Source organism: Xenopus laevis, chromosome 7L, assembly GCF_017654675.1.
Source record: "Xenopus laevis strain J_2021 chromosome 7L, Xenopus_laevis_v10.1, whole genome shotgun sequence".
Taxonomy (NCBI): Eukaryota; Metazoa; Chordata; class Amphibia; order Anura; family Pipidae; genus Xenopus; species Xenopus laevis.
Genome location: NC_054383.1, coordinates 78,848,725 through 78,991,074, shown reverse-complemented (window position 1 = coordinate 78,991,074; position 142,350 = coordinate 78,848,725). Strand labels below are relative to the sequence as shown.

The 142,350-nt window shown below is 39.2% G+C and overlaps 3 protein-coding genes and 1 long non-coding RNA gene across 5 annotated transcripts; all 4 read right to left on the bottom strand.

Moving 5' to 3' along the window:
- Nucleotides 1-27,415: 27,415 nt before the first annotated feature.
- LOC108695832 (NXPE family member 1) lies at nucleotides 27,416-54,160 on the bottom strand. Its single transcript, XM_041569213.1, has 7 exons — nucleotides 52,944-54,160; nucleotides 37,347-37,440; nucleotides 36,391-36,493; nucleotides 35,610-36,292; nucleotides 32,312-32,373; nucleotides 31,668-31,886; nucleotides 27,416-28,640 (listed from the first exon to the last, which is right to left on the bottom strand). Exons 3-7 carry the CDS (start codon nucleotides 36,481-36,483, stop codon nucleotides 28,105-28,107), a joined length of 1,593 nt encoding a protein of 530 aa, XP_041425147.1. The 5' UTR covers nucleotides 36,484-36,493; nucleotides 37,347-37,440; nucleotides 52,944-54,160; the 3' UTR covers nucleotides 27,416-28,104.
- A 5,418-nt stretch (nucleotides 54,161-59,578) lies between these two features.
- LOC108695831 (NXPE family member 2) lies at nucleotides 59,579-89,303 on the bottom strand. The gene is made up of 5 exons (XM_041569038.1): nucleotides 89,269-89,303; nucleotides 64,976-65,084; nucleotides 62,636-63,367; nucleotides 62,028-62,280; nucleotides 59,579-60,324 (listed from the first exon to the last, which is right to left on the bottom strand). Exons 2-5 carry the CDS (start codon nucleotides 65,072-65,074, stop codon nucleotides 59,789-59,791), a joined length of 1,620 nt encoding a protein of 539 aa, XP_041424972.1. The 5' UTR covers nucleotides 65,075-65,084; nucleotides 89,269-89,303; the 3' UTR covers nucleotides 59,579-59,788.
- On the bottom strand, nucleotides 75,333-89,301 carry LOC108695830 (NXPE family member 1). 2 transcript variants are annotated; one of them, XM_041569212.1, is made up of 6 exons: nucleotides 89,269-89,301; nucleotides 83,290-83,392; nucleotides 82,510-83,192; nucleotides 79,925-79,986; nucleotides 77,712-77,930; nucleotides 75,333-77,354 (listed from the first exon to the last, which is right to left on the bottom strand). In XM_041569212.1, the coding sequence occupies exons 2-6, from the start codon at nucleotides 83,380-83,382 to the stop codon at nucleotides 76,819-76,821; spliced, it is 1,593 nt and encodes a 530-aa protein (XP_041425146.1). In that variant the 5' UTR covers nucleotides 83,383-83,392; nucleotides 89,269-89,301; the 3' UTR covers nucleotides 75,333-76,818. The 2 variants fall into 2 exon arrangements, with proteins under 2 accessions (XP_041425146.1, XP_041425145.1); XM_041569211.1 differs by lacking the exon at nucleotides 89,269-89,301 and having other exon boundaries at nucleotides 83,290-86,023.
- A 23-nt stretch (nucleotides 89,304-89,326) lies between the features above and the next one.
- LOC121395538 lies at nucleotides 89,327-110,665 on the bottom strand. Its single transcript, XR_005962536.1, has 3 exons — nucleotides 110,257-110,665; nucleotides 93,140-93,246; nucleotides 89,327-89,368 (listed from the first exon to the last, which is right to left on the bottom strand). It is a non-coding gene; the product is annotated as an uncharacterized LOC121395538 (long non-coding RNA).
- Between the last annotated feature and the right edge of the window lie 31,685 nt (nucleotides 110,666-142,350).

The window sequence follows — 142,350 nt, the reverse complement described above, 5'->3', positions numbered from 1 at the left end:
CGAGCCGAGACCAGGGTACTTAGCACCTATTCTGGTATTGGGTGCCGGCCGTGACAGTTACCTTTCCATTGTTCTCTTGTTAGGCTGCTTGGGGGGGGATGATATCACTCCAACTTGCAGCACAGCAGTAAAGAGGGACTGAAGTTTATCATAACACAAGTCTGGGGCAAGACTGGGGGCAGCTGGGAAACTGATAATATGTCTAGCCCAATGTCAGATTTCAAAATTAAATATAAAAAAACTTTGCTCTTTTGAGAAATGGATTTCAATGCTGAATTTTGCTGGAGCAGCGCTATTAACTGATGTGTTTTGAAAAAAACATTTTTCCCATGACAGTATCCCTTTAAGGGGAAGTCATAGAGTCATGGGGGCAAATTCACTAAAGGACGAAGCGCCTAACACTAGCATTAATTCGCTAGCATATCGCATTTTTGTTAATTCGCCGATTCACTAACGGACACGGGCGTAAATTCGCTAGTGCTACTTCGCACCCTTACGCCTGGCGATTTTGGCGCAACTACGCAAATTCACTGATGCACGCATTTTTCTGAACGCTACCTTTTACGCCAGACTTCCTTCACCACCTCAGACCAGGTGAAGTGCAATAGAGTAGATAGGGATTGCTTCAAAAAAAGTAAAAAAATTTTCCAAGTCCCAAAAAACGCTGGCGTTTTTTCTTTTTTTATGGGTGATAGGCTGAAAAAGATGTAAAAAATTTTTGGGGCTACCCTCCTTCCCCCCTACATTTCCTAACTCATGGCACCTTAACTATACAGTGGGCACATGTGTAGGGCAAAATAAAAATTTTATTTGCTTTTCCGAAGGTTTCCCAGGCTTGTGTAGTGCTGCTACATATACCTCCATTGTAACTTCAATTTGGCGCTTATGCAAATTAAGCTTTGCTAGCGTAACTTTGCTTTGCTTGGCTAATTAACGCTAGTTCAACTTAGCAACCTTAAGCTTCCCCTGAGCACAACTTCGGATTTTAGTGAATTTGGGTAGCGCTGGCGAAAATACGCCTGGCGAAGTGCGGCGAAGCGGACGCTGGCGCAACTACGAATCTTAGTGTACTAACTGCATGGTTAAGTACAAAGTAATTTTCCACTTGCCATGGATGAAGCCCAGGCTATTTTGGAAACAATATTTTCTTATGAAAATTATTTAAAAAAGTTCAGTACACACAAATTACTGGAAATCAGGGCTAATGATTGTGTTGTTTAACATTAACCCATGTTTATTGGTATCTTGCACATAAAACACATGGGATATGCTAACTGTGTCATTTATGAGACCTCTCACATGCAGAAAGTAATGCAGATATATTTTGGTCCCCATGCAAAAAACAATGGATGCTTTTTTAATGCAGTTTCAAAGTAATACAATATAATAGTAGATGAGATTGAAAAAACCCCAAAGTAAAGTAACTGAAAAGATGGAAATACATTAAAGGCATGTGTGCTGCAGTCTTAGCTGTGATACAAATGAAGGTAGCACTCCACTAAAAAGGAATGGCATATTTATTTGTTAGGCAGTTAAGGCTACAAGGCCTTTAACCCTCACCAATATCCAATCACAATGGTTCAATTGAACTATTCAGGTAGGTGTTAGATGAAACTCACAGAGCTGTGAAAGTGGTATCTGGTCACAATGGCACCATAATGACTTTATCACACCTTCACAGTTTCAGAAAATACCAGGGTTGCCATGTGGCTGGCCAGTAAACATTATGCTTGGTGCAAATGTAATTAATAGGAAAAATCAACAAGAATATAGGAAGGCCGGTATTTATTTCGAGAAAAGGTGGAAACCCTATGTAACACCTACCTGAATAGTTCAATGGAACTACCATTGATCATTATGTTTTGTGCCAATAACCCTTTCCAAACTCACTTATCCAGGATGAGTTCAGATGCAATGTAAGTTGCACATACCAGACAAGCAGGTGGAGGATTAGCAGCTACTTTCTCTCTTGGCCCTGATCCCTAGAACAAACAACTATCCTGGGTGAAGCTCAGTCTCACCTACTCCTTAAAGGGATCCTGTCATGTTTTTTTTCAAAACCCATCAGTTAATAGTGCTACTCCAGCAGAATTCTGCACTGAAATCCATTTCTCAAAAGAGCAAAAATATTTTTTTATATTCAATTTTGAAATCTGACATGGGGCTAGACATTTTGTTAATTTCCCAGCTGCCCCAAGTCATGTGACTTGTGCCTGCACTTTAGGAGAGAAATGCTTTCTGGCAGGCTGCTGTTTTTCCTTCTCAATGTAACTGAATGTGTCTCAGTGGGACATGGGTTTTTACTATTGAGTGTTGTTCTAAGATCTACCAGGCAGCTGTTATCTTGTGTTATGGAACTGCTATCTGGTTACCTTCCCATTGTTCTTTTGTATGGCTGCTGGGGGGGGGGGAAGGGAGGGGGGTGATATAACTCCAACTAGCAGTACAGCAGTAAAGAGTCATTGAAGTTTATCAGAGCACAAGTCACATGACTTGGGGCAGCTGGGAAATTGACAATATGTCTAGCCCCATGTCAGATTTCAAAATTAAATATAAAAAAATATGTTTGTTCTTTTGAGAAATGGATTTCAGTGCAGAATTCTGCTGGAGCAGCACTATTAACTGATTCATTTTGAAAAAAAATTTTTTCCCATGACAGTATCCCTTTAACCATGCTTTGCACACACCGATCAGCTCATAAGCTTTTCCACAAGATTATTAGTGCAAAATCACACGATGACATCCCTAGAGTCACCAGATAGGGATTTTTTTTCTAAAGACACTAGTCAGCAGCTCCCTGTGGCCCTCCCCCAGACAAACTCAAATAGATAAATTCTTTTAATCCTTTAGGCAAACAGGTTTGGGGATGCAAGTCTTAATGAAAATCTGCCTATGCTTGTGACTGGACTAAGTGTGGCAAATAGTGATGGGAGAATTTATTCGCCAGGCACGAATTCGCGGCGAAAGTTAGCCGGCATCAAAAAAATTGTCGCCGGCGACCAAAAAAACGGACGGTGGTGTTAAAAATGGGCGTTGGCGTCAAAAACAAGACGCCGGTGCAGTTTCGCTAATTTTTCCCCGTTTCACAAATTTCACGGGAATTTTCCGGCTAAGCGAAACGGCGCAAATTCACCTATCACTAGTGGCAAAGTTTATAAAACAAGTTTAGTTAAACTGCAACTCCCAGACTTTCGTATTTCTAATGTAAGTTCCCTTCTTGATGAATAGCTTACAAGCCTGCCAAAATCAGTTACTAAAGGAGAACTCATTGGAGGACTTAATCATTTTTTTCACATTTAAGCATTTTTTTAACATTTTAATGTGGGATTATGTTTAAAAGTTGTATCTATTTCACCAACATTCACTAATAAAAATATATACAGTATATGACCTACATGTACCTGCCATATTTAAATGGATGTAAGCGTAAGTATGTTAGCGAAGTTTTGCTAGGAAGAAAGTAATGCTAGCGAAAATGCTGATATGCTGATATTCATTAAGATGAGTGGTGTATGAACTGGGATATCCAAGTGCCAACTGCTCATATCACAGCGTAGCCTCTCCTCTAAATGTACCCCCGTCTTTTCAATGCTGCCTCATCTTACTCTATACTCTCCTATCATAGGAGCAAAGTGTGTAATTAGAGCTCACCCAATTTATTTCTATAGAAGCATAGTTATCAATGAGTGAAAGTTGGTAAATAATAATTTGCTGGGGGGCCCAGTAAATATGAATGCAAAGTACTGTAGGTGTATCAGGGGTAATAGTCCTTCCAAATGGTGTTTCCATACCTCAAAAGCCAGTTTAAAAGCACACACCTCCCAATCACCCACACTGTAGTTACAAGCAGAAGAAAGGCCGTATGATAAAGCTGACCTGAAGGTTCTGGTGTTTATGAAAGTACTGCACCAATAATGACCTCTGGAACATCTACCTACAGAATAAATGGTTGGGGCCTTTGATAACATCGAGTTAGGTCCAAAAGCTCCAGATCTTAGTTGGTAAGTAGAGGCTATTCTGCTCCATAAGTGATAAGCCCAAGCTTGGGGGTTTGCCAGAAAACAATGAAATCACAATCCTTCATTTTCTTAAAAGCATGGGTCTGTGATTGTAAAGTAAAAAGGAGTTTATCTTGAAATTAAGCTCTACCACTGTTGCACTAGGATTGGTTGGAGGAGGAAAAGTAACTTTTGGTAACATCCAAAATCTCCAAATGTCTCCAAATGTGTCTGTAAGAAACCAGTCAGTTTAAACAACCACACGAGCAAACTTGTCCTTAGAAAGTCTAATGCAGAACTAATGTTTTAAAGCAACATCATTCCAAAAGGTATTGACTGCATATCTACACAGACTTTAATGGGCGTCTGCAACATTTCACTGGCGGCGAATTTTTGGCGAAACGAAACTGCCCAAAATCACCCATCCCTAGTGTTGGGGTTTTAATGAAAACAGATGTGTTAAAGGGGAAAAGTGTAAGTACAGGCACGTTTGCTCTTGCTGTGGAGGTAAGCAAGCTTTGGTTGTGCAAAGAAAAAGGAGGCTATAGTTACAAGTAATTCCTTTCGGAGCAACGTTGGGAAGGGCCTCAACTCCAATTAGGATAGGAAACATAATACCCTTGTTGAATATGTTTCGAAACAAAGTAATAGCAAAATGTTTAGAGGAAGGTTTTACAGAGGGTTTTAGGATACCTGTTCAGTCTGCTGTAAAGGGAGCAAAGCAAAAAAAGAACCTTAAATCAGCTTATGACAATTCAAAAATAGCAAGGGAAAAAAATATGAAAAAGGTACAATTGGGGAGAATGATGGGACCTTTTAAAGAATACTTCAGGTAAGAATACACTGGCACACGAGACCTTTTAAAGAATCCCTCATAGAAAGTCATATCTCCATAAGGAGTGGTAACTAAGAAAGACAAAGGTAAATTCAGGGTTATACAGCATTTATTATACCAAAAAGGTAGTTTGGTAAATGATGGTATTGAAAAGGAACAATGTTCTGTACAGTATCGGTCATTTGACCAGTCCCTTGAATTAGTCAAAGCCAAAGGGTTAAATGCTGAAATGGCTGTGCTGGACATAGAGTCAGCTTTCTCCTCCCTTTAAACCCAGAAAGTTTTAAATATACAGAATGTTTTTTTCAAAGGGGATTATTTTGTGAATAGGTGTCTTCCTATGAGTTGTGCAGTTTCATGTGCATCATTTGAGTGTTTCAGTTTGTTTATATATTGGTTTATATATTGGTGTTTGGAGAAAAAGTCAGGCCAAAGGGACGTAGCCCATTAACTAGATGATTGTTTAGTAGTGGGTTCAAGTGGGTCAGCAGTCTGCAAGAAATTGCTGAATGACATGTAAGCATTTCTAGTGGATGTTGGAGTAGCCATAGCTAAAGAAAAAACAGTAGCTCCCTTTACAAAACCAACTTTTCTAGGTATAGAAATTGACTCCAGTTTGGGGGTTTGCAGATTGCCAGTAGAGAAAGTGGTTAAAGCTAGGAATCTGGTTAACTCGGCATGGGCAGGGATAAAGTAACACTGAAGGAGTTTCAAGAAATTTTGGGCATTCTTAACTTTGCATGCAAGGTAATACCCCTAGGAAGAGTGTTTAATAAAAGGATGGAGGGCTTGCTGTCAAAAGTAATAAAGTCACAGGTTGGCATAGATGTATGGTGTGGCAAACCTGTCTAATAGTTTTATATTTAGGCAATTGATGAAAGACTGGGGCAGGATAGCAGGTGTGCCAAAGGATAAAAGGGAATGAATAACAGAGCAGCATCCAAATCTGACATGTTCCAACCTTAAAAAAGTAGTAAAAGATGATTATGAAGAAAAACTGTTTAGAACAGCATTTATGTTGGTCTTAGGGGGCACGTTTAGGATAGGTGAACTAGTACCCCATCAAAAAATAAAAAATTGCCAGGGTTATAGATGGGAGATGTAAGGGTCCAAGAGAATGCAGTACTATGTCTAATCAGAAGATCAAAGACTGATCAGATGGGAAATGGTAACTACCCTGTTATTTCCCTGTAAAAGTGGTAGGGGAATTCATAGCATGCAGGGGAGGGGGGATGGTCCATTCTTGATATACCAGGATGGTACAGCATTGTCCAGATATTAATTTTTAAAAATCATGTTCAGTCATAGGGCTAGATGTAAGTAAGCTGAGAATGCATTCCTTCAGAATAGCGGCTGCAACATCGGCAGCAGAAAAAGGCATGTATGGGGAACAAATAAAGGGTTTGGGGAAATGGACATCCAATAGTTACAAGCGGTACATAAGACCGCAAAAATACTGAATAAAGGGGGGGGGTTACAAAATTGTAACAGGTCTTTTATTTACACCCAGGGAAGTTGATCTGGATACTTGGGCATTTATTTATACATTGGGCAGACAAGAGAGCAAAAGAGAGAGAATTTATGGTGGCCAGCTGAGTTTACGACAGGAGAGAGTGAAGGTATACTGGTTGGGTAAGAGGGGTTTGAGAAAGCAAGGGATGCCGGCCTTGGAGCAGGAAACAGCAACCAAGTGGCCCAAGCCAGATGTAATAGCAGTACACGTAGGTGGGAATGACCTTACGAGGCCCTGGGCCTAATATTTGACATAAGAGCAGATTTTTGCAGATGGGTAGCCTTATGGCTGGGAGTAAAAGTCGTGTGGTCTCAGATCACTCCTAGGCAGGCATAGAGACAGGCGAAGTCTGTAGTAGCCATCAAAAAGGTAAGTAAGAAGGTCAACAGAGCAGTGTCCCAATTCACTCTCTCCTGTGGTGGATCAGTGGTCAGCCACACTGAAATAGTATTCGATTGCACAGGTTTATACAGGAATGATGGAGTGCACCTATCAGACATAAGTTTAGACATATTTAATGCTAACATACAAGAAGGTATTGAGAAGGCATTGGGATCAGTGGCACAGATTACAGGATAAAAAAAATGGGGTGAAGAGCGTAAGTCCCTTCTTCTTTGTGGCGGAATGCGGCACATCAGAGAAAGGTTGGGGCTATGCTCAGGCTAGCAGGCTGTAATCGTAGGGGCAGGTTTCTATGGACACCTGTTATATAGTCCACCATGGGGCTGCCAGAGAAGAGAGAAACCAGGGAGGGCAGGTGGTCCTGGGTCCTCCTTGGTACATACTCTTGAGGTGTGCTACTGCATTTTTGATTGAGGGGGCTGAATTGCAGTTAATAAAGCTGTGACCTCTGGTCTCTTTAAATTTTCCAACAATTGATGTGTCAGTCTGTTTTTTGTTCAATAAGTTTTATCATATGGCAATGGTAGTTCAGGGGTTAGGCAGAATACCATGTAACATTTAGGCATCATTGACTTTGGAATTGAATGTGGACAGTTGGAGATGCAAGTATACCGGTACCTTTGATTTGACTGTATGCTAACAGCTCCCTTTGAAGGACAAATCAACATCCACATAGTGTGATGAATATTGTGGAGAGGACGGCGGCCTATAACGCAGAAAGTGCACGTCTGACTGATTTTATGGACTTGCATGAAAAGCAGGCATAAGCAATTTTGGAATTTAGACTTTGAACTCATGGGGAAATGTAATAAAAGTCAAAAATTCAAAAACTATTCACAATATGAAAAGTTATGCCTTTGTGTGAACAAATTTTCCTTTGCGAAAATGTAATATAACTTTTGCGAACCCGAAAACCTTTTCCGACAGTGGAAGAAAGTTTGCAAATGTTATAGTTTGTACCAATGTGCAGTGAATGTAAAAAGTGTTGGATTACTACACCAATGTGCACTTAAAATTGGAAATGTGCAATTAGAATTTGCACAAAAAAGAGTTTAAGGAAGATGTTGCGAGATGTGAATTTTTATTCTTATTGGTGCAAACTGTTTTTCTCTTTGTGACTTTTATTACATTCCCCCACTAGTTTATTATCCCCTAACAAGTTAAGCGCAACACACTGAGGAAGCATGGTTTATATTGCTATAAGTGTATACTGGATTGGGTACAGAATTGTTTATACTGACCTAGTTGAGTGGAATGCATAAATAAATTTTATACATATGTTTTTGAACTGTATGTAAATTTTTCGCTGTTTCGCGAATTTCGCTGGAAATTCACAAATTTTTTGGCGAAGCAAAATGGGAGAAAATGGGAGAAATTCGCCCATCACTAGTTCTGAGTGCTTAATGACAGAACTAAGCATAAGATGTTTTGGCTAAGAGCCTGAGACATAGCCAAGAGCAAGATGTCCTATTGGAACATTTATTTCTTTGGTGTGATATCTTTTTCTTATATTATATATTACTAAGGTAGCAGTTCATATTCTGAAATATAATCGGGGTTTCATATTAATCTTATCTGAAGCTAGAGACAGTTTGGCGAACTACTTTATCTGTTCCAATCTTTTACCAAAACTTTATGGGGTGTCGTTTGTCCCAAATACTTTCTGTATACAAAATTATCCCTAGCACAGAGAATGAATGTCTTGCATGGTATATAAGTATTTGTGAAGAAAGAAGTTCACTGGCACTCAGGTAATGCTAGCAGGGTGAGACCCTTGCTTTAAATTTATTTAGTGCGGCATGCAACGTTTTCGGAAACAACCCCTTTATCAAGCATATTGGAACAGAATGTCATTTAAAGAACAGTCATTTAAAGCCTAAGTTGGTAACGGGACCATCAAGTGGGTGTGATCAAATTAACATAATTATCTAATTGACTAAACAAATGATTTAATATAGTGCATACACCGATAAACAAACAAACATAATAATTTAACAAAGCACAGAACCAAAAAAGAATAATGATAAATATTAAATTGTAAATATTAAATTGTCCAACAGCAACGAATCATAATGTCTCCACAAGTGAAAGTGTATAATACAATAAGGAAAAAGAAAACAAAGTATCAAGTTAGCTATTACACAATAATGTAACAATCTCAATCAATCAGAAGGAAATAAGTTAACTAGCTTACCCGATAAGGGGAACTGTCCCTCAAACCAATCCGGCAAAATTGCTTATCAAAAAGGAAAAAGCACAAGTTAATAAACATTTCATAGGTAACACGCCATATTAAAATCTTCATTTAACCCCTTAGGATGACGTGACTGCATCAGCCAGATCCAGTAACATTCTCGCTGTAATAAACTTCTCTTTTTATCAATGCCTGGTTTAATCCCCACTTTCTCCAAAACCTGCCATCTCAATTGTGACACATGATGTCCCTGTTCAAAAAAATGTTTTGCCAATAAAGATTCTGTTTTAAATTTAGTTCTTCTTTCTGTTGTCTTTTTACATTTCAACTGTGTCATGGGAGGTACTGGGAGATATGTCCTAATATTGGATTTGTGCTCGTTAAGCCTAGTTTTAATAGCCCTACTGGTCTGCCCAATGTATACCAACCCACATGGACACTTGATACAATACACCACGTCATGTGTGTCACAAGTGAAGAAACCATGAAGATCGTGTTTAACACCTGAATGTGGATGAGTCACATAACTGCCGGGGATGATCGCATTGCAGGGACTACAATTCCTACAGGGGAAAGTGTCCTTGCTCTGAGTGCCTAGTATGTTACGTACCCCTTTATGTGAGATGACCTTACCCTTGATCAATTCCCCAACATTCCTGCCCCTTCTGTACGAAAAAATGGGTGGTGTCCTGAACAATTGCCCATATTTAGAATCCGTACCCAGAATTTTCCAGTGTTTCAGAATTATATCATGATATGTTTTAGAATTAGTTTCGTAAGATGTAACAAACGGGATTCTTTGGGGTTTCGCTGATCTATCGTTCGATTTCTTAAATAAAGCAGATTCTCTTGGTATAAGTTCAACCTCTCTTTGGGTAGCTAACAATGCTGATTGATCATAACCCCTCTCCACAAATTTATCCACCATAACAAGTGACTCGGAGTTATAAAGTTCAGGCATAGAGGTAATTCTTTTGACCCTCAATAATTGGCTACGAGGAAGACCCTTAAAAAGGCTAGGAGGATGAAAACTCGTGGGTCTTAGCAAGTTGTTCCTATCGGTAGGTTTACTATATAATGATGTAACAAAAGAAGCTCCCACAACTTGAATATTCACATCTAAGAAGTGCAGTTCACACGGGTTAGAGTCAAATGTGAACTTAATCGTTGAGTGTACACCATTAAGATAGGACACAAAATCCTGCAATATAGCCATGGTCCCAGTCCATATGAAAAAGTTATCATCTCATGTAGTGATGTATATACTGATTAAATTCCCCATTTGAAAAAATGTGTGTTTTTCAAAATGATCCATGTATATATTGGCATAAGCCGGTGCCATGTTGGCACCCATGGCACAGCCTTGCAATTGTAGGTAATATTCCCCATTATATACAAAGTAGTTCTTAGTAAGGACCATCTCCAGAAGCTGACAAATGAACGTCACCTTATGCATGGAAAGGTTTGATACAATTAAATAATTCTGTTTACAGTCAATACCTTCACTATGGGGTATGGAAGTAAATAAATCTTTAACATCCAGTGAACACAGTAAGAAACCTTCTGCTGGTAGATTTATTTTACTGAGTCTAGTCAGAAACTCAGTTGTATCAGTTAAACATGGTTTTAGTGTTGGAAGTAATTCCTGCAAATGCATGTCAATGTAAATGGCAGCAGGTTGCCATAAAGATCCCACATTGGAAACAAGCGGTCTCCCTGGCGGTTTTTCTAAACTCTTGTGTACCTTAGGCTGAAAATATATACATGGTATTTTAGGGAATTTTTCAGTAAGTAATTGTAGGATTTCCTCGGCAATAACCCCTTCTATTACAGCCCCATTAAGAAAGATGTTTAACTAGTTTTTAAATTTAATCGTAGGATCACCATAAAGTTACATATAATGTGTTTCATTATTTAACTGGCGTGTCGCCTCCAGATCATAATCATATTGATTCAAAACAACTGTGCCACCCCCCTTATCAGCCTTGGTAATACAGATATCAGTATTGCTTTGTAATGATTTTAGCGCATTTCGTTCAACATGTGAAATATTATGTTGATTAACAAAATAGTTATTCGTTTTCTTTATACTATGTTTACTGACATTGAGCATTACCATCGCTTCAAACGTGTCAATGGTAGTAAAGGCACCTGGAGGGACAAAAGAACTTTTGGTACCCAGCTTACATTCCAATAGTTTAGTAAAATTGTCTTTCTGTTGAAAGTCTTTGTCAGAAAAATGTGCCTTTAATTTTAACAATCTAGTAAGAAAAAAAAGAAAGAGGTGCAGCAGCATAGATGGGAACAAAGTTCAAACCCTTGTTAAGTAAGGACAGTTCATTCTCCCCAAGTTCATAGGAAGATAAATTTATAACATTATTTTCCTGCAGTATGACCGCACTGCACGTGTTTTCACACTGGATCTTCCTTCCACGGCCTCTCCTGGTCTTTCGTTTCCTCGTCCCTGGCCCTTTCCTAAAAAAAGAGACCGCAGAACCATGTGAAGAGACTGGTGAAGATAATTCGGAATCCGTATGAGGTAAACTTGGCTTCCGTGAGGACCCAGCAGAGGATTGCCAGTAATGGCGGAATGCCCGATTTGTTTCTTTCCATGTGTAGACATCGCCGGTCTCGTAATCCTGCGTGTCTCTATTGAACTTGCAAAGTTTTAGTTGAAGAAGCTCCAACTTACAAACGCACACCCTGGCCCTCCTGGAACTTGAATCCCTGGTGCCCAGCAAAACGGGGAATCAGCCAACCCCTCAACAATACAAAGAAAGAAGTTCACTGGCACTCACGTAATGCTAGAAGGGTGAGACCCTTGCTTTAAATTTATTTAGTGCAGCATGCAACGTTTTGCTGGGCACCAGGGATTCAAGTTCCAGGAGGGCCAGGGTGTGTGTTTGTAATTTGGATAATCAATATCGTTTGTTTCAGCTTTTACAATCAGCACCCCGCTTATTGTGCCCCGGATATGTCGTTTGCAGACATTGCGGCTACTACGGCCGGAAAGCTGATACCTACAGAGAAAGAGAATCCTAAATGCCTCCCAGGTGGCTCTGCCTACTGAACCTGACCTCCTCCGTCAATTGAAACAACTAAGAAGGAGGGATTTGGCATGGGCGCTGCATTCGGCTTCTCTTACCGAATATGTAAAGGCACAGAGGATCCCATGGGGATTGAGGATCTCACTGCAGCCGGCTTTGTTTTGCGGAGACCAGGAGTTCCTTGCGAAGTGGCGCGGCATTTTAAACTGCTGCAGTCTGGATCTCATCACGCATATTCATTCAGAGGAGGAATACAAGATCAAGGCGGGAGTGACAAGCAACTCTACTATCCAGGAATTAGATCACAAAATCGAGAAAAAAACCGAATTGGGCATTCCGCCATTACTGGCAATCCTCTACTGGGTCCTCACTGAAGCCAGGTTTACCTCATACGGATTCCGAATTATCTTCACCAGCCTCTTCACATGGTTCTGTGGTCTCTTTTTTAGGAAAGGGCCAGGGACGAGGAAACAAAAGACCAGGAGAGGCCGTGGAAGGTAGATCCAGTGAGAAAACACGTGCAGTGCGGTCATACTGCAGGTAAATAATGTTATAAATTTATCTTCCTATGAACTTGGGGAGAATGAACTGTCCTTTGTTCCCATCTATACTGCTGCACCCTTTTCTTTTGTGCTTGATCTATTTAAATTTACTAGATCGTTAAAATTAAAGGCACATTTTTTTGACAAAGACTTTCAACAGAAAGACAATTTTACTAAACTATTGAAATGTAAGCTGGGTACCAAAAGTTCTTTTGTCCCTCCAGGTGCCTTTACTACCATTGACACGTTTGAAGCGATGGTAATGCTCAATGTCAGTAAACATAGTATAAAGAAAACGAATAACTATTTTGTTAATCAACATAATATTTCACATGTTGAACGAAATGCGCTAAAATCATTACAAAGCAATACTGATATCTGTATTACCAAGGCTGATAAGGGGGGTGGCACAGTTGTTTTGAATCAATGTGATTATGATCTGGAGGCGACACGCCAGTTAAATAATGAAACACATTATATGTGACTTTATGATGTTCCTACGATTAAATTTAAAAATTAGTTAAACATCTTTCTTAATGGGGCTGTAATAGAAGGGGTTATTGCCGAGGAAATCCTGCAATTACTTACTGAAAAATTCCCTAACATACCATGTATATATTTTCAGCCTAGGGTACACAAGAGTTAAGAAAAACCGCCAGGGAGACCGATTGTTTCCAATGTGGGATTTTTATGGCAACCTGCTGCCATTTACATTGACATGCATTTGCAGGAATTACTTCCAACACTAAAACCATTTTTAACTGATACAACTGAGTTTCTGACTAGACCCAGTAAAATAAATCTACCAGCAGAAGGTTTCTTACTGTGTTCGCTGGATGTTAAAGATTTATTTACTTCCATACCCCATAGTGAAGGTATTGACTGTAAACAGAATTATTTAATTGTATCAAACCTTTCCATGCATAAGGTGACGTTCATTTGTCAGCTTCTGGAGATGGTCCTTGCTAAGAACTACTTTGTATATAATGGGGAATATTACCTACAATTGCAAGGCTGTGTCATGGGTGCCAACATGGCACCAGTTTATGCCAATATATACATGGATCATTTTGGAAAAACACACATTTTTTCAAATGGGGAATTTAATCAGTATATACATCACTACATGAGATGATAACTTTTTCATATGGACTGGGACCATGGCTATATTGCAGGATATTGTGTCCTATCTTAATGGTGTACACTCAACGATTAGATTCACATTTGAAGCTAACCCGTGTGAACTGCACTTCTTTATAACATTGGTTTTTATTAGAAAAGTTTCATCACCATCATGTCAAGCAGATAAGATATAAAGATAGCAATTACAGTAGCAAAGTTTGCAGTGATACAGCGTACAAAATGAGGTGAACTGCACTTCTTAGATGTGAATATTCAAGTTGTGGGAGCTTCTTTTGTTACATCATTATATAGTAAACCTACCGATAGGAAAAACTTGCTAAGACCCACGAGTTTTCAGAGAATCTGCTTTATTTAAGCAATCGAAGGATAGATCAGCGAAACCCCAAAGAATCCCGTTTGTTATATCTTACGATACTAATTCTAAAACATATTGTAATATAATTCTGAAACACTGGAAAATTCTGGGTACGGATTCTAAATATGGGCAATTGTTCAGGACACCACCCATTTTTTCATACAGAAGGGGCAGGAATGTTGGGGAATTGATCAAGCGTAAGGTCATCTGACATAAAGGGGTACGTAACATACTAGGCACTCAGAGCAAGGACACTTTCCCCTGTAGGAATTGTAGTCCCTGCAATGCGATCATCCCCGGCAGTTATGTGACTCATCCACATTCAGGTGTTAAACACGATCTTCATGGTTTCTTCACTTGTGACACACATGACGTGGTGTATTGTATCAAGTGTCCATGTGGGTTGGTATACATTGGGCAGACCAGTAGGGCTATTAAAACTAGACTTGACGAGCACAAATCCAATATTAGGACATATCGCCCAGTAACTCCCATGACACAGATGCAATGTAAAAAGACAACAGAAAGAATAACTAAATTTAAAACAGAATCTTTATTGGCAAAACATTTTTTTGAACAGGGACATCATGTGTCACAATTGAGATGGCAGGTTTTGGAGAAAGTGGGAATTATACCAGGCATTGATAAAAAGAGAAGTTTATTACAGCGAGAATGTTATTGGATCTGGCTGATGCAGTCACGTCATCCTAAGGGGTTAAATGAAGATTTTAATATGGCGTGTTACCTATGAAATGTTTATTAACTTGTGCTTTTTCCTTTTAGATAAGCAATTTTGTCGGATTGGTTTGAGGGACAGTTCCCCTTTAGGGTAAGCTAGTTAATTAATTTCCTTCTGACTGATTGAGATTGTTACATTATTGTATAATACCTAACTTGATACTTTGTTTCCTTTTTCCTGGTTGTTTTTAACCTTTGGTTAAAAGAATGAATCCTGTATTATAAATCATCTATTTTTTCATTAAAATCTAACTTGGCATGCACTCGTTAGTTACACCATTATATATTCTGTCCAAGTTTTTTTTTACATAATTCATTCTGTAAGTAACTTTACACATAAGTGCATCTGTTGCATCAATGTTATACATTTGTTAGACAAATTGCTTATTATATTGTACAGAATGGAGTTGGTAATATAATGACATCCGTTTGTGCACAAACCAGATTTTGTTCTCATGTATATTTTTTTATCTGTGTATATGGTCACAAAAACTTATATACTCATTCATTCTGTGTGCTAGGGATAGTTTTGTATACAGAATGTATTTGGGACAAACGGCACCCCATAAATCTGTGCATGTGAATAGACTATACTTCACATACATCCAATGAGCAGGAGAGGGAGCAGAACAGTTAGTGGAAGTGGAATTTCAAGCACCAATCTCACTATTGCTTATTGCTTTTTAATGATTTTATTGCTTTCTACACTATTCTGGATTGTTTATTGGGCCATAGAAAGACTCCTGAGAGTCCTGACATTTATATGGATTATAATGTATAAATACCTAAGCAAGTGTGGCAGAAATGTTAAAAGACTAAAGGTCAGAGTAGACTGAAATGCATGAGGTTGTACTGCATTTGACTTCTTTCATGTACAATTTTGGATGTGCAGTTTGCTTCTCTGTTGAGAATAAAATAAAAATAAACCCAATTTATCAGAATGTGTGCTCTCTAAAATTCCATTGTTATTCTAGGATTATATTAGGAGGCTTTGACTATACAGAAATCACAAGCAAGGTGTCGTATTTATAATAGCCAAATTATCAGATGTGAACATTTGCACATACTGTTGCCTTGTTACACAAGTGGAACTACATAAATATTCAGGTAGATTTAGAAAGTGTAGGCTGTCCTCAAAAAATAGCTTTCATAGGTAAAAAAATAAGAGCCCCTACCCATAAAATAGAAAACCAAATTATGGCAGTTACTGAAATTAAAGGAGAAGGAAAGATACCAATGCAGTTTATTGCCAATAGATTTGCCACAATAGTGCAAGCTATAACTATATTTATTCTGCAGAATGCTTTACCGTACCTGAATAAACATCTCTAGACATTGTCTCTGTTTGTTTTGCATAGCAGCTGCCATATTGGCTTGGTGTGACATCACTTCCTGCCTAACTCTCTCCCTGCTCACTCATAGCTCTGAGCTCAGATTACAGCGTGAGGGGAGGAGGGAGGGGGAGAGGAGCAAACTGAGCATGCTCAAGCCCTAGCCCTGGAGGTTTAAGCTGAAAACAGGAAGTCTGATACAGAAGCCCATGTATACAAAATAGAATGAAAGAAATGCAGTGTTTCTTTTGACAGAGGACTCAGAGCAGCATTACTTTGATGGTTTACTGGTATATTTATATAGACCTTTCTGATAAAGCTTACTTACTTTTAACCTTTCCTTCTCCTTTAAGGACAGCATTTGGTATATAAAAATAAATATTTTTGCAACAGGTAGATATAAAAAGGATATGCCACATTTGTTAGAATGCTAACTATGTGAAAGGTAGCTGTGTATTTAGCTGTCTGGTACTTTGCTAAAAAGTTGACAATTTTCGTTCTGTTGCTGTAATCTGCCAAATAAAGGTTAGGTCTCAAGGTTAAGTAATTGTTACAAAAAATGAAGTGTTAGCTCCACACTTTGGCCAAAATATGTAAGCTCACATGCCACTTGTAGGTCCCTCATTATAACCTACACTGCCTATTAGCAAGTCTGTAGTGTATTCAAAATCATTAATCCCCCAGCAAACAGTGTGACTGAGTAGTAAGACCATGTTGCACTTAGCCTTAAATAAGTTGTTCACCTTTGAGAGTGATATTCCAAGAAGATTTGCAATTGGTTTTCATTTTTTAATATTTGTGTTTTTTTTATGGAATCAGTTTTTTATTCAGCAGCTCTCCAAATTAAAGTCAATGACCCCCATTTGAAAGCTGGAAAGAGTCAGAAGAAGAAGGCAAATAATTAAAAAATAAATATAAAGACCATTTGAAAGGTTTCTTAGAATTGGTTGTTCTATAACATACTAAAGTTAACTTAAAGGTGAACCACTCCTTTAACCCAGAAGCTTTAATGGGAACAAACAGAGCACAACTTAACCTACACCTTTAAGTAGAAGCTGAATGGCAGCTAGAAGCAATATTTGGCTACAAGGTGCACATAAAACACAGAAAGAAATTCCCATTCCCAAAGAAGCCCATTTTTTTTTAAAGGTCAAATTTTAGTGGTTTAAGAGTTTTTTGAAACTATGGTTACAAATATTTTCTCTTGTCATGTCATAAAAGTTTTTAAATGATCTGAATATAAAAAGTACAAACAAAAAAAAGCTGGAAAATGTTAAATGAATGAAAAAAGGAGTCAAAAAACCTCTAAAAGTCCTAATTGATACAAAAAGGTCCAATAAGATCAGTGCAGCTCTCACTGACTTCTATTAGACCTTGACAGCTTTTACCTGGAAAATTGTTGTATTTTGTGGTTTTTACACTTAGGGGCATAATTATCAAGGGTCGAATTTCGAATTTGAAAAACTTCGAAATTTGAATTCAAAAAGACCAACCAAAATTTAGTCAACGTTTTTTTTGCCAAATAGGTCAGTTTTTGATTGAATAGGTCGGTATTCGGCGTAATTTGTATTGTACGAATTGAAGTAATAGTCCACAAATTGACTCCATATATTTTCTAAGAGGCCCCCCATAGGCTAAAACAGCAATTCAGCAGGTTTTAGATGGCAAATTTTCGAAGTCGAATATTTAAAGAGAAAGTACATTTAAATTTCGATATTAGAATTTCCGAAATTTTTTCAAATTTGAATCGAATTTGGACTATTTCCTAGTCAAACTACACAAAAAATAGCTTGAAATTAAATTTTTTTGAATTCGAAAATTCACCTCGACCTTTGATAAATCTGCCCCTTAATGAATATCAAATTTATTTGAGTTTTAAAAAAATAGATAATGCACACATTTTTAGAGATTCTTGAAAAAAAAAATCTGAATGTAAGTAAATCATCCCCCTGGTCTGACATTCTGAAGCTGACCAACTGCTAAAAGTCAGTTATATACTGCCTGGATTCATTATCTTGTTAGGAATGTCTGTTGCTGGTTGTGCTCTAGCTGCTCCTATTATTAAATGGTAATATTTTTTTAAGAAACTCCGCCCAACCCCCCCCCCCCCGGCCCCTCGCTTGCTGAGGTGCAAGTACGTCAATTTAAAGGGACAGTTCAGTGTGAAAAGAAAAACTGTGTAGATAGATACGCTGTACAAAATAAAAAAAATTCTAATATAGTTAGTTAGGCAAAAATGTAATGTATAAAGCCTGAAGTGACTGGATGTCTAATATAATAGCCAGAACACTCTTTCCTGCTTTTCAGCTCTATAACTCTGAGTTAGTTAGTGACTTGAAGGGGGGCCACATGGTACATATCTGTTCAGTGAGTTTTCAATTGATCCTCAGCATTCAGCTCAGATTCAAAAGCAACAGATATGACCCAAGTGGCCCCCCTCAAGTCTCTGATTGTTTACTGTCTGGTAACCAGTCAGTGGAAACCAAGAGAGCTGCAAAGCAGGAAGTAGTGTTCTGGTTATTATGTTGGACATCCAGTCACTCCAGCCTTTATACATTACATTTTTGCCAAACTAATTATATTAGAAACATTTTTTATTTTACACAGTTTTTATTTTTATACTGAACAATTCTTTTAAAGAAGAAGAAAGTGGTGGGGATTGGGATTTCAACACTATAGAGGAAACAGTCTGCTTCCTATATTATATGCCTATGATTAAGGAAGTCACTCCCGAAACGCATCAGGTGTTATGGGTCGGTGAAATAAGCCACCTTTTTAACTAACCGGAGTGATGCCTTTCATCTTTTGAGCTATTATGCTTCCTATATAGTTACACAAGTGGGTAGTGTTGTGTATAGAGTGGTATACTTTATAAAAAGGTCAGTAGTGGTTGCCAAAATCTTGGCCTATTATGATACCCTTATGGTATGGGATGGAATCCCTTACCTGGAAACCCTTTATAGAAAGCTTTTTATAGAAAGCTCCAAATTGCAGGAAGGTCATCTCCATTGAGTCCATTATTAGCATATAATTTTAAAAAATTATTTCCTTTCCTGTAATAAAAAAGCAGACATTTTACTTGTTGGTAACTAAGCTGCAAAAATCCACATTGGCGGCTATTTGGTTTATTTACTGTTTAAATGATTTTTACCAGACTTAACATATGATGATCCACATTACAGAAAGATCCTGAAAACCCCATGTCCCAAGCATTTTGCATAGTAATATACCTGTAATACTTATTACTTAATCCAGGTCTACTGCAAATAATTTTTATTATTTTTTTTTTTTTTTTTTAAAGTGTAACATTACAATTTGAAATGAATACTGAGGGGCTCATTTATCAACTTTTGAAACATTGTATTGGGGAAAATAATTTCACAAATCTCGAAACACACATAAGGAAGCAAGCATTTGGATAGGTGAGCACTATCACTCTATAAATCAGAACATGTCTATAAACTTTTCATGGGCTAATTCTCATGTAGTGTTCTTTGTATTACTGGTGGCAGCTCCATGTAGTCTCCTTGCACAACTCGTCAATGAAAGAGAATCACAGACCAAAGGCCAATAAAGGTGGTGGGAAGGTATTCCTTGGCAAAACATTAAGTCCCATACATAGAGGCATCAGGCCCCACTATTTTACCTATTTTAAAAGTGAAAATAGTTTTTTATAAGAAAATCTGGACTACTTCCAAAATGCTTCTGTTGAGTCCTGATCTATCTGGTAGCAGGGACGGACTGGGAGTAAAAAGCAGCCAGGGCAAAAAAATTGAAACAGCCCACAGAAGTATTTTCAGCCCCATGTGACATTAGCCGATAGGGGACTAAAAATAATTTTTTGTTGGACAATTGCTTGCATCCTCCAAGTAATATGTAGTAGCACATGTCTAAGGGCAAGGCCAAACGTGGTGTTTTTGCGGCATAAATACGCCACTGAAACCACATGCGACCGTCAACATGCATTTTTCAGCATGTAGGATTCTTTTCCCAACATGCACTTCTCATTGTTATCATTGTTCTAATTGAATTTGGACGCCATATTTAAAATACGCTGCATATTTACATAAAGTGTGGTTTCAAACGTACAGATCCCACAGAGTCTATTGATTTGGTAGTTTCTTGACTTATTGGTGTTTCTGCTAAAAAACGCCAATACTGGCGTCCTGTGGCGGATTTCAGCTTGCAAGCGCCCTGTGTGAATTGACATAGTGCGTTTTCCATTAGTTTAAGTGGTAGTGCAAGTTATGCGCATTTACGTCTGGCTGTTCTTTTTTAAAAACGCAACTAGAAAACGCTGCAAAAACACCACGTCTGGCCTTGCCCTAAAAACACTGTAACTGATTTTAGCTCTGATCTGTAGACAACATTAAAAAAATTTGCAATGGGACATAATATAACTGTTGGAGGAGAATGAAGTATACTGTGTTTTCATCAGAGAATATAAAATACATGAGGTAGATGCATGAAAACAAGAAATCATATAACAGGCTCAGATTTTACATTACAGTAGGATTAGGTTTTGTTGGATATTTAAGTCTTTAATACCTACACATCAGGAGCAGCTTTTCAGTGAGTGAATAAAGGGAGAGGGGGGCTAGGCAGTAACTCTTCTGTCTGCAAACCCTGAGTTCTTGTCCCAACTCCTCACCTGGCAGCACAGCTGTCACTGCTCGGTATTTCTTCTCCCCCTGACCTGCTTGTTGCTGTGGCCCACTGTGACCCCGCCCCTCTTGCTGTGTAGTGCAGGAAATTCATTAGGAGGGGGGAGCGGTAAGGGCAACGAGCAGGCAGTTCCGGCTTTAACGCAGGCTGTATGTATAGAGGTTATCATTCAGCAGCTCACTTTGCGCTCCCCGTGTCTCACAAGCCCGGCTGCTGCTGCTCCGTCCTGTTCCTTCCTGCTGCACCTGTTCAGAAGCCATGTTGATCCGATCATCTCCATGGCAACAGGGCGCGAGAGAGAGGAACTCGGACCTGAACTTGTGCTTTACTGAAGAGAGCGGCCCATTTTAACTGTGTGTTGAACGGCCCATCGGGCAATTGCCCGAACACACAGATTGTCAGTCCGGGCCTGTCTGGTAGCCCACCTTAGGACCTAAATGACCTTTCACCTGTTTTATTTCTTTTCTTTTTATATACCACATGCAATTTATACATTTCCATATTCAGCAATAACAGCCAAAATGCAGAACCTAATAACTCATGCCAGCAGCAAAGGAAATAAGATGCAGAGAGTTATAAATAAATTAGGTAAAGGGTTATTAAGAAACAGAAGTGGCTTAGAAGTTAAGTTTGGCCAAGTACAAACTTTCTGCCCAGATTCCAAGTTATCCTTAGCATTATGACGTAGAAATGTTTTAACCAATAATCTGTAAGACAATGCTTTTGATATGATGTAATAAGTGATAAATATTTGTGTAACGGTCAGCTGGGACAGAGTTCTCTCCGAGCTACTGAATGCTTCTGTATTCTGTGCTTGAATAAACTTCCTTCTCTGATTGAAACTTTGAAAAGTGCCTTGGCTGCAATCATTGGTATAGACTGACACCGAGGCCTGGACCCAACACTTCCCTCCATCCTGATTTCTAATGGTTCAGCATGTTTCTCTGAGGCTAAATAATTGATAGGTGATATATCAATAATTCTGCCTTAGAGAGACACAGTGGCCCCACTGGCCGAAGACATAATGGCCCCAGAATTTTGTCGTCCACTGGCCCAGTATTGCATGACCAGTGGTCAAAGTAGATATTGTGGCACCAACATTTCATAACACAGTGACTCTAGCATTTCATGATATGATCTGGCACTCAGAATTTTAAGCCACAAAATTCTCACCTCTCTGCATGGGTGCCCTATTTGTCATTGGACACAGCCAACCACATGATCAAATTTCTAATTTGCCCTTTGAACACACCCTTTCCTCTGTCCAATGGCAGAGAGGATACACAGAGTAAATAGCTCAAGCATGCTTAAACTTTGCATCACAGCTAGATAAGATGCAATTATACATTGGTTTATGTTATTGAGCGCCATCTCTCCTTATCCTATCTAAGGAAGCAATGCTAGCAGTCTAAATGCTAGCCTAGAGATTGAGATGAAACTATGATAGGCCTTCTGTCCTGCAGAGACCAGTTCACCACCTATTTTAGTCTCCCAGAGTGACCCAACCCCCCCCCCCCCGGTTGTTAAAATTTAAATACATCTGACAACAGATTTCCACTACAAAATTCCTTCCCCAAAATGGAGGAAAAGCAGAATTTCATCTTTTTTAACTGACCAGGACAGCATCAATAACATGTATAAACATTTTAACCCTTGCGAGACATGTAGGTACTACTTTCTTGCAGACAAAGGCTCTTAATGCCAAGCATATAAAACTATTTTATTTTAGGACTGTATATTTCTATAAATCATTCCAATTTGCTTTAGTTTGTAGTGCAACTTATTTTTGAAGGACTTATCGATAACACATTTCACAAGATCTGTCTCAGTAAAGGTAAATACCAATTTTGTTTACTAATATTAAGGCAGGAGTGTCCATACTTTACATATGTGAGGTCTACTTTTATTGATGTTGCCCCATTATGATCTACATACCATCTGTTACATGAAAACTATTACTTTAATAAAATGTATATTGTTATATTTAAACATCTATTTCTTATGTAATCTACTAATCATAACATAATAAATATCTGAATAAAAACAGCAGGGTGATTTAGACAAGCTGTTTATTGACTTTTGTCTTGAGATCTACTGAACACCAGATAAAGGTCTACTGGTAGATCCCGATTGACCTTTTGAACACCGATGTATTAGGGTGTTTATTGGAAATATGGTACAGGCATTAGCACATTAAGGGATGCAGCAAAAAGCCTTCTGAAAACAGAAGGTATTTACTGCGTCAACTTTGATGCCGGCACCCATTTTAAATGTGGCGAATTGTCGCCAGCGTCAAAATCATCAATCGTGAATTTTTAGCCTAATATTAACCCTAAGCAGGGATTTTCCATCTTTGAGGTCAATTTTAGTATAATGTTAGTGGTATTCTAAGACAATTTGCAATTGGTCTTCATTTTTTATTACTTGTGTTTTTTTAATTATTTCACTTTTTGTTCAGGAGCTCTCCAGTTTGACGGCTATTTGGTTGCTAGGGTCCAAATTACCCTTCACCCTGAAAGAATAACAGTGCACCCTCTGTTGGTTATATAAAAGAATAACAGTGACTGCAATATCACACAGCACCCTCTGTTGGTTATATGAAAGAATAACAGTGACTGCAATATCACACAGCACCCTCTGTTGGTTATATGAAAGAATAACAATGACTGCAATATCACACAGCACCCTCTGTTGGTTATATGAAAGAATAACAGTGCGCCCTCTGTTGGTTATATGAAAGAATAACAGTGACTGCAATATCACACAGCGCCATCTGTTGATTATATGAAAGAACAGTTGTGCCATCTGTTGGTTATATGAAAGAATAACAGTGACTGCAATATCACACAGCGCCATCTGTTGGTTATATGAAAGAAGAACAGTTGCGCCATCTGTTGGTTATATGAAAGAATAACAGTGACTGCAATAGCACACAGCACCCTCTGTTGGTTATATGAAAGAATAACAGTGCACTCTCTGTTGGTTATATGAAAGAATAACAGTGACTGCAATATCACACAGCGCCCTCTGTTGGTTATATGAAGGATTAACAGTGATGGCAATATCTCACAGCGCCCTCTGTTGGTTATACGAAAGATTAAAAGTGATGGCAATATCACACAGCACACTCTGCACATGGTAGTGGGACAGTGGGACAATGCACACAGTAATCCGTTTGGCAATTCTCTGTCACCATCAACTTTGCAAAGAAGTCCGGTTGATCGCTGGGGGGTCGCTTTGGCGGAATGAGCGCTGCTGGGAGACAGGGCTGTAGTTGTGTCTAGGTTTATATTCGAGTCAATAAGTTTTCCCAGTTTTCGTAGGTAAAATTAGGTGAGGTACCTAATTTTACCTACGAAAACTGGGAAAACTTATTGACTCGAGTATAAACCTAGACACAACTACAGCCCTGTCTCCCAGCAGCGCTCATTCCGCCAAAGCGACCCCCCCAGCGATCAACCGGACTTCTTTGCAAAGTTGATGGTGACAGAGAATTGCCAAACGGATTACTGTGTGCATTGTCCCACTGTCCCACTACCATGTGCAGAGTGTGCTGTGTGATATTGCCATCACTGTTAATCTTTCGTATAACCAACAGAGGGCGCTGTGAGATATTGCCATCACTGTTAATCCTTCATATAACCAACAGAGGGCCTGTGTGATATTGCAGTCACTGTTATTCACTGAGGCTTATACTCGGGTCGGCTTATACTCGAGTATATACGGTAGATAAGTAATAAAAAGTAATTATAACAAGAAAATTGTAGCCTCACAGAGCAATAATCTGGAGTCAGTGACCCCCATTTGAATTCTGGAAAGAGCCAGAAGAAGATAAAAAAAAAAATACAAAATTAAGTTCAATTGAAAAGTTGCTTAGAATGGCTCATTCTATAACATACAAAAAGTTAACTTAAAGGTGAGCTACCCATTCAAGCTCTAACAAACTCTCAAGTCAATAAAAAGCAAGATCTTTATATCATAATAATTCAGTTCCAGATTTGTGGAAAGGCCAAAAAGGCTAGGGTATCACACTGTTCATGCCACATCTGACACATCTGAAGCCCTGTCCTTACCACCTTCCTTAAGGACAGGACAGCTGTGCCTCCAGAGGCTACTCTCTGTACCAAGTATCAAAATCTTGATCCAGCACTCACTGCAGAGACCAACATAGGGGTGGGGAATAAATATATCCAAATATACATATAATCACAACATAGCATACCAAGGCATTGAAACCAAAGGCTAATTTTTTTATACAGTGGCGTAATCAGGTAAGAGGAAAATTACCAGCCTGTGCAGGGTGACTTTGTCATTGGGACCAAATATCATTATATTTACCCAGTTTATGGTGTATTAGTGCAGAAAGACTTTCCAAAGAAGAAATCCACCATATTTTTCCTTTTATATAAAAAAGTGTTAAAAGGCCTGTTTTCCATTTTTTGGCCATATTACACCTGGAATCCAGTCATATTTGGGAGCAAAATTTACATTCCTTTTTGCTAGTAGTCTCAGGTTTGCAGCCATGCTGCACCAATCCAAGAGCTCTGCCCCTGTAAATTCTAGGGAAACCCCACTTTCAGCCACGAGGCTCTGATTGAAGGGGAAATTAACCCTTAGGGTCCCTACATAATTATTTTTACAATGTGCAGTCTACCCAACCATGATATGGGCTTTTTTTATCATGTACGTAATAAGGTAACAAGATGTTTGATCACGGGGGATAATTTCCGTATATGTGTGTTTTTACATCCATTGGGCAGGGACCTTGAATGTACAGGCATTTGTATACATTAAGGGGGGTAATTTATTAAGGGTCGAATTTTGTATTGAAAAAACTTAGAAATTTGAATTAAAAAAGACCAACCAAAATTAAGTCAAAGTTTTTTTTTTTGGTCGAATAGGTCCGTTTTCAATCGAATAGGTCTGTATTCTGCCTAATTCAAATCGTACGAATCAAATTAATAGCGCATTCAAGCAAATTCGATTTTTCAAAGTCCACCAATTGACTCCAAATAGGTTCTAGGAGGTCCCCCATAGGCTAAAACAGCAATTCGGCAGGTTTTTGATGGCGATTGGTCTGTCGGATTTTTAAAGAGACAGTACATGATAAATTTCGATATTCGAATTTTCAATTTTTGAATCGAATTTGGACTATTCCCTAGTCAAAGTACACAAAAAATAGCTTGAAATTCGAATTTTTTAAATTTTTTGAATTCGAAAATTTACCTCAACCTTTGATAAATCTGCCCCTTAGTTTAGTGTACAAGGTGAGATCTCATTGTCTGTTTTATGTAAGCCATTTAAGACAGACGTAATATATAAATGCTTCTGAGCTGATTAGTAAAACATCTCGATTAAAGTGATACTGACAGGTTCCTATAAAAATCATAGGAACGTGTCAGTATCAAGTAAATGCTGCAACCGTAATCAAAGCCCTCTGCAAAGCTGTATTGCTTTAAGCCTACCAAATCATGTGAAACTGAGGATATAAAATCTAGCCTAGTGTTAACACTTTAAGGAATTTAATGAATGTTCTTGTAAATACAATTTTTAAATAAGTTGTCATCCAAAAGATAATTCTTCCAATTAAAAAACAATTCTCACTAACCATTGAATAAAATGACTTTGCTTATTTACAGCAGTGAGATATTGATTGTTTTTCAGATCCTCTGTCTTACTACTGAGGGTCCAAAACTAAGGGACAGTATGCCAATAGGTATGGGACAAAGTTTGTCATCTATGTCAGCCAGTCTGTTCTCCATTTTGGTCACACGTTTGCTAACAGTATGAAAATCTTGCTGGAAAAATTATAGATCCACTTTAATAGTTTCAAATTGAGCAGTCATGGAACCTGAGAGGATCATTAAGTTAGAAGGCTCAAGTGGTGTTTCGGCACCGGTACTTTGCACTAAGGCCGGGGATGGCGGATCTTTCTGCAGCATGGTCAGCATTCTCATGTTTGAAGCCCATATTTCTCTATCATGCCTCTAAAGGTTTAGTGCAGGTGTAGGTGAGTAGCAGTTAAAAAGAAAAAAATCCCAATGTAAGGCCAATAAGTTTATGATCTTACCGGTAGTATGTGGGGTCTGGGTGCTCAAGCCCCAGACTTACAGCTCAAGGTGGCAGTATCAAACAAAAGGAGGAAATAGCAGTCATTCACAGATCCCACAGACAGTATGAAAAAAAATGAAACTTTTTTTTGCCCACATAGTAAATTCATACATAGTCTTATGCGTTTTGGGCACTTAATCATAGGCTAATCATTTCTTTCTTTTTTTTTCAATTTCAGTTCATTTTATAAATTGTTTTTAGATTATTTGCCTACCTTTGTGAAATGGTGGATCACTGACCCCAGCAGCCAAAAAAACTATTGCTTTGTGAGGTTACAATTTTATTGTTATGGCTACTTTTTAATATGTATCATTCTCTTTCTATTTAGGCCCACCTCTATTCTTATTCCTCTCTTTCTTTCAAACCACTGCCTGGTTGCTGGGGTAACTGGGATCCTAGCTGCTGAAATTCCAAAAAGGAGAGCTGTTGAAGATCAATTGCAAAGTGTCTCAGACTCTATATCATACTAAAAATGAATGTAAAAGTGAACAACCTCTTAATTAAAAAAAATTACAGTAAATAAAAGTGAACCCAATACTGATAAAATTTATGAATTTATGCAGGAAACAAATTTGGAGAGTCACACGATACAGTTTATAAATACTTTGACGGGCAAGCTATAATCATCAAATTAGAATTACATTGTAATATGATACAAAAAAGTGCAGCATAATCAAAATACATAACAGCAGATCATCTCTGGTCAGAGACTGTCTCATTAATACCTTGGTTTGTTGGTGGTGTGGTAGCAGAAGAGGAGGAGGAGGAAGCAGAGGCAGTGTCTGTGTGGGGCTTCCCCTTCACCGCATGAGAAGTCACCTCTAGTCTGAGGGGAGCATCCCTGCTCCCAATATAACTTGCACTTAACAAAGTGACCCAATTGGCAGGGAAGGATTTGTACCACTCCTGCCCATGCCTGCTGGTCCAAGCATCTATGATACAGTGTACCCTGCCACTGAGGCATGAACCAATGACAGGGACATACTCTTCACCACTTGCGGTAAAGGGCAGGCAAAAGTATAAAAAAAAGGAAACATTAATTGTTTCTTTCTTTTTTTGATAAACCTTTTATTCTGCAATTGTTATGGAAAACCAAAATATATTAAGGATAAAAATAAATGGTCTAAATGATAGTGTAATGATTTACTCTGGATCAAGGATATACTCATCAGTATTATGTGCTGAGTATATTTTATTTAGAAGTAACATTAACATTAATAATACATAAAACTAACATAGATACTCCAAAAACAGGATTATTTGGCTATTAATAATTGTTTTTGATGGATGAAGATTTAATGACCCCAAGGCAACTGTCATGTCCCATGCATCAATAACTCCTACATTCAGTCCATGGAAGATGTCCTTTGCCAACAGATACTGAATGTAGCCATGAAAGTCACTGAATCTCTCCACGTCTGTGTTTATTTCTCTGGTGTTTTCAGATTTTATTATGACCTTTGTATCAGGACTACGAATAAAGAGTCGTCCGATGGCTTTGCGCACATTAAGAAGCCTTCTGATGAACAGGGTAATAGGAAAAGCTCGAAAGTGTTGTCCAAGAGCAATAACTATAACAGTGTTTGGCCCCCCTGCAAGTCTGTCTATCTCTTGAGGGACAGAACTATAATCTTTTACTGTATAAAAGCTCGGAGTTACAAATGGGTGTCCATGTTTTTTCCACTGAATATAAGTATTTGTGTTCATGTTCAGAGCTATGTGTGTCCTATGCCATCCACTTCCATCAAGATTAAACAATTTCAATCCTGTAAAAAAGGAGATTTCATTCAGTTGCTACAGCATCTAGGGTAAGATTAAGGACTGCAATTTGCTAATTTGTTTTGTTATAAGATACAGGACACACTCAACATTCAATTGCTTTTCCATGGACCATATAGGTACCAAAACCAGTCAATGCAATGAACACAGTGTACAGGGATTGTGATTGATAATGCCAGTGCTAGTGACACTATAGAATATTACATTTTTAGAAGAGGCAATTAATCAGTAACTAGCCACCTACTTTTCTTCAATATGTTACTATCAACATTACCTTTTAGTTTGTTACATCATGTCCTATTTCTAGCAACTTTGCAATTGGTCTTCATTATTTATTATTTATGGTTTCTGAATTATACTAAAACAGTCACAAGGTGGCATTGTGCATTTTTATTAACGCTTGTTTGCAGAGATATATGCTGTTGTATGACTGCACACTGCTGTTTCCTCTTTCTTTCACCATATTGTTCTTGATTTTCACACTGTGAAATGGGCTGTGTGCTATCCCTGTGTGATTCACAAGTAAGCCTTCTCACAAGTAGAGATGTCGCGAACTGTTCGCCGGCGAACTTGTTCGCGCGAACATCGGGTGTTCGCGCTCGCCGGAAGTTCGCGAACGTCGCGCGACGTTCGCCATTTTGGGTTCGCCATTGTTGGCGCTTTTTTTTGCCCTCTCACCCCAGACCAGCAGGTACATGGCAGCCAATCAGGAAGCTCTCCCCTGGACCACTCCCCTTCCCTATAAAAACCGAAGCCCTGCAGCGTTTTTTCACTCTGCCTGTGTGTGCTGAAGAGATAGTGTAGGGAGAGAGCTGCTGCCTGTTAGTGATTTCAGGGACAGTTGAAAGTTTGCTGGCTAGTAATCGTTTTGATACTGCTCTGTTATTGGAGGGACAGAAGTCTGCAGGGGTTTGAGGGACATTTTAGCTTAGGTAGCTTTGCTGGCTAGTAATCTACCTTCTACTGCAGTGCTCTGTATGTAGCTGCAGTGGGCAGCTGTCCTGCTTCTGATCTCATCTGCTGACTGCTGCAATAACAGTAGTCCTTGTAAGGACTGCTTTTATTTATTTTTTTGTTGTTTTACTACTACTACTACTACTACTACTATAAGAGCCCAGTGCTATTAGTCTAGCAGTGTTGGGGAGTGGGACTGGTGTGCTAATCTGCTGCTCCTAGTAGTTCAGCAGCACCAACTTTAATTTTTTTTTTTTAATATTCATTTTTTTTTTATTTTACTTTTTTTTATTTTACTACCGCTGTAGTAGTGTATAAGTTGACCTTTTAGGCATTATTTGCCCTGTAGGCATTATTTGCACACTGTTTTCTTCAACCCGCCATCGAGCTGTGTGACCTTGTTCCCATTCTGTCTAAATATCCATAATATTACCGTCTCCAGAAAAAACACCGGAGTCACTTTTTTCAAGCAGCATTCATATATTTTACGTAATCCGTATCCACCGCTGTAGTAGTGTATACGTTGGCCTTGTAGGCATTATTTGCACACTGTTTTCTTCAACCCGCCATCGAGCTGTGTGACCTTGTTCCCATTCTGTCTAAATATCCATAATATTACCGTCTCCAGAAAAAACACCGGAGTCACTTTTTTCAAGCAGCATTCATATATTTTACGTAATCCGTATCCACCGCTGTAGTAGTGTATACGTTGGCCTTGTAGGCATTATTTGCACACTGTTTTCTTCAACCCGCCATCGAGCTGTGTGACCTTGTTCCCATTCTGTCTAAATATCCATAATATTACCGTCTCCAGAAAAAACACCGGAGTCACTTTTTTCAAGCAGCCATAATATATTTTACGTAATCCGTATCCACCGCTGTAGTAGTGTATACGTTGGCCTTGTAGGCATTATTTGCACACTGTTTTCTTCAACCCGCCATCGAGCTGTGTGACCTTGTTCCCATTCTGTCTAAATATCCATAATATTACCGTCTCCAGAAAAAACACCGGAGTCACTTTTTTTGGCAAAAATGACTATTTTCAGCATTTATGTGGCATATTTTTTCTGGCAACTGTGCTTCAGTGGCTGCAACCAAAAAAACTGGGCAAACAATGTCTACAAGGTCAACGTATGGCGAAAAATTACTATTTTCAGCATTTATATGGCATATTTTTTCTGGCAACTGTGCTTCAGTGGCTGCGTCCAAAAAAACTGGGCAAACAATGTCTACAAGGTCAACGTATGGCGAAAAATGACTATTTTCAGCATTTATATGGCATATTTTTTCTGGCAACTGTGCTTCAGTGGCTGCGTCCAAAAAAACTGGGCAAACAATGCCTACAAGGTCAACGTATGGCAGTTGTTTAAAGAGAACAGTAGATTACTAGCCAGCAAAGCTACCTAAGCTAAAATGTCCCTCAAATCCCTGCAGACTTCTGTCCCTCCAATACAGAGCAGTATCAAGCAGATTACTAGCCAGCAAACTTACTATCATCTGTCCCTGAAATCACTAACAGCTCTCCCCCTACACTATCTCTTCCAAGCACACACAGGCAGATTTTTCAGATACATTTTTGCCCTTGATCCCCCTCTGGCATGCCACTGTCCAGGTCGTTGCACCCTTTAAACAACTTTAAAATCATTTTTCTGGCCAGAAATGTCTTTTCTAGATGTTAAAGTTCGCCTTCCCATTGAAGTCTATGGGGTTCGCGAACCGTTCGCGAACCGCTCGCATTTTTGCGCAAGTTCGCGAATATGTTTGCGAACTTTTTTTCCGACGTTCGCTACATCCCTACTCACAAGTTGTTGTGCTTAGTGTTCACTGTGTAATTATCATAAAGACCACCTGTCAATTCCCCACCTATACTTATTCCAGTCTCTTATTCAAACCACTGCCTGGTTGCTAGGGAAAATAAGATGTGATCAACCGGATAAAGTAGTATTGATATTGTCTCAGAATATCACTTTCTATATCATACTTAAAGTTAATTTAAAGGAGAACAACCCTTTTAAGCTATGTAAAGCTGAATTTAAATCAAAACATCTAATCACACTAACCTTTCATAATGCTTGTTAAATATTGTATCCACTGCCGAATGGTTGAATCTCCCATAAGGTAAATTTTTTTCTTGGACAAACATGTGTTCACGAGAGACTGTGGTTCATATGTAGAAAGGTTGCAGAACACAGGGTGCCAAACATTGTTCAAGAAATAACCGCCTGGCAATGGTGGAGACATTCCAACTGAGCATTTTGGCTTTACTTCTCCACTGTTTCCTGAAAGAACAACATTTCCCATCAAATCCCAATGATAAACTTGTGAAATTACATGGAATACAGATAATACAGACTTAACTGAAAATATCTGGTAGAAATAACTGACCCATCGTCCAGGGCTATCATCAGAATCTTCACAGACTGGGCCCAAAAACATACACATGCAGGGATATTGAAATAAAAAAAAATATAAAAACCTTGTACAGGATATCATTATAATTTGTCATCAAACCCCATCTAACTATAGCTGCTGAAGAAAACGCTAACCCAAAAACCACAAAAAAATTAAAATCAAAAGGAACTGCAAATTGTCTCAGAATATCACTCTCTACTATACCATACAAATGCTTTATTTAAAGGTGAACAAACCCTTTAATTCAGTACTACAGTTCAGTAAAGGCAATAAATTATACTGTACAACTTACTTTGGCATTTCAAAACATCAATGCTTCCGTGGTTTTGCGGAATTTCTGCAGCGATATTTGATCTTCCACAGCATTTTAATAGAAGGGAAAAATAAATATAAGTACAATAATCACAAATAAGCACTTTTTTATGGATTTGCTTGAAACAAGGATGTTGACTTATGTTTATACTTTATTCAGTCTTATACGATGGTTAATGTTAAAACATTGAAGGTAGCACAGTTTTTAGCATACCTTTCTCTTCAAGTTTCTCCAAAAAAACAAAAAATCATCTCCAGCACCAACTTTTTCTCTCATGTTCTCTCCTTGGTATCTTAGTGTCAGGAGACCCATTGGCTCTTTCTCACTTTTTTAACTAAGGATGCATGCAGTTTTTGTTCTGTAACAGATGGGGTGGCCTGCTTACATTGAGGAATGTGTAATTATCCAGTAGTATATACTGTACACTGAACAATGGCTTTGCCAGGGATCTATGAAGAGGTAAACTTATGTTCTCATCCCTCTAGTCAATGAAAGATTCGTTAGTATACATCCACCAAGACAAATCAAACTTTAAAATCACAAAGCCTTTATTAATAAATAACTTACAGAAACTCTGCTTGCACTCCTCTTCATAAAGTGATTGGGCGATCCATTGTGCGGTGTTTGATTTCTCCTCCCCTTTCACCTTCCTTATAGGAGATAGCTAGGGTGGAGAAATCAAGCTCCGCAAGATGGATCGTCGCCGTGTAGCCTTTTCTGAGGAGGAGCAGATGCGGAGATTCAGTAAATTATTTCTTAATAAAGGCTTTGTGATTTTAAAGTTTGATTTGTCTTGGTGATTTTTTTTCTATGTATACAAAAAAATTTTTTAAACATTTTTTGATGTTACTGGTGCTTTAAGCAAATCATTGTAATTAATAAAACAGAACTTTGTATTTGATCCCAACTAAGCTACAGGAATCCATATTGGTGCCAAACCAATCATATTGGGTTTATTAACTATTTAAATGAATTTTAGCAGACTTAAGGTATTGTGATCCAATTTAAAGAAAGATTCCTTATCGGAGAAACAACAGGTCCCAAGCATTCTGCATAATACATCCTATACCTATATACCCATTTAAATCCACACATATATTGGAATAATAAAACATTCTTAATCATGTGTATGTGTTTATACAATATATTGCTATGGTAATATGGTAAGTGGTCATTTATTTGTGAACCTTTATTTGATTAGGAACATGGTAATTGGCCATGATACATTTAAATAGTGTGTGCCATAAATTTTTCTTTATCTTAAGATTAGGGGCCTCTTGTTTACATGAAATGCACAAGGTTTTTTCTACACTATATAAGGATGTGAATAATTTAAAACACATACTTTCTAAACAGCATCTTTTTCTACTTTGGTCCAGTCTATGCAAGCCTGCTGTATTTTGAGGTTCTAATTATTACTCCTTAAGATGAAGGTCTACAACTGGTTCTAATAACTTATCAGGTGAATCTACTCTTTGGTAAAATGGTTTCTATGTTTTTGTCTTTCTGCAAGTGGCAGCATCCTGCATGGAACTCATAGTTTTGCACACTTTAGTATCATCAGCAAAAATATACACAGTACTTACAATGGCAATTAGTAAATGTTCAATTTACCATCACTCTACCACCAATCTACAAATAGTTCTCTATCCAAGTACAAATTACATGTATGTATTTACCTATTTTATAGCACCTCCAATGTACATACTGTGTTACGAAGCATACACACAAACAGGGATATAGTTATATATAAATTGTATAAGTGCTTACTTTTTTCACTACACAGTTGGGGATGAGATTCCTGTCTTGAAGAACTAGCCATTAGGAAAAGGAAACAAACAAACAAAATGGGGGTAGGGTATAATTTCATAGGTCAAGATTGTGTTGTTTCAGAGGAAGATTGTAGAAGTTGTTAATTAAATATTATGTTCCAGGCTAATCTTCCTTAATGAAATCAGCCTTCCGTGTAGTACTGTACCAAATGCTTAGGCAAAATCTATGTAAACCACATCCACTGCCACCCCAATAGCAAGGTTTGTGTTCATCTTCTCATATAAAGGCAATAAAATTTGTCTGATAGGATATATTTTACGTAAAATCTTACTGTCACAAACTCATGGAGGCCAGTTTATCAAAGGCAGGATTTTAGTGGTTTTAGAGGTGTTTGAAACCATGACTAAACAAACTTTCTCTAAAGCTACTAATGTAATTTTTTGAGATTTGTGGGAAAATCTAAATTCAATTGTTAAGAAATGGGCCCCAGATTAGTATAGTATTGGGATTAGCGATGGGCGAATTCGCTTCAAATTGGCGCGATTCGCCGCCAGCGAATAAATTCATGAATTTTTCGCCATTTCGCGAATTTTCCAGCAAAGCGAAATGGCGCAAATTCGCCCATCACTAATTGGGATAAAAAATATAAGACTTTATCATACCCCTTAAACCCCTGTAAATGCTTTGCTACCTCAGATATCAAATTTAAAGGCTCTTTAATTTACAGGATCCCTTTTTGAATAATGAATAAAATTTAGTCAATGTACATTTACAAATCTTTGCTTTTTTCCTGATTGTGTCAACCAGCATACCTCCCTCTGATACCAATGGTCCTACTACTATTTGTGTCACTGTTTACTTTTAATATATTTAAAGAATAATTTGGGGTTTATTTTACTTTTTGCAATGCCCTTTTTATTATCTATTTTAGATTGTCTGATTGCTTGTTTGCATGTTTTGTTGGCCTCCAATCAAATAAGAGTTTATACTGCCATTTGTGCTGGAGATACATTCAGTATTATTAGTTATAACAAGAGGCAAAATAACATCTTTTCTAGTAGGTTCCTGAACATCCTTAGACAAAAAGTTGTTGTGGCAAGAATTGCTAATAGGAGCATTTCACCATGCAAGACTTGTAGTGAAGTGGTTCCATAAACAGATGATATATACATGCCCATGCTACACACATAGCCATAAATCTGTTAGTATAAATAAAAACCCTGGGACTTTAATACACCTCCTTATTGTCTGTTCAAATGCAACTAATCAAACCCAGTCCAGCTCAAACTAAAATAATTATAACTACAAATATTGCTTCTTCTGGCAATCTGGCTGTAACCCCTTTGGTTAGAGAAATACGGAACAGAAAATGTTACCAATAGTATTAACATGTAGTTATAAAGTCCCAACATATTCTCACTGCTTACACATTATATGCTTAAAAAGTGGTCCACGATCTGCTAATACTTTTAACTGTAATTTTCAGCACCAAGGAAATATTTACCTAATAAAAATACTTTTCTCCAAGTCAGTGAGATAGGAGTAAGGTCTGTTGTTACTCTTCATTGAGATAAAAGCCTCACATGGTACACCGAGGGGTTTGATGCAGTAAAAGTATTCTCCATCTTCTCCATATCTACATTTTTCTTCTTGTGGATCTAAATCAAAACCACATTCTGTGTGCACCTCTTTAGTTTTATCAAGAAATTTTCCAGTGAAGATAATATTTTTATAACCTGAATTCCGTGCTCTCCATAACACTGCCACTCCTTCACTAGGGTGCATCAATAGTATGGATATTTGTATGTTTCCTTCCCAGAACAGAGTAAAGTGTACATGGTATGTTCCATTATTTAAATCCTTTATTATTCCAGAAGCTCCAGCTCCAAATTTTGTGGAAAAAACTCTCGCCCTTAAGAAATCTCCTCCATAAGTCTTCATTTTACCATTGTAATCAAACATGTCAAGTTGGATGGTTAAAGAGTCTCCAACACAGTACTCTTTCCGGTGATCTAGTAGGATTGCTTTGCTGTTCTTAGCACTGGTCGTACTATTTATATTTGTCAAAGAAACATTGATGATTCTGCTGTTGATAGAATTGAATATGTCCATTACATTTTGTGACTCATTGTCACTAAGTATAAACAGTTGCTTGGAGTATTTTCCTTTGAGGTAATAATTCCGAGGCTGCCAGAAAAGTAACAATATTGTTATAAGGGATAAAAATAATGTATCCAATAGATCAGTGTAATGCCACTATTCTGTGTAGCACATAGTGAACATACCTTGAATACTATCCAATGAACGATGAAGCTTATAATAAATGGTACTGATAAAATCAAAAGGGTTCTAAAGAGTTTTTGTTTAGGCTTTGACATTCTACCGGTTCTGGAAGAAAAGTGAATAATGTTACGGGCCAACAAATAAATACTTTTCAATCAACATTTTAGGAAAGATTAGAAAATGTTCTATTGGTAGTTGTGACTAGCATATCTTGTCAACACGTTGGGAAATTATACTAATATAATACATAATATCCTAGATACATGTGGCAATTCATCAAATGTTTTAGCCTTTGAGCATTCAAACACCATTTTTTCCAGGGGGGTGTTAGAACTTGGCAAATTACAAATAGTATTTGGAACTGTGCTGGAACAAATCAGACAAGAGAAGGGTAAATTGGAACTGATGTGTATTTATTTGCAGAGCTCTAAACATAGTTACTGCTCAGTTAAAATGTTATTCAAAAAGGTAGTTGTGTATGTATAGGCACACTCCTTACAGCTTGTCACAATTAATGTATAGGCAGTTCCTTTTGCCACTCTATATATCTACCAGTAGGCCAGTTCTATTGTTTTCTGAGGGATAGTAGCTTTGACAATGATTTTTAGGGTCTCTATTGTTAGGGAATATGTGTCATACTTGAAAATTCATATGCATATTTTCATTTGGGGGTCTCTTTACGCTACATAGTTTAGTAAAACTATGCATTTTAGGGATCGACAGTAGACACCTGGGGACAGATTCACTAAAGGGGACAGTGGCTAATGCTAGAGACTTTTCTCCAGCGTTGCCACCTGCAGGGACATCGCCAATTCACTAAAAGGAGTAGGCACCAATTCGCTAGTGAACAGGGCTGTTGCTAGCGGTCATTCGCACTCTATCCCCAGGTGACAATTCACTCTGGCGAATGGACGTTACTCCGAAAATTAACTAAATAGCATATTTTACTGAACTTTACCTCTTTCACCAGACTTGCCTTCACCAGCTCAGACCAGACGAAGTGCACTGGAGTGTATAGATCTTCCTCAATCTTCTGTTACTTACATCATATTCTGTGAGTGGAAAAAACATCAAAGTTCAAAAAACACTGGCGTCTTTTCCTTTTTTTTAAAACGATAGCCTGCAAAAGTCCTAACATTTTTTTTGGGTAACTGGTTTCCCCCATACAGATTCTAACATATGGAACATTAATTATACAGTGGGCTCATGTGTAGGGCATTATAACAACTCTAATGTCTTAATTAAGGTTCCCTGGACATGTGTAATTAACAGTGGAAATGTAATATATTTGCTGCAACATATAACATAAAGACGTCCATTCAACTTCAAATTTCCCGCCGTATGCAAAATAACCTGTGCGCAAGACCTGTAGAGAATTTGCGATAGGCAGAAATGAACGGCAACACATCTTCACTTTAAATTGCTCGCATTGCCAAAGTAACACTAGCGAAAAGTCGCCAGCGTTCAGCGCCCACGACGAAACCCCACTTTTTGGGAATTAGCGTTGTCTGACCGAATTTTCACCTGGCGAAGTGTAGCGATGGGTGCAAAGTAGACGCTGGCAACTTTTCGCGGGTTAGTGAATCTGCCCCATGGTATTCATATTTAGGATATTTTATATTGGTGCATTATGAAATGTCGGGCATATAATTAGGTAAGTGCAAGTTTTGTTATGATTTTCATAAATGTCAAAAAATTGCAGAGCTTTGCAGTTTGGTTGAAAGAAAATATGAAGACTGATTTTAGATTTGTCAGAATATGTACTTTTGGAACATATATGGTTTTCTATGGTCTCCCTACTGTTAGATGGTCTCAAGGCATATAATACTGGGTGTTTATATTGCAGCAGCCAGAGTGTCGGATGTGAGAATTCATATGCACTATTTTCATTTGGGTCCTCTGTTGTAAAAGTTAGTCTCTTAAATAAACCACAACTCTTTCAAACAAAGAAAACTCACTCAGAGAAGATTTATTGACTGCTGGCCATGGTACAATTTCAAGACATAGTTATACTAATTTCGAAAAGTTACAAGTTACCATATTTTACAATCATAGAGGGTAACGTGTTATATTCTGATTGGTACATTTGTATATAACCTACACTATTGAATATGTATACCTTTCGCCTAGGTCAGAGGTTAAACATAAACACATGTGAAGGCCTGCACAGATTCCCTTTAAAGGACATGAAGAGTTTCTCCTAGATTTTCTCCAAATTCTCATTAACCCTTACACTGTACACATCATACTTTGGTAACCCCTGGTGTTTAAGATGCCTTATGCTGCTACATTATGAAATGTGGGGCATATAACTGGAAAAAATGCAAGCTTTGATATCAGATTTTCAGATATTATAAGATTGAAAAGTTTAGTGTAGCTTTGCTGTCTGGTGCTTTGCCAAGCAAAGGCATATTTACCCATTTTAGATTCAGCAGAATGTGTACAGTACAGGCAACACACATCACAGCAATAACAACAATCTGGCACTTAATTAAGAAGAATTAATCTATCAAATCTTCATGCAGGCCATCCTTTTTAATTTTAAATTTGTGGTATTATAGATACTGTATGCTGTATGTTCTCAAAATGTTTTAAGACATGGGGGCTCAGTTATAAACTTCACGCAGCCCAGAATGATTTGCACAGTAAAAATATTTGCAGTGTCAATGCTGGTCAGTGAAAATGAAACTATGAAACATATATTATATACTGATGTGAAGATGCTCAACAAGCAAACAAGCAAATTGCTGTTTTATTCCAAGTGTTCCAATAATCTGTGTGTGTTATTCCCTTTTCCCTTTCATATCTTTCACCTGTCTGTTCAATCGCCTGTCAACAAAATATTTAAGGGGGAATACCTGTGGGCCAGTTCCTGAGGTTGAGAAGGAATTTTACAAACTAGCAGGAGATATGAGCGATCAATTTCAAGAAAGAGGTTATGATAAGACCAGGACCACCATCAGAAATTGCAGGGCCCCATACGACAATATTTCCTGGGCCCCCTTGGCTGCACCCACCGCAAGCCCCACCTACAGGTCTGCCCCCCACCAAACAGTAAAAAAACAAAAAAAATATTGGTGGCTAGGGTTCCCACATGTTAATAAAAAATAAAAAGATATTGGTGGTCAGGGCCCCCCATAAAAAAAACATTTGTGGCCAGGGCCCCCCATTAAAAAATATTGGTGGCTAGGACCCCACATGAGAAAAGAAAAATTAGTGGCCAGGGCCCCCTCCCACATTGTGATAAAATTGGTGGCCAGGGCCCCTTAAACATCCATGCCTTCCCAAAGTCAGCAGCTCTCAGAAAGATGGGGGGCCCGACTAATCAAGTAAGTGTGGCATGGCCGCGCCTCCCTTACCATCGGGGCCCCCTACAACTCTCCCCCCCTGATGGCTGCCCTGGATAAGACCAACATCAAACATGCATTTATAAGAGCAGCTAATATAGGGTAGGGATAAACTTTTGGTACCCAAAAATAATTTAAAAACAATTTAAAGGGATACTGTCATGGGAAAAAACATTTTTTCAAAATTAATTAGTTAATAGTGCTGCCCCAGCAGAATTCTGCACTGAAATCCATTTCTCAAAAGAGCAAATAGATTTTTTATATTCAGTTTTGAAATCTGACATGGGTTTAGACATATTGTCAATTTCCCAGCTGCCCCAAGTCATGTGACTTGTGCTCTGAAAAACTACAATCACTCTTTACTGCTGTACTGCAAGTTAGAGTGATATCACCCCCCTCCCTTTTCGCCCCAGCAGCCAAACAAAAGAACAATGGGAAGGTAACCAGATAGCAGCTCCCTAAGGATAACTACACACTATAATTACACAGGATAACAGCTCCCTGGTAGATCTAAGAACAGCACTCAATAGTAAAAACCCATGTCCTGCTAAGACACATTCAGTTACATTGAGAAGGAAAAACAGCAGCCTGCCAGAAAGCATTTCTCCTAAAGTGCAGGCACAAGTCACATGACTGGGGGCAGCTGGGAAATTGACAAAATGTCTAGCCCCATGTCAGATTTCAAAATTGAATATAAAAAATCTGTTTGCTCTTTTGAGAAATGGATTTCAGTGCAGAATTCTGCTGGAGTAGCACTATTAACTGATGAGTTTTGAAAAAAACATGTTTTCCAATGACAGGATCCCTTTAAGAAGGAAAAACAGCAGCCTGCCAGAAAGCATTTCTCTCCTAAAGTGCAGACACAAGTCATATGACCAGGGGCAGCTGGGAAATTGACAAAATGTCTAGCACCATGTCAGATTTCAAAATTGAATATAAAAAAATCTGTTTGCTATTTTGAGAAATGGATTTCAGTGCAGAATTCTGCTGGAGTAGCACTATTAACTGATGCGTTTTGAAAAAACATGTTTTCCGATGACCGGATCCCTTTTAAGATAAAGTGTCTTTTATTACAAGACATAGCAAACAATATAATAAATACATTTCTTCCCATTCTGTATACGGATGTAGATTTTTATAGAACCCTAGATCATGGAGTGAGTAGTATTGCTAGGTGAGCACATACTTTGGGGGACTTGTTTTCATCAAGTCTATATAGAAGCAAAACAACTAGGCAAACTAATTTTTTAAAATGTTATGGTTACTACAAATGTGAAAGTAACCGTTGCACTACTTGTAAATTTTTTCGAAGTCTACCGAGAATTTAATTTATCTACAGTCACAAATAAAATATATAGCATTAAACAATACATAAATTGCAATAGTACAGGAGTTATTTATTTAATAACCTGAAGAAAATGCAATAAACAATATGTGGGTAGCACTATGCATTCCCTAAAAGAAAGGATTAGAGAACATAAAAAACAAATTAGTAATATTACAAAAAAAACAATTTCACTAGACACTTTATGGAATGTAATAATGGGGATTTAAGATACTTCTCAGTACAAGGAATTGAACAGATGAAACAGGCATTAGAGGAGGAGATATTCTAACCATGCTACATAAAAGAGAGGTATACTGGATAATCTACTGAATTTTATATTTGATGTGACTTGTTTTGTGTAATATATTTAACTTTGGATATATACTGATATTAATAGTACTTTATATTAGTTTTAACTGTAACCCTAAACATGGATTATTTAAAATCAGATTAATGCAGTTTTTATTGCTGAGTGGGCAGTTCTGGAAAATCCTAATGAAGAGTTTCAGCAGTAATGACCTGACTTAAATTTGATTGGTCTTAACTTATGGGAGGGTCTTTTTGAAAATGCATAAACAGATGTCTATAGGGGCATATTTCTGTTCTCTGAGATTGCCTATGACTAAGTGCTAGGTAAGCATTAAACGTGTTAGGCTCCATGTGGGGTAATAGAAAAGCATTTTAAATTGTTACAAAAAACATTTTTTTTACAATGGCATGATTATAGAGACTTTTTTGGACTTTGATACGTTACCTCTATTTGGTCACTAGAGGTCTCTATCATGCTTTTCTTTTGTAATAGATACTTTTTTTCAGACCCTTTTAAAAAAATATTTAAAACAGAGTCAGAAAGCCTCTTGATTTCACAATGTAAAGGTTATGTTACGATGAGGGTGGTTGTTACTGTTAATGTTATGCTTAGTAAAAGCTATTTCCAATCATGTGTGGCTAATTATTGCCATTATGTAATCAGATGACAGTGGCAGTAACATAGGGGTTTGATTTGAAGGCTCAATTCATTTAGTCGGTGCATAATTAATAAGGGGGTATGGGGAAGGACCTTCCACTGCAGATTTAATTTTATGCTACTAGAAAGATTTTACTTGGCTCTTGTCTACAGTAAGGTGCCATTTCTGCTTTTGGGGGCCAAGAGATAGTAGGTACTTGGAAATGAATACTAGTTGATTGAATTTTTTTAAAAGCTTCCCCGATAACAGTACAGCAAAATGTTTATGCAAAAGTGTTTTTATTTACTAAGTATTTTCCAACAGAACATATTAGACCTATTAGAGCACATATTAGACATATTAGAGAGGGACAAGTAGGGGAATGGGGGACTCTCATCTAGCCTTTATATCACAAGTTCTCTTCCTTTATTGTCAAAGTGGAACATACATCTGTCTAACATTCAGTGCTTAAAGATTTTGTTTCATTATGTTTTTATCCAGTGGTGGAATTAGGTACCATGAAACACTTTGAAAGTGTTTTTAACATTGATTAGCTCACTCTTCCAATTTGAGTAAAATGGGAAAAGATAAGGATTGTTTTGACTAGGTGGCCAGAGGCAATTGCAGGTAATGTTGGAGACTTGAACTCCACTGTGTTATGTTTTGGCAGCCGAGGATGAGTAGAGTATAACAGTGCTTTATTTGCAGGCTCATACAGCCATTACACAACAGGAAGCAACTCTAACACACAAGCTGTATGCACAGTATTGTCTTGAGCACAGTGACATCTACAGGCCATTTGTATAAACACCACATATTCCCCCTATAGTAGGAAAGCATTTGGACAACTATAATAAACAGCAACAGTTAAACAGTATGCATTTTTAAACAATATTATACATTCTTCACATCACAAAGTCCTTGATCCATGCAGGTAGTTTTCTGATTCTTTCAGTATGCCTTATAGGTTCACTTTCTTCAGGCCTATTGCAGTTGACATCAGAAGTAGGAAAATTTCCTTCATCAAATGGAGCTTCTCCAAAGTCATTACTAACAGGAGCAAGACAACTTGCATTCCATATGCGTCCATCAGACAGTTCATATGTTTATGGTCCTCGCTGGCATCTCACTTCAAGTGGTGTAGTAAATTTAGATTGTCCTTGTTTCAGTATTCCTGGTTTCTTAATTCTGACTAAAGATCCAGGCTGAAAGTGTACTTCTCTTGCACCTCGTTTTCTGTCAGTATAAGACTTGCATTTGGCTTTTTGATGTTTCACAATGTCAGCAGTAGATGATTTTGTAGGCACAGTATTTTGTGGAAGTTTGATGTCTGCAACATGTAACTTAAGGCGCATCTGTCTGCCATGTAATAATTCAGCTGGAGATGATTGGGTTGTTGCATGGCACGTTGCTCTGTAGTTATGGAGGAACTCTGTTGTAAATACTTTCCAAGATTTCCAAGTAAGATTTGCTGTCTGTAGTGCTTCTTTCAGACTTCTGTTGAATCGCTCGATTTCTCCATTTACTTGTGGATAATACACTGAAGATTTCCTATGCACAATATTTCTATCTCTCAGAATTAATTCAAACTCAGATGAGACAAAATGTGGTCCGTTGTCTGATATTAATTCCTTTGGATTACCTTCTCTGCTGAAGACTGTAAATGTTATTACTGCAGCTGATGTTATATGAGAAACAAATGCAATTTCAGACCATTTACTGTAATAGTCTATCAAGGTTATAGCAAATCTGCAGTCTATAGGAGCATCTGCAAAAGGACCGACAATATAAATAGCAAGTTTTTCTCATTCTGAATCAGGGAATGGTACTGGCTAAAGTGGTGGTGTATGTATGATAGCTGTTTTATCATGATTCTGACAAGTAACACAAGAATGAATGGCAGTTAACACATCATCATCCATTGCTGGCAACCAGGATAGTTCTCGTAGTCTTGTTTTGTACATACAATTCCTTGATGACTCTCATGTGCAAGTCATTTGCAAGGTATGAGCTTTTCTCTCAAGGTCTCTGGTACGGTGAGCTCCATGGACAACATAGCCATCTACTAAGGATAGTTCGTGTCTAATCCTGTAGTAAGGTTGAAGATCAGGACTGAGTTTCGTCTCAGCATTTGGCCATTTACTTTGTAAGATGTCCCGTAGTTTTATTTGAATTGGACATGTGAGGCAAGCTTGCTTAAAAACAGCAACTGTAACTGTAGATGATAGTAAATCAGTCAATGCTACAACTTCTATGTCCTCATCCAGTGTATCAGAAGCTGCAGGTAAAGGTAAACTTGACAAACAATCAGCAGTAACATTTTTCAAACTAAAAATTCAGTAGCCTTGCTGACCATCTAGCTATATGCATTCCAGCCCTTCCTAGTCCCTTTGTTGTAAGCATAGACAATTATATCATCCAAGTAGCATTCTACACCAGGTATGCCATGAAGTATGGAAGACATCAGTCTTTGAAAACAACTCGGTGATGAAGCCAGTCCATAAGGTACACGCTTGAACCGAAACAAACCATCATGGGTGATAAATGCAGTGAGGTCTCTGCTTTCCTTATGCAGTAATACTTGATGATTATCCATAACAACTGCTTTATTAGGTTCACAGAGATCAACACACAATGGAATACCTCCAGTTTTCTACATTGTTACAACAATTGGTGAAACCCATTCAGAGGATTAGGATTTTTCAATCACATCTTGCTCTACCAGTTTCTTTAGTTCCCGTGAGACAGTCTCCCTTATAGAGTAGGGCAATCGCCTCAATTTCTGGCGTACTGGTTTTACATCTGGTCTCAACTTAACTTTGTGTACAAAGTTCTTTGCACATCCCAGTGAAGTGTTGGTTTGTGGTGACATTTTAGACACTGGTTGTGTGGCAGGCACTGGTGCTGCAGTAATGAGACCATCAACTAACTGTAGGTTCAAAGAGATCCCTTCCAAGTATAGCAGTACCCTTATTCACAATGTAAAAGTAACATTTTGCAGTATTTGATTCAAATTGTACAGTCACTGGCAAGCAACCAAGCACAGGGATTGGATCCTTTAATTAACTGACCAGTTTCAGGGCAGGTGCAACAAGTGGATCTTTTGCAAAGTATTTCAAGAAAATATCCTATGGTAGTGTAGCGCTATAGGAAACTGACTTGTGCCAGGGCAGTTTTAGCTACTTTCCTTTGTGGGCTGAGACCACAGATGAGCTCTCTTTCTCAGGGGTAAGCCCTCACAACGCGGTGGAGGCAGGGTGTAGTGCAACTGTAACTGCGTGCGATAGCACAATGATGGGCGCCAGTAGTTCTTTAATGGTTGAACAAATAACTGTATTTATTGAACAATAGCACATAGATCATTCAGCACATTGATCCACAATGGAGTATAGAACATACACAGTAGCATAAAGGAAGCATATACTCACAACACGTATAGTCTGAATCCCCACAGGCTAGGGAATATACAGCAGAGAGTAAGTTGACAGCATGTGATGGGTATAGCCCAGTTTTCAGGATATCTTCCAGTGGCAGACTAGGGGAACTCTTATGATCCCTATCTCAACACTTGGTTCCTTACTCCGGGTCAGTATTACCCTGGGATCTTAATCCCTCTAATCTCCTCGGCGGAGCCTTGAGCTGCTCAACTAAATAACCTCTCTATCACTCCTAGAGCGATCTATAAAATGAGTATAGCTGTCTAATTACTAGGGCCAAGGCGCCTAGGGTCGACTCTACCCATTCCCTTCCAGCCTGCTTGGTTGGGCTAAAGCAATGGACCCAGAGCACATGGTTCCTAAACCTTTTACACTCTGGCACAGTGCCATCTGGTGTACACTGTGAGAACTACAGGAGTTACATAAGCACAAGGTCCCCATAAGGACCCACTGAGGTGACCATACTACTAGGGATGTGCCTGTAAAGTGTAAGGGTGTCTAAGATTTTCACATCCCTACAGTAGTATAGCTGAACCTGTATCAAACATCAGGTTAATGGAGTGTCCCTTGTCAGCAGAAGCAGTACTGACACTGACAGTGCATATAAATAGTGATGGGCGAATTTGCGCCGTTTCAGTATTAAAGAGATACTGACACCAGAAATTACTCTTTTTTTTACATTTATCATAATATTGCCTTTGAACGCTACTTACAACCTTGCCGTAAAGTATTTGCACAATACTTTTACATTACCTGCCCCATGTTCCTGTATGAGGGGGCTGCCATATTTGTGCAGGAGTCCGTTAGCATTAGAAACTTTAACTGACAGGCTGAGATGGGACAGTCAGGTTGGCAAAACAGTCAGGTTTAGAAACTTCAACTAACAATAACTTAGATAACCAAACCTCTCAGCAAAAAATGATCAACATGACCTATAGGTAACCTTTAATGTACAAAGTAATTTTTTAGTGTCAGTATTCAATATCTAAGTACAAATGCACTATATTATTGGATGTGGGTAGTTACAGAAAAAAACAACACAGCTGCTGTTGTGGGATTGGAGACCTTGATAATGATGTTTAGAAATGTCATGGGATGCAGGGAGTTATAGAAAAAAAACAGCACCACAGTTATTGTTGTGGAACTGGATAATTTACAGGAAGTTACCAAATGCAAACCACACAACAGATGTTGCTGTAAGATTGGGGAATTGAATCCAGCAGAATTAATGTATTGGAAATGGTTTAGTGACTTGTAAAAATCTAAGGTATATGTCCCCTTTAATACAGCTCTAAATCTTGCTGGGTCTTGCTGCTACTGCTGACTGGTATTGCTTGCTACAGCCAAGACTATTATATGTTCTATTAATTATTAATACACCTAACTCCTGAAAACACTGATAACATTGCTTGCACCCTCCCAAGTGAATCGTTAACAAATTAATTGACCCTTATATAAAACAATACAGCACCCTACTAAGAACCCTACGCCAAATAGATAATTTACCATTGCCAACCACCCTTTGTACACAATACTTTATCCAGTTTCCTATCCATGTACAAAGACATTACAAAGACCAATAGATCTTAGAACAGACTTTAGAAAGCAAAAAAAAAGAAAACAAAAGAAAGAAACTTACTACAAAGAATAGCTGCATTTACAGGTATAGATAGTGTCACTAGTCAAAATAATTTATTGGCATATCCCAAATAATTAATGCAATGATTTTGGAAATTCCCAGCATATAATTCACCATGCACATATTCAAAAATACATGTAAAGTCCGACATTTTGGCCTCTCTTAGTCACAGTTCTCAAGGGTAGGGATGTAGCGAACCGCCGATAATGTGTTCGCGAACGCCGTTCGCGAACACCGGCAAAAAATGCGAACAGTTCGCGAACAGTTCGCGAACTTCGAACATCCGAAAATCGTTCGATTCGAACGATCGAAGGATTTTAATCGTTCGATTTTAGCGACCGAATGGTCGAATGGTCGAACGATTTTGACGCGAACGCCTATTGGCGAACGTCGCGCGACGTTCGCGAACTTGCGGCGGACGCGAACAGCCGATGTTCGCGCGAACAAGTTCGCCGCAGAACAGTCCGCGACATCCCTACTCAAGGGAACACAGAAGAGAAAGTCAAATTATCCCATGCCAAATTTAAAAAGCAGTGGTAACTACTGTATGCTACACTTGTGTCAAGTAAAGATAGTGTTACTAAGTAACCAAATATTGTGAGTAATATGACTTCCGATCCCAACAGTTTCCTAGGCTAATCATTATATAAATACTTCCCTTTCTGTACTTCCTCTCCTGGGCATTATGGGACTCTAGATCGTGGTATTGTCTGTATAACTGAATTAGTGAGGCATGTCTGTTGCTCTTGCTATTTCGTCTGTGTCGTCTCTAAAAATCCTGGCCTTGACATCGTATCTTTTTTCATGTACTGTATCCAGTCTGTCCTGTTCTATGCCAACTTTAACTTGCTCCAGTCTGTACTGTTTTAGGCCTGTTCCAGTTGCTGTTTTCTCATCGGGAAAAAACTCGATAAAATTGACCAAAAACCTGAAACGTATGATTTTTTCGGACTTTTCTACCGAATCACTTGATTTTTTTTTGTGTTTTTGCTCAAAACCCCAGAATTTTTTGGATTATCAGGGTAAACCCAGTGCAGACCACAATATCTTGACTTATACATGACTTCGAAAAGGTTTGAGATGGTAGATTTTTGGATTCTGGCTTTTGCAGCATCGGGGAATAATAAATCTCAATGTATTTGCAACATATTATCCCTTTTTATATAGTGTTGACATATTCTGCAACTCTATACAGAGATTTACAAGCGCTGACCCTGTGGAGCTTGCAATCTAAGGGCCCTAACATAAATACAAACAGCTGCCAATTCTATCATGAGTCATGAAACTTTCTATTTGGTTTTTTTTGAGTGTGGAAGGTAAAGGTGTTACCTGTGTACCATGTTAGTGAAATTGAGTTTAATGAGAAAACTGCTTATGTTTGAATTTTACATTTCTTCCAAAGTTTATGATGAATCCTGTGTTTTCAGGAGCCTTTTATATCCCCGAGATCAGAGCAATACAGCTTCCAGCATCCTCCAGCGACCATTCAATTATCAAATCATTGGGGGCACTAAGTTTGGAAGTGAAAGTTGGGATTAGGAAGCTGTGCTGTGAGGGGAGCCGTGGACCTTTTTTGGTGGAAGAAGGATTTGAGTGGGCAGAGGGTAAAGGCCAAAATGCAGGCTCTCACACACACAGCAGTCGCTCATACACACAAAGGCCTCTTCTCCAGCACCTAAAGTTACCCCCTCCCTCTTGTACTCACTTTGCCTGGGCTTTGTCAAGGCTCTGGTCAGTGATAGTCATGATCTGTTGCAAAATGTCGCCAACATCCAGCTTGCTGGGCTCCCCATTGTCTGTTGGGGGGTTGTTCATAGGATGAGGAGTGAGAGTTTGGGTCCCCCATGGATGGGGAGTCCTGGAATCCCCAACCCCCTGGCTTGAATCAGCCAGCTTTGTTCATCCATCTGAGCAGCAACAGAGAGGGATCGCTCTCCTGTTTTAATGTGTGTTTCTCAATTGTCCCTCAGCTCTGTCTCCTCTATCTCCCCTGTCCTTCATAGTACTCTCCTGCCCCGAGTCCCGTCTCTCTATTGATTGCTTCCACCATGCGATTTGAATTATCCTCGTCTCCCAGCAGCACCAATATGGCCAGTGCGGAGCACGTCTGCGGTGATATCACACACAGCGCGCACAAAGTTCAGACTCCAGCAGCCAGACCAGAGTAGCTGCGGAGGGAGGGGGCATGTCCCGCGGCACCGTGACCTTGCTTGTGATGTTAACCAAGGGAACGGATCATTTCGTGCTGGGCTGCATGGATCTCCATCCCGGATCAGCTAGGTACAAAGGATAATTTTTGTGCAAGCAGGCCTGACTCGAGTAAAAGCCGAGGTAGACTTTTTCAGCATATTTTGGGCACTGAAAAACTTGGCTTATACTCGAGTATATACAGTATATAAAGCATTTGACATACATTAAAGATAGATGAACTTTGCTTTACATAACTCCTATTACTGCCCAGGATTCTAACTTGCCTAGATATTTGCAGCCTCTTACTCACAGCAAGAACATACCTTTTGGAATTCAAATAATATAAGTGTTGCTTGCCATATAATGTGCTCTCTCTCTGTATGCAGAGCAGCTATAGTTCAAGTATACTGTATAATGTGGAAGGTATTCAAGTTAAACAACATTAAAGGGGTTGTTTACATTTAAGTCAACATTTAGTATGTTATAGAATTGCTAATTCTAAGCAACTTTTCGACTGGTCTTAATTTTTTTGCCAGTTTTGGAATTATTTTCCTTTGTTTTTTTTGTTTTTTTATTACTCCTCTTTCTATTCAAGTTCTCTCCTATTCATATTCTAGTCTCTTATTCAAATTACACAAGGTTAGGTAAAGTGCTGAAAAAGGCAGGCAAGGAGAAGGCCACCACCAGCATGTCCTTGGCACAGATGCAGAAGCAGCACCATCTGCCACCACCAACATGTTCTTTGTACAGGTGCAGTGGCAGCACCATCTGCCACCCCACTGACTGATCTGTGACCTGTTGATGTGCTGGAACTCAGGGTACATAACCTTGCACTCGGGGTGCACACTTGGGGTACTGTAGTACAGGGCAGTGGTGGCAGATGATGCGGATCTTCTGAGAACTTTCTCCTTTGAGCAGGCCACATGCTTTATTAGCAGGGACAAGGCATTTGTGAGTGATGTTATACTCCTGGTTTTCCTCCTCAAGAGCATGCTAGATGGCTTGCTAGAGGAAGGTGATGAGCCTGAGTAGGAGAGGAGAGAGAGATGACAGGCCCAGTATGCAAGCAGAAGGGGCCCAGAGGCAGGATCAGGAGGGATGTTGCCCGATGTGAAGGATGAAGTGCAAAGCCAGGGCACCACCAACACATCCCAGCTATTGTCCAGGGTTGGGAGGGCACAAAAAAGGGACGTGCAGTAGATGATCTGCTGCATCCAGAAGGCAGGAACAGGTTGGTCAAGAGCACCTCTTTTACATGGCTGCCCATATGGAGAGTACTCAATGTTAGAGTCTGAAGGAGTTGCAGTGGGACATAGATTTTTACTATTGGGTGTTATCTCATTTGTACCAAGGAGCTTTTATCTTGTTAATTTCCCATTTCTCTGGGCTGTTGGGGGGGAGTGAGGGGTGATAGTACTCCAACTTGCAGTGCAGCAGTAAGGAGTGACTGAAGTTTATTAGAGTGCATGACTGGGGGGCATCTGGGAAACTAACATGTCTAGCCCCATGTTAGATTTCAAAATTAAATATCAAAAAATGTGTTTCAGTGCAGAATTCTGCTAGAAAAGCATTATTAACTGATTCATTTTGAAAGAAAAACTGTTTTCCATGACCAAATCCTTTTAAATCCAGAGAGAAAATGGCATGTAAAGGACAAACATATGCAGTATGTGTACATGTAATAGGAATGAGCCATTAACCAGGACTGCAGATTAATATCCAGCATTGTCTTTGTGTCAAGATATATCATTTTGTACCACAATTTCTAATTATTAAAATCTGAATATTAAAAAAATGTGGAACCCAGCTAGAGTAAGCACTGAAAATTAAACTTTTAAATTTGACTAGGTTGTAACATATATTACTAGTGCACCCCATTCAAAACAGGAGACAGGATAAAACTAGCAGGGCCAAAAACAATTATATGGATGTGCAAGTTGTGACTTTTGGCACACGTATCTTCAAAGCATGGGATCTTTGCTTCAAAATACTGTGGCAAACTTAGCTTGGCCACAACTGCACTTAAGGCTTGTAAATAAGCTACAGTATTTGATACTGGTAAAATCCCAACTATAAAAAAGACTGAAAATTAGTGAAACTGCAAACAAAACGTTACCAAATAGTCAGGAGAGTAATGTCTTCTATAGACTTTAAATCCTATAGATGCTAGGAAAAAAATGAATTCCCATTTACTGTGCCATGGATCTGGCAACTCAACCAGGCAGAGCTGACAATCAGACCCGAAATATAACAAACTGTGAACCGGATTCATTTTGATGAGAAAAACATGTATTTATGTATGGGGCAAATTCACTAAGATTCGTAGTTGCGCCAGACGTAACTTTGCCGCACTTTGCCAGGCGTAGTTTCGCCAGCGCTCCGCAAATTCACTAAAATCCGAAGTTGCGCTCAGGGGTAGCATAAGGTTGCGAAGTTGCGCTAGCGTTGATTCGCTAAGCGAAGCAAAGTTACGCTAGCGATGGTTAATCTGCATACGGCGCCAAATTCAAATTTCAATGGAGGAATACGTACAATCACTACAAATGCCTGGGAAAACTTCAAAACATCAAATACATTTTTTTTTTGCCCTACACATGTGCCCACTGTATAGTTAAGTTGCCCTGAGTTAGGAAATGTAGGGGGGAAGGAGGGGAGCCCCAAAAAAATTTTCGATCTTTTTCAGCCTATCACCCATAATATATAAAAAACGCCAGCATTTGAAGCAATCCCTATCTACTCTATTGCGCTTCGCCTGGTCTGAGGTGGCGAAGGAAGTCTAGCGTAAAAGGTAGCGTTCAGTACAATGCGCGCGTTAGTGAATTTGCGTAGTTACGTCCGCTGCGCAAATTCGTAAGGGTGCGAAGTAACACTAGCGAATTTACGCCAGCGTTCGTTAGCGAATTTGCGAAGTAACAAAAATGACCAACGCTAGCGAATTGACGCTAGCGTTAGGCACATAGTGAATTTGCCCCTATGTATTTTGGATTTCTCATTGGAGCTTTCATGAGATGAACCACAAGACAAATTTTTCTCACCAAATTGAATCTGACCCCTGGGCAGTTACATACAAACAATAACATACACAGTAACTTATTCTAGTGGAATAAATACAGAAGAGTTTGTGTCTTATTTTGGTGCAACACCCACACGAAGTAATTTCCCCACTTACTGCTCTGTAATAATGTATGTTACACACGTATGCAATTTAAACTTTTCTCTCTCTCTGATACAGAAACAAACAAACAAACAAACCCTTCAGCCCTTGAACTCTTCAGCCTAATTGAAGCTGAACTATTCTCTAATACAAAATACAAGATTGCTCAGCACAAAGGTGTTAATGACTGACCATGTAAGCAGGGCTGTGGTGGGTGCCCCTAGGCACAAATGCCAGTGAACTGGGGATGCACAGCTCCCCATAAAGCGGCTGGGCTACATGCCACCCCTATTTTTTTGCTGCCGTAGGCCTGGGCCTCGTCACAAATCCAAGCCTGCGTGTAAGTCACTTAACCCTGGTGTTCTTAGATCCTGGGCTTGACACTTCACAGTTAGGAAACTTTATGCACTCACCCGATATTTGCCATAAGTGTGGGTGTAAACCTCCCCAGACCTTCTGCTTTCAAAAGGTAAGCTCTAACCAGCTGGAGAAATATATATCAAGGTACACTCACCAAACTTCACAAGTGTCCTGAGAGCTTTGCCCTGAACCTGTAGCTTTAGGTGGTTTACACAAACTTATAGAAAGCAAGCTTTTCAGCACTTGTTAAAACTCCTTCTTTATTCTATACAATCAAAAAAAAAAAAGCATTCGCCTGACCATTTTCTGAAATTTTCCTGCGCACACCATCAAGTTACTGTGCTGTGGCTCAGTCTCAGATGAAAATGAAACAAAGTAACATGTCAGAATGCAGCTGCCAGAGAGGCTTGTGTTTATATCAGGGGAGGGGAGGAGAACCCTGTGTGCATGATAACGTTTGGATTATGCTTTCCCAGAAGTACTCAGTATTGATTTAGATCTACAGTACAGTGTCCATTTTAGACATATTCAGCTAAAATCCCTGTGCAATCTGCACCCTGACCTGTGTTGTACCTCTGCACCCACAGATTGTCATGCTGTCTCACCCAAACTGCTCTCATTCCTGTGGTTTCTGCCACATTTAACTTCTGTCATTCCCATAGCTTTTGGTTTTTCCTTATATGTCCTCCCTGAAACATCCTTTGTCACACATCTTGGTAGGCTTGTGTAGTTTTGCGTCCCCGCCATGCACAAATACATTACTTGCAATGCCCACCTCCAAGTTGAACAAATTATATTAAAATGAACCAAATACAGAACATTGCAGCACCCCACTAAGAACCCTACTCCAAGTAGAGAATGTACCACTGACAACCACCCATAGGCGGATTTTTATTAAGGCTTGGGGAGGCCTTAATAAGCCTCCCCAAACCTGTTTGCCTAAAAAATTTTAAGAAAAAAAATGTAAATCCTCTGACTGACCAATGTGTCTATTGGAGTTTGTATGGGGGAGGGGCAAGGGGTGGTGCTGGGGATCAGGGCCAAGAGACAAAGTAGATGCTAATCTTCCACCTGCTTGTCTGGTATGTGGGGGGGGGGGATTATTTCATACTTAAATTACACAAAAAATAAATACCATCAATGGTCAATGGTAGTTCCATTAATCTATTCAGGTAGGTGTAATCTGAAACTGAAAAATGTGTGAACTTGTGATGCAGTCGTTATGGTGCCATTGTGACCAGATCTCACTTTCACACCTGTGAGAGTTTCAGACAACACCTACCTGAATAGTTTTAGGAACCATTGTGATTAGATATTGGTGACTGTTTCCTTGAAGGGGTTGTTTACCGTACAAACAATTTTTTCAGTTGAGTTTTTTCATATTGTTCACCATAAACATAACATTTTTTTCAATTACTTTCCATCTTTTACTTTTACTGTTTTCCCAAAATTGAAGTTTAGCGTTTAATGTTTGTGTCTCTGGTGTTTCAGGCTGGAAGCTCAGTGATCCAGGAGCATCTGAACTGTTACAATTGGCTACATTTAGTTGATACAATTAGTTGATACATTTCTCAGCAGTATATGAGGAATATAACAACTATTGTATCAATTCAATTCACCTTTCTCTGTATCAGCTAACAAATCCGTTTGTCTACTTTCACTTACACACAAATGTTGTGTTGATGGTTGAATGCAAGTTTTTTCTCAACCTCATCTACTTTTATATTGTATTACTTTGGAACTGCAGTTAAAGCACAGCTACTGTTTTTTTGCAAGGGGACCAAAATATATCTGCATAATACTTTCTATATAAAAGATCTCCCATAAATGACAGTTAACATATTTGTGTGAAAGTAGACCAATAAACATGCTTTAATGTTAAACAACCCAATCATTACCCATGATTTCCTGTAATGTGGATGAACTGAACTTTTTCTATAATTTTGATAATAAAAGAGTGCTATGCATATTATTTTCAAAATAGCCTGGCTTTGTCCATGTCAAGTAAAAAATCACTTAGTACATAACCATGCAGTGTGTGGGCCCATCAGTAAGTAACTCTTAAGTCAGCCCATGTATGGAACAGAATTCAGATTGGCATGCATTTTTAGACAAAAAATTTCCCTGTGTTCAGAAAGGTGAATTAAAGCTTTTGCCAACCAATGCTTATAATATGGGACTGAATCAGCTGTTTCCCCCACCAGTGGAAAAATCACAGGTTACTAAACTGTTGATGTAACATTAGACTTAGCCCACCCAAACAAAACAAATCACCCTCAGCCTATGCAACCACCCTTTGTACACAATACTTTAGCCCATTTTCTTACCATGTACAAACAACATTACCACGATCAACACACCTTAGTTTAGACAGCAGTCAGAACTGTGTCAAACACTGTGGCATAGTCCAAATAGATCACATCTACTGTACCCTCACTAAATGTCCAACTTCCTACTTTCTTTTTCATAAAAAATAAGATATGTACATCATAAACCTATGCTGATTATTACTTATAATTTCCATTCTTCAGAACATAATCTTGAATATGATCCCCTAACAAACCTTCAGATATGTTGTAATTAGCCCACCACAGATCTTAAACTCCATAATTTCCAATTTGGGATCACAATCCAGCTTCCCTCCAGTCCATAGTACTGTAGCATACAAAATGAAATTTGGTCTGAGAAAGTGGCTTGGCTAAATATGCTCTTAGATCTCAGATTACTCTTGGGTGTATTCCAGACCCTGGGACCTTGTTTACACTACCTTTGAGAAGACATACGTTTGAATTCAGAAAGAACCAGACCAAAGACACTGCAGTGCTGTGCTACAAATCAGGTTACTTAAACACCACATGTTTCAAGCAGAATTGCCCTTTATCAAGTGCTCCAAACATTCCAAAAACACACACTATTTAACAAACACCCTTGTTGGTGGGAATACTTAGCCAACATTAATTCATCTCTTCAGAGTCCTTTATAAAAAATTATTTCAATTTTCTTATCTCAAAATGTTGATATACAGTAAATTTAGATATATCAGTAAATGCCCCATGCGCTTCCATGATTGCCCAATGACACTACATTTGTTACTGCAATAGAAGCCACTTTTAAAAAATGCTAATTGCATACCAGGATTGTCAGTAAGATTGATGCAGAAATGGATTTTGGGCACATTAACCTCAGACATATCAATATGGATTATAAGCACATAGACCCCTGATATATTCATAAAATCACTGCAGAAATGGACAATGAGCACAGAAATAGGTAGATATTTGTCACATACAAAGTTATACAAGTACAACCTGCAGTGAAATATATCCTGATCATTCCAAAACTGTGTATTTTCGTGCATCATTGTTTTTTTTTAAAAAGTGCAATCCATTAAACAATACATACTAATATATAATAAATACAATGTAGTACCATATTTTTAAAAACACAGCTGTATTATGCTTATATGAAAATACATACAAAATTTCCTACTGTGAAACACTAACAATATCCGTACATTTGACTGCATTGTGCCTATATTGTAAACAATATGTACTAAAGTGCAATGTGCAATATTATTAATGGAGACGTTTCAAATAATCATCAAATTCAGATATAGTAATCATCCAGCCAAAAGAGAAAATGGCAGGCACTCACAGATCCCACAAACAGGCTTGTAAAAAAACTGAGAACTTTATTTAGGCCAAAAAGTAGATCAACACATAGCCTTATGCGTTTCATGCCAACAGGCACTTGGTCAGCCTATGATATGGTATATTCATAGGTTCCTCAATATCAAAATAACTTAAAAAGCTGTGGTGGCATATCATGACTAAGAAGCCTAATTGCCTGAGGATAAAAACTATTCTAAATCCCTGTTTTCTAACCTCAAGACTCCTAAAACATTTTCCTGAAGTCAAATGCCAGTACGATCCTGCAGAAATGGATTATAAGAACATTAACCCCAGACATACCAGAGGATCACTACAGGAATAGACAATAAGCATTCCATCAACCCTGGACATGCCCGTAAGATCATACACAAAAAGGTACACTGAGCATTAAATTAACCACAGGCAAGATCATCACAGAAAATGGATATGAGCATGGATTGTCAGTTCCACATATACATAGATGCCCCATAAAGATCAATGATTGTCCAATGGGCAATGCATTTGTTAGTACAAATTAGTGATGGGCGAATTTGTCCCGTTTTGTGTCGCCAAGAATTTTGCAACAATTCACCGTCAATGGGTGTCCATTAATCGTCAATTCCGTTGTAGGCGTAAAAACCCCTTTGACACCGGCGAATTTTCACTGGAAATTTGTGAATTTATTCACCGCAAATTTGCCGTAAATTCACACCTGCAGAATAAATTCACCAATCACTAGTACAAATAACTGCAATTCAGACTCAGAGAAACTTTAATAGTAGGAAAAGTGAGCTTGGTTTACTCATAACTTTATTTTGGGTGGATCTGTAATATAAATATATAAATAGAAGATAAAAAAAAATTGTCAACTCAAATTAGCACTATATTCTTTCTGGCATTTACTGGACTGTTGCGTCTGCTGGATCTACTTTGTTTTCACTGGCATCCTGAACAACATAAACAAATGAAGCCTTAGCATGCAAACAGTGGAGGAGGTTGCACTTGGGAGAGGGGTGATGATGGAGTTGACCCAATCTGCACAGGTTAGCATGGCCCCTCTGCTGTCCTGGCAAATAACTGTTATTTACACTCACTACACCTCTTGCAGCAGTACAGCAAGTGACCTCATAAAACTTGAAAGTAGATCGAGCAACAGCAGCAGTCCAGAGCTAGTAAGGGTATAGTCATGATGTTATCATATTAGGAAATCATTAGGAAACCGTTTCTGTATTTCCTGTAGATAACTGCAGGCTGATGTTTTATGCTACTGTGCATGTGTGTCTGCTCCTTTGTTCTTAGAACTCGTAATCCTATATAGAGGTCTACAATGCAAGAGTGAAAAGTAATTATAAAAAATATATATTTTTATCATTGAAAGGTTAATGCAGACAGAAGAAAAAATGGTTTCAAATATATTGTAAACAGCCAAGTTTAATGCTTATTACATTATTCGCCTTGTCTACCCTATCATAGGAGTACTTCTGCTATTAAAAAAACTTTGTGAAAAAATGGTATAGCATCTACAACACTGTAGTACTAAGGCAGTAATGTAATAAATGGCCTTAACTTTGTTACATGTATAGTATCATGATCCTGTTGGCCCATCCACTGCCAATGTTCCTGCTCCAGACAGCCCATGGCGACCCTCTAGCTGCTCATTTTCCTGCTCCATGACAGCCGGCTGCAGCTTCTCATGTACCTGATCCAGGCAGCCCTCTCGCTGCTCATGTTTCTATTCCATGACAACCATCTGGCTGCTCATGTGCCTGATACATACTGCTCTGGCACCTGTTCTCTGTTCTTTAAATAACTTTAATTTCTTATTCTGGTATAACCCAGAGGACAATCTCTAAATGGAAAAGGTTAGTGTCAGAAACTGTCTGGTTTAAAACTAGAACCTAGTATTAGCCAGCTGCTTCTGCTCTTGGCTAAGCCACAGGAGGCATTGTGTTCTCTCGCTCATAACGTGTGTTAATGTATTACTCTCCCTGTACCTGTGTCTGCTCTCAGCTGTAGGTGTATTAAGTGCAGCTGCAGGAAACTGCCAAATCAAATGAATTTTTATTCCTGCCTCTCCCTCTACCCAGATAGTAAGAACAGAGACCCAATGCAAGCTGAGCCTCCTGCTGCTCCATACTTTGAAAGTCTGAATGATACACAAGGTATAGAGCAGGAGGGGGGATGCCACCCCACTAGAGGCCTGCAGCTATTTGTGCACAGTGAAACATGTGCATAAATAGTGCAAAAGATTGTGGCCTTTTTTGCACTTTCTGTTTTCATTTGAAAATGAGGAGTATTTAAAGGAGCAGTAACATAATTTTTTTTTTAAAAAAAACGTAGTTTCTACATAACGAGAAAAAAACACATTTAACTTCAAAATTGCAAAGTCTTTATTAAGAAATAACTTACCGATTCTCCTCTTGCGCGCCTCTTCAGCAGTGCTCGATTTCTCCTCTATAGGAGATAGCCAGGGAGGAGAAATCGAGCGCCGCATGATGGATCGTTGCCCCGTCGCCGTTTCTGAAGAGGAAGAGAAGTTATTTCTTAATAAAGACTTTGCGAATTTAAAGTTAAATGTGTCTTAGTGTTTTTTTTTCTTTAAGTACAAACATTTTTTTTAAAATGTTGCCGGTCCTTTGTTTTTTGATTGTTCTGATGATAATAGTTTTGGTGACCTAGAATATGATGATATGATAGTATGCATTCCTGCACTAAAATCTGCCACATGTGCCTGCATCCAGACCACTACAGTGGTTGCAGGTGCAGGCAAGGCTGATGCCATTGTAGGGACTGATTCTTGCCCTGCGTTTTTCACAGACCAAGATTCAGCCATGTCTGACATTCGCATTAACAGCTTAACAGCTTGCAAAACTAGTTCTGCAAATCCAAAGGAGAACTACTGCTTTATTCAGTGGAGCAATGTCTTGCATTTGTAATTAAGTTTAGAATGCCAACTTTGCAAACCTAGGGGGCTCAGATAAATACATTTTTTGTACCCTTTAATATAAAAAAAGGTATGTGTACTTTTATCTCTTAGCACCATCAAATTTAGAATAATGAAATACTAGCCATATATTTTCTTGTTGTTTCAACAGACTTACATCATTTTTGGTTCACACGCACAAAAAAAAGGTTTATGGATGTGGGCACACTGTATAATTTATTATGATTTAAATAATAATTGCAAATAACAGTACAAACATTTTCATAATCATAATGATTTTTTCAGGCACTAATTATGTGGGTGTCCATTTAGCAGTTCCTTAGCGCACAGAATACCCTGGATGATTTAGTAGGATTAAAATAATAATTGCAAATAACAGTACAAACATTTTCATAATCATAATGACTAGCAAATGTATGTTAGAAACATGTTGATCTGGTTCCTAATGACATTTTCTGCTGGATGAACATCATTCGAATTAAAAGCAATAGTCATGTCCCATGCATCTACAACAGCAACAGGGAGATCTTGAAACATTTCCTTCACAATAAGGTTCTGAATATAACCATAGAAGTCACTGAATCTCTCTACATCAAGATTAAACTCTCTGGTATTCTCTGCTTTAATAATTACTTTGGTTTCTGGACTACGAATAAAAAGAGATTCTAATGCCCTACGTATATTAATAACTCTTTTGATAAAGAGACGAATAGGAAAAGGCCTAAAATGTTGACCGGCGGTGATTGCAATTACAGTGTTGGGGCCTCCAGCAAGGCGATCAATCTCCTCACTAATATAGGCATCATCTTTAACAGAGTAGGAGCGGCTCGCAACAATTGGATGACTGTGTTTTTTCCACTGCAGCAGGATATTCTTCTCTGGATCTATTGCCAGCAGCATGGATTCAAGCCCAGTTCTATGAAGGTTGAAATTCTTTAGGTCTAAAAAAGTAAAAGACAAATGATTAGTAGGTTGCAAAGTTACTTAAGCACTAGCAACCAGGCAGCAATTCAAATTCCAAGACTGACCGGCCTAACAACAAATGTAAATAAGTAAGAAATAAACTGCAAAAGAATAGAAAGATAAAAGTTGGTTACAAATGATGAAAGAAACAGCAGGCACTCACATATCCCATGGACAGATGAAGTAAAAGAACTGCACACTTTACGTAAATAATAGATGTTCCAAATGTCTTACGCATTTCATGCACTTAATCCCTAGTGGAGTTTACAGTCTAAGGTCCTGATCACATGCAAACACTCTATGGTCAAATTAATCAAAAGCCAAGTAACTTGCTTTTGTTTTTGGAGAACCAGGTGGAAACCCATACAGACATAAGGAGGACATACAGAAACATTGCAGTTAGTGCCCAGACCAGAATTAAACCTGAAATCAGAATTTAAAGGAAAAAATCAGTCTTTTGTATTAACTTTCTCCTGCCGATCTTCACACAGTCTCTCAGCTGTACTTGAAAAATCTCCAAACTTTGCATACAGAGCAGCGCCTACGGCAACAGAGAAAAAAACCGCAAATATATTGTGCAGTATGTTTAGCTATTACGACAGCACTCTGTGTTAAAGTTCACTTTCTGAGGTGTACTTCCACTTTAAAAACTTCCACTCTCAATGGTGACATGCATGATTGATTCTTTTACAACCAAACCGTTACCACCACCATTTGGCCAAAATGTCTACTCACAAGACGAAAAAAATGGTACATAGCGCATAGTATTAGCAGATCTCCCTTCCTTTCCAAATCAGCTTCTCAGGTTCTGTGTTAAAACGTCATCCAATCACAGGAATTCTTTGCTTCTGCCCCCTGCAAAGTGTCTGCATTCAGGGGGAGAGTAGGAAATCCACACACTAATCCACCACTAAAAAGCAATTGTAAAACCCTGATTTGCCCTGTCCCCAGATCATCCAGGTAAGGAAGCAGGTTTGTGTCATGAGAAGTTACAAAGAAGCCAGAGACAAACCTGCTTCCTAGCCTGGATGAAAAGCAAGTGAACTTGAACACCGGGTGCTGTCCAAATATCTAAACATACTGCACTATTTTTTTGGGTTTTGTTTTTTTCTCTGTTGCCGTAGGCGCTGATCTATATACAGGTATAGGATCCCTTATCTGGAAACCCGATATCCAGAAAGGTAAAATATTATGGAATGGCTGTCTCCCATAGACTCCATTTTATCCAATTAGTCCAAATTTTTAAAAATGATTTCCTTTTTCTCTGTAATAATAAAACAGTAGCTTGTACTTGATCCCAACTAAGATAATAATTAATCGTCATTGGAGGCAAAGCAATCCTGTTGGGTTTAAATTATTTTCTAGTAGACTTAAGGTATGAAGATACAAATTACAGAAATATCCATTATCCCGAAAACCCCAGGTCCCGAGCATTCTGGATAACAGGTCCCATACTGTACAAAGTTTACAGAATCAAATTAAGAAGCACCCCAAAGCTGAAAGACAGAAGTACTGCCCATAAGTTGAACCTTAATGACTTAAAACCACGGAAACACTGTCATTTTTATACACATTTCCTTCATTTCAGAGTGGGATGAAATAGTTATTGGATTTTTTCAAATGTAGTATGTGTTATGAAACCGCACTGGCAATAGAGAAAATAGAAAAAAAGAGATCTTACTTTTCAGCTTATTAACCAAGTGTAGAAACCACTGCCGCAAGGTGGAGTCACCCATCAGATATATCATCTTGTCTTTTAGGCAGGAATTAACATGATTTGTGCTCGGAAAAGGAGAGAGCCTGCAGAATAAAGGTGTCCATATATCCAGCAGACAGAAACCACTAGGATATGGTGATGTCATGCCAATCTTGCATTTTTCCTGAGGAAATGTTCTAATAGCTATGAAAATGTAACAACAAACAATAATATCAGACTAATCTTGTATGAGACCATATAGTTCTAATTTAATGCTAAAAAATGAAATCAAAGTTCAAGAAACCCTCTTATTACACTTTAAATGAAGTCTCCAATTTGAGCATCTTTTGCAAACTATTCATGAATGAAAAATGATAAAGGTTCCCAGGAGGAACCGAAACGTTGGACACAATGCTGTGTTGAAATAAAATACACTTTGCTTTTCTACAAATGAGTGTGCTGATCCTTACATTACCTATATATATATATATATATATATATATATATATATATATATATATATATATATATATATATATATATATATATATATATATATATATATATATATATATATATATATATATATGTACAACTAAAAACCAAAACATGTAAATGTACCTTTTAAAGAGAGACTTCTGAAGGTAGCTGAAGAATGAATGATCCTGGTTAAATGACTGAAGAAATGCTAAGGACCCACATGACAGATTTGCTGTCTTAGAACAGTAAAATAGCTCATTATATTTTGTATCTTCATAAGTACATGTCTCTCCTGCATTGTCCACTTGGAAACCACATTTAGTTTTAACATTTTTATTTCCATTTTGAAAAGTTCCAGTAAATTTTATGAGACCATATCCCTGGTTTCTTGATCTCCATAATGCTGAAACGGCTTCACTTGAGTGGTAGAGTAACAAGGAAACTTCCACTTGTCCTTCCCAAAATAAGGTAAAATGAACATGGTAAATTCCATTGTTAAAATCCTCAATCCTCCCAGTGGCTCCAGCAGCAAGCTTGGTGTTAAATATTCTTGCCCTTATAAAGTCTCCTCCATAATGTTTTTTATTGCCTATAAAGTCATACATCACAATTTCAATAGTTAAATTGTCTCCAATGCAATACTTATCTTTTGCATTTATGACAGTAGCTCTGCTGTTTCTGGCACAAGATGTGTTGTGTAAATGATCAAAATTTACAGGTGGAATCATGTTTGATATCCTGCTGAGGAGTTCAGTTCCTAGAACATCATCTTCTGTTACACTGGACTTGGACTTCTTCTCAAACCCTTCTGTTGATTGCTTTAAAATGGAGAGACCTTTTGAAACCTAGAACCAAGAATATGATTTAAAATTCAGTAAGAATGACTTAGGGGAGGGTATTGTAAGTAATGTATCAGTGTTTGCAGATGACACAAAACTATCCAGCCCAATAAATTCCATCCAGGGTGTGTCATCCTTGCAACAGGATCTTGACAAACTGGCAATCTGGGCAGCTAAGTGGCAAATGAGATTCAATGTTGATAAATGTAAAGTCATGCACCTAGGATGTAAAAATATCCAAGCCACTTATACCCTTAATGGGACTGCACTAGGCAAATCCATTATGGAAAATGACCTTGGAGTCCTTGTAGATGATAAACTTGGCTGTAGCAGGCAATGCCAGTCAGCAGCATCAATGGCAAATAAGGTCTTGAGATGTATTAAAAGGGGTATTGATTCACAGGAGGAGGGGGTCATTCTTCCATTTTATAGAGCACTGGTAAGGCTCCATCTAGAATATGTCGTACAGTTTTGGTCCCCATCACTCAAACAGGACATTATTGTATTAGAGAGGGTGCAGAGAAAGGCAAATAAGCTGATGGAAGGTATGGAAAATCTTAGCTATGAGGAAAGACTAGCCAAGTTGGGGCTGTTCACGCTGGAGAAGAGGCACATAAGGGGAGATATGATAACTATGTATAAATATATAAGGGGATCATATAATAATCTCTCTAATGCTTTATTTACCAGTAGGTCTTTCCAGCTGACACAAGATCACCCATTCCGATTAGAAGAAAAGAGGTTCTGCCTAAATATTCGGAAGGGGTTTTTTACAGTGAGAGCTGTGAAGATGTGGAATTCTCTCCCTGAATCAGTTGTACAGGCTGATACATTAGATAGCTTTAAGAAGGGGTTGGATAGCTTTTTAGCAAGTGAGGGAATAAAGGGTTATGGAAGATAGCTCACAGTACAAGTTGAACCAGGGACTCAATTTTGGAGTCAGGAAGGATTTTTTTCCCCCTCTGGGGCAAATTGGAGAGGCTTCAGATGTTTTTTTTGCCTTCCTCTGGATCAACTGGCAGATAGGCAGGTTAAAAAAAGTAAAAAGGTTGAACTTGATGGACGTGTGTCTTTTTTCAACCTAACTTACTGTGTTACTATGTATAAATGATATACTATACAAATGATAAACAGAACATTCCAGAGATCTAGAACATTGTTTTTCAAAGTTTAGAAACATGATGAAGATTGTTAGATTATTACTATTACTTATTACTATTAAGTAAAGTTCAATGCATTAAGTGATAAATAGCAGGCTTGTCCCTAATACTCTGACCTCTTAGAATCAGGAAAAAGGTGCAGAAGGCTTAGCGAATTATACAAATTTTAGGGGTCTGACATAAAGGAGATTTGCTTGCCTGGGCTGTAGTGTAAATTCACACAATAAAAAAGTTGACTTTTGGGTATCACAAAATTATCCTAAGATTTGTCATAGTTAAGATTTTGAATGTCAAATACTAGAACAGGACTATATATATTTAAGATATTACATTGTAAGCACTTATGAGGCAGGTATCTATATAAAGCCATGTGTACCACGTTAGAGCACTATAAATAAATGGAAACTATTATACTGGTGCCAGCATAATATAAATAAAAAATAAATAGTCAGACCTTTCTATAATGCTGATGAACTGCAAAGCTTGTTAGTAGGACAGCTATAAAAATAAGAAGCAGGAGACGTTGCGGATTCTTCAGGACAGACATCAACATAGTAAATGATCTGGAAGAAATCAATTTATTGAGACATTAGGTTGATGTTGAGAATAAGTGAAATATACCAGAACTATAGTTTTAGAGAAGACTACAGTATATGTTTTTGCACTTACAAACAAAATAAAAAATAAAAATTGCAGTAGTAAACTTTTGCTGTTACTAGAGGAAATATGATACAAGTAATTACCTATGTGGGAGTAACAACTGTTGCCTGATAAATCTTAAATTGTGGGAAGGATCCAATATTTAGCGAAAGAGCATATTGACTTCAAGTTACATTACTGGCAACCCTTCAGATGGTATTTAAGCCCTATAATGTCCAAGTTTTAATTTTGACAGTATTTTGGAATGTATTATTTTTTTTTTTTTAAAACTGAAATGTTTTATTGATTTTCCGATAAAAAAAAAAGCAACATGTTATTACATGAGTACAGTCACAGAGAATCGGAAGATAACACATGTCAGTTCAGTCATGAAAATTGAAGCAATAAGATAACCTGGAGTAAAATGAATAGTAGAAAAAACACTAAAGAAAAAAAAGGGGGGAAAGAGGGGGAAAGAAAGAGGAGAGAGAGAGAGAGAAAAAAAAAATTAAAAGGAAATAAATAAATAAACAGGTAAACAAGGTAAAGACGGCGGCTGGGCTAGGTATCAGAGTAAATAAAAACAATGGACGTGGTCATTTTCAAGGTTATAGGCAGTATGGAGACCCAGGGGGAAAGTCGACAGCTTATACATGCAGAGCTGAGAAAAGCAAGGGATCGTTTTCATATGCTAACCATGGCAACCAAATCTTATCATAGGCCTCCAAGTCATTCTGCAACATATAAGACAGTCTTTCGTTAGCTGCTATATCAATTATCTTAGCTTTAAGCATGAGTATAGGAATAGTAGACTTCTTCCAGTTGCGAGCAATAACCAACCTGGCGGCTGTGAGAATGTGTTGTGATAGTCTATGAGCCGAGTTGTTCAATCTAGCCGGTTTTTTCCCCAGGAGCAAGGTGGTCGGGTCTTTGGGAAAGTCAGTGTGTATTTTGGACAATAGTTGAGTGATACAATCTCAGAATTTTGAGACTGTGGAGCAAGTCCACCAGATGTGAAGCATTGAGCCAGTGACTTGGCAGCCCCTGAAGCAGAGGGGGTCACATGACGGGTAGATCCTGTGTAGTCGTGAAGGCACAAGGTAAGTTCTGTGCAGGAGCTTGATCGAGGTCTCTCTATTAGAAACACAGGTACTTCCTAAATTTGCTGTGAGGCTGCATTGAGACCATTGCTGAGTTGAAAGTGTAGTTTGGAGGTCTGTTTCCCATTGCAGCATATATTTATGTTTGAAGTTTTCAGTGGGCAGTTTGTTAAGTAGTTTATACGTTAAACTGAGGATGCCTGGTGCCAGTGGTGCCTGCCTGCAGATCGATTCGAAGCATGTTTTCGTGAAGGAGTTGTCAATGCATTTTTTGGCCTGTCGATGGGCAAAGTGGACGAGTTGCGAAGCCCTAAATAGCTCCTGTGGGGGGGGGATCGAATTTTTGAAGTAGTTGTCGCATGGTGAGAGGTTTGCCTCGGCAAACCAAGGACTCCAGCGTGGTCACACCTTTCCCGAACCACCATGCATAGGCTTTTTTAGACTGACCTGGTGCAAAGTCCGGGTTGTTAATTATAGGGCTGAGGAGGGAAGGGAGCTAGAAGAGAGTTGGGAACTCCTGCGATGTTTTATCCACAAGTGTAGCATGTCTAATGTGATGGGGGACGCTTCCGCAAAACTTTGTAGGGGAATTTTGCCGAGCCACAGGACATGATCAGTGAGGTGTGGGTAAAGCAAGTCATTTTCAATCTGGACCCATAAAGGGGCAGCTGCACCAGCATGTGAAGGAGCCCATTGGGCAAGTCTTGAAGCTCTGTAATATTTAGTCAAGTTCGGCACTGAAAGGCCTCCATTCGATTTGTGTAGATACATGACTTGTCGCGATATGCGTGGTACTTTATTTTGCCAGATAAAGTTGTGAATGGCCGTCTGTAACTTTCGGATATCAGCTGTTTGAACAGGGATGGGTAGAGTCCTGAACAAGTAAAGGATCTTTGGTAACAATACCATTTTTACACAATGAATTCTGCCGATCCAAGAAATTCGGTGTTTATCCCAGGAGGAAAGCTTCTGCATCAAGAGGTGTATTAACGAGGGATAGTTAGTCTTGTATAGAGTGGAGAGAGAGGTCGTTAGTTTTACTCCCAGGTATTGGAGGTATTCAGTCCTAGTGGAAAATCCAAAATTCAGTTCAATCAATTTAAGCATTGGTTTCGGGAGATTGCAGGGGAGCATTTCCGATTTCTCCGGGTTGATCCTAAGGCCTGACAATGTTGCAAAGTGTGATAAAACATTAAGTAGATTGGGTAGAGATGTAAGGGGGTTAGTCACATGCATGAGTAAATCATCGGCAAAAAGTGAAAGTTTGTATTCTCTACCCTTTATAGTAAGGCCCCTAATATCGATATTGTCCCTGAGTGCTCTTGCTAGAGGTTCCATTGCTAATGCAAAAAGGGCCGGAGAAAGAGGGCATCCCTGTCTCGTACCTCTCTGAATCCTGATATTGTCTACCTTTCTAGTAGAGGGGAGATTGAGGGAAGCTTGCGGGTCCTGATAATAAGCCTTAAGCGTGTTGACTAGAGTAGATCCTAGACCAACTCTTTCTATAAGGGAGAAAAGGTAGGGCCAGCTAAACGTATCGAAGGCTTTTTCAATATCCAATGCCAGGAAGCATGTAGGGGTTTTAGTTTTGTTGGCATATGCTACGAGGTTCAGGGATTTCCTAATGTTATCTGGGGCTTGGCGGGTAGGGATGAAACCAATTTGGTCCTTATGAATGGTGGAGGGTAGGACCCTGTTTAACCTGTTCGCCAAGATGGTGGCTAATAATTTAATGTCCAAATTGAGTAGTGATATTGGCCTATAGTTTTTGGGGTTTAAGGTATCTTTATTGGGTTTCGGGATAATCGAAATGCTAGCTTCGTTCATTTCGGGAGGTAGGGGTTTACCACTAGTAATGTGTTGAAATAATTTCTGGAGTTGTGGGATAAGTTGGCTCGCTAATTTCTTGTAGTACAATGAGGAGAACCCATCAGGGCCTGGAGCTTTACCCGTCTTTAAATGTTTAATCGTATACTCGATATCCTCATAGGTAATATCTTGGGTCATGATCTGTTGTAGGTCTTCTGAGAGATGCTCAGGGGCATACTGATTCAGAAAGGCCTCCATCTCGCCTGGTTTTCCAGGGGAGCTGGAGGTGTATAGTTTCTGAAAAAAGGAAATAAAAGTGTCAGTTATTTTATCAGGATTTGAGGAAATTGTACCATTAGCTAGTCTGATTTTTTGGATTTGTCCCTGACGTAGTTCCGATTTAAGTAAATTAGCCAGCATTTTATCGGCTTTGTTAGCGTACTTATAAAATTTGTGTCTAGTCTTACGGATAGCCTTCTCGGCTTGTTCTATTTGGCATGCATGGAGTTTTTGCCTAGTCTCATCTATCAGCTTCCTACAACGCTTTGAGGGGTGAAGTCGGTTAGATTGCTCTAGGGAAGCTAATTCGGTTTCCAGACTTTTTTGAACCTGCATCCTCTCTTTCTTTTTTCGTGAAGCATATTTTATTAAACAACCCCTGATGTAGGCTTTATGCGCCACCCAGACCCAATCTATCGATGCATCAGGCTGTAAATTATCTTGAAAGAAATGTTTTATCTCCTGCGAGATAAAGTCTATACATTCAGGGTCTGCCAGTAAGCTCTCATTCAATCTCCAGGTGGGACGCCTAAACAAGGGGACCTGTAAGTTAAGTGTAGTCTGCACTAAGTCGTGATCAGACCATGCACATTGTATGTGCTTAGAGTCCAGAAGTGAAGGGGTGTCGGAAGCATTAACCAGGATATAATCGATTCTGGAGTAGGAGTTATGCGGGTGGGAGTAAAAGGTATAATCCCGAGTAGAACCATTAACCTCTCTCCAGGAATCAATAAGCCTGTGCGTATGGAGTAGTCGTTCTACTCGCTTAGTGGACGTCTTATGTCGCATAGGGTGGTTAGACAGAGATCGGTCTAGTATATGGTTAAAGGACAAATTAAAGTCTCCAGCCCAAATGAGTCTGGTTTTGTTTAAGTCCGGCAAAAGGTTACAAAGCGAGTCAAAAAATAGGAGTGGATCATCATTCGGGGCATAACTGGAGATGATTGTATAGTGCTGATCATATAGTGTACCCTGAAGGATGACATATCGACCATTAGCATCCAGAGTAGCACCCAGAGTGATAAAGGGGAAGTTTTTGTGGATAAATATAGCAACGCCTCTATGTTTGCTAGTGGTGGAAGCCAGATAGTGAGTGTGGTAGAGCTTGTGAAAGAATTTTGGGTAGGACTTTTGAGTGAAATGCATTTCCTGGAGGCAAAGGATATCTGGAGAGAGGTTCTTGTACATATTGAAAGCCAATCTCCTCTTATTGGGAGAATTGAGACCCTGCACATTATGAGAGATTATTTTAATCCCCATTGTCTTGTGTGTTGGTGGCCCGCTTACAGTCGGCTAAGGAAAGCAGGAGCTCAATTCTCCAGTAAGAGTATACATCAGTAACAATTGAAAACAACATTAAATGCACTTTATAGCCCAGCCGCCAAAAAAAAACAACAAAATAGAAAGAAATGCTATGCGAAAAATTTAGTAAGGACAAAAAACAGAAACAGAGAATAACAAATTTGCATAGTAAACATTTTGCCACCATGAAGTTCCACCCTACGGGGGTATCCATGGCAGAAATGTTCTCAGGGGGGCAGCAACATCCCGGGCCCGCTGAGAAGCTTCAGAGAAAAAAGGGTGAGAGAAAACGTCCAGCTAACTTGGCTGGAGAGAAAGGAGAACAACTGTAGTGAAGGAGAAAAAAACAAACCTGTAGACCCTGTGCAGGGAGAGAAAACATCAGGGAATGTGGCAATTACCCACAGTGTGGGTTGTTGTGGAACAAGTTCCCAGAGAGGAGTCAGGTCGCAGCCAGGTCTTGTCTTTGGCGAGAAAGCCGTTGATCCTTCGGTGGAGACGGTGAAGATTGGTGCTTTTGTTGTTTGGCTGGAGGAGTGGTAGCCCAGTCAGGGTCAGGTCGTGGGGAGGTGGATGAGGAACGGCTGTCCCTCGTGGAGGGTGAGGCAGAGGGTTCCAAAAGAGACAGGCCTGCTTCCAAAGTCGTGATGGACTGTAGTTTCCCGTTCCATTGGAATTGCAGCGAGAAAGGGAATCCCCATCTGTACTTTACTTTGTGCTTTATCAATAGAGCAGTCACCGGTTTGAGCAGCCTCCGTTTTTGGAGAGTAACTGGGGCTAAGTCCGCATATAGTTGCATTTGATGGCGTAGGGAATCCTTGCCCGCGGTGCGGGCTGCATGAAGAGCCAAATCTCTGACCTCAACATGATGCATCTTGAGTACAATGTCTCTAGGGAGGTTGGGGTCGCGAGGACGGCCCAAGGCTCTATGGATTCGTTCAATATGAAGGCGCCCCACGGGCAGATCCGGTAGCAGCTGCAATAGTGTAGCGTCCATTAGACCCATCAGGTCGGTAACAGTTTCAGGGACACCCTTAACCCGTAAGTTACCTCTCCGTGACCGGTTCTCCAGATCCTCCAGCTTATTTTCTAGTTGCGCCATTTGGGCCTGATGCGCAGATATTAGTTTCTGGTCCTCCTGGAGGGCTGCCGCATGGCCGTCTGCAGTGTATTCCAGCCTGTCAACTCTGTCCCCCAGTTCACGTATTTGCTGAGAAAATTCGGCAACTGCCGCCTTAAGTTCAGTTTTAAACAGTTGCTGTACAGCCTGTAGTGCTGCCTGCGTGTCAGTACCTGTTGTCTGCTGTTCAGAATCCGAGTTCTGTTCTGCACATGGAGACAAAGATGGCCGCTGGGATTGTTCAGTTGCGCGCCGATTAAACATTGGCGGAGTCTGAAGCTGTTGCTTCTTTTTCGCAGACGGCGGGGCCATACTGCTGTTCAGGGCAGATTCACAGAGCGGTAGAGGTTGTGTCTCGAGCGGTTCTGCAGCGTTTCACGGCTAAATATTGCTAAGTTCAGCGGGTCGGGCACGGAGCTCTTACAGGCACATCCTTCCTGTTAAGCTGCGCGCATGCGCCCCCTGGAATGTATTATTTATATATAAAATTATACAATTACACATACATAATTTCACTATTTCCAAAATCAGAGCTTTTTTTTCAAGAGATTTCAAGATTTCAATAGCTTTTTATACAGTATAGGAAAGTATAGGAAAACAGTATAGGAAAACTATAATGTTGAAAAAATGTAATACCAGTTTATAGTTTATACAGTATAATAAGCAGCTAGTGATGAGTGATTTCCATTTTGCTTCACTGAAAAATTCACAAAACCGCAGGAAAATTTGCGAAAAGCATTTTTTTGCAGCAACTTTCCCCTTGATATCACATTGAAGTCTATAGGCATATATTTGGACTGATACTAAATTATGCAAAACTATAAGTTCCATGCAGGATGCTGTCAAAGGTGAGTTTTCGCTCAGTGAATTTGCCCCAGGAATTACCCTTCATTGACTAATTTTGGGGTGCTGTTTGTCCCAAAGGCATTCTGTATATACAATTATTCCCAATACATTTTTGGACATAAAATGTATTTTTCAATGGGTACATATGTAATTGTTGCCATACACACTGGTACAAAAAATCAAACATCCATATATTTTGTCAAGAATGAGAAGAAAATCAAAGTTAAAGTCAACTTAAACTGTCTCAGATGTATAAAATCCACAGAACTAGTGATGTGTAACATTACTTATAGACTGAACTCACTGTTAAAAGAACTTAAAACAAAATATATTATCTTGTAAATGACTAGCATATGCCAAGATACAAATTAGTATATAATGCTAGATGCCAAATACATGCCATTTTGCAGAGTGATTCGACTACATTGGAAAACTGGGCAGCAATGAGGTTCAGTGTTATTAAGTGCAAGGTTATGCTCTTTGGTAGAAATAACATTCATAATTATGTAGGTCGTGTGTTGGGGTATCCTTAAAGGGATACTGTCATCGGAAAACATGTTTTTTTCAAAACACATCAGTTAATAGTGCTACTCCAGCAGAATTCTGCACTGAAATCCATTTCTCAAAAGAGCAAACTGATTTTTTTATATTCAATTTTGAAATCTGACATGGGGCTAGACATTTTGTCAGGGCATTGACCTATTAAAGTATCTTACTAAACTTACATGTATATCAGCACCGGGCCAAGCCGACTGGGCACCCAAACCAACCCTGCAGGCCACATCTACCGCCCCCACTCGAACAATTGCGCAGGCACTTCATTTGCCGATGGGGGTGGCTAGCGGAGACAAGATCAGACTAGCGTTCAGCTAAATATGAAGTATGTTCCTATCATCCCACCACCATTGTTCTCTTGGCACGCACTTCTTCTGCCTACCCCTAGTTCGAGCCGCGATACATATATACCAGTAAAATTGACCCTTTTACACATTTTGCTCTGAACCATTATTTGCAAATGCTCTTCTCCGATCACCAGACAGAAATAAGCGTGGAAGTAAAAGACAGAGCTCTAACTTAAGGGATCAAAGTGTAGTGCTGGAAAATCAAACTGGAGACGAGTAGATGTGGTGGGATAGAGTTTGATGAAGGAGTAGATATGTATAAAACTCCTCACTGGCTAAAGTCTGGGGAAAATGCAGATTGAATAGGGGCTGGCTATGTGCACTGTGTTTTAATATCCCGAGTGCTCTGTATGCTACAAGTGCAACCTGAGGAATTGGGGGACTCCCTGGGTGTAAGTGTGAAGATACAGAGAGAGCAAGTTGCTTAAAAACATTCACAAACACGCTGCAAGGATATTTTTATGTAAAAATGTCTATAAAGTACATACTATATGGCTGTTTCTCCTTGTGCATTACAACAAGTTTATGTTTAGGGCTGTTTTAAACTAATTGATGAACACACAAAGCTAAGCCGCATTCCGAAATAACGGATGCTGAAATGATGTTGCTGAACTACAATTAATACCACCCTAAGCAATACCGTTTGAGTGGGCAATTACTGCAAATGCAGCATAATAATACCTGTGAATGACTTAAAGGTGTTTTTGAGATCTATATTCGGGGAAATAAAAACATTTCGCTCAACTTTAATCATCAGTGCCACAAACAATGCATGAAGCAAGGAAGGGGTTAAGTACATTAACCCCTTTGTTAAAGCTAGCTTGTGTTTCATTTTATTTATTGGTTGCTTAGATTAGAAAACTGTAAAAATAATTGGTTATGAATTTGATATACAGTATGTGCATTTTTGGAGAGATGTTTTTGGTGAATAATAAAACATGTTTTATGATTAATTAAATGTGGACAGCAGTTAAAATGCCTAAGGGCAACTGAATTTTTAGTACAAGCACTGGTTGCTGAGTGAGAGGCCTCTTTTACTTTTTAAACCTTTAATGTTTGCTAAGTGGAAAGGCCTATAACTTGTGTGGTCCAAAAATTTATTAGAACATATATGTGCCCTTGGTTTGTGTGTGAGAACCAGAGAGATATACTCCTGTACTTAAAATTACAGTTTTTTTAATATGGGTTTATCCAAGGGCACACACTACTAGGTACTGTATATTTGTCTTGAAAAGTATTTATTTATATGAAATGGTGTTTACATATGGCCTGCATTATGTTCAATGTTCAGGGGTATAGTTTCCCTTTCAATTTGTTTGTTGGTCCAAACTTTTTATGGGATATTTATTATTAGTGTTCAAGTCTGAGCAATATTTATTGATAACCTTTATCTTTAGATGACATGTTACATAGGTAATAATCTTTCCTTTAAACCTGGGTAAAACTCATTTATTGCACATTTAAACACAAGGTAATGTTGCAAAGTCTGCAAAATTTCTTCAAAATGCAAGTTCAGGATAAATACAATGAATGCAGCTTTTCTTGAAATGTTCCCAATTTATGTGACATGTAAGCTTCTGTGATGAACTTTAGTGATGGGCGAATAAAAATCGCCTGGCACAAATTTGCGGCAAATTTTTTGTGCTTCGCCACCGGCTAATAAATTCATGAATCTCCCACCAGTGAAAATTCGCCGGTGTAATTTTCCAAATTTTCACGATTTTTTCAGTGCAAACGTTAGAATTGCTCAATTTTTTCGTGAGAACGTTCAATTTGCTTGTTTTTAGTGTAAACTTTCAAATTGCTCGATTTTTTTTAGTGAAAACATTCGAATTGCTCCATTTTTTAGTGAAAACTTTTGAATTGCTTGATTTTTTGTGAAAACTTTTGAATTGTACGATTGTTAGCAAATCTTTCGCTGTTTCACAAATTTTGCTGGAAATTCACAAATTTTTTGACAAAGCGAAACGGGAGAAATTCGCCCATCACTAATGAACTTCTGTCATCACTGCTACTTGTGGTGGACATGAAAGCCCTGTTACCTTTACTTTGGACAACCAACAAGATTCAAGTCTAATTAGGTCAATTTACTATTTTATCAATTTACTTTTTTTTCCTTCTTCTCACTGTTATAGTAGGTTCTTAATTCAAAAATGCAACAAATAGAAGAAAAGTATAATGCTGTGAAAATTCACTTGGCACAAAACTGTAGTTAGATTGCAGCTGAGAATCAATTTTAAACAAAATATAAATGAATGAAATTATATGGTTAGTATAATCATATTCAAAACCTTAAACCATCAGTACAATAGGCTTAATATCAGCTCATTAAGATCTGATAAACTCTCAAGTCAATAAAGAAAATCATCCTAAACATTAAAGGAGAAGGAAAGCTCCAAGACAGTTTATTGTCAAGAGATTAGCCACAATAGTGCAAGCTAGAATGCTATATTTATACTGCAGAATGCTTTACCATACCTGAGTAAACAGCTCTAGATACTGTCTCTGTTTGTTTAGAATAGAAGCTGCCATATAAACTTGTTGTGACATCACTTCCTGCCTGAATCTCTCCCTGCTCACTTACAGCTCTGAGCTCAGATTACAGCAGGGATGGGAGGAGGGAGGGGGAGAGGAGCAAACTGAGCACACTGAGCATGCTCAAACCCTGCCCTGGAGGTTTAAGCTGAAAACAGGAAGTCTGATACAGAAGTCCATGTGTGCACAATAGAAGGAAAGAAATGCAGTTTCTCTTTTGACAGAGGAGAGCAGCATTACTTTGAGGGTTTACTGGTGTATTTATATAGACCTTTCTGATAAAGCTTACTTAATTTTAGCCTTTCCTTCTCATTTAAAAGCATAACTATTTAGAACCAGATTTATGGAATGGCCACAAAGGCTCAAGTCTAGGGTGGAATGCAGTCAGTGCTACATCTGGAATATATGCTCACAGCTCTACCCAACCAGCGGTGATGGGCAGGAATAAAGGCCAGTAATCTCTAATTTAAGACGACGGCTCATTTGCAATACTTCACGCAAAGTGCAAAAAAACCTGAAATCATTGCATAGGTTTCAACAAGATTTAATAATAAACTGAAAATATAGAACAGGCACAAACAAACTCAAAATTCAGGCAAAAGTCTGGCCAGATCAAAGATCAAAGCAGGGTCAGACTGGGGGGCCCGGGGCCCACCAGGGTTGCTGTACCAGTCCCCCCTCCACTACATCTCTGCATTGCTGTGCATGCACACCTCCATGAGTGTGCACATAAGCGCTGCCGCACGCACACACTATGTTTTTCCAGAAAAGGGAGGTTGCGGCAGGAAAGAAGCCACTGGAACTGGGATATTGGTGCAGATTTCAGCCGGCGGGGCCCACCGGGTTTTTTCCTGATGTCCCGCTGGCCAAGTTCGACCCTGGATCAAAGACCTTAAGAGGGGCCAAAAGTCAAGGGCAGCCATCAGACAACAAGAATCCAGAAAACAGGCCGAAAGGTCGGGTCAGGTAGAAAACATGCAGAGTCAGATAACAGGCCAAGGTCAATCCAGGATGTCAAATCAGCAGGAACAAGGGCAGGAGCAGGACTTACAGAACAGGATCAGGAACAAGATCTCAGTAACAGTAACAACTCATGCACAGGAACACAAGGCATGGACTTGGCAGATTGGCCAATGATCCAACATCAGGGTGTGGGGTAAGCAGGCTTGAATAGCCCGAATAATTGAGCTAATTCCTGCAGCTGGATAGTGGGAATATCTGCCGTAATAAAAGCTTTATTTTATTTGGTAGTGCTGTGCTTCCATCTTTACAGAATATGTTATCCACTTCCCCACATGGTAAGGAAATGAAGTACCCTCTGTAGAGTTTGTGCCTGTCACACTCTGTGAACACATTATTATGCCTCTATTTGTATTTTCCTGTTGTAGATTCCTTCAGTCTGCTCAGACCATAAGAGATGTGTTTTCTCCAAAGAACTAATCTTGGTGATATACTAAGACCATTTCTGTTTAATAAAAACTGAATACAATAGACGTCTGTGGTGAGGTTGCGCAAAATACATTTGAAAGATTTAAAAAAAAAAACACACACACATTAAATAACATTTTTTAATTTTCTTAGATAAATTACCTATTATACAATTGTTATGGAAATTCAAAATACAATTTTAGATAGTAATAAAATAAATAATCTAAATAAGAGAATAGATAAAACCTGACTTTCCTTGGATCAAAGATACAATCAAATAATATTTTCTCAGAATTATTTACAATCAAAACATCAAAATAATTGATACATAGAAGAATTAACATAAATACTCAAAAAACAGGTTTATTTGGCTTTTAAGAATTGGTTTAGATGGATGAAGGTTTAATGACCCCGATGCAACTGTCATGTCCCATGCATCAATAACTCCTACATTCAGTCCATGGAAGATGTTCTTTGCCAACAGATACTGAATGTAGCCATGAAAGTCACTGAATCTCTCCACGTCTGTGTTTATTTCTCTGGTGTTTTCAGATTTGATTATCACCTTTGTATCAGGACTTCGAATAAAGAGTCGTTCTATGGCTTTGCGTACATTAAGAAGCCTTCTGATGAACAGGGTAATAGGAAAAGGTCGAAAGTGTTGTCCAAGAGCAATGACAATAACAGTGTTTGCCCCCCCTGCAAGTCGGTCTATCTCTTGAGGGACAGAAGTATAATCTTTTACTGTAAAAAAGCTCTGAGTTACAAATGGGTGTCCATGTTTTTTCCACTGAATATAAATATTCTTTTTCATGTCCATAGCTATGTGTGTCCTATGCCATCCACTTCCATCAACATTAAAAAATTTCAGGTCTGTAGAAGAGAGATTTAATTTAATTAATACAGCATCAAGGGTGAGATATTTAACTACATTTTGCTATTTAGTTTTGTTACAGGACAAAAGGTTTAATGCAGTGTAAATGGATTATGGCTTATGATGCCAGTGCTAGTTGCATTGTAGAATATTATATTTTAATTTGTGCAAAAAAATAAGAAGATGTAAACTGATAACGAATATAAAATAACTACCTGGTCTGCGGAACTGACTACTGGTTTTCAATCCTCCTAGTTTTTTTTGAGGCTCTAAAACTACTATTACCATTTTGTTGCATCGTGTAATATTAAGCTAAGCACAACTGAATTGAAATCAAAGCATCTAATCACACTTGCCTTTCATAATGCTTGGTAAATATTCTATCCACTGTCGAATGGTTGAATCTCCCATAAGGTAAATCTTTTTTTTGGAAAAGCATTTGTCCACGAGAGACTGTGGTTCATATGTAGAAAGGTTGCAGAACACAGGGTGCCAAACATTATTCAGGAAATAACCGCCTGGGAATGGTGGAGACATTCCAACTGAGCATTTTGACTTTACTTCTCCACTGTTTCCTGAAAGAACAATATTTAAACATAACTGGCTATACTGCTTTTACTTCCCAGTGAAAAAAACATAGCATTTTCTGCTCTTCTAAACACAAATTGAAATTTATGATATTATATGGAATGCAGATAATACAGTAACACCATTTTTTTAAAATGCTTAATCTCCCCCCAAAACAGTTATAATAATAGGTAAGGCTTACTTCCCCTTGGATTTTTTCAATTCTTTAGCTTGAATTTGAATTTCAAAGAGCCCCATGAAAGGCGAACAGGCCATGAGAGCTTTAATTCCTCTGTGCGCTGAACTTCTTTGCACAGATGGTTTAAAGCACCTAAGCTTTTTTTCAGCATCTGCAAAGAAAGGGCTGTGTTACCACACCGTAGAGCTCTCCGGACACCTCCTAGAGTGGAGGGAAGTGTGATGCCGCTGGGAGAGACAGTGCCTGGAAGAAGGGGTCTTGCTACCAGCAAAAGTTTTGCAGAGGCTGGTGAGCCTAAATCCCTGGAGGGGAGAAGGAACTGGCAGAGGCTAATGAGCCTGAATCCCAGAAGGTGAAGCCAGGAGGGCTGAGTAAGAAGCCCGAATGCTCTGAAGTTCCAGAGGGTGAGAGTTTCCCTGGATGGTGAGAGCCCAGAGGGGGGAAAAACTCTGAATGCTTTACATTGAAGTTGCTGAACTGCATTTTTCTGTTGCCTTTTGTTGGGAATTCCCAGTGCACTAATAAACCTGTGTTTTGTCGGAAGCCTTGGAGTCCCTGTCTCTTAGCTCCAAATCCTATGCTCTGCCTACTAAATGCTAATTACCTCAAAAAGTGCAAGTGCAGGCAAGTGGCATGTCAATATATTATATATAATGGCAGAGGTCCCGTGAACCATTTAAAGAGGTTCACAGCCTACTTAATGTTCGATTTTTCTTTTTTTTCGGGTTGGTTTTGACGAAAACTCGAATCGAGAACTCAATTCAAGTTTTATGGTTGTGGGACTCTTAAAGGAAAACTATACCCCCCAAACAATGTAGGTCTCTATAAAAAGATATTGCATAAAACAGCTCATATGTAAAATCCTGCTTCATGAAATAAACCATTTTCATAATAATACACTTTTCTAGTAGTATGTGCCATTGGGTAATCATAAATAGAAAATTGACATTTTAAAAAAATAAGGGCCGCCCCTGGGATCGTAGGATTCACTGTACTCACAAACATACCAACAAACCATACATGTTAGGTCACATGAGCCAATTAACAGACAGAGTTGTGTCTTTTGCTTCACAGTTAGAGTTTAAGTATTTCTGGTCAGGTGATCTCTGAGACAGCACACAGACCATCACTAAATGTTGGCTCAAGGCAAGAGATGTAAAAGGGCAATATTTACTGAAATATATATTCCAGTTTGGTGAAATTCTTTAATATGCCACTTAATATGATATGAACTATCTGTTGCTTAAGTGTTCATTTTGGGGGTATAGTTTTCCTTTAAGGGTAGAACTCCACAGGCAATTTTACCTGCGATACCTTCCATTCTGACATGATGAGTCAAATCGCAGGTGTCACGTCAGATGCGGCGAATCTAATGTAAGTAATACAAGTGTCGCACGTAGAAGCTGATTGCATCTGATACAACACGACTGTCGTATGAAGACACAACATGCAGTGTTCGCATCTGACAGTCATGACAAATGCAATCAGCTTCTACATGCCACATTTGTATTACTTAGATTCGGCGTATCTGACGTGACGCCTGTGATTCGTCTGATCACGTCAGAATGGAAGGTATCGCAGGTAAAATCGCCTGTGAAGTTCTACCCTTACGAGTCCCACAACCATAAAACTTGAATCGATCAAACTCGCACATTTGTGTTTTTTCCTAAAAAAAAGACACCATTTGAGTTTTGACTGCATTTGAGTTAATTTGAGGTAAAAAGAACTCTAACACTCGAACTTTAATAAACAACCCCCTAAAGCTTTAAGTACACTTAAAATATAATAAAAAATACAACTTACTTTGGCATTTCAAAACATCAATACTTCCATTGTTTTGTGGAATTACTGCAGCAATATTTGATCTTCCACATTATAAGGGATAAAGGAAAAATAAATTTATGTAAGTACAAAAATCACACACAAGTTTTTTTCAGGTTAAAAAGTGATGTATATAATTTTTTGACACAAGCATATTGATTTAGTTTTATTAATGCTTCAGCTCTTTCACTGCCAATTTGGCCACTTGACAGGTTTTGAACATTTTATACCCTTTCGTTTTAGGAGTCTTTCCTTGGCGATACTTTTGGTTTGCCCCAAAAACAATATTCTGGGTTTTTTTTCAGGACAACCTAAGCTTTCAAAATAGGCTGGAATTTTTGTTTAATTCTACTGCGTAACAAGATATATAGATGTCTAATATTGGAAAAAAAAACACATTTACATTATTTTTTATGGGGTAAAGCTACAAAAAAGGTCACTCTTAAAAATTATATTTTTTTGCAAAAAAAGTGAATTTGTCTTAAACAGATTCCAGATTTTGCTGCATAACAATTTAACGTCATTTTTCCTGAATTCGTCTTTTCTTATCTAAACCTGTCAGTTTGCAATCAGGTGACTTTCAGCTGTTCTTGTGCCTTGTATTAATGATTGTGCCTTTCAGAGGAGAAATCCCCTTTCAAAGGCCAATTTGGGGAACAAATGCTTTATCACTAGTGATGGGCGAATTTATTTGCCAGGCATGGATTTGCGGCAAATTTTCGAACTTCGTCACCCACTTATGTTTTTGAGAAACTGATGTGAAAATTTGCTGCAACAAAAAAAAATAGTCACAAATCAGAATTGTTGCACGTATAAAAATTGTCTTGCGTCAAAATTATTTTGATGCCCATTGCCTTCCATTCATTTCGCAAATTTTTCTGGAGTTTTGCTAATTTTTCTGCAAAGGGAAATGGGACAGATTCGCCCTTCACTATTTATCACCTAACATTTTTGTTAATTTAACTCAGTTGATGAATGCAGCACACATAAGTTATATCCATTGGGTGTTAAAAGGGGACTAAAAACCTCTATCAATTATTTCGTTTTAGCACTAGTGCACAGATCATCCATCCCCTCCCCACCACATAAGTTACACTTGCATCAACTTAATTGTGGCCCATTACAAATCCAGAAATTGAGCCACGCCACCATCTTTGGCCATGTGACTTCCTTTCTTATCATGGATGTCAACTAGGAACATGTACAGTAGAACAAGATGCCAGTGTAGCTTTACGTGTATGCACTGCTCACTGCTTAGCAAGGTGGGTGCTGGAAACAGACGTGACACAGCTAATATTGGGCCCAGAAGTGCTGGGAAGCTCTGTAGTTTTGAGTGTGATGGGGAGTGATCTGTGTATGGGTGCAAAAACTAAAATTTGCCAGGGTAGCTTTATTTCCCCTTTAAATAAAAATCTACAGTCCTTTGCAAAAGTATTCACTTTTCATGTTTTGTTGCCTCACAACCTGGAATTAAAATGAATTGTTTGAGAGTTTGCACCATTTAATTTACAGAACATGCCTACAACTTTGAAGATTTTTTTTTTTATTGTGAAGCAAATGACAAATATGACAAAATAACTTCAGCGTGCATAACTGTTCAGCCCCCCTAAAGTCAATACTTTGTAGAGCCACCTTTTGCGGCAATTACAACTGCAACTCACTTTGGATAAGTCTCTATGACCTTGCCACATCTTGCCACTGAGATTTTTGCCAATTCCTCAAGGCAAAACTGCTCCAGCTCCTTCATGTTGGATGGTTTTTGCTTGTGAACAGCAATCTTCAAGTCTGACCACAGATTCTCAATTGGATTGAGGTCTGGACTTTGACCAGGCCATTCCAACACATTTCAATGTTGCTTTAGCAGTATGCTTCGGCTCATTGTCCTGCTGGAAGGTGAACCTCCGTCTCAGTCTCAAATCACAGGGAGACTGACATGGGTTTTGCTCAAGAATTACATTTTTTTAATATATATTTTTCTTATTTCACTCCACCAATTAATATTTTGTGCAGACCCATCACATAAAATAAGATTAAGAAACATTTAAATTACAGGTTAGAATGTAACAAAATAGGTTAAAAGCTAAGGGCGTGAATACTTTTGCAAGGCACTGTATAAGATATGTTTTCTCAGGATTTTAACATTGCCTCATTAACTAAGCAAAGAGGAGGAACATATTGAAAATGTATGACACTGCTGAAATGTAAAAAATAGCAAAATGCATTGAAGCCAATGAGCATTATTCACTGTGACTTTTTTGCTGCAGCTATTTCCACACAAAATACACTGGAGTCTTCTCAGCAACTTTTTCAGTGCAGTTTTGTTACCACGTATTTTTAATTTTTTTGCTGCAAAGTTTTATGGTGATGGTGCGAAAATATTCACCAATGGCGAAAGGAAGAAAGAATCTGAGAAAGAAAATAAATAGGCAGCAGTTGAAAAAAATCTATAAATATTATTAATATTAACTCATAAAACATCAGCATATTCCCACTACCAACAACTTTGAAATTGGCCCAAATCTGCTAATAAATGGAATTGTAATTTTCAGCACCAAGGAAATATTTACCTAATAAAAAGTCTTTTCTCCAAATCAGTGAGATAGGCGTGAGGTCTGTTGTTACTCTTCACTGAGATAAAAGCCTCACATGGTACACCGAGGGGTTTGATGCAGTAAAAGTTTTCTCCTTCTTCTCCAGATCTACATTTTTCTTCTTGTGAATCTAAATCAAAACCACATTCTGTGTGCACCTCTTTAGTTTTATTAAGAAATTTTCCAGTGAAGATAATGTTTTTATAACCTGAATTGCGTGCTCTCCATAACGCTGCCACTCCTTCACTAGGGTGCATCAATAGTATGGATATTTGTACTTTTCCTTCCCAAAACAGAGTAAAGTGTACATGATATGTTCCATTATTTAAATCTTCTATTATTCCAGAAGCTCCAGCTCCAAGTTTTGGGGAAAAGATTCTCGCCCTTAAGAAATCTCCTCCATAAATCTTCTTTTTACCAATGTAATCAAACATGTCAAGTTGGATGGTTAAAGAATCTCCAACACAGTACTTTTTCCAGTGATCTAGTAGGATTGCTTTGCTGTTCTTAGCACTGGTTGTTCTATTTATATACACGAAAGAGACATTGGTGATTCTGCTGTTCATGGAATTATATATGTCTGTTATTTTTTGTTCATTTTCACTAGCAGGAAAAGGTTGCTTGGCGTTTTTTACTTCAAGGTAATGCAATTTCAGAGGCTGATAGAAAAGTAATATGACTGTTTAATGGATAACACTTTTTTATTCAACAGAACAGTTTGATTACAATATTTTGTGCAGCACATAGCAAACATACCTTGAAATATGTCCGATGTATGGTGAAGCTTACCATAAAAGTTACTGATAAAACCAAAATGGTACTAAAGAGTTTATGTTTAGCCTGTGACATTCTACCAGTTCTGGAAGAAAAGTGAGTAATGTTATGGCCCAACATACAATATATAATACATACTATTCAATCAACATTTAAAAAAAAAAAACATTAGAAAACTTTTTAATTGAGGCGACTTCAATGTCTCATCTACTGTATGTCAACACTCACTTTTAAATTGGGACATTGATGAAATATTCCTAATATAAGGTTGCATTGGTTTTAGTACAACTACGCAAAAATATAATTATATTAAATTATAACAAATTGGCATCAGAGCAGGTTCAGGGGGGCCAAATCTTAAGTACGGTAACTGGAATTACATTAACAGTTAACAGAAGTGGCTTTTAGTGGCCCTTTAATTTACAAGACACTACCACCCGAAGTAATATTCAATATTGAAAACAAACTTCTTTGGAACTCTACTAATCTAACAAGATTTTGTAGTATATTTGTATCAATTACATTTCACCTGTAATTTCTATTTCATTTATATAGTTCTCTCTCCTCCAGCTCCAAAAATATATGTCATGAAACCTCTATTTGCCCAATGAACTTTGCAAAGTACATTACGCTTAATTGCATCAAAGTCTTTAGCAGCTGGACATAAGGCTACCAATGAGGCCAGATGTTCGCCAGGGAAATGCTTCTTAGTATAATATTGAAATTGTCACAAAGTTGGGAGAGAGGTGGAATAGGAGTTTGGTGGATGTGATGGTATGGCATTTTTATGAAGGTCAAATCAAAACAAAACCCGAACTTTGGTACCCAGGACATTTTAACATAAATGTGACAGCTAATTTTAGGTTGAGAGCAAATATTGTTTTTAATAAGACTGATAAAATATGAGGCATAAGAAAAAAACTCCCATTGACTTTAAATGCGTTTGGACAAAAAAAAAGCCATAAGAAAAAACGCCCATTGTCTTCAATCAGTGTATTTGGAGCTAAAAAAATTTGTTGCGCGTAAAAAAATGTTGATGCCTATTGACTTCAATGCATTTCTTGAATGTTATGGCGAATCGAAATGGGACAGATTCACTCATCACTACACATCAGTTGTATAGGTAAGCAGTCTGCAGGAAGCCAATGTACAAGACGTGGTATTTTTTCCACTACAAGAACTATTGCCATTGACCAATACCACAGCCGTTTTTGAGTGAAGTAAAAATCGTTTGATCGATCAATGAAATTGTTCGAATTAAACGATTTTACAAAAAAAATACTTTGACTACTCAAAACTTTTAACTCAGAAAGGTTATAGGAAATTCAATGTTTTTGAATTCGAAATTTCACTTCGAACCTTAGAATATGGGCCCCTATGACTTTAGCTACAGCTGTAGAATCAGCCAGTTGACTGATAGTTGATAATGTGAATAATGTAAGGTGCAAATATAAATAGTCACACAGTTGATTTAAATGCCCTAAGTTACAGCATGCGGCGATTTCATCCGACAGTCAGGAGAGGGGTTTTCAAGACTATTGAGGAAACAGACCTGCTTCCTCGTCTATAGTAACGCCAGTGCCTCAGGTAGACCTAAAACACCTGGGTTGGACTAGCAGTCCCGGAACCAGCATCAGACACGGCCGGCTGGACACCAGGAAAAAACCCTGAGGGCCCTTGTGGGCCCACCCCCATCCCCTGAGGTGACCCTGGTGCCACCGTGAGAATTCTACTCCCGGATGGGTTCTGCAGCAGCTACGGTGTTTGCGTTCTTCCAGCACAAGCCCAGGGATCGCTCTCCCACCAAACAAGAGGCAATGGCCACGTAGGTGTGGGCATGGTTCTCCGCTAACAGCTGCGACATAAACGTGGTGCCAGCGGCAGCAAGTGGTCCCCTGCAGAAGCAGCATCAGCAGACAGCCCTGAGGGAGGGTGAGAGTGAGGCAGGGAGGATTGTGTGAGTTTCCCATGTTGTGCATGCGTTGGTGCATTTGCACTGGGGTTCGTGTACGTGCCGACGTTTGTGTATGCTCTCGGGGGGGCAGAGGTTAGTGACCTGGTGGGCCCCCCCCATGTCCAGTCAGTCACTGCCCGGAACCACTCTGTTAGGAACATGGGAGATTTGTAAGCTCCTTCTGGACTTTCCCAGGTATCTCACCACACTGGGTATAGCGAAGGACCTTCCTCTGAAGCTTTACATTTATGCTGTGAATTTAAATTTTCACTTAATTCCACTAAAATCTCTAGATAAAAAAGATTAGGGGGCCTACCAAAACTTTATTTAATTTTTTCCTGAAAACAAATCTGACCAAGCTCCCTTCCACAATTGTAACTTATTTATGAATAGTTTTTCTCGAAAAAATTGGAGCGACAAAATGTCATGACAAAATCGAATGTCAATTCTTATTATCGGACGAAAACCCTGAATTTTTCAGCTGATTATCAGCGACAGGTTTCGTCAGTGTCCTGACTTTCTTAAGGGTAGTGGATATTACAGCATTCTACTACCCTTGAGAAAGCTGGAACACTGATGAAGCACGCTGGCACCATATTGAATGGATTTTTCTGATGAAAGATTATGTTCTGCTTAATTCTAAAAAAATATCTTTATCTGAATAAAGGTGCTGATAAAATTATAATACACGAGCCATGAATATCCTGTAAATTATAGCCTTATAAATGGTGCATACTGATTAGGGATGTCGCGGACTGTTCACCCGCAAACTAATTCGCGTGAACATCGACCGTTCGCGTCTGCCGAATGTTCGCGAACGTTGCGCAACGTTCGCCAATTTGGGTTCGCCTTAGCTGGCGCTTTTTTTTGCCATTTCTCCCCCAGACCAGCAGATACATGGCAGCCAATCAGGAAGCTCTCCCTCCTGGACCACCCCCACACCCCCTGGACCACTCCCCTTCCATATATAAACTGAAGCCCTGCAGCGTTTTTTCATTCTGCCTGTGTGTGCTTGGAAGAGCTAGTGTAGGGAGAGAGCTGTTAGTGCTTTGCTGGCTAGTAATGCCACCTAGCTGTGTGAGCTTGTTCACATTCTGTCTAAATAATAACAATAATAATTCCGTGTCCGTAAACACCACCTGAGTGACGTTTTTCAAGCAGCAATAATATATTCCGTATCCACTACTGTATACGTTGCCCTTGCAGGCATTGTTTGCCCAGTCTTTAACCAAGTGCCACCTAGCTGTGTGAGCTTTTTCACATTCCGTGTCCAGAAACATCACCTGAGTGACGTAGAGTGATTTCTGCCCTTTACAGCACAAAACGCAGCGCTGTGTCAACAATGTATTTTTCAGAAACATTTTTGCCCTTGATCCCCCTCTGGCATGCCACTGTCCAGGTCGTTGCACCCTTTAAACAACTTTAAAATCATTTTTCTGGCCAGAAATGTCTTTTCTAGCTTTTAAAATTCGCCTTCCCATTGAAGTCTATGGGGTTCGCAACGTTCGCGAACCGTTCACATTTTTGTCCGGACGTTCGCGAACATGTTCGCGAACATTTTTTCCGACGTTCGCTACATCCCTAATACTGATATCATCGATTATAATCAAAGCTTAAGGATATAATTTCTTTCACATGACTCACTGAAACTTTTATACTATAATAAATAAAGTACCCCCTCTTGTAAAATATGAGGATATTAGAAGTCACTTTCCATGAACTGTACATACAGGGGCATATTTATAGGAAGGCACCCAAGGGCCAGTGCTTAGGGTGGCAGGATTTAAGGGGCGGCACTTGGGTGCCTTTACATTTATTTTTTAAATTAAAAAAAAAAAGTTTGCCCAGCCTAGGGGGTAGGGGGTCAGGTTGGTAGGCAGAAGTGACGTCACTTGAACACAGCACCTGACATCACTTCCAAGTGTGATTTCATACGCATGAAGTGCTGACGTCACACGCATGACATAGGAGGTGTGCTAAGGTCTGGTGTCTAGGGTGGCATTGGACCTAAAACAGCCCTGTGTATATATGGTCATGGAAAACATCAGTAACTTAAAATATCCTTATATTTTACAAGAGGGGGTACTAGCTCGTTGCACTAGCGATGCGGCCCCTCCTCCACCCGCTCCGACGCTGGAAGTTAGAAGAGCGGAGCAGGAGGTGGGGCGGCATGGGGGCTGCTGCCTCAGGCAGCAGCCCCAATGCCAAGCTGGGGGTGTTAATGCTGCAGAAGAGGCACTTAAGAAGTGATATGATAACTATGTATACCGGTAAGTTTTTCAAGATGACACAATGCCACCCATTCCGATTAGAAGGAGAATTTGCCTAAATATTCTAAATGGGGTTTTTACAGTGAGAGCTGTAAATATGTGGAATTCTCTCCCTGAACTAGTCGTACAGGCTGATACATTAGATAGCTTTAAGAAGGGGATAGGTGGCTTTTTTAGCAAGGGAGGGAAAACAAGGTTATGGAAGATAGTTCATAGTACAAGATTATCCAGGGTCTGAAGCAAATTGGAATAGCTTCAAATGGGGTTTCTTGCCTCCCTCTGGATCACCAAGCAGTTAGGCAGGTTAAAATAGAATCAAAAGGTTGAACTTGATGGACGTGTGTCTTTTTTATATCTAACTTACTATGTTACTATATAAGAAACATGAAACTCGGCATCCATAAATACACACACTGTCCCCTCCATACCCTCACATAAATTATATATACCCATAACTATACTAACTATAGACTTAAGTATCACTATAGCCTTGGATATAATGCTTGTCTCATAAATCATCCAAGCCACTCTTAAAGGCATTAACAGAATCAGCCATCACAACATCACCCGGCAGGGCATTCCACAACCTCACAGTCCTGACTGTGAAGAACCACCTACGCTGCTTCAAATGAAAGTTCTTTTCCTTTAGTCTGAAGGGGTGGCCTCTGGTGCGGTGATCCACTTTATGGGTAAAAAGGTCCCCTGCTAATGTACTTGTAAAGTGTAATCATGTCTCTTCGCAAGTGTCTTTTTTCCCAGAGAAAACTACCCCAATCGTGACAGTCTACCATCATAATTTAAGTCTTCCATCCCTCTAACCAGTTTCATTGTACGTCTCTGTACTCGCTTCAGCTCATTTATATCCCTCTTAAGGACTGGAGCCCAAAACTGCACTGCATACTCCAGATGAGGCCTTACCAGGGACCAATAAAGAGGCAAAATTATGTTTTTATCCTTTGAGTTTATGCCCTTTTTATTGCAAGACAGTATTTAATTTTCTTTAGTGGACAAAGAATGACAATGCCCAGAATTAGACTACAAAAACCACTAGTTCCTTTTCAGTAAAGGAAACTCTCAACACACTGCCATTTAGTGTATAACTTGAATTATATTATTTTCCAATTTTTTGCTTTGCATTTATCAACATTGAACCTCATTTTACAGTTTGCTGCCCAGTTTTCCAATTTAGTCAAATGAATCTGCAAAGTGGCAGTATTCTGAATGGAACCTATAGTTCTGCATAATTTTGCATTATCATCAGCAAAAATAGAAACAATACTTTCAAACCTTCCTCCAGGTCATTAATAAACAAGTTGAAAAGCAAAGGATCAAGTACAAAGCCCTGCTGTACTCCACTAAAATCACTGGTTCAATGTTCCATTTACCACTTCTCTTTGTAATCTAGCTTTTAGACAGTTCTCTATCCAGATACAAATAATATGTTAAAAGCCAACACTCCTTAATTCAACCAGTAACCTTCTGTGTGGTACTGTATCAAATGCTTTAGTAAAGTCTAAGTAGATCACATTCACTGCCATCTTAGAATCGAGGTCCCTGATCACCTTCTCATAAAAATAAATTAAATTACTCTGGCTAGATCTATTACGCATAAAACCTTGCTGGAAAAACTCATAGTATTATAATTTGCATAATCCCTTAACAACCCTTCAAAAAGCTTTTCTACCACTCACAAAGTGAAATTTTTTGACATTCGGCGCATGCGCAGTAGATCCGTACCTGGTAAATGCTCCTACTGCGAATGCGCCAAAAACGCCGGTCAAAGCAGGAAGAAGACCGCTTGGGAGAAGATGGCACCTGTGAGCTCCGTGGACAGGACCTGCGCAGAGAAGTGAGTAACAAGTTAGGGGCATTTGCCCGGGGGAACAGGTAGGCCAGGGTGGAGGAGGGAGGGGGGGGCAACACAGGGGAGGGGGGAGGGATTTTTGCACCAGCTGGTTTCCTTCTCCTATAAGATGTTTGGTTTTTAAACAGGTGACCAGTTATAGTACCTGCTGATTGGTTACTATAGGTTACTGCTCCCAGTGCCTGGTCAAGGTAAAGCCGCTCAAGGCGTGGGCCTATTCTGTCTGCCCCTAGTTCCTGACTTGACTGCACATGTGAACCTCCATTTGTACTTTGTATGATGTATACTCATGCAACCTATGTCTCTCTGATTTAGTCATCACTAATGTTTGCTAATGTCTCGGATATTTTGCTCTAAAAAGAGGAGAGGGATAGCAGACTGCTGCCCACACTGAGGTTGCTATTCAGGCATAGTTTGTTTGCATAAAAGCAGCACCTGTATGGGAGGATTTTTAATAAGGCTAAAACAATCTGACAACTAAACAAAAAAACCCAATAACTCTTCTTTCTTGCTGACTGCACTGTGCTGGTCCTTTAAACATTAGCAGAATGCTACAGTCCTGCCTCTAAACTCAATGGTTTAGAGATCAGCTGCACTCTGATTGAATATTTCTGCTTGCAGCTTGTCCAATTAGGGCACAACTGTCTTTACAGACAGCACAATGTACAAGTCAGGTGCAGAGTAGATGGAACTAGGGAAAATTTATAGCAGATATTCCCAACCTTTTTTTTACCTGTGAGCCACAATCAAATGTAAAGAGAGTTAGGGAGCAACACAAGCATGAAAAAATCCTAAAGTACCAAATAAGGGCGTGATTGCCTGTTTTGTGGTCCCTGTGTGAACTGGCAGCCTACAGGAAATACACTTGTTTTTTATGCAACCAAAACGTTTCTCCAATCCAGGAATTCAAAAAGAAGCACAGGTTTTGAGGCCACTGGGAGCAATATCCAAGTGGTTGGTGAGCAACATGTTGTGCATGAGCCACTGGTAGGGGATCCCTGCATTACAGACTGAAGGCATAGAAAAAGTGAGAAGGAGCTGATATGTTTAATCCTTTTCAACAGGGAATATTTGAAGCAACTTCATTTACACTATGACATGGTAATGTACTTTATACATTCTGAGGGCATTCTGTGTTCGTTTAGTTGGAGTCCTCAAGAGAGTGTATTATCCTGATATATGTGATGAGGGCTATGTACATGAAATTGGTATTGTGTTAAACCTACCATTTTTCTTGAGGGTTATATATAAAAGTAGCACTTCATTTATGCTCATATATGTTTTGATGGCATTTCTGATGAAACTGATACTGCATTTTTATAATTATCATTGGCAATTAATTTTCCCTGGATACATCCTAACCCTAGTTTTTCACTGCCTCTCATTTCATATAATGTGCCTGGTGTTAGTACCCAGTGTCTCCTAATTTATATAATGTGTTTGGACTGCCAGTGCCAACTGCCCACCATCTCTCACTGTATATTATGTGATTTGGGTGCCAGTACTCCCTGTCTCCAACTGTATATAATGTGCTTTGGATGCCAGTATCCACTGTCTCTTAATGTATATAATACAGTGTTAATATCCACTGTCTCCCACTGTATATAACATGCTTGAAGTGCCAGCACCCACTGTATATAATAATATGATTGGGGACTGTATATAATGTGCTTGGCGTTCCAGTACCTACTGTATACAATATGCTTAGGGTGTCAGTACCCACTATCTCCCACTGTATATAATATTCTTGGGGTGTCAGCACCCACTGTCTCTCATTTGTTACAATTTGCCTGGTGTGATAATTTTTTTCCACCCTGAGCCAGTGTATGGCCATCTCCAAACAAAATCACTGCCCTCCTCCCATGCACCTGCTCAAAAAAAACAACATGTCCACGTTCCAACATGTTGCATTGGTTTAGAAATGAATCTTTAGTTACTGGCTGCTCTAAAAGGTACAGTACAGTCTAAGAGGTATAAACTGTGGTACCCATGCTGTTAGTTTAGGTTTTATACCATAACCATTCCACAGACTTTGAGATTATTACACTGGGCCATATAGTGTAACTAATCATTGTGGTTAATATACTTTCAGATAATAGCAGTCTTTAGGCTATTTATATACAGCTAATTAAAGGGCACCTGTTGTGTAAAAATGTTATCCCCAACCAAAGGTGCGGGCTAATAGAGCCAGCATTCCGGTTGGGGATAACAGTAGTTTATTGAAGAAAAAAAAGCCCCCCGCCAGCGCTACGCAACCCTTACCGGCAGGGAGCTCCTGATGTGAGCAGCCATATCCGGTCACTCACATGCGCATAATGAAAAGCTGCCCCGAATTGCTCATTGTGTGCATGCGCATGATGTCACATGCACGTTATGTACATACGAGTGACCGGACATGGCTTATCGCACCGGGAGCTCTGTCTTGTTGTATGCCCATTCCATTCTGAGCTGGCTGATTACTTTTAATTTGTATCAGCAGCTATTTGTCCTTAGCCTGCATCATCCACACCCCACAACTCCCTGTACACATGATTTCAATAAGGAATGGAATATCATAGTGCAATGCATTGTGGGTTAAGCAGTTCCTGCATGCTGTCTGTAAGCTGTGGATAAGTTGTCACAATTTGTAACATCAGTGTTTTAGTCCCTCCTTCCCTGCCAGGATTTCAAATGATGCAGAAAGAGAAGAACTGTTAAACTGGATTTCAGAATAGAAAATGGCATTTATTCATACTATTTGAAGAAACAGGTAACTGTGATGGGAATATTAGGGGTTTCTGTGTTATGTGGGCCTCTTTATCAAATTTTGGTTTGGAAGCTGGAGTTCCCCTTTAATTGGCTGTAATATCAGGGTGCCCCCTAGAAATTGTTACATTTTATATTTTTGTTAATTGGAATAAAGAAGAGTGTGTAGCAGTGACGATGCATGATCAGGTTGGGGAACTAATGTATCGTAAGGGATGGATAGCGTACCCTCTACTTTCAGTTATAAGGATATTATATTATGGTGTGTGACAATAATGAAACACCTATAACTTTCATCCAGTTAAAATTTGACAGGTTTTCTGCCCCTTTAAGTAACCTTTATACTTTCCTTATGTCCCCTTGCTGTTCTCACTGTAGTTCATTGCAGAACATACGTACTTTAATTGCTAATTTGCTAGTTGTTTTAATTACAAACCATCAATAATTTTTGTTATTTCCTGAGCTAAACAGTACAACTATAGAATTTATAGTTACTTCCTGATTGACCTTGCAAAGTAAATAATTAGGGTACCAGGGCACAGATAACCCCCCTGCATATATTTAAGCTAAAAGAGCCACAACAAAGGTGTTAAGGGAGGGGTTGTATACTGGTAATGCACAAATAATTTTGGCCAGATATCTGTTTTACAGGCAGAATGAGCACATTAACAGGTCAATAAGCTGCCAATTTTGTCCTGCAGTGACAAGGTTTACCAGCCCCACGTATGGCCAGTTTTAAGTTTGTGATACTGAAAACTTCCTATGAGAATAAAAACTGCTCTGCCCCTACAGTGGCTACAAAAATTTAGAATTTGTTGTGTGAAAAGACTGATTTAAGAACAGATTTTTAGATCTGATAAAATAGTCTACTTATCTTTACAAGATAGGGTGCAATTGATTATAAATTTTACAATAGTTTCAATCAGGTTTAAAAATGTTCATCGTGAAACAATGAATCCAGTTAGTGGATGGGACGATCAGATAATCATCATTACATACCTCCCAACTGTCCAAAGTTTCTCCCAGGACAGTCTTGATTTTGACAGCTCAACCCGCAGTCCTGGATTGTTACTGAAATGTCCCAACTTTCTCTTTGAATTCGTGCACTGAAAAGCCAGAAAAACGTTTCTAACTTAATTGGCAGAATATATGGCAGTTGTGCTTAGATAAATTTTTGACAATTTAAGATAAGAAACAATTGTAATTTAAGATAAGCAGGTCTCTTGTGACTAGCAGCTTAAAGGGCAACTAGCAAAACTGTAATAACACATAAAAACCACAGAAATATGTTCAAACTTTCATAACCTGCCAACTTTTGTAAAATGAACATGGTAATTAGGAGAGTGGCCAGAAAATTGGTGCTGGCAAAAAAGGCATTTTTTTGCCCTCCTTCTATTTCCAAAATGTTGGGAGGTATGTCATTAAACGAACATTCACTGTGCACAGGGGCGTAACTACAGAGGAAGCAGACCCTGCGGCTGCAGGGGGGCCCAGGAGGTACAGGGGGCCCCATGAGGCTCTCATTTGAACATATATTGGTAAAACAGGACAAACACTGGATATGTTGGGGACCCTAAAATTAATTTGCTGTGGGGCCCAGCAACATCTAGTTACGCCACTGACTGTGCATGCCTTTATTTTAAAGGGTTGGGTTAAGTAAACAAAGGAACAAATTCGTAAATATATGTTACATATATATAATGCCTGCCATTGCCCCACTCCCCTCTCCCTCCCCGCTCTGAGCATTAGTAAAAAAAAAAAAGCTCCAGGGCACCATCTTCTGCCGTCTATTATTCTTTGAGGGCTCAACACCGATAGGAGCAAGAGCAGTTGAAGCAGATTCCTGACTTGGCCCAACTGCTCATGCTCCGACAGGCTTTGTGTCGGCGTTGAGCCCCAAAAGAATATGAAGCAGCGGAAGATGTAGCTCTGTTGCTCTGCATTTTAGGGTCAGATTTTTTTAAGGGGTTGTTTTTGACTAACGACCAGTGTGGGGAGGGGGGGAAAATGACAGGCAGTTAAGGGGGGCTTTTGGTACAGGGGGTTCAGTCCCCAAATACGCCATGAAGCCCAATATAAAAGGTTACGTTTAAGGAGAACACTTATTTGGTGACATTGATATATTTAGAGCTATGGTTTATTATTTGACATAGAAATGTTTTTATATGACTGTAACCATATTATGAGCCAAGGGTGGCCTTTACCAAAGATTGCTCTAGACTGTTTGAATTGACAAGCAAACTTTTTTGTAATTTAGTTATATAAAATATTTTTCGGTGATGCCATCTCTTTGTAAAAATGGATAATGTACTCTGACAGTGCTATAATCAGTTTTAAATTATATAGAATAAGCCACACTGCAGGCAAAGCAAATTCTATTAACTAAAGAATAAAGTATACTATGTTAATAAAATAATAACATTTTTAAAACTGTTTATAAATAATTCACTTTATAAAATGCATAACATATTCTAAAGCAAAGCTTTTACATTTTCAACAGAGAAATAGACGTAAAGCAAATAATAAAAATAATAATAATCATAATAATAATAAGTCATGGGGGGCAACACACACACTAAGCACAAACAATGTAAGACAATGTATTGGAAAAGCAGGGAAATTAAGCAGCTGTCCATTCTTACCATTTCTCATCTGGCTAATAGCTTAATTATACACTTATGAAACCATCTCCCATCTAAGCTCCTACTTCAGCACTATACATACTGTATGTATGTCAAACTTCAATCTTCAATCCACCCAACCTTATCTTTTTTTGACATAAACTATAACTCAGACTGTTTTTACGTGATAAGAAGAACCCCTACTAAGTTCCTGAGAGCCGCATACTTTATACTCGTTAACAACTTTTCATATACATTTTTGGCAAAGGAACAAATACCAAAAAGATTTAAATATATTGTACTGTTGCATAAGAATCACTACTGTAGTTATATAGTAGTATATAAATAGTAGTAGTGTTTCTGAGGCAAGCAGATCAGTTTTACCAGGGTGGCAAAGACAAGTGATCCTCATATTATCAATATAAATAGGACATTAAGACATTTTGTACACTAAGCTACTGACACTTGATTTCCTTTTCAAACAAAACAGGAATTGTTTACGCATTGTGACAAGCTGGCTGCCTGTACATGTAATTTTTGAATGAAATCAACTATGGTAGGCAGGTAAGCAGATCAGGAGCATAAAGACAGGGGCACAGTGTCTTTAGGCAAAAAACACAGGTTTATTCAGGGTTAGGGATGTAGCGAACGGCGGAAAAAATGTTCGCGAACATATTCGCGAACTTGCGACAAAACATGCGAATAGTTCGCGAACGTCGCGAACCCCATAGACTTCAATGGGAAGGCGAATTTTAAAAGCTAGAAAAGACATTTCTGGCCAGAAAAATGATTTTAAAGTTGTTTAAAGGGTGCAACGACCTGGACAGTGGCATGCCAGAGGGGGATCAAGGGCAAAAATGTATCTGAAAAATCCATTGTTGACACAGCGCTGCGTTTTGTGCTGTAAAGGGCAGAAATCACACTACGTCACTCAGGTGATGTTTCTGGACACGGAATGTGAAAAAGCTCACACAGCTAGGTGGCACTTGGTTAAAGACTGGGCAAATAATGCCTGCAAGGGCAACGTATACATTACAGCCGTTGGATACGGAATATATTATTGCTGCTTGAAAAACGTCACTCGGGTGGTGTTTCTGGAGACGGTATTATTATTGATATTTAGACAGCTAGGTGGCAGTTGTTTGAAGAACAGATGCAGATGAGAGATCAGCAGCAGGACAGACAGCTGCCCACAGCAGCTACATACAGAGCACTGCAGTAGAAGGTAGATTACTAGCCAGCAAAGCTACCTAACCTAAAATGTCCCTCAAATCCCTGCAGAGTTCTGTCCCTACAATACAGAGCAGTATCAAGTAGATTACTAGCCAGCAAAGTTACTATCAACTGTCCCTCAAATCACTAACAGCTCTCTCCCTACACTAGCTCTTCCAAGCACACACAGGCAGAATGAAAAAACGCTGCAGGGCTTCAGTTTATATATGGAAGGGGAGTGGTCCAGGGGGTGTGGGGGTGGTCCAGGAGGGAGAGCTTCCTGATTGGCTGCCATGTATCTGCTGGTCTGGGGTGAGAGGGCAAAAATAAGCGCCAGCTAAGGCGAACCCAAATTGGCGAACGTCGCGCGACGTTCGCGAACATTCGCCGAACGCGAATAGTCGATGTTCGCACGAATTAGTTCGCGGGCGAACAGTCCGCGACATCCCTATTCAGGGTTACCTACTTTCCAGTCCATCTGTAATAGATGCCAATGTCGATATATTATATTTTTCAAACGCCTAGATTGGGATGAGTGTACTTTCTTTGACAGGAGAGTTGTTCTAGTTACATTTTGTGCTTTTTCTTTAGCTACTTCCAAAAGGTGAGTGTCATAACCTCTACTCTCGAAATGGGCCAACATCTCCCCAGCTCTCTCATCAAATTTATCCTCCTTACTCACAATGCGTATCACCTGCAGTAATTGACTATATGGCAAGCCCTTAGTTGTGGCAGGAGGATGAAAGCTCCGGGGATCTAGATAAGTTATTCTATCAGTCGGTTTCCTATAGATGTCCGTCGCCAGTCTCCCTTCCTCCAGTATAACAGTAACATCCGGAAAATGTACCTGTGTAGGTCATGTTCAAGGGTAAATTTAATGGTCGGAATCCTAGTGTTAAGATAGTCCTTAAAAGAGCACAATAGTTCTTCCGATCCCTGCCAGATAAAAAGGAGATAATCTATGTAGCAGAGCCAAATCAGTATATAGGGCCAAAACTCCTGCTTATCATAAACAAAGTCATCTTCAAACCATACCGTATAAATATTTGCATATGCATGAGCTACATTAGATCCAATTCATAGTAATTACCTTCAAAGAGCAAGTAGTTCTTCTTCAAAACCCAACCCAAAAGTTGTAATATCAGTCATATCATCTAGTAATTGTAATTCTCGAACAACTGCTGTAACTGTTTCAATACCCTGATTATGTAGAATTGATGTGTATAAAGAGAAGGCATCCATTGTGCAGAGAATTGCATCAAATTCATCATGTTTAATTTAGTAATAAAGTCAGTGGTGGCTTTTACATACGACTTGGTACGTACCACAACTGGATTTAGGATACAATCCAATAGTGTAGCAATGGGTTGGAAAATAGATGACATCCCTGCAACAATGGGTCTCCCAGGTGGCCTTTGTAGATCTTTATGTATCTTTGGCAAAATATAAAGCACAGGTATAATTGGGTTATCAACTTATAGAAATGTTCTCAATTGATTTGTGATCACGCCCTCCTCTTCACTATCCTTAAGGGCACCATCTATCATTTGTTTCTGATCCTTTGTAGGACCACAATCCAGTAACTTATAATGCAATGTGTAATGCAATTAGGAAAGTGCCGCTTCCCTGTAATAATCAGTGTCCATCACCACTATCACTCCCACCTTGTCTGCCAGCTTTATGGTGATGGAAGCATATTTTTTCAAGAATCTGTAAGGCATCTCTTTCTACTTTAGATAAATGATGGATGTATTGTGTCCGTCTGGCCACCTAAGTTTATGGATGTCCCTCTCTACAGCCTGTACAAATGTCTCTATACAGTGGTTGGTCATTGGCGGAATAAACATACTTTTTGGTCTACATCTAATGGTGTTATACCGGGGTTCCGCTTGTACACATGCAGTGTCCCGTGAATAATCAGTTCCATCCTCCTCCAGTGGTGGCATATTACCTTCAGATGTATCCTATGCAAAATGAGCCTTCAATCTTAAAAGATGAAATAATCTTTCCAATTCAACATTCAAACATAATTTGTCACAATTATAGGTAGGTACATAGCCCAAGCTTTTGCTGAATACGCACATTTCTGGTTCCATTAAAATCCTTCTACTTATGTTCATGACTATTGTGTCTTCCTGGTCGAAATCTTGAAGGCCACTGGCTCTTTCATTCCTTTCATTCCTCTTCTTCCCTCTCCTTGTTTTCCTTTTGTGCCTCTGTCTAAAGAAGGACTAGAGGGAATGTCTGAACTTTCTGAGCTACTGGCTCCCTCGCTCTCCACTGACCTAGCAACATTACGCTGTCTCTTTCTGAGATTGGGCCTTCTCTAATTATATACAATCTCCTCTTGGTAATGAATTGTCTCCCTCTTAAATTTGTCAAGTTTCACTTTAAGTAACTCTATCTAATGTTGATTAACAGTATCTCTCAATTTTGTTTCCAAATCATTCAGTTCAACGTCTCTATAAGATACCTGAATCTTCTGTTTAATGTTGCTAATGTCAGTTCTAAGCTTAATTAGTTTAGTTTGAATCCCCTCCACAGTTAGTGACATAAGATCAAGGCTACATTTATTCAGAACCTTCTCCCAATTTTTGCAGTAAACCGGGTCTTCCTTACACAGTGTGGATTTAATTCCCAATCTTAGACCCCTCGGTATTCCGACTGATAGAATAACCTATCAACTTCCTGCCACAACTAAGGGGTTGCCATATATTCAATTACTGCAGGTGATACACATTGTGAGTAAGGAGGATACATTTGATGAGAGAGCTGGGGAGATGTTGGCCCATTTCATGAGTAGAGGTTATGACACTCACCTTTTGGAAGTAGTTAGAGAAATACAAAAAATTTACCTAGAATGACTCTCCTGTCAAAGAAAGTTCATAAGAAATCTAACTAACCTGAGATACCAATTGGTCCATGCGTTAAATGAGCCCCCGAAGAAGCAAGGTACTTCATTGAGCATCACTAAGGGAATGTTTAAGTGTGGGAGGTGTGTCAATTGCAACTTTGTGGTTCACTCAGAAAATTTTACCATCCAATGACTGGTAGGTAATGATGGGCGAATTTGTCCTTAAAAATTTGCAAAACGAACTGAAGTCAATGGGCGTCAGAATTACTTTGAAGCACATCAATTTCGATGTCCGTGACCATTTTCATGCATGCGCCTATTTTGTCCAAATGCATTAAAGTCAATGGGCGTCTGAATAATTTTGACGCGCAACAATTTTTCGACAAGGCTGACTTTTCACCTGCAAATTTTCTCGGAAGTTTTGCGAAATTATTTGCCGTCACCCGGTAGGGGTTACAATGTGACTGACTACATTAATTGCCAGTCTGACTTTGTATATATTATATGTCGTGAAATGCCCATGTGGGAAAGTCTATGTAGGTGAGACAACCAGAGCCTTGAGTATCAGAATTGGTGAGCATAGGAGTGATGTCAGACTTGGCAAATGTGCATCCCTAATAGCTAGGCACTTTATACAGGCACGACATCAGGTGAGCCAGTTACGCTTCATAGTAGTTACATAGTTAAATCAGGTTGAAAAAAGAAAAAGTCTGTTAAGTTCAACCCCTCCAAATGAAATTCCAGCATCCATACACACACCCCTCCCTACTCTCAGATAAATTATATATACCCATATCTATACTAACTATAGAGTTTAGTATCACAATAGCCTTTGATATTATGTCTGTCCAAGAAACCATCCAAGCCATTCTTAAAGGCATTAACTGAAAGTCTATGTAAATCTCATCCACTGCCATCCAGGGCCGGATTGGGAGTAAAAAGCAGCCCTGGCAAAAAAATCAAAGCAGCCAACACATAAATGCGTGCTGGACTTTTACTTACACACACGTGTATTTCATATGTGTAGGGATGCACCGAATCCAGGATTCAGTTGGGGATTCGGCCAGGATTCGGCCGAATCCTTCTGCCTGGCCAACCGAATCCGAATCCTAATTTGCATATGCAAATTAGGGGTGGGAGGGAAATCATGTGACACAAAACAAGTAAGTAAATTTTTTCCACTTCCCACCCTTAATTTGCATATGCAAATTAGGGTTCAGGTTCGGTTCGGTATTCGGCCGAACCTTTCACAAAGGATTCAGGGGTTCGGCCGAATCCAAAATAGTGGATTCGGTGCATCCCTAATGTATATATACATATATATTATATAGTGGATAATGTACTCCCTACTGTAATTTATATAGTGAATAAAGTACACCCTCTTGTAAATTATAAGGTTATTATAAGTTATAGAGGAGTTTCATGACCATATAAAAACACGAGGCTGAAGGGGGTACATATTTATTATAATATACAAGTTTCAGTGAGTCTTGTGACAGAAATGACATCACTCCTCACCATTTATAACTGATGACATCAGTACTCACCATTTATAAGGATACCATTTACAAGATATTCATGGCTTTTGTGTATTATAAAGATATTATAAGTCACCGAGGAGTTATGTGACCATATAAAAGCACAAGGCCGCATAACTCAGAGGTGACCAATAATATCTTTATAAATTAGGGGGTACATTATGAATTATAGTTTACAGTTTGAATGTGCCTTAAAATGTAAAGAATGGCTTTGCTTATATATTACTAAATTACACTTATTAGTATGCTATGCCTTTGCCAAGCCCCTTCCCTACTGATTTCAGCTTTCTGCTTATGTTTCCTCTTTTTTGGGGGCTAAGTACCTTTATTTGAATTTCTTAGCTGTATTCTGACTGCCCTTGCCTTTTTGCCTGCCATGGTTTATGTCATCAGTTGCAGGTTAAGGAGATAGATCGGAGGTGGGGGGAGTAGGACAGAGAACAAGACTGGGAATTGAAAGTAGGAGGGGGGAGCGAGAGAGTGTGTTACAGGGAGAGGGGGAGCGAGAGCAGAGGGGGACCATGCAAGCAGGGAGAGAAACTTGAAAAGCACAGTAAAGGGAGGAAGCTGGACAAAGTAAACTTGAGATGGTGGGTGGTTGCTAGGGAGGGGGGGGCAAGACTGGAGAGGGTCTATCTGAAAGCAAACAGAAGACTGGAAGGCAGCATGTGAGGGAGACCCTAAACTGAGCAGTCAGGGTCAAGGAGAAAGATGTGCCACACTCTTAACAGTAAAGCTGCAGCATTACTTCTCCTCAGTCACTCACTCGCTCTCCCCCTCCCTCTGGAAATAGCTTTGGCATGCGCACTTGAACTATTTGAACTGTGCACTCCTTGTTTGTAAAATATATTTTTCTTCTGTCTAGTAGCAGACAAGTGCAGTGTACATCTAATTAGACAGCGCCCGGCCCACTTGAACACAGGATAGAGCGGCCCCTCAGGCATTTGCCCGAACGGACAGATTACCAGTCTGGGCCTACTTACCTTCTCATAAAAAGAAATTAAGTTAGTTTGGCAAGATCTATTACGCATAAAATCATGCTGGCACAAACTCATAGTATTATGATTTGATATGAAATCCAATATCTTATCCTTTATTAACACTTCGAAAAGCTTTCCTACCACTGATGTCAGACTAACTTGACTATCGTTTTGAGGCTGAGAACAGGATCCCTTTTTGAATAGAAGCACCACATTAGCAATTCACCAGTCTCTGGGCACTTTGCCAGACCTCAAAGAATCCAGGAAAAATTAAGTAATGAGTTTTGGCAATCACAGATCTAAGCTTGCTTAGTACCGTGGGATGAATACCATCTGGCACCGGACCTTTGTTTATATTAACATGTTCTAGTCTCTTTTGAATTTTCTCATGTGTGAAACATGCTTCATTAGTTGTATTACTAGAATTGGGACTATCAAGAAGGAAACCTTCACTTACTGGTTCCTCATTTGTGTAGACAGATGAAAAATGTTCAGAATCTGCGCTTTTTTTGTTTTCATCAACCAGCTGACCCCCCTCTGATATTAAAGGTCCCACCCCTTCCTGTTTCATTTTTTTACTATTAACACATTTAAAAAACTATTTTGGATTTGTTTTACTGTTTGCTGCAATATCCTTTTCCATATCAATTTTAGCTTGCCTTATAGTTTTTTTGCATGATTCATTGGCCTCCTTGTACCTTATAAATGTTTTGGCTGTCCCAGCTAACTTGAAAGCCTTAAAAGCATGCCTTTTCTTACCCACCTCAACACAAACACTTCTATTGAACCAAAAATATTTTGCTTTGCAACAACTTTCCTTACTTACAAGGGGAATATACTTGCATGTATATTTATTAAGCAGCATTTTAAAGACTTCCCATTTTGGTTCTGTGTTTAACCCTGTGAAAAGCATTTCCCACTTAATATGTTGCAGAGACTACAACACTATTCCCTAAATGCTCACCCACACAAATGCTAGAGATGAGTTCAATATTATTAGTTATTACTAATTATTAAGGTCCAAAAGAGAGTTGTTCCTAGTCTTGAACGAGCTGGAATAAAAAGTTGTCATTTAACATATTTAGAAAGCTTTTTCTGTCTTGGCAACCCCATTACCCCAGTCAAAGTCTGAATAATTTAAGTAACCCATAGCAACAACTTGACCCAGCTGTGAAGCCGGTTTTATCTACAAGGGTAGCTGGGCTTCATACTTGTCACTTATACGAGGTGGTTTGTAGCATACACCAATGATAATTTTCTTTGTAATCTTTTGCCCAGTCAAATTCTCTACCCAGAGGGATTCCACAATCTCGCCAGTGCCAGCAATGGTTATTAATCTTTAGTGCACTGCTTTAATTCAGTCTTTATATACAAACACACTCCTCCACCCTTTTTAATCTCTCTGACCCTCCTAAAAAAGGGTGTAACCATTTAAATTCATAGTCCAGTCACATGTTTCCTCCCACCAGGTCTCAGTGATACCAATTATATCATAATTTTTAGAGCATGCAATTAATTCTAGGTCTCCCATTTTACCTGACAAACTCCTTACTACTTTTACTTTTGAAATTTGCATTACTTAGTGGAGAATTATATGTTAAGTTAGTATTAGTCTGTTTTCCTTGAAACAGAAAGACCACCTTAGCTGGTAAACAGTATGACCCCTTCACTCCTCCCCCTGACCCCTTACTAATCCCACTGCCCCGTCTACCCTAGCTTCCCCATAATTCTTTATCTCATCCACCCTCCCCTTGCCTAGTTTAAACACTCCTCCAACCTCTTTTCCATTCTTTCCCCTAGCACAGTGGACCCCCTTCCATTGAGGTGCAAACCATCACAACTGTATAGTTTGTACCCAAAGAATAAATCAGCCCAGTGCTCTAGGAACCCAAACCCTTCATTCCTACACCAAGACTACGCCACGCATTTAACTCCCTGAGCTCCCGCTGTTTTCCTAAACTTGTACATGGCACGGGCAAAATTAGAGCCTAGATCCCTGAAATCACTCTTTAAGGTCTTCCGTCTACCATTTATTTTGTCATTAGTACAAGACAGTTGTGTCATGCACAGCCCCACCCAATGATTTGTCTACCCGATCAACCACATGCCGAACCCTGGCACCAGGTAGAATGGGTAAAAAAAATGACATGAGGTGGGGATATAGAGTTACTTTTGAAACAGAGGGAGTTGAGATGGATTTACAAACTTAACACCCTTTTTTACCCTGATCAATGACCTCAGCTTGTGTTTTAAATGAGTTTATAGCTAATTGTTCTGATGTTCTTTTAAAGAAAATTCAAGCTGGTTTTTAATCTTATGATTGTCACTATTTATAAAGACTATATAGGACATTGCTGATGAATTGTATCCTTATATATGTACCCAATGCACCTGGCACGGTCACTTTAATTGGACCTTATGAAGTTATACTATCACCTTGATGCGGACATTTTAACTGGCACTGTCACTTTAATTGGACTAATGAGCTATATGCTATTGCTTTGATATTGTTGCACTTTAACTTTTTAGTTGCATAACATCTAGGTCAGGGGTCAGCAACCTTTACTATCAGAAGAGCCATTTTGCCCCCTCTTCCAATAAATAAAAATAGTCTGGAGCCACAAAACATTACACAGCTTATAAACTTTAAAAGTTTTAACTTTTTCTTTATTTTAACTGTTACAACATCAGAATACAACAAACAAAAGTGCAGTGTGTATGTGTATGCCTACTTTGAAATTAATTAAACACTGAATAGCCCTATTAAATGTGAGTGTTCTCATCTGTTTAATGTGAATTCTGTTTCTGAAGCTGCATGCTGAATTTCCTCTCTATACAGCCCTCGCACTTGCTGTTGGCTTTTTCAGTGTGCGAACGCGGTAAGCTAACGGTTATCTTACTGTGGTCGCACACTCAGGAAGCGGCCAGCAGGTGCGAGGGCTGTATAGACATCCCAGGAGTGACAGGCAGTAGCAAGATGATTCATCCTTGTCCTTACCGCGGTCACACACTCAAGACAAGAGAGGAAATTCAGCATAAAAAATAAAGAAAAAGTTAAAACTTTTAAAAGTTTATAAGCTGTGTAATGTTTTGCGGCTCCAGACTATTTTTATTTATTGGAAGAGGGGGCAAAATGGCTCTTCTGATAGTAAAGGTTACTGACCCCTGGTCTAGCCCAATTGTTTTGATCCCTAAACCTGATGGGTTTTGTAATGACTTCGGAAAACTGAATGAAGTCTCAAATTTGATGCCTATCCTATGCATAGGATAGATGAACTCATCAAAAGGCTAGGCCATGCGAGGTACCTCACAACTCTAGATCTCACAAAAGGATATTGGCAGGTACCACTTGCGGAAGGGGCTAAGGAAAAGACAGCCTTTTCTACTCCTGAGGGTCTTTTCCAATACAATATACGACCTTTTGGTTTACAAAGGCCATAGCTACTTTTCAAAGACTAATGGGCCGTATTCTTAAACCACATAATCCCTATGCCTCAATTTATTTGGATGATGTGGTTATCTTCAGCTCTGATTGGGAGTCTCACTTACCAAAGGTACAGGCAGTGCTAGTCTCTATACGTAAGGCGGGGCTTACTGCAAACCCTAAAAAGTGTGCAGTTGGAATGGAAGAAGCCAATGTAATTGGAAGAAGTGCAGTACAGCCTCAAATAAATAAAGTGGAGGCAATACAAAAGTGGCCCCAGCCTGTCACAAAGAAACAAGTCAGAGCCTTCCTAGGGATAGTAGGCTACTATTGTAGGTTTGTGCCCAACTTTTCTTCTATTGCAGCTCTGCTTACAGATCTTACTAAAGGGAAGAGCTCAGTAATGGTTAAGTTGTCAGCTGTGGCTGAAAAAGCTTTCATAGAACTTAAAAATTCCCTCTGTAGGCAACCAGTGTTAATAACACCAGTTTTTCAGAAAGAGTTCATTGTGCAAACGGATGCCTCAGATGTGGTTTTGGGGGCTGTCCTCTCCCAAATGGTAAATGGTGAGGAACACTCAGTAGTGTACCTGAGCAGAAGAGTAGGTACTCTATTGTAGAAAGGGAGTGCCTTGCCATTAAGTGGGTATTAGAGGCCCTCAAATACTATCTGCTGGGCCGCAAATCATGCTCCCCTTAGGTCAGTGATCCCCAACCAGTAGCTCGCGAGCAACATGTTGCTCTCCAACCCCTTGGATGTTGCTCTCAGGGTCCTCAAAGGAGGTGCTTATTTTTGAATTCCGAGCTTGAAAGCAAGTTTTAATTGCATAAAAACTAAGTATAGTGCCAAGTAAAGCCTCTTGTAGGCTGCCAGTCCACATAGGGGCTACCAAATAGCCAATCACAGCCCTTATTTGGCACCCTAAGGGACTTTTTCATGCTTGTGTTGCTCCCCAACTCTCTTTACATTTGAATGTGGCTCACAGGTAAAAAAGGTTGGGGACCCCTGCCTTAGGTGGATGTCTGAAAATAAAGAAAAGAATGCTTGAGTCACCAGATGGTTCCTGGCCCTGCAAAACTTTAAGTTTACAGTGGAACATAGATCTGGAGCACTGCAAGGGAATGCCGATGCCATCTCAAGGGTTCATTGCCAGATGGCGCAGTGTGCTCAGCCCTACGGGCTGAAGCAGAGGGGGGAGATATGTGAACCGGTAACTGGAGCACAGTGTGAAGGGAGATATATTTCCCCTAGGTTCATGTCTTACTCCCATATGTACAGCAGTGGGTTAATTCCACTAGAAAGTCTCACCTGGGGAATAATTAGCAGGTTAGGTCTGTTAGCTGCTAGAGAGAGGGGGGGGGTCAGTTTTTGATTGAGCTACAGCCTGAGAGGGCGGAGACCTGGGAGCTGAGTGTAGCCATTGGAAGCAGCTATTTGTTTTTCCCACAGGAAAAGGACACTGTAAAGGTACTGTGACTCTGTGGAGTTGTACTTGTGCGTTTGGCCGGGAAATCCCAATAGGGGACCAGTAGTAGAGGGGGAAATCACCCTGTGTGTTAGTTAGAGCCCAAGTGCGGCAAGGATTTTGTTTTGTTTTGTTTTATGCTGTTTTGCTCACAGAGTCTGTATATGTAAACAATAAATGAACTTGTCCCTATTAAAGACCTGTCTGTTCGTCTGATCCTGCTCACTATATATATATATATATATATATATATATATATATACACTCAGAACAAAAAATTAGACTGCATTAATACATTAAGCTGTATCTCACATAAACAATACAATAAGCATCTATTATACATGGTGTAGGTTGATTTCTGTTAAAGAAGGTGTTACAACTAATGTTGTTTAAATACTTTTTTAAAAATACTTTTGTTTAAATACTGGGTATGGCATATGATATGCATGAGTAACCAAGCAGTCAGACTTAAATAAAACTGGGTAAATAGGCTGTGCAAAGTAAATCTATAAAGTCTGGAGTGAACGGGTGCCTAAAATAATAGCAGCTTTCTAACCTCTTAGTTAGTCAGCAACATGAAGGGGGGGGGGGGGGCACATGGGACATAATTGTTAATTCAGTCTGCTTTTGATCCTTAGCAGGCAGGTCAGATACAAAAGCCAACTAATTGAATAGTTATGTCCCAAATAGCACCCTTCAAGTCTCTGATAATTACTGACTGGTAACAGGTAAGGGAGATGTAAAGCAGGAAGTAGTGTTCTGGCTATTATGTTAGAGATCCAGTCACATCAACCTTTATACATTACATTTTTGGCTAACTATATTGAAAACATTATTTTGCACAGCTGATCACTTTACCAAGTTAAACTTTTACACTGGCAATTAAAAGCACTGGGAGAGGCTTTTATCGATAATGCGCTACTAAGTATATCCACTGTGCACTTAATTCTAACTCTCAACAAAATTGGTCAGTGCTGCAAAATATATAAAAGAGAAGAGTGAAGGAAGCACGCATATGGCAATACTGTTCTGTGTTGTCTGATGAAGGGGAAGTCCAGCCACAATAGGGGTAAAAGCTGTTCAGAAAAAAAAGTTATTTGGATCCACCCAATGTGCACACAAGAATCAGGCTTCCCTTTTGGGCATGTACTTGCAAACAGTCAGGGGCAGATTCACTAACTTCGAGTGAAGGATTCGAATGAAAAAAATTCGAATTTCGAAGTATTTTTTGGGTACTTCGACCATCGAATTGGTTAAATTCGTTCGAATTCGAACGAAATCGAACGAATCGAAGTAAAAATCGTTTGACTATTCGACCATTCGATAGTCGAAGTACTTTCCCTTTAAAAAAACTTCGACCCCCTACTTCGGCAGATAAAACCTACCGAAGTCAATGTTAGCCTATGGGGAAGGTCCCCATAGGTTTGCTAACCTTTTTTTGATCGAAGGATTTTCCTTCGATCGTTGGATTAAAATCGTTCGAATCGTTCGATTCGAAGGATTTAATCGTTCGATCGAACGAAAAATCCTTCGATCGATCGATCGCAGGATTAGCGCTAAATCCTTCGACTTCGATATTCGAAGTCGAAGGATTTCAATTCGAGGGTCGAATTTCGAAGTATTTTTAACTTCGAAATTCGACCCTTAATGAATCTGCCCCTCAGTGTTTAGCTTGCATGTCATATTTGTCTTGTGTTCCGTAGTTCATTCATTACTCAATACATGAAGTGGAGATAAAATAGAAAATAATAGTATAATTCAGTTTAATAAATATTTAAAAAAACAATCACAGAATGCCAATTGCCTACTTAAAAACAGTTCAGCATCAAAAGCACATCACATTCCAAGTTAAAGGTCCGGACGTCACAGACAGATCTGCTGTTTGGAGATATGGTGGTGTTCAGGAGGTAGCAATTGGTGCCACTCCCTGAACACCTGTTGCACATTTTTTTGCCTAAAAACTTGTTATTTTGGCAGCGTGACTATGGGATAATCTATTTTGGCCACTAATTACGCTGTCAGATCATTTTGTTATTTCATTGATTTACACAATTTTGTGGTTTTATTGCAATTTTATCCCTGCATTATTGTTCCTTATGCACCTTTAGTATAGTTTTGCTGTTTGGTATAGATAGATATATTTTACTTAGTTTTTCATTTGGGGTCCGTACATACCACATACTTTGGTATATTGGGCATCAAACTATTCAGTAAACCTCTGATGTCACTAGGGTAATTTTTGTTTGTATGTCAAATATTGTGTGAGATAAATGCGGCAAACTTTTAAGAAATGTTATAAAAAACCTCAATGTTTAGAAAAGCTTTGCAGTTTGGTGTAGAAAGACATCTTTTTCTTTGTTAGATTCGTCAGAATTTGTACTTCCAAAAATATATGGCTTTGCTGTTAGGAGGGACTTTTGACACATAATATGAAGTCAAGGGTCTATGTTCACAGAAGGCAAATTGTCAGCGGAGAAAATTCATTTGCGCTATTTTTATTTGGGTTTCGCACATGCCAGCTGCCTTGGTATATCTATGCATATTGGGCATCAAACTGTTCAGTAAACCCTTGGCATCAATATTTATGGTGTTTTATAGTTTTATAAAAGAAATTGGGTGAGATAAATGTGGCTAATTGCAATATTTTTAGGAGATTTTCAGAAATGTCATAAAAATGCTGCATTTAGCGTAGCTTTGCAGTAATTTGGAGTAAAAATAAATACCAATTTTTGATTCGTCAGAATGTGTACTTTACAAAATATATGGTTTTGGGGTGATTTTTTGCCGTTAGGTGGTCTTGTGGCAATGTTCCAATGTTATGGAAGAAGTTGGGTGAGCTAAATGTGGCCAATAGCAATATTTTAAGGTGATTTTCAAAAATGTAAAAACTGCTGCCTTTATCGCCAAATCTAGGAAAGGTTTGCGGCTTGGTGCTTTGGAGTAGAAAGACATGCATAACCAATTTAGATTCGGGGGAATGTGTACTTTCCTAAATAATATCTGGGGTGAATGTACTTTTTTCTACCTTTTCCCCCCTAAAACTATGTAAATGTGTGTTGTTTTTGCAGTACATACATACTGTTCAGAGGACCCCAGGCTTTCATATTTGGGGTGATTTTGTCTTGATACCTAAAAGTATGTGGGAAATACGATGCTGCAGGTTTGAAATTTTGAGGTGATGTTTGGAAGTGTCACCAAAACCCCCCAAATTTAGGAAAGTTTTGTGGCAGGGTGCTTTGAAGTAGAAAGACATGCATACCCAATTTGGATTCGGGGGAATGTGTACTTTTCGAAAATATATGGTTTTCTGGGGTAAACATTCTTTTTCTACCTTTGCCCCCCCCAAATTTTGTAAATGTGTTGATTTTGCAGTATCTGGAATAACAGAACTGATGGCATAAATGGGGTGCTTACATTTTGGCGCCCCTATATGCCACATGCTTAGGTAAACCTATACATATTGGGCATCAAACTGTTCAGTGGAGTCCTGGAAATCATGTTTTACATTGGCATCTAATGATGTGCGGGAGATATGATGCTGAAGATTGGAAGCTTTGAGGTAATTTTTCAAAAAAATCACCAATTTCTTTAAAACATTATAACTTTAGGAAACAATTGCAACTTGGTAGTTTGGAGTACATAGATATATTTACTCATTTACCCGTTTATATTGTTTTCCTGGGTAAACTAAAAGACCCCCCCCCCCAGAAAGGCCCTTAAAGTGAAAGAGTACAAAATGTCTAAAAACTGCTCGGCATTAGATGTTCGCGTTTAGGACAAAATAGCTGTCAGTGAAAGGGTTAAGTGATCTAGACAAATCCGCTCGAGACTCAAAGCAGTACATATGGACAAGCCTGCTGCAGGACTTAACACTGCTTGGAACAGACTCATGCATAGCTTTGGAAGTCCTGAAGCAATTGAGGATGCTTTGTTCAGAAGGTTGCAAGGTTTCCCAAAGGTATCTGGAAAGGCACCCTAAAGTTTCAAGAGCTAAGCAATCTTCTATTGGAGCGCCAACTTACCAAGGCTGACATCCATCTCCCTGGCCTTAGTTACCTTGACACTGCTCGTGGGGTCAACCCTATAGTTTCCAAGCCGCCATACAGTATCCAGGAGAGGTGGGCATCGCTTGGGTAAAAGTACAAGGAAGAGAATCAAGTTGCATTTCCTCCCTTTTCCTACTCCTGTGAGTTCATCAGAAGAATTGCAGATATTACGAATGACCCATTTCTCCTATAGTGAATTTAGCCCTCTTGATCCAGATGTTCTAAGGTCCACAAGCCACCCACCACACTCAGGGAACGCAGAAATCCAGTGTCAGTAAAAAAAGACTGATATTCTGTCTACACCCACTTCATTTCCTGGAAAGGCTTATCAAAGCAACAAAATTGAGAAACCAAATCATCAGTCCCCTTTACATAACAAACCACACCCGCTCAGGAAATGTATTGGCTTCAGGAAAAAAAAAACCCTGAGAGAGCACAAGGAACTTTTAAGGAAATTGGAAAATGTTTTGACCTATCACTGTTGTCAAGATCTCACATTTTGGAAATAAACAACAACTCAAAAAAACCTCAACAATCTTCAATGTGTCATTCTGAGTTCAACTGTTCTGCCTCCCCTTCTAAGCATTGGAAGTGTAATCTCTTTAACTCATCAAGTCTTGAAATAGCAATAACTTACAACCTCAGGAATGTCAGCAGACAGTTGAACTCAGATCAGAATGACACCTTGAAGATCATTGAGTAGTTTTTTTCCAAACTGTGAGGATATTGACAACAGTGCACATACAGATAGGTCAAAAAATTATAATATGAACCACTCCAGCAATATACATGCAGTTGAAAATGGAGCCTAGCATAAACCAACAGACAGAGTTTAGAGGGGACAACAGGAGGGGAGATAGCCAAAACAAGGAAAAGCAAACCACTAAATAAATTATGCATGTGTAACATGACATCCTATGTGTGCTTCCTTCTCTTTTCTCTTCTAAACGTTTACACTGAACAGTTCCGTTATGGGTAATGGTGCATGGTAAGATTTGTCATCTGTGGTTAAATCTTCATTACTAAAGGTAACAAGTCTAGGGAGGAAATTTCCCGCTATTAAAGGAGAAGGAAAGGCTAAAATTATTTAAGCTTTATCAAAAAGGTCTCTCTAAATACACCAATAAACCCTCAAAGTAGTGCTGCTCTGAGTCCTCTGTCAAAAGAAACACAGCATTTCTTTCCTTCTATTGTGTACATATTGGCTTCTTATCAGACTTCCTGTTTTCAGCTTAAACCTCCAGGGCTAGGGCTTGAACATGCTTAGTTTGCTCCTCTCTCTTTCCCCCTCCCTCCTCCCATCTCTGCTGTAATCTGAGCCCAGAGCTATGAGTGAGCAGCGAGAGACTCAGGCAGGAAGTGATGACACACCAAGGTAATATGGAAGATGCTATCTTAAACAAAGAGCTTCTAGAGCTGTTTACTCAGGTATGGTTAAGCATTCTGCAGAATAAATATAGTGTTATAGTTGCACTAGTGTGGCTAATCTATTAGAAATAAACAGCTTTGGTAGCTTTCCTTCTCCTTTAATCTGGATTGGTGCAAGTATATATTTTACTAGTGATGATTGTAATGCTATTCAATAGCAAATCATTTTCTGGAGAATCTCTACCAGAGAGAAGATTTGTATCTGGATTATACATATGTGGATAATTATCTTCAGATCCTTTAAGAGCATGCAAATGCACTGGAGCAATTATTGTTGATAAATTATTTTGTCAAGATCCTTAAATCTGTAGTAGTGTGTACAAACTTGTAGTTTTCCATTGACTAACATTTTGCTACATTAATACTAATATAATTACTAAATAAAAGGGATAATCAGACTAGATTAGTCACAGAGGTGTCAGTATGACCACTGTAGGAATGACCAATGAGCACTTTATTAATACCGGACAAGCCAATAAGATCATTGCATTAATGGCCAAAGAGCACCAAACAAGCCAGTGTAATCAATGCAGAAAAGGGTAGATTGAAAGCATTTCCTTACCCAAACTTGCACAAGCTGAATACAAGAACCAAACTTCTTTACCTGTAAAAAAATTCAAGATGATTGTGTGTTCCACAATGGAATGCATGCCTATCTTGGACTTTACCACTCAAGATGCAGGGAGCAGAGAGCTGGCTGGGAAGAAGTGATGAGAAGCCAGGCAAATAAGTACATTCTGCGAACAATCTGTGACAGTGGGATGTAAGCTAAAATTCGGGACTATCCTGCAAAAACTGGGACATTTGGGAGGTATGCTATATCTTAGACTGTGTTCATTGAAATACTTTAATTAAAAGATGAGGCACACCTTTCACAGGTTTTTAAGGGATAGGGATGGGTATTACCTATCTGGTAGATGTAATAAATTATATTAGTTTTAACATTAAGGGCCGGATTCAATTCAGTGAGGAAAAGTTATTTGACAGAGTATCATGTAAAAAGTCATGGATGAGAATCAGGCCCGGACTGGCAATGTAACTTTTCAGGCAAATGCCAGAGGGGCCGCACTATATTTTGTTTAATTGGGCCGCGGCAATACTAATTTAGAACTTTCACCGCATCCGGCGGGCTCTAGGACCCCGCTCCTCAGTCCTAGCTCCAACTGTGGCCCCGCTCCTCCCACTCGTCGCTGCTGTCGCTGCCGTGCACGAGTGGTGTGGAAGCAGAATACACAGGGCCTCTCAGTCTCCTGCATCAGCTCAGTAAGTACAGACAGGCTGCAGCACACACTACTTTAGACCAGCAGCCAGCAGCTCCACGTCTGCCCAGTAGTTACTGAGGCTGTGGACAGGTGTGTATTATATTGTGTATGCTGACTGCTGGTCTGCCTGTGCTGAGCCTGAAGCCCTGAATGTAATGCTCCCTGACACAGTAACATTCAATTATCCTTTTTTTTTTAAATACAATTGAAAAAAAAATAGGAGCAAAAGGAGGAGAGGCTGATCGAATAAAAAATATAGGGCCAAACTAAATAGGAGTGAAGATGGGGAAGCAGAATAAGGAATGAACGAAGAGAAAGCTGGAATAAAGAAAAACTAAATGCTGAAGGGTGGAAAAATGAAGGGGAAGAGATAGATACAGTACAAAGGCAGGGTTACAGCAACAGTTAGCAGGAGAGACACAGGCACTGGAGTCCCTGTGGTATGCCAGTTGGCAACTCTAGAACTGCTACAGACTAGTTATATAGTTATACAGGGAACTCTGAGTATCACTCATGTATTATAAGGGATAATGTACCCCCTACTGTAAATGATAAGGATATTAGAAGTCACTGAGGGGTTGTTCTGTGACCATATAAAGGCACAAGGCTGCAGGCTGAGTTATACAGGGAACTCTGAGTATCACTCATGTATTATAAGGGATAATGTACCCCCCTACTGTAAATGATAAGCAAATATAAATTTAAATGCCCATTGGTATGTATCTTATAGGATGCATTATTAGTTCTCCTTTAGCGCAAGCCCAGAAACTAAAATGTACTCCTTTTGCATTTGTTTATGACTTATAATATAATATTAAAAAAAAATTATATATATATATATGTATATATATATATATATATATATATATATATATATATATATATATATATATATATATATATATATATATATATATATATATATATATATATATATTCGTGTGTAAATAAAAGACCTGCATGCATTTCTATGTGGGCTGCTTTGATTTATTTTGCCAGGGCTGCTTTTTGCTCCCAGTCCGGCCCTGATGAGAATCTTCAAAAGGATTCTGTCATGATTTTTAGGGTTTACTTTTTAGTTTTCTCCATGCAGAGTGCACATGCATAGGGAAAAGCACAACTTTAAGCAAAAACCAGCTTTTTCACTCTACTGTCCATGTATGACCACTGAAGAAAGAAGAAGATGTTTAGTGCAGTTTTTTGCTTTCAGACGCATCATTCAAGGGCATCCCCCAGTGATTTTAACTTTCAGTCTCCTTTTTACTGTTACTATTTTCTCTATAAATAAGCTGCTGTGTAGCAATGGGGGGCACATATTCAAATGAGAAAAGGCTCAGGTTACACAGCAGGTATCAGATAAGTATCAGTTCTCTGTAGAACATAATGGAGTTATCTGTTATCCACTATTTAACCTGTGCCATATAGCTTTTTTTCAATTTCCACCATTGCTACTATATTGAGATTGGGCTCTTGTTCAGTCTGTAGAGTGATTAAACTGACACACACACAAGTAAAACGAACATAAGAGATTTATTGATACTTAGCTAAGGGACCCCTCCATAAAATGGCTCAGCAGCAGTTCCAACATAACCAGGCACTCTGAAGTCCAGGCAGAATTCAAAGAGCCTCCCCCCAAATGAAGCTTTATATATGTTTCCCCCACACAGGATATAAGAAGATTTATACATTTTAGCAGCTAGCATACTATATATGGTGAAAACTACACTTAGCATACTATATATGGTGAAAATCAAGCATTAACCAGTGACACATTCCTTGAATTGCCAAAAGCTGTAGACGCCATCTTTAAGGTGTTGTTCTATTCTATCTTCTGCTCTGTGAATCACTCATTTTCCTTACAGCCACACAGCAGCTTGTTTATATGAACTATAGAAGTGTTTCACATCAGTTTTACCAGTGCAGGAAAACACTACATACAATTACTTTAAAACACTTAAATTTTTTGGTGTTTCGAGCTGCAATTCAGTTTTTTTTTTAAATCATTGTGCACTGTGCACTCCAACATTAAAAAGTTAAATGTGGAGTGTGGTTTTGGGTAGGATACCTCAATGTGGCATGAGGGATCATTTGCCCCTGATAGTAACAACACAAGCATTGTACACAACACAGGAATCATCAAAGCTCAAACCATAATCAAATGCTAGAATTGAGAAACAAATGAAGTAACTAGTAGTCAAAGCTTAAAATATTACATAATAACAGCTAATAAACACATTGTTTTGCCTAAGGTAACCAAATTGCAATTAATTTTCTTTTGCCACGTGCCAATATATTTTATGCTTAAAAAGAGAGAAATATACAGGAAAATACAGAGAATGTAAGTAGAACTTACCCAGTCTAAGCATCACTTGCCTTGGATTATGTGGTCTCTCTGTAATATAAATGTTTATTACATTTATTACAGCTGTATTACAAGTACAAAGGGTAATGTGGGTGGTGTTCATTTTTTCCTCAATGTAACTCCTAGGATTCTAACTTTCTCAAGGCTGTTGTCTCAGCCGAAACGTCAGCACTTGTCCACAATAAATTTTCTTTTTCTATATTAAGACCTGTGAGCGCGATCTCTACCACTTCTAATTGATGTTACCGACCTTGGACTGCACCCAGGCACGCTTGACCTCCATTTCGTGAGTGCCGGGTTTTTATATATATATATATATATATATATATATATATATATATATATATATATATATATATATATATGTAAAGAGTCCAAATGGGCAGCACACCGCCTTCAGGGCTTACCTCGGGTGCAAGGTAAATGAAGCAGATAATGTAGCAAGAAATGACCAGTTTTTATATATATAGAGGTTTATTGCAAATGATGAGGACGCATTGCAATCAGAAATGAAAGATTTTATTTTTGAGAAATGGTGGCACTTATCAAATATACAACAGTTAGGTGGTAACTACAAGCACATGATGATTTGAAAAGATGTTTTTTCTGTGTGGCACTTTTAATACATGTGTAATCGGAGTGTAAATTGAGCATTGTGATGAGGTCATCATGACATGACTAACGAGGGGGATTATGGGTATAAAAAGCTGATCACTATCACTGTCACTTTATCCTTGATAAAGGCCCGGATGCGGGCCGAAACGTTGGATGCACAGTGTGTATTGAATAAACACGTTTGATTGAAGAAAACGGTGTGCTGGTCCATTCTATGCATATATATATATATATATATATATATATATATATATATATATCTCCTCTGTACCCGTACAGTATAACATTATTACATATAACATTAAGGGGCAGATTTATTAAGGTTTGAGTTCTGTTTTCTACAAAATGTATGCCCACATTTCATTATGTAGACAACAATTGTGGAGGTACAAATTAATCTCTACCTAATCCTGTATTTTCTACCAGTGTGATTTTTTAGTTTCAGCAATTCATTTGGTTGGATAACCACTCTCTAAAAACTTGTTCCCCATGGCTTCTAGATCTTCGCAATATTTTCCGGGGTCACTATATATACACAGAACATGCAACATCTGTGACCTAGGAAGGGGAAATAATCAAGTACTTGAGATGGTGACTTTTGTAGTGTAACAATGTGTTCCTGTCAGTTGGTTTTGAATATACACAGCTTCTCATTGTCTTCATAATCAGTGGTATTGTTTAATTGCTAATGTTTAACTCACTTGCTAATTCCATTAATGATTGTTCACTACCTGCCCATATAAAAACATATCATCAGACCCATAATAAATGATGTCTATATATATATATATATATATATATATATATATATACTGAATCTCATATTCCCGCATGAAGGCATTGGCATAATGGCTACTCCATTGCCATTCCTGTATGGTGTATAAAAAAATATTTTTCAAATATCAAGTAATTTTTGTACAGGATAATTTCAAGTAACAACAGCACAAATTGAATTGGGGGGTCCATCATATTGAGACTAATTTATCAAATTGCTCCCACTAACAAATTTTTAAACTTTCAACAGGTAGGTTTACACCTTTTATTACATCCTCTTTATAGCTGCATATTCTGATTTATTAAGATTACTACTCCACGAATGTCTATTTTAGTAAAGAGTGAGCATATCATTATTCAATAGCCAATGGAATGTTTTAGAGATGGATTTGAGCTGTTAGGATCAAAAGTACTTTTATTCTTAAAGGTCTGTATGAAATCCTTTCCCTCCCTCTGTATTGTTGTTCTACTAGTACTTGCTTGGGTTCCTTAGCAGGAGGGTGGCTTAATGAGCAAAATGTTCTTTAAGGTGTTTTTTGCCTAGTTTATTTATAATTATCTACAAAATAATTAAATGGTTCACTACTCAGCCTTTCTTTGAAAGGAAAATTTCTGCATCACTTAATTGATGGCTGGAGAAATTAAAAACTACACTTTTGGCACTTTCTTTTGGTGCTACACTCAAGTTTTGAATGGAGTGCTGGTTGCCCCCTGGGTCACTGGGGTCCTCTGTGCGGGTGACTAAAAAAAGTATTCCTTGTCTGTGACGTACGTTAAGCATTGCCATCTGTTTCACATGACAGCTGTGCTTGAGATGTATCCTGTCTGCCTCTGTGTGCATTGCTCTGGTATCCTCCTCTTAAAGATATTGCCACTCCCTTGAAGCCAATTGTAGATGCTGCTATCTTTGTTATTTGTATGACCCCCAGCCATTCTGAATTTATAAAGGCAATAAACTCTTTTTTAAATCTGGATATCTTTTCTTGTAGCTGTGCCTGGCAGTCAATAACTTATCAGCTGTGAATGTGGGTCTATGTGCTTCTTCAAAAGCTACCAAGTAATTTCTTACCAACTTTAAAGGTGAACTAAAGTCTAAAATAGAATAATGCTAGAAATGCTGTATTTTGTATACGAAACATAAACTGCACCAGAACTCAGAATTAAACAAATGATTTATGTTTTCAAAGTTGGCCTCAGGGGGATGTCATCTTGTAACTATGTTAAACAGTTTTGCAAGACCAAGACTGTGCACATGCTTCAGTGTGGACTGGGCTTCAGTTGGGAGGTTAAGATTAGGGATTGTCATAAATTATCAAAACAGCACAAGTCAAATAATATCTGCCATAGAAGCCGATACAGCAAGACTGATTAATGATCAGAATATGCAGACTGTACTGGGTCTGCGGATATGAATCTCTACACAGTCGCCCGGCTGCTCTACAGGGAAACAAACGAAGCTGCTCGAGGTCAGGGAAGTAAGGTGGGGGGGCTCCCCCCCCTGCCATTCGAAAGTAGGATTGTTTCCCTGCGGAGCAGTTAGGGAACGTCTGAGGTTCCCTATCTGCAGCTGCCAGAGCAAGTAAAATGAAGGGGTAATTTCACTGCATACAGTATATTGGAGATAGATTTATTTTTCATTAAAGAAAGTAAAAATGGGTCTTTATTTTTTTTTTTGCCTTTACATCCCCTTTAAGTGCCACAGAACATAGTGGGACATTCACTAAGATTCGTAGTTGCGCCAGGCGTAACTTTGCCGCACTTCGCCAGGCATAGTTTTGCCAGCGCTTCGCAAATTCACTAAAATCCGAAGTTGCGCTCAGGGGTAGCGTAAGGTTGCGAAGTTGCACTAGCATTGATTCATTAAGCGAAGCGAAGTTATGCTAGCGATGGTTAATTTGCATACGGCGCCAAATTCAAATTTCAATGGAGGTATATGTAGCAGCACTACAAATGCCTGGGAAACCTTCAAAACATCAAATAAAATTTTTATTTTGCCCTACACATGTGCCCACTGTATAGTTAAGTTGCCATGAGTTAGGAAATGTAGGGGGGAAGGAGGGGAGCCCCAAAACATGTTTTGATCTTTTTCAGCCTATCACCCATAATATAGAAAAAACATCAGCGTTTTTTGGGACTTAAAAACATTTTTAACTTTTTTTGAAGAAATCCCTATCTACTCTATTGCGCTTCGCCTGGTCTGAGGTGGTGAAGGAAGTCTAGCGTAAAAGGTAGCGTTCAGAAATTAGTGAATTTGCGTAGTTACATCCGTTGCGCAAATTCGCCAGGTGTAAGGGTGCGGAGTTACGCCAGCGTCCGTTAGTGAATTTGCGAAGTAACGAAAATGGCCAATGCTAGCGAATTGACGCTAGCGTTAGGCGCTTCTTCGCATAGTGAATTTGCCCCATAGAATCTATGCTCTGTGGGAAAGTCACTTGAAATGCCAGAGAATGTAGATTCTAAGTTCTGCAGCATTAAAGGGTTTGGGAATGGAGGATTGGCTTTTAAAACCACTCATTCTGTTCCATCTCGTTCCCCAGCCCCTAGGCAATGGGCCTTGGTGGGGAATGAGTGGCCCCTGAGGTGCGATCACCCAGGGGCTCAAAAGGCAGCAGCAGACAAGTGGAATGGACGTGTTGTGCTGCTGCCCACACTTCCTGGCCACGGATCCAATGATCAAGGCTATGCCTTCTCTTCCTCCAGCCCTGATGGATGATCTGGACCCTGCCACCACAGGTTAGTGCCCCCACACACACAAACAAACACACACTTATTTTACACAAACACACATTCAAATTTGAGTGATCAAGGGGTCACACACATTCACAGCACTCACACACATTCACAGCACTCACACACAACACACAATTTGCCAATTGTACACATACATACACTTACACTATTTTGTCTTTTTGTTGTCACATCATCTGTTTCTTTCCCTGAAAAAAACACTTTTATTGCGAATAGCGCTTTTGTATGTTATTTTAGTGATTATATTTAGGAATGGGCGAATTTGACCCATTTTGTTTTGCCAAAAATTTGCCGCCGGAGAAATTACGCTGATGCCCATTAAAGTCTATGGGCGTCATAAAAATTGTCGTGTAGCGAATTTTCTTTGATGCACTTTTTTTTTTTTTCGCACAACACCATACAAGCGTATGGGTGTCATTTCAGCGGCAAAACAAGGCGAAAAAATTTGCCCATCCCTAATTATATTGTGGTTTTGGTGTATTTTTAGCCATTTTATTGCATGTTTAGCCATTTTATTACATTTTCAGCTTTGTGTAGGTGATGGTCAATTATTTCTGTCCGTAAAACCTATTTGGCCATGCTAAAATATTCAAACTTTGATTCTGACTGCTGATTATACTAGGCAAAAAAAGCATTGATTTTTGTGGTTTTGTTGGATTTTAGTGATTTCACACCATTTCGTTTATTCTTTGTTACTTCATGCAATGAAAATTTTGTCTGCTATATATCCATTGTATTGTATAGGGATGTAGCGAACGGCGGAAAAAATGTTCGCGAACATATTTGCGAACTTGCGTCCAAAAATGCGAACGTCGCGAACCCCATAGACTTCAATGGGAAGGCGAATTTTAAAAGCTAGAAAAGACATTTCTGGCCAGAAAAATGATTTTAAAGTTGTTTAAAGGGTGCAACGACCTGGACAGTGGCATGCCAGAGGGGGATCAAGGGCAAAAATTTATCTGAAAAATACATTGTTGACACAGCGCTGCGTTTTGTGCTGTAAAGGGCAGAAATCACACTACGTCACTCAGGTGATGTTTCTGGACAGGGTCGGACTGGGGGGCCCTGGGCCCACCAGGACTGCTGTCCATGGCCCCCCTTCGGACCCCCTGGCCTCACTATAATGGTGGCGCGGTTGTTCCAATGGAGCGGCGCTCATGTGTAGCCGGAGCCGCACAGCGAGCATGCGCGAAGTGTGCTGTGTGGCGCTGCATATTGATTTTTTTTAGAAAGGCCCAGGAGATTGGCAAAGGGGTCTGGCCCGACGGGGGCCCATTAGGTCCGGGCCCACCGGGTTTTTTCCCGGTCTCCCGCCGGGCCAGTCCGACCCTGTTTCTGGACACGGAATGTGAAAAAGCTCACACAGCTAGGTGGCACTTGGTTAAAGACTGGGCAAACAATGCCTGCAAGGGCAACGTATACAGTAGTGGATACGGAATATATTATTGCTGCTGTAAAAACATCACTCAGGTGATGTTTACGGACACAGAATTATTATTGTTATTTAGACAGAATGTGAAAAAGCTCACACAGCTAGGTGGCACTTGCATACCTCCCAACTGTCCCTCTTTTGACCACTCAACCCCCTGTCCCTCTTTTGTACTGGAAAGTCCCTCTTTTCTCTGCACTGAACAGCCAGAAAAAAAACAGTTTCTAACTTAATTGGCTTTTGGCAGAGAGCTCAGAACAGCTAACAGGTGCAAATAAGATACTTTGTAACAATTTTGACTCTGGTTGGTGCTGGTAGTGGTGAACTACTAGGAGGAGCAGCACACCAGTCCCACTCCCCAACACAGCTAGACTAATAGCACTGGGCTCTTATAGTAGCAAAGTAAAAAAACAAAAAAGAAAATAAAAGCAGTCCTTACAAGGACTATTGGGTTACAGGCAGCAGTCAGCAGATGAGATCAGAAGCAGTGCCCACAGCAGCTACATACAGAGCACTGCAGTAGAAGGTAGATTACTAGTCAGCAAAGCTACCTAACCTAAAATGTCCCTCAAATCCCTGCAGAGTTCTGTCCCTACAATACAGAGCAGTATCAAGTAGATTACTAGCCAGCAAAGTTACTATCAACTGTCCCTCAAATCACTAACAGCTCTCTCCCTACACTAGCTCTTCCAAGCACACACAGGCAGAATGAAAAAACGCTGCAGGGCTTCAGTTTATATGTGGAAGGGGAGTGGTCCAGGGGGTGTGGGGGTGGTCCAGGAGGGAGAGCTTCCTGATTGGCTGCCATGTATCTGCTGGTCTGGGGTGAGAGGGCAAAAATAAGCGCCAGCTAAGGCAAACCCAAATTGGCGAACGTCGCGCGACGTTCGCGAACATTCGGCGGACGCGAATGGCCGATGTTCGCGCGAATTAGTTCGCGGGCGAACAGTCCGCGACATCCCTAGTATTGTAGCAGTTAAGAGTGTCATCCATAAAAATTCATATGTGTATTTTCATTTGGGGGTCTTTGTATGCCACTTGGTTTGGTAAATCTTCTCATATCAGGCATTAAACTGTTCATTACACCCAATGTGTTCATATTTAATAGTGATATCATTCATGTTTTCCTTGGTGGTTTGTAGTAGAAATAGGTAATAACCTGCTTTAGATTCATCAGAATGTGTACTTTCAGAAAATATATAGTTTCTAGGTTCTCCATAGTTTTAGGGGGTCTTATGGTGCATAAAACACATACTGGGTGCTAATATCGTAGCAGTCAGAGTGTCATAAGTGAAAATTTATATTTTATATATTTTTTTGATATCAGGCATCAAAATGTTCAGTAGACAAGCTGACGTTCATATTTAGGAAGCTTTGTGACTATTTTCAGAAATGTAAAAAAAAATATTATGTTTAGCATATACTGTAGTTTGCAGTAGAAAGACATATTTACCTGTTTTCGATTCATCAGAATGTGTACTATCAGAAAATATATGGTTTTCTAGGGTCTCCATACTGTTAGGGGGTCTCATGGTGCACAATACACATAACGGGTGCTTATATTGTAGTAGCCAGAGTGTCATATGTGAGAATTCATATGCACTATTTGGATTTGGAGGTCTCTGTATGCCACATAGTTTGGTAAATCAATGCATATTGGGCTGTTTAGTAGTCCCCTGGCATTCATATTTAGGATGCTTTATGCTGGTAATAATACATGGATGTTTAGTAGACCCCCAGCATTCATATTTAGGATGCTTTATGCTGGTAATGATACATGGATGATACAATGCTGGAAAGTTGAAGCTTTGAGGCAATTTTCCGGTATTTCACCAAAACTGCTAATTTTGGGAAAGCCTTGTGACGTAGTAGTTTGGAGCAGAAATGCATGGGTATCCATTTTATATTTGGTAGAATGTGTACTTTCCAATAATATATGGTTTTGGGGGGTAAACATATATTTCTGTCTTTTTACCCCACAAAAAAATGCAGTCAATGTGTTGATTTTTCATTAAGTGACCCACAGGACTATTTGTATGCGCTAACTTCATTTTAGGGCCTCTAAATTCCAGATACTTTGGTAATCCTATCCACAATGGGCACCAAGCTCTTTGGAGGACTCCTGGCAATCCTATTTAGGGTGCTTTTTCTTGGTACATAATGATACATAGGCAATATGATGCTGGAAAGTTGAAGATTTGAGGCAATTTTCAGATATTTCACCAAAACTGACAATTTTGAGAAAGCCTTGTGACTCACTAGTATGGAGCAGAAAGGCATGGTACCCATTTTGATTTGGTAGAATGTGTACTTTCCAAAAATATATGGTTGGTGGGGGGGGGGGGTAAACTGTGTTTTTTACCCCACATAAAATGCAGTCAATGTGTTGATTTTTCATCAGATGATATATTATACAAATTGCAGGTGAGTGATTGCTCACCAAAGTTAATCACATCTCAAAGGAGATAATTAACTGATTAAAATACAACTGCCACTTAAAGTGCATTTAAATATGGAGTGTGAGGATTCTCTAAACAGAAACCAGGTCTTGGGATACTGAGCAAAGTACCCCATCTATTGCCCACTGGTCAGCAAATTTGTTCAACCAACCAGTAAACACTGCTTGTGTTTACTCTGCTTGGATGCGGGAACGCACCAGCACCCTTCCAAACATTGTTTTCTAGATTTATGAATGGTTTATGAATTTATTAACATTTATGAATTTAGCTAAAGCCAGGAGCAAGTTGGAGAGAAGGTCTTTCTCTTGATTGTTCTGGGATACTGGGCATCCAAAAATATAAACATGAAGGGAAAAGTGTAAACAGAAACAGAACACACTGGCACAACATGGGTACTGCTAGCAGGTATAACCTGCTTGTTTATTGCGGATGCAACGTTTCGGGGCGTGACCCCTTTCTCAAGCATACCAGATATTAGTGCACATAGAATTTAAAAGCATAGCAATTAAGCTAATTAGTGAAAAAAGTGTTACAATATCAAAGAGTAAATTGGTAGTTAAAAGTAAATATAGGCTAATAAAGAAAAATAAATAGTCCATATTAAGAAAAAAGGTTTTGAAAAAAATCCAACATTTTTTTTTAGAAATGTGACGAAAAAATTACCTTTTCCGTTGTGTAAAAATGAGTAAAAACTAATAAAAATGTATTTAAGTGTAACCAGAACTGCAGGTAAAGCTTCCTCAAAAAAGCCAATAGATGTTGCAGTCTGGCACATGTAAAATAAGCATGAAACATAGACTCTCCTTTGCTGCAGAAAGGACCAGCCGCTGGGGAGTCTGTAAAATGAGCTAAATACTCTCCTGTGCTCAAGGCACCATGGCGCACTTTCCAACTCAAGTCTCCAGTGGGTATAGGCACCAAACTGGAATAAAGAACTTGCCACTGAGGTCTTTCATCCTCATTAAGCACATATCTCCAGATGGTTTCATAGCAGGAGACACAGCTTTCTTGTTATATCATGAAAGCATGTCAATGTAAAATTCTCCAACTGGTTCAAGTTGGGGGAAGGAGGTGCATGAGGGGATTGATGGGTTTTCGGTGCTATTATTATGTCTGGAGGTGAGGAGTTCCAAGGTGGACGTGGCTCTCCAGCATATAAAACCCCATCAATGAAGGTATGAGAATCAGCAGAGATTGTGTCCTTGATTTCCTTGAGCAGACGATGTAGAACCCTAGTGGTGAGGAATCCCATGTGTTGCATAACTGCTTGAGAGTCCACCCAATCTGATTTCTCAAAATCCAGGAGATCCCCAGCTCTGGTTAACTGAGCCTGGCAAAGGCGGCGGCGGATGCTGATGGATTCAACATCCTAGTTTTAAAAGATGGATTGTAAAGTAGGGACTCATTTACAATGTCTTTCACTTGAATGGCTCCTTGCCTTAACATGGAGACCATGCTCCAGAGTGTATTGGTAGTAAGCCTGCAGGGTGTTATACAAATGTGACATGGCAGGCCATGTGTGAATGTGAGTGTCATCAAGTGTATCCAATATGGTTTCTTAGTTACAAAATGGATGTACTGACATTAGTTGGAGACCAGGGAACAACCAGAGTTAAGGTAATTAATATAGATATATTAACATTAGTTGGAGAACAGGGAACAGCAGGAGTTGAGGTAATTAACTCATAAACATGTTTATCAAGGAGGAAGCATATATCGCATTCACGTGGTTATCATTCTCATGATCATTCTCATTGTCACAGTTCTGGGCATATGGCCATTAATTTGGTATATGTCCACAATTAGGATAATGACCAAATTTTGTTATGATTGATTATTTTATTGTTACACTAGTATAAAAAGAGAACTCAGCGGAGGGGGCTTCGGAACTTCATCTACAAGCAAGCGTGTTGTGTAGAACCTTGCCTGATTGATCTGGCTTTGAGAGTTTGCTGTATATGGCCCGGGGTCCCCCAGCTGATGTTCCTCTCAGAAGTCTGCCAAGGGAAGCTCTGCTAGACGTTGCATTGTGTCAAATTGGGGATGTATTAATTTTCTTACAAGATATTATTCTTATCTAATCTTGATCAATGTGTGTGTGAGTTTTATTTCTATAACGGCAAGACATTTAGTGTGTGATAAGTCTTCCAAGGAAAGCTCGGCAAGACACAGGGCTGAGAGGCTTCTTAGAAAGCCCTCAGGTTCAATGACAAACAATTGCCGGTCATACCCCATATTGTGTACCTGGTGATAAAAGCTCGATGCTAGGGTACACCACTGTGGTGTGCACTTGAGAATGTATGCACACAATTCCCTGTCCTCCCTCTCTCAATGGGAGGCTTGAAACACCTGCAGAGACCCAGTGCTTTCCTATCCAGAGAACGTCCAATAACCTACTCTGGATCTTAGCAATGAATTCTTGGTTTGGGCTAAGACATATCAGGCAGTACCAGAGCTGAGAGGCCACCAGCTGATTGATCACCAAAGCTCTCCCCATAGAAAGTACTTTGGCAAAACCCTTCCACTTTCCCAGGTGGGTTAGAACACGCGCCACAAGTTCAATGACATTAGCTGATAGGTAGACCTCTAAATATTTAATGATGTTAGTCTCCCATGAAAAGCAGGAGACAGGAAATCTACCTGTAGCTAGTGATGGGCAAATTTATTCGCCAGGCGTGAATTGACGCGATTCGCCGCCAGCGAATAAATTTGTGATTCTGCGAAAATTACTGGCATAAAAAAAAATGGACGCCGACGCATTTTCGGCAAAAAAACGGATGCCGGCATCAAAAATGGATGCCGGCATCAAAAATGGATGCCGGCGACGTTTCGCCCATCACTACCTGTAGTTAACCCTCCAGAAGGCCTGAGATCTTGGACCAGTTGATCATTGCAGATGAGGCAGCAGTATAGACCTTTTGACACTCTTGTGCCTGCTCAAGATCAACTAGGTCCTGGGCCACAAGAATTACATCATCAGCATAGGCTATCTTGGTACCTAATACAGTGTGGGATATGCAGAGCAGCAAAATGAAACCTTTAAAGTGATTTTTCAAAATTTTGGTAAATTTTGATAAAAACCGATGCGTTCAGACAAGCTTTGATGTTTGGTAAAAAGACATAGTTACCCATTTTGGAATCAGCAGAATGTGTTTTCTGGGGTAAAGATACTGTTTTTTGGATTTTGGATTTGGATTTTTTGGCCTTGAAATCTAAAGTATGCCATTTTCTGCCTTCGTGCTTTCAAAATTCAGTAATATACTGCTGGGAGTTTTTGCTGTACAGTCCTAAATCTCCCTAAAACTATACATATCTGGTATTGCCACATTTGAGAGACATGAGGCTTTCCAAATCAGTTGGATTTTCATGCATAAAATGAAAAAATCTGTGAGGGAGATGAGAGAGCCACCTGCAGAGATCATGAACCCAGGGAAACTGTCTGACTGTTTGCTGAGAAAGTCCCAGGCTGGAAAGCTGCACAGAGGTCCAGGAGATTACACTGCTGGAGGACAGAGCTGCCTGCATCATCTCAATATCTGCTCATATCTGCTACTCAAGTGATCCAGTGATTTAGGAGCACAGACTGTGAGTAAACTGATAACACCATATCCTATGGGGGAACTGTGTAATTATTAACCCAAAGGAGCTGTTGCTGAACTATACCCTCTGCCAAGTGATTCTTCACCAGGAAGCATTGGGATTCTCACTAAGTGGCAAGAGTTATACAACTGACCAGCAAACTAAAGGAACCGCACTATCAGCCACTGCACTGCATACTCCAGGTGAGGCCTTACCAGGGACCTATAAAGAGGCATAATTATGTTTTCATCCCTTGAGTTGATGCCCTTTTTATGCAAGACAGAACTTTATTTGCTTTAGTAGCCACAGAATGACACTGCCCAGAATTAGACAACTTGTTATCTACAAAAACCCCTACATCCTTCTCATTTAAGGAAACTCCCAACACACTGCCATTTAGTGTATAACTTGCATTTATATTATTTTTGCCAAAGTGCATAACCTTGCATTTATCAACATTGAACCTCATTTTCCAGTTTGCTGCCCAGTTTTCCAACTTAGACAAATCACTCTGCAAAGTGGCAGCATCCTGTATGGAACCTATAGTTCTGCACAATTTAGTATCATCTGCAAAAATAGAAACAGTACTTTCAATGCCTACTGTAGTGACTATAGAATGAGAATTGAGGGGACAATGGTGATAATGTGACAGTGTTGGCTCGGCTGCTCTGCAGGACTATACTTTTATATGTAAAAGTCAAGTAGTGGCAATTAGTAAGGAGCCCATTCACATGCCAGCCACTGGCACAGCATAAATGCAGGCACATGAGCTTGCCCAGTCAGCTTGCAATCCTGCTACGTGTGTAGCCAATTATTAGAGGGATGCTCTCTCCCAGCATATAACCCCACTGACGAGCTCCACCCTCCCAGCTCATACAGAGCTAAACCTATATAGGTAATGTTGACACCTGACACATACCGCTTTTCCCGGGACAGTTCTGATTTTCTTAACAAAGCCGGCAGTAGTGCCGGGTCCCTGTTTAAAAGTCCCGCAGCTCCGTTTACGTCTAGCAAATAGACTCCAGCCAGACGTTCTTATTTCACAAGTCTCCTCTCGCGAGGCCGTCACATCACTCCACAGCTTCCTGCCGTCAATGTAGAATTTTTCGTGCAGGCGCAGTACAGCCAATCGCCAGCAGGAATGGATAGCAGGGTCCTCAGCAACTTCAACTTCAACCAAAGGTATTTTTTGTGCCCCTGCAGCGCTGCACAGCACAGACTCAAATATAAGCCGAGGTAGACTTTTTCAGCACATCTTGGGCACATATACTTGGCTTATACATGAGTATATACGGTACTTGTTAAAATGTTTTTAAAAAATGACTCTGTATCTAGTGTACCTTACCAGTTTGCTTCAATTAGAGAATTAAAAATAAAAAGTTCCAATATAAAATAAAAGTCACGTCTTAGATCATGCCCAATGCAAAGGCAGTGGGACTTTTATTTTATAATGGAACTTTTAATTATATAATTAAAGCACACTGGTGAGGTACACTAGATATTGCTATGCATGTACTGTATGTTATGTAGCACTCTCAATATGTGCAGATGACAGAAAATGTATACAACACCGGACTCAACAGGAACTATCAAATAGATTTTCCAATTGTCCAATGTTTTAATGACAAACTGTGATTTTCCTCAGGGAAAAACAAATAGATAGATTGATCATATCTTACCCCAGTAAAATGGCTCCAAGAAAAAGGCTGTTCATAGCAACTAGGGGTGCTCCTGCCATGACACCGGTGGAGAAACTATACTCAGATAGCAGGGCCCCTCAGCTTAAAAGGGGCAGCAACAAACTTCTCCTAGGGCAGGACTACAAAGCCGATTCCGACGTGCAAAAAAAGCAGGCATTACGTCGGATGCGACGGAAATAAGGTAAGTAATTCAAATGTCGGATCGTGTCTCAGCATTGACATGACACGACAGTTGCGTCGCATCAACAATCCAACACTGGCATTACCTACCTTATTTCCGTCGCATCCGTCGTGATGTCTGCGTTTTTGCGCAGCGTGTCGGATCGCGGTGGAATCGGCCGTGTTGTCCTGCCCTAAGAGCTGAAATTCTGTTATTTAAATTACTCTTCTAGTGGACAGAGCACAACATCACACTCTGCGCTCCAATGTTAAAAGTTAATGTGGGGGGTGGTTTTCGGTAGGATGCCTCGAGGTTACATGAGGGACCAATTGCCACTGATAGTAACAACACAAGCAATGTGCACAACACAGGAATCATCAAAACTCAACCCGTAATCAAATGATAGAACTGAGAAACAAATTAAGTAACTAGGAGTCAAAGCCTAAAATATGATAAATTCTTATGCTTATAAAAGAGAAATTTACAGGAAAAAACTGAGAAATGTAAATATAACTTACCCTGTGTATGCATCACTTGCCTTGGACTATGTGCTCTCTCTGTAATACAGATAGCTATAACAGTACAAAGTGTTACGTGGGTGATGTTCAGATTAAATAACTAGATGCATATTTGCTGATAAGTTCATACAGTCGCTGTGTACCTGGTGTGATATTTAAAGGTTTGTTCACCTTTGAGTCACCTTTTCGTATGATGTAGAGAGTGATATTCTTAGACAATTTGTAATTGTTTTTTATTTTTTATTATTTGTGCTTTTTCAGTTATTTAGCTATTTATGAAGCAGGTAACTAGTTTGCAATTTTAAAAATCTGGTTGCTAGGGTCCAAACTATCCTAGCAACCATGCATTGTATTGAAAAGAGACTGGAAATCACTAGGAAAGGGCCTGAATAGAAAGGTGAGTAATTAAAGGAGGAGGAAACCCTTTTGCAAAAAAACCTGTACCCCCCACTCCCTGTAGACCCCCTCCCCCCTGGCTAACTACCCCCCCCCCCACGGGGAAATACCCCATACTTACCCCTCGTTGCAGATTCTGGCAGAAGACTTCACGGCATCCATCTTCCGTGTCCTCGGTAAGCTGACTGGGAAATCGGTATTTCTGCGCATGTGCAGTTGGAACAGTTTGCGACAACTGCGCATGCGCGGAATTACATGGAAATTGTGTAATGGACACATTTCATCATACACCTGCAATTATGCTGGCATACTTTATAAAAATGTTGCATTGTGGGTAGATGAAAAAAAGATTTGCATTGGGAAATTTCATTTTCCCCAATATTATGTGTCTGTAAAAGAGACTTGAAAAGTCCTACTGGATTGACAGATTGGATTGTATGGTACCCAGTGTTATACAGAAATCCTTCCCTATATTAAAAGTATTGCACGGGGCAGCACCCGTTCTCCCTCTCAGTTTATAGTGCAGCTCTGCCCCCTTTGTTGAGCTGTGCATAAACAAAAGGCTCACACCCTAGCTCCTCTGTGGATGTGAGATAAGACAGTTTCATGTAACACAGGGCAGACTCTGCTTCCCCCCCCCCCCACATTCTGCTGGAAGGGGATTCTAAAAAGCACTGCCCAAGGCAACAAAGGATCAGAATCTTCCCTGCACTGGACTAGAACTTTGATTATGTTCAGCTGTGGGGATATAAATTCATCCCCTTGCTTATGTGGAGGGATTTGTACCTGCCTGTTACTGATACTGCGTGGATATGTAATTAGGGGTTACCACTTGGCCGGTAAAAATTATTGTTGATGTCAATGTTATTAATCGGGAAAAATGAAAATATATAGGATTTTTTCCAGAAAAGGTGGCAACCCTATATGTGTGGATTTACTTATCTCCTGTGGACTTGCTTATCTCCTGTGTAGACCCATATATATTGTGTCAAACTGTATCATACTTCCAGGGTTGGACTGGGCCGGTGGGGAACTGGGAAAAAACCCGGTGGGCTCCCGGCACTTGTGGGCCCTGCTAACCCAGATCCACACCCCGATCCTTTGATTTGCTTCTTCCTGCATCAAACGTCTGTAAAAAATAGTGCGCGTGCACACCTGTGCTCGAGCGCATGCTGGTGGGCCAAGAAAAATAGTGTGTGCCTGTGCACAAGTGTGTGATGGAGAGACAGTGGGTTGGGGGGGTCTGGAGGGGGGCCCTGAGCAGCAGCCCTGGTGGGCCCCGGGCCCCCCAGTCCGACCTGCATACTCCCATTAAAGTAAATCTAATCTGCGTGCTCTACAATAAACTGATGTGTTTCCATAAACATTCTTTTGTATTCCCTGTCCTGGTGTCAGGTGCGCATGCACCTGTTGCTGAACTTATAACACCCAGTGGTCTCAATACACAGTTAAGTGGAAGTTCTTATTTGAATTTAAGTTAAACTGACACTTTTTTATTAATGTAGCTTAGATATTTTCTGCAGCAAACAACCTAAGAAGATTTGTAATAGTGATTGCTCATTTAAATTTCTAAAGTAAGTAGCTGAGTTTTCCTCAAGCAATCAGATACTTGTCTAATCTTACGTATGTATCTTTTGATACAAGTTTGAATTCAGCAAAAAGGAAACATGAAATCATAGAATTATATTTTTACAAAGCTTCTAAGTTATTTTGTTATTGAATCTTGACAGATGTTGTTACATGCCAAGGCAATAGAGAATCTATACACTTTACAGGATAATTATCAGTAGTGATGGGTGAATTTGCGCCGTTTCGCTTCGCCGAAAAATTCGCGAATTTCGCGCGAAATTCGCGAAACGGCGAAAAATTCGCGAAACGGCGCCGGCGTCTCGTTTTTGACGCCGGCGCCCGTTTTTGACGCCGGCGCCCGTTTTTGACGCCGGCGCCCGTTTTTCCGACGCCGGCGCCCGTTTTTGACGCCGGCGTCCGTTTTTCAAAAAAAAAATTTTGACGCCGGCGAATTTTTTCCGCGAATTTTCTCGGGAGTTTCGCTAATTTATTCACTGGCGGCGAATCGCGCAAATTCGCCGCGAATTCGCGCCTGGCGAATAAATTCGCCCATCACTAATTATCAGTTGTTATAGGTTCTGCCACAGGGAAACTTTTTTCCCCCTAAACACATAGTTAATAGCCATTCTCAAGCAGAATCCTGTACTAAATTCCTTTTTCAAAAGATTTTTTTTAATATTTAATTTTGGAACTTAACATGAGGCTAGCCATTTTTTTATTTTTCCAAGTGCCCTCAGCCTTGTGACTTGCAATCTGATTCAGTCACTCTTTACTGCTGCACTCTGCACAGAGATGATGAGTAATGTAACTAGAGGGCACGGGTCCGAGTGTAGGCCATGCCCCTACCCCCTCCATAAGAGATTATTTTGGCAGATTTTCATTTGCATAAACCGCCAGTGGGCCTGAGGGGGTGTGGACCCTGGTGCGCGTGCACCAACTGCACCACTGTTAGTTCTGCCACTGGAGACAATGCGATCTGTGTTTGCTGCTTCCTCTCACCTAAGCTCTGCCCACTCACTAACTGGATCTGGTACTCTGCAAAATCAGCACTTGCCATGCTTTCAGGGATCCTCCATAGCTGCCTGCTAAAAGATTTTTTTTATATACTTTATTTACTAATGATTACATTTTGCTACATTTGGGGCTGTTTTGGGATGCCTATTTTTTTCTTGCACACATTTGCACACATACACACAACTTTTACAAGGCTATAATTATACGTACACAAAAGTTTTTATGTTTTTCCGTTTTTTATTTATCTAATTTTTACCATTTTGGCTTTTACATAAAAGCTGCTTATTTAGCAGTGTGCCTATTGGATCAGGTATTTTTACCACTAATCATGCTTTCAAATCAGTTATTTTGTTATTTCACTGAATTGGCCAATTTTTGTGGTTTTATTGCTTTTTTGCCTGCATAATTGCTAATTAGATGTTCTTAGCATAGATTTGCAGTTTGGTGTAGAAAAGATGTATATTTAGAAACTTGTAGTTCAGTCAGCACTCACCAACATATCAATTCAATGGTCGCAGGTGCAGGTATACTGTGGTCCACTTCCCATCTGGGTTACGATACTCCAAATATAACACAGCACCACAGATTCAAGATACTCAATTTAAAAAGCCTTTATTGGAACATATGACTCACGACCTGTTACAGAGCAACGTTTCAGGCCTACTCTCTGCCCTTTATCCGCTTGATGATGGTCGTGATGCCAAATGTTCCAATAAAGGCTTTTTAAATTAAGAATCCTGCATCTGCGGTGCTGTTATATATTGGAAGATGTATATTTACGCATTGTTGATTCGTCAGAATGTGCACTTTCCAAAAATATATGGTTTCCTAAGGGTCTCAAATGTGCCAATAACAGATATGTATAGTTTTTATTAGGAATGCACTGAATCCACTATTTTGGATTTGGCCGAACCCCCGTATCCTTTATGAAAGATTTGGCTGAATACCAAACTGAAACTGAATCCTAATTTGCATATGCAAATTAGGGATGGGAAGGGGAAAAATGTTTTACTTCCTTGTCTTGTGACAAGAAGTCACGCATATGCAAATTAGGATTCTGATTCGGTTCAGCCGGGCCGAAGTATTCGGCTAAATCCTGCTGAAAAGAGCCGAATCCTGGCTGAATCCCAACTGAATCCTGGATTCGGTGCATCCCTAGTTTTTATAGATCAAAAACTCCCAGCAGTAAATTATTTGTTTTCAAAGTACTGCCCAGAATATGGCATACTTTTCATTCTAAAGCCAAAAAATCCTGGAACAGTAGGTGTACCCCAGGAAACCATATATCTTTGTAAAGTACACATTCTGCCAAATCTAAAATGGGTAAAAATGTCTTTCTATTCCAAAGTACCTAACATGAATGCTTTTCTGAACTTACAGAATTCGACAAAAACTTTGATTTTGCAAGTGCATATATCCAACATATCATTAGTTACCAAGGAAAACATCTTAAATATGAATGCCAGGGGTCCACTAAACAGTTTGATGCCCATTGTGCATAGGATAACCGAAGTATCTAGCACTTAGAGACCCCAAAATGAAGTGCATGCAAATTGTCATGGAAGTAACTTCATCTACTGAATGGCCACCACATTTACTGCACTTTTGCAGGATAAAAACATAAAACGATACGTTGACCCCCCCAAAATCTTGTGTTTTTGGAAAGTACACATTTAGCTGAATCTAAAATGGTTACCCATGCCTTTCTACTTCAAACTACGATGCTCTATCAAATTTGTATGTTTTGATGAAATACCTGAAACATGCTTCAAAGTATACAGTTTCTAGCATCTTATCTCCCATATAGCATTAGGTACCAAGAAAAAACATCCAAGATAGGAATGCCAGGGGTTTAACCAACAGTTTTATGTCCATTGTGCATAGGATTACCAAAGTATCAGACTGGGATGTCAGGGGCCCACGAGAAAAGCTTAGACCGTGGGCCCACTTTCCAAACTATTTTTATATATATATATCTAAAATCCTTCTACAATAGCAGTATCTAACACTGTGGTTCCTGTAGCTAACCTTTAGTGGCCACATTGTAAATATTAAAGGAATGTAATACAGCCACAACAAAAGCTCTGGTAGCTGCATTATCAGTTAAAGGAATTATTCAGTGTAACCATAAAAACAATGAAAAGCTTTTCATTTCTTATTATTTTGAGTTATTTTGCTTTTTATTCAGCCGCTCTTCAATTTGCATTTTAGTAGTCTGGTAGCTAGGGTCTAATTTACCCTAGCAACTATGCATTGATTTGAATAAGAGACTGGAATATAAATAGGAGATAATAGAGATAGAAAGATGAGTAATATAAATTAGCAATAACAATACATTTGTAGCCTTACAGAGCATTTGCTTTTTAGAAGGGGTCAGCGATGCCCATTTGAAAGCTGAAAGGGTCAGAAGATAAAAACAAATAACTATAAAACAAAATACATAATGAAAACCAATTGAAAAGTTGCTTAGAACTGGCCATTCTATAACATACTAAAAGATTTTGTAATGGTGAACCACCCCTTTAAATTGATATGATGTGCAAAATAAAAAAACATTTCAATATAGTTAGTTAGCCAAAAATGTTATCTATAAAGGCCAAAGTGACTGGATATCCAACATTTGAAAAATGAAAACAAGGACAAAAAGTTGACCATGCCCATTTTATAGTCACACCCCGCTAATTACCATGTCCATTTTACAAAATTTGGCAGGTTATGAAAATCTTAACAAATTTCTAGAAGTTTTAGTGCAATATTTTATGTAATTTGCAAATGAAAGTGAAATGCCCTTTAAAGGGGACCCATCACCCAAAAAAAAAATATTCATAATCCTATTTTATCACATTAATCAAGCAAAATTAACTTTAATTGCACTATATAAATTATCTGAATCTTGTTTCCTCCAGTCTTGGAATTCATAATTATAGCAAGCAGGCAGGAGCCATTTTGTGGACACTGTTATTAAGACAAGCCTTGCATCAGCTCAGAATCTTGTTTGTGCACCAGAATGGGGGACCTGATGTCCATCCCCATGCCCTGGTTACACAATTAAATGGTGAAGAGAACGGGGGAATGTGTGGAGAGCAGTGACATCTAGGAAGTGCTGAATGGAATAGAGGGCATAGAGGAGGGGCAGGCAATATTTGATTGACAGCTGAGATATTTAAATGAGCTTACAACATCTATGAATGCTTTAATAAGAAATAGAAATTCAAGTTTCAAGTTTAATTTGAAAAGGACTTATTATACAGCTTTTTGTGTCTGGGTGACAGGTCCACTTTAAGCTGCTAGTCTCAGTTCTCCCAAGAGACCTGCTTATCTTAAATAGTTACAATTGTTTCTTCACTTATCTTAAATTGTTACAAAAGTGCAGTTGCTGACTGTTCTGGGCTCTCTGCCAAAAAGCCTCTTATTTTAATTGTTTCATAAACTTTGTATTTTTTTTCTGGCGTCAGTGCACTAGATCAAAGAAGTAAGAAACCCGGGACTGTGGGCTGAACTGTCAAAATCTGGACTGTCTAGCGGAAAATAGGACAGTTAGGAGGTATTTAATAGCCAGAACACTACTTTCTGCCTTGCAGCTCTCTTGGTTTACACTGATTGGTCATCAGGCAGTAGCCAATCCTTGAATTGGGGCGGCACATGGGTCGTAACTGTTTGCTTTTGAATCTGTCCTGCATGCTGAGGATCAATTGCAAAGTCACTGAACAGTTATGTCTGATTGGGCCCCCCTTAACGTTGCTGGCTAACTCAGAGTTAGAGATATGAAAAGCAGGAATAATGTTCCTATTATTGTGTTAGACATTGCCACTTCAGCCTTTATAGATTACATTTTTGCCTAACTAAGTATATTAGAAACATTTTTCATTTTGCACAGCCTATCTATTTACCCAGTTCTTATTTTTACACTGAATTGTTCCTTTAAAGGAGCAGGATGAATAGGGCTTGTGATGAACAAACTTTTGTCTATTTCTTTATATTAAGAACTATGTAGATGGTTTCCTTTACATCTTGCAATATCCTGTTCAACTTCCCCACTCACTTTCCAATATCCTGTTCAACTTCCTGCTCTTCAGTCTTTGCAAGGGTGTTACTGCCCATGTAGCTCATGGCTGTGGAGAACTGGGGAAAAGTGTTATTGCACAATATTGCTTTAAAATATCAAAAATGATGTTTCTAGAATATAGCTTCAGGCTTACTTTTAACTTTGATAATAGTGGAATAACCAGTCCGTCAACATTTAAAAGAGAACTAGAGCTTAGCAAAGAAACAGTGCTGGGCTAGCCGGACGGGTGCCCTAGGCTACTTGACCAGCCAGCTCTCCCTATACCAGTCATGCATGAACATGTGCAGTGATGGAGAGAAGAGGCACGTACAAGCACCCCCCACTGTTGCATCCGAGGCAAATGTCTCTTCTGCCTACCCCTAGTTCCAGTCCTGCAAAGACATTGGCTAGAAATGCTCTAAAGGTTATATTTTGGGCTTCTCTACCAGTTCAAGGCAACCTCAGTTCTTTAGCAGTAAATATTTGTGCCTCTTAAGATGTTCGCACTTCTTTTTCACAGCACATGCTCTGGGTTTCTGTAAATTACCTGAGCTTAGGGACCAACTCACATTATACAATAAATATTGAAAATTAATAATTAATTAATATTAATATTATTCAGCCCTGTAGCATCAGCTTCTATGCCCGATGAACCTAATTTTCTGCTTGATGATTTATGGCTACCCCTAAGATTAGCTTCTCAACAGATGCTCGGAGCTAAGCATGTGCAGTGTCCAAACAAAATCGATAATGGGGAGCTTCTGTGACAAGGACTAAATCATTGCTGTTGTAGAGATGCTGAACCATTAGGCTGGTGCATTAAACCCATTATCTAAAATGCTACATTTCCAGCCATATTTATTTTTAGGTTTAGTTCTCCTTTAATTAAAGTGTGGTTGGGCAACAGTGTTAAAATTAATTTAAACATTTAATAAATATATATATCAGTGGCGTAACTAGATGTTACTGGGCCCCACAGCAAATTAATTTTAGGGCCCCAAACATATCTAGAGGTTGTCCTGTTTTACCAAAATGTATTGAAATTGTATGAATTTGAGCCTCATGGGGCCCCTATACCTCCTGGGCCCCCTGCAGCTGCAGGGTCTGCTTCCTCTGTATTTACGCCCCTGATATATATATATATATATATATATATATATATATATATATATATATATGCGTCCTGTGGGTATCAGCACTCGATACTTGTATGAGTTTGAGGTGCAGGATCAAATTAATGATACAGGTAATGCAAGGATCAGCACACTCGCTTGTAGAAAAGCAAAGTGTATTTTATTTCAACACAGCATTGTGTCCAACGTTTCGGTTCCTCCTGGGAACCTTTATCAAGGATGCAGTGCCTTACAGTGCAAAGGTTTAAATACCCACCCCCACATGTGGATTTTGGCGCCCTGGTGACGTCATTAGTCCATATACAGATGTTGTTTTCCAAAAACAAAGTCTTTCCTGTGTATAGAGTGTCCTTTTGTTCCTACACCACTAGGTGTCAGCGTAGTGCCTTGTGTCAAATCCTCTGTGCGCATGTGTCCAATTGGTAACATGGTTACACGATTGAAACAGTGTTACAATAAAGCAAAAAAGTAAAAAAACTGAAAAACAAATTACTTACAGATCAAAGGAAGAATACTTTGTATGCATTTCAGATCAAAGGAAGGATATTTTGTATGCATTTCCTGAGGAGCAAAAAAATTTCAGTCAATATTTGGTGTACATTTAGAAACAGCAAGTTATTTAACATGTATATTGTTCATGCAAGGAAACAATTCAATGTTAACTGTCCATTGAGTCCCTTGGGTATAACGCAGTCCAGTTCATGTATCCAGTACGCTTCACGTTTCAGCAACAAATTGTCAATATCACCGCCTCTGGGCAGTTTCTGTATACAATCTATAGGCATACATTTAAACGTGGTAGGGTCATGTCTGGCCTCTTTCCAATGTTTGGCAACTGGCTGTTGCGCTATGTCCTGTTTATTGGCATCGACCTTTCTGTCCATATCCAATGCTGCCCTTATAGTGGCCCTATGCATATTTATCCTCTCTTTCAATTGCCTAGTGGTTTTTTCACAGTAAATTAGTCCACAGGGGCATTTAATCACGTATATTACTCTGGTTGAGGTGCAAGTGAGCCTATGTTTGATCTCATATCTCTTTCCAGTTCTAGGGTGTCTAAATTCTTTTCCTAGTATGAGAGTGTTGCACATCACGCATCCCGTGCATTTATATACCCCCGGGCGGTTGGATAAAAAATGTTGGACCTTGGGTTGCGAATATTTACTTACTGGGTCGGCGGGACTCAAGTGTTCTTTTAGGTTGGTGTTCCTCGCGAAACTGAATTTCGGTCTTTTGGGAACCCTAGGGGCTAGCGCTTCATCTTTGGCCACTATATCCCAATGTTTGAGTACAGCTTCTTTGGTGGCCTTACTGTGGGGATTAAATTTACTGACGTACCCCATGAGGCAGGTTTACAGGCAATGGAGCAATTACTAACAAACAACCTCCTATACACTGGCCCACCAATTGAATATATGAAGCAGCTACTGGGCTTCATATTAACTAACAACTATTTCAAATTTGAGACCCAATTCTATTTACAGCGTACGGGCACCGCCATGGGTTCTAAAGTGGCACCAGTATATGCCAATGCATACATGCACAGCTATGAGAATGAGCATATCTATGGCAATAAACTTTTTCAAAAATTCGGCAGTTTTTACAGGCGCTATATAGATGACCTGTTCTTTATATGGACAGGTACATCAGAATCACTGGAGGGATATGTGAATAGTCTAAATTCTCTAGACTCTCCAATCAGGCTAACCCTGAGTTACAGCGTGCAACAAATAAATTTTCTGGACGTTCAAGTCTACAAAGCAAATGGGGCCTTACACACAAGAATATATACAAAAACCACTGACAGAAATACCCTGCTACATTACAAAAGTAACCACCCCAGGCATCTCCTAGAATCACTTCCCAAATCACAAATGATGCGGGTCATTAGAATTGACAGCGATCCAGCACAGTGTAAGGAGGATCTAACAATAATGGGGAAAAAATTCCTGGCCAGGGGCTATCCAACTAATTTGATCAAAGACACTACAAAAGTAGTGGCAGCTATGTCACGGGAACAATTGTTACAAAGCACCACGGCCACCACGAACAATAAGGACAACGACATCAATGACATTTATTACGTCAGTAAATTTAATCCCCACAGTAAGGCCACCAAAGAAGCTGTACTCAAACATTGGGATATAGTGGCCAAAGATGAAGCGCTAGCCCCTAGGGTTCCCAAAAGACCGAAATTCAGTTTCGCGAGGAACACCAACCTAAAAGAACACTTGAGTCCCGCCGACCCAGTAAGTAAATATTCGCAACCCAAGGTCCAACATTTTTTATCCAACCGCCCGGGGGTATATAAATGCACGGGATGCGTGATGTGCAACACTCTCATACTAGGAAAAGAATTTAGACACCCTAGAACTGGAAAGAGATATGAGATCAAACATAGGCTCACTTGCACCTCAACCAGAGTAATATACGTGATTAAATGCCCCTGTGGACTAATTTACTGTGGAAAAACCACTAGGCAATTGAAAGAGAGGATAAATATGCATAGGGCCACTATAAGGGCAGCATTGGATATGGACAGAAAGGTCGATGCCAATAAACAGGACATAGCGCAACAGCCAGTTGCCAAACATTGGAAAGAGGCCAGACATGACCCTACCACGTTTAAATGTATGCCTATAGATTGTATACAGAAACTGCCCAGAGGCGGTGATATTGACAATTTGTTGCTGAAACGTGAAGCGTACTGGATACATGAACTGGACTGCGTTATACCCAAGGGACTCAATGGACAGTTAACATTGAATTGTTTCCTTGCATGAACAATATACATGTTAAATAACTTGCTGTTTCTAAATGTACACCAAATATTGACTGAAATTTTTTTGCTCCTCAGGAAATGCATACAAAATATCCTTCCTTTGATCTGAAATGCATACAAAGTATTCTTCCTTTGATCTGTAAGTAATTTGTTTTTCCGTTTTTTACTTTTTTGCTTTATTGTAACACTGTTTCAATCGTGTAACCATGTTACCAATTGGACACATGCGCACAGAGGATTTGACACAAGGCACTACGCTGACACCTAGTGGTGTAGGAACAAAAGGACACTCTATACACAGGAAAGACTTTGTTTTTGGAAAACAACATCTGTATATGGACTAATGACGTCACCAGGGCGCCAAAATCCACATGTGGGGGTGGGTATTTAAACCTTTGCACTGTAAGGCACTGCATCCTTGATAAAGGTTCCCAGGAGGAACCGAAACGTTGGACACAATGCTGTGTTGAAATAAAATACACTTTGCTTTTCTACAAACGAGTGTGCTGATCCTTGCATTACCTATATATATATATATATATATATATATATATATATATATATATATATATATATATATATATATATATATATATATATATATATATATATATATATATATATATATATATATTTAGATATCTAATACAGGTATGAAACATATTCAGAGAATGCTTGAAACCTGGTGTTTTCCAGATGGATCTTTCCATAATTTGGTTCTTCGCACCTTAAGTCTACTAGAAAATCATGTATACATTAAATTAACCCAATAGGCTGGTTTTGCTTCCAATGAGGATTAATTATATGTTAGCTTGGATCATTATTTGGATAAAATGGAGTCTATGGCAGGTGGCCTTTCCATAATTTTTAGCTTTCTGGATAATTGGTTTCCAGATACTGGATCTCATACCTGTACTTAAAAACTGAAATATTACATAGACATTTGACACCAATGTGGACTTATGTAGCTTAGTTAGGATAAAGTACAAGGTATTTATTTATTATTGTAGATAGTTAGTACAGCCTTTTCTTTTTAATTAGTTTGTACTCAGTCTACTACAAGGAAGCATCAAACGCAGGTGGAACCAGGGCCGGAACTAGGGGTAGGCAGAGTAGGCACGTGCCTAGTGTGCAAAGCTGAGGGGGCGCCAGGCACGTACCTGCTCTATCGCCTACCCCGTGTCCAGTCCCGTCTCTCCTCGGCTGGCACTGGCAGCTTCTGCGAAAATGAGCTTCTGCACTGGATCGCATTTTCGCGCATGCGCAGTCGAGCGCGCACGGAGCCGGCGCCTTGGCCCGCCAGGCTGCCTAGGGCGCCTGGCCGGGTTGGCCCGGCTCTGGGTGGAACACATCAAATTGCAGTCTAGCTGCATTTTTCATGCAGTTCCTTGCAGTGAAATTCATGAATGATCCACTGTGAGCAACTGGGCAAATAAACTCTTGTGTAAGAGAATAATGTGAATAATCTAATGTGGATAACTGCTGGTGGGTTGTGTATAGGAGGAAATAGGAGATGCAGGTGGAGAAACCTGTTTTCACAAAAAGCAGAATAAATTACATTACATAGCATGTAGCTGAATTGTACGTAACCGTTCCACAAAAGTACATTTTCAACCATAGAGCCCCCACATCAGCAAAGGTACATACTGGCTTATTTATAAAATGTGCATGGAGCAGAATGGTTCACACAGTGAACATATTTGCCATGCACATGTTTATATTTCTAAAGCTGGATAAGCTTGGTGTATTTAATGTGCAAACAGAATTGCATTCGTTATTCGCTCTGCGAATGTCCATAAGAGCTTTTAAATATGGCATATCACAAATTGCAAATATTTCCGAGTTTGAGTTACACCACAACAATATTTGCAAAATAATTTAGAAAATTTAATTTACTGTCACCACTATTTTCGCACACATCAACCTCACACAGTGGCTGCACTTACACAAACACCCGTCTCATTTGCAAGCTATTTATGAATATTTGTGCACAATGTGAATTTGAAAAAAAAATGGAGAGACAGGCACAGCAGTGCAATATTTCAGCCTTCAGAAAAAAACTCTTACAATACAACCATTTGTGAATAAATATGCGCT

Excerpts from the sequence above, each read along its gene's own strand:
- LOC108695832 (XM_041569213.1), bottom strand. The coding sequence starts at position 36,483 with ATGTCAAAGCCTAAACAAAAACTCTTTAGAACCCTTTTGATTTTATCA. Across the intron at positions 36,293-36,390 it reads TTCATTGGATAGTATTCAAG|CCTCGGAATTATTACCTCAA; the intron begins GTATGTTCACTA and ends CTTTTCTGGCAG. Across the intron at positions 31,887-32,311 it reads TGATGTTTTGAAATGCCAAA|GAAACAGTGGAGAAGTAAAG; the intron begins GTAAGTTGTACA and ends TTGTTCTTTCAG.
- LOC108695831 (XM_041569038.1), bottom strand. The coding sequence starts at position 65,074 with ATGTTGATGTCTGTCCTGAAGAATCCGCAACGTCTCCTGCTTCTTATT. Across the intron at positions 63,368-64,975 it reads TTCATCAGCATTATAGAAAG|GTTTCAAAAGGTCTCTCCAT; the intron begins GTCTGACTATTT and ends TCTTGGTTCTAG. Across the intron at positions 60,325-62,027 it reads CTTGGTTAATAAGCTGAAAA|ACCTAAAGAATTTCAACCTT; the intron begins GTAAGATCTCTT and ends TTACTTTTTTAG.
- LOC108695830 (XM_041569211.1), bottom strand. The coding sequence starts at position 83,427 with ATGTTGGGCCATAACATTACTCACTTTTCTTCCAGAACTGGTAGAATG. Across the intron at positions 79,987-82,509 it reads GAGAAAAGACTTTTTATTAG|ATCAAATATTGCTGCAGTAA; the intron begins GTAAATATTTCC and ends ATAATGTGGAAG. Across the intron at positions 77,931-79,924 it reads TGATGTTTTGAAATGCCAAA|GAAACAGTGGAGAAGTAAAG; the intron begins GTAAGTTGTATT and ends TTGTTCTTTCAG.